The sequence below is a fragment of the Rousettus aegyptiacus genome, unplaced genomic scaffold (genome assembly GCF_014176215.1).
Source record: "Rousettus aegyptiacus isolate mRouAeg1 unplaced genomic scaffold, mRouAeg1.p scaffold_m13_p_12, whole genome shotgun sequence".
Taxonomy (NCBI): Eukaryota; Metazoa; Chordata; class Mammalia; order Chiroptera; family Pteropodidae; genus Rousettus; species Rousettus aegyptiacus.
In genome coordinates this window covers 3,414,685-3,555,183 of record NW_023416287.1, presented here as the reverse complement: position 1 = coordinate 3,555,183, position 140,499 = coordinate 3,414,685, and the positions used below count along the sequence as shown (strand labels likewise).

The following is a 140,499-nucleotide window of genomic DNA, read 5'->3' as shown; positions in this document are numbered from 1 at the left end:
TGTGGCACTGGGGGCTTCCGTCGGGGTTGCCTTTCACCTGGGTCTCGAGCTCACTCGAATAGGTGACTTGAATAAGGTAAGTCTTTTTCCTTCGCATTTAGAAGGCGTCTTGCAGAGAACAAGCCGGGACTGGCAAGCTGCACGCCGTCATGGGGGATCTAGGCTCCTTCCATGCGTTTGCTTCTCTTTCTTAGCGTGAGACTTCCAGCCTTAGGTCTCCTCATGGTCCCGGACGGCTGCCGGAGCTCCGGCCATCATAACATATTCTGAGCAGGAGAAAGGAGCAAAGGGGGTCGCACTGAGAAAAAGCACACACTCCTCAGCTGAGTCGGCCTGCCTTCGGGGAGCCAACCGAGCATCCCCGTGCGAAGACCTCCCCTGACATCTCACAGGCCGTTTCTACCTACGGGGAATCTGGGAATGGAGTTATTTATTACCACTCAGAACGAGGGCAGGTTCTCTTAGGAAGGAAGGAGAAAGGAGAGAGGAAGGGAGGGAAGGAAGGAAAAAAGGGAGAAAGGAGAGACGACGTTGGCGAGGCACTTAGCAGCCTTCGTCACACACGGTGCGGGTCACACATGGCAGCTACTTTGCCCCCAAAACGTCAGAGAGCAGATAAGGAACTCCAGTCTGCTCACACGCGGTCGAGGGCAGGGGTCTCAAACTCCAATGCCCCCAGAGTCCGGGCACAGCAATAGGGGGCAGAGGGGACTTTGGCAGACGGCGGATCCGTGGCTCCCCTCCAGGAGGCCCCTGTGGCCAGCCCCGGCTGGTTGTCAGAACCAGCCCCGTTGGTCCCAGTTTTGATTTGATTTTTTTTTTTTTTTAAAGAGCATAATGCAATCTAGAGTGTGCATGCCGATCTTTCAACTTCTAAGTGCCGAGTTTACAACTGTCGACAAAAATTTAAAGAACACGAGCGGCCAATACATTTGGGATGTTTTGACGTGTTTTCATCCTCTGATTATAGCAGGAAAATACAATACTTACATCCCGTGGAATTACCTAGTGAAAGCTGTATGTCACTCATTACGGGGAGGGAAGTCAGCTGAACGTAATCAACCCCGCCAAGCTCGGGAGATGTCGGTGACTTTGGGTGCTGGCGACGGCAGCGGGCGAGGGGCACGCTGTGAGAGGGACGATGTCCTGGCCCCGCATTCAGCCTCCTTGTGTGTCCAGCCGTCTCCTGGCCTCCCAGTGGCGCGGGGCCAGGCCGTGTGGAGAGGGGGCCAGGCGGCCGGTCCCCGTGCATCGTAGCGTGGGGTCCCAGGCGAAGCCCGACCGGCTCCGGGCCCGCTTGTCTGCAGCGGGGCCTTCCCCCAGATTCTGGGTGGATTCCCTTGGGCATGAGGCGGGTCTCCAACTCGGCGTCCGAGGTCTCGGGGTCCATGTTACACACAGAAGGCGAAGGTCCGCGGGGCCGATCTCGAAGAGAAATGACAGGGAAGGGGGTTCCAGGCCTCCGTCTGCTGCTCTGGCTGTTCCCAGCCGAGACCGAGGGGTCAGCCGCCGTGCAGATGCCCGGCTTGCCCTCTCGTCGCCAGCTAAATGGCAGTCACAAACGTAGCCGTTCCGTCGTGAGCCCGCGGCTTGGTCCCGGCTTCCGGCCAGCACGGAGGGCCGCTGGCCTCTGACGGCTGCGTTCCGGCGACCGCGTTCCAGCAGCCAACCTAACTTCCTAACTTGGCATTGGCCGAGCTCCCAAGAAGGAATTAAGGGCGACCAGCCGTCCTGGCTGGCCAGGGGCCGAAGCGGTCCCAGGACACAGGACTTTCTGCTTTAAACCGCGCTGCGTTGGTCACCCTCTCTCCGCCCTCACTGTCCACAGACAGCCTCGCGTCCCTTGCCAGAGACGGGGCGAGGGAACCTACGACTGGCAGCGAAGGGTTCTAGAACGTGTGGTTATCGTCCTGGATCGCTGAGTTCCCAGGAAGCTCTTAGAACCACCCCAAGCCGCAGAAAGCCACAAGCCGTGAGCCAACGGGCCGGAGCCTTGCTCCCAATGGAAAACAAACAATGTCAGTAACGTGCAGGGGGAAAAAGTTATCTCTGTTCATGACCCAGAGAGGTAAAACCCAGTCCCCACCACGATGAATTTTCCTCTCGTTCTCGGCACGAGGTGTAAGGTCGTGCATCGAGCATGGTCCCACGTTTGCTTCAAAGCATAACGAAGCTACAGAAGTGTGTCCGGGGTGGAGGGTTTGCGTGAGCGGAGAGGAGGTGTGGGGCCACACACACACACACACACACACACACACACACACACACACACAGCTAGCACAGGGGCCCGCAGGGCCGGGATCGGACCGGGCGGGACGCAAGCTGTTTCAGACTCTCCTTCCTGGGTTGCTTGAGTCTGTTCACCAGATTTCCAAGACCTGATACCTGCAGAGATTTAAAACAGAACCATCGTTTCTTGACACTTAAGACGCTTCGTACTGAACACTCGGTGGCGGTGGGCAGAGAGGACGCCGGATGGCCAGGGCACGTCCGTCCACGCAGACGGCAAGCCGCAGCGTAGACGGCCTAGCGTCGCCCGACGGAAATGGAGTTAGGAGCTGCAGGTGTCCCTTCAAGCGTCAGCGAAGTTCCGGGAGGGGTCACGCCGAGGTCGCAGCACGGTCTGTCCCCGGCAGAGGGGAGGTGCCGGTGCGCGCTGGGACTTCTAAATCCGCCCTCTGCCGTTTGGGCTTTCTTCCTCTAACGAGCATTACTTTTTTTTTTTTTCCTTGTTAAAAGACATATGTCGAATTTCCACCCACTAGAAAGTTCTCCTTTTAAGCGAAACCCCAGTGTTCACAGACCTATGAGGGTGACAGGGTCCCTTCCCGTAGGCCATCTTCCTGGTGCAAAATAGGACACATTTTACATAACTTTTCAAGAACAAATCTCTCGTGTAATTAATTAAGCCTATAATTGTAGGCCAATTTTTAAAAATGTAATTTGTAGCTTCCCGACAATACTCATCTCGAGCCTGACTTCTGATGTGGGCTAACTTATATTGGAACCAATTTTTACGACTTGGAGAGTGAGGATGACCCAGGCTCCATCTGTGAATGATTGAAACTCATTGTCATTTCTGTATTTATTTCTTCATAGCAACGGCTATTTATGGAACCATGTCTACATCTCCGGCCCTGCACACCGGGCTCTGGAGAGTTCGTTTTAGTCAAACCTCGAGGCCACTTTCGGGGGGTTGGGGAGCCGCGTCTACTCCATCGTGGCCGTCCGTTCCTCCTGAGTCATTGTCATTTTCCTCTGAGGGTCAACGGTTTTACAGAGCAGGTTTCGTTCTGCTTGTGGCATTAAAAAGAAACCTCTGGATCTGAGCCGCATCCCCTGCACGGTGGGACATTTTCGTGAGAGCGACGGCGTTTCCACCTGGGGACTGAGCGCCTTGCACGCGGCAGGTCCGCCGTCCACCCACCTGCGGCTTTGCTCTGCAGAAAAAGAGACGGCCAGGCCCGTCCTCTGCTCTCTGGGCGTTTCTGCAGTTTGCAAGTCTCTCCTGGCCGTTCGAAGCATGAAGGAGGTTCTGGGAAACACAAACCCTCTTTCAGGGTAAAAAGGGAGCTGCTTTTAGGGAGGAGGCAGGGGCCACAGGGCTCCCGTGAGCAGGGCCGTGAAGTCCCTCCCTGGCTTTGCCTCCTTCGCTGGGACAGACAGATGGAGTCTGAGCCGAGTTACTATTGACACAGGACCTCACGTGCAATGGGGAGGTGAGCCTCACTTCCCAGCCGCGAGGCGGGAATTGCCGCCCGTCAGAGCAAACGGCCACGGTCCCCAGGACGAGGGCGCGTCCTGTGAGCACCGCCGGCCCGTTGGGTACGACCAGCAGCAGGCAAGGTTCTGAGGCCTACCTGCCCCTTCCTCGCTCCAAGCGGCCCGCCTTTGGTTCTGAGTGAGGGTGTCGGGGGAGGGGGGCTTTCTTCACACCTGGGGAAGGAGTCCCAACCTGTCAGCAGCGTCCCAAAGAGCCACCTTCAAACCTGATGTTTCCTGATTTTGGGACTTTCACCCTGGAGACAGGGCTCTGATTCAAATGCGTGCTGACTCACTCCAACCCGCGGGGGGAGCCCTCCCCCCAACACCGTTTGAGTCATTTGGGGTTTCTATCGCCTTGAATACGCTTTGAATTATTCCTTTTGTCGAAAAGATTATTGTCAGGAAACACCTTCGCGAGCCGTCCGTACATGTCATCGCATTTCAGCGGGCGTTGGAGCCGTGTGCATTCGGAGGCTCGGGCAGGTTCAGGGGGAAGGCGGCACCCCAGCCTGCTCCCCGAAGACTTGCTGCAATGCAGGGCCCGGCCGGCTGGCACGCCTGACCACAACACCCCGGGGCGGGTCTGCTTAAGACGCAGGAAGTCAGAAAATCAAAAGCGAACTCTGCAGAGCCCCAGGACGGCGGCCCTGGGCCCAGGCGTGATGCAGAAGTCACCAGCCACCCCAGATGGACCATTCGGTTTGTGCCTTGCTGAAAACTGTCCTTCCCAAAGAAGGAGATGAAGACACTTGCCCCCGGCAGGAAAAACAACCGAAATACAAAAACTACCCACTCTCCGTAAAGACCGTGGGCCACCAGTTTTTGACGATAGCTTTATTTGATGGGTGTTCCCAACCCCTTAGAATTAGGATTAGGGGAGAAGGGTGGGAATGGTAAAAATTCTGATGCTTGGGACCCCTACCCTGACCAACGGGATCAGAATTTCCGGGCAGTTTGATTTTATTCTAGGTTCTACAGCGCTCCAGGTGAGTTAAACATGCAGCTGGGGCCGAGGACAACCGATTTCATCCAGGGGCCTTTAACTCGAGGAGAAAATTTAAAATTCAAGATGCAAAAAGGAAATAAAAAGCCTCCTTGCCAGGTAAGGTCCTCTGAATTCCGTCCCTCCCCGCTAATGGGGGCGGGGGGCGTTCTCAGGAAGCCGAGAGAGGGACCGGCCAGCTCCAAAGCCGCCTGGGACCCGGCCAACTGGATTCAGCGGTCACGTGACGCCCTCTGCTGGCCACGGAAACCGGCCGACTCTTCTGAAAGGGACGGTGACAAGGGGCCAGTCTGCTGGCCCCCTGGCGGGGCAAGGTCTTCTCTGGTGCTGCAGTCCACACAGTGGGGGAATGTGCAAGCAAACAGCAGAACGTTGGCGGGGAGCCACCGGGGTTTTCCCCCCTTTAATTCAGCCAGGGCCGCTGTTCCAGGAAAGAGAAGACATTTTCCCAGCAAAAACATAGCAATGCAGTTGCCGACCAGAAAGATTTAGTGTAGGAATAAACGTAGCTTTTAGAAAAGCCTTACTGCGTTTTCCTTTTATTTATTTTTTCTCGTTCGGCTTCTGGCCGGTGAGCTGTCCGCTGGCACCGGCTGCCATGAGACCTCGTAGTTGAGAAATTGATCTTTGGCGGCTGCTGCCATGCCGTCTTCAGGGCCATGTGTTTAACGCTCTGCTGTCGTCGGCGATGTGGGGCTTCTCGTCTCCCTCCCACTGTGGGATTACGGCGTGGAGCCTCAGACAGCCGCTCTCACGCGGCCCCGTGGCCCCCGGCACCCAGCGGGTGCCGGCGGATCACCTTGGAGGCTTTGTCACAGATCCAAGCTCTGTCTGTACGACACAAGGCCAGCAAAGAAATAAAAAAATGTGACCTTTTGTCTTCTGCCTTCGATGCCTAGAGAGAAGGAGGTTGGGCACGCATAGCCCGGTATTTGGGAAAAGAGCCCATCCCTGGACGAGGAAACTCAGATTCGGGTCGCTAATGGCAAATGCACCTGCAGGGTGACAGCCGCCCGGGGCTGCAGGCCCAGTCGGGAAAAACGTCTCGGCTGCCAGCAAACAGGCCAAAGCGGCATCGGCGTTTGTCAGGCCAGTCAGCCGTCTCTCTGTCCCCTGCCGTCTGGGGAGACTTGGCCTCTGTCAAACCCTTTGGGGTCTCAGGCCTCTCATCCCAGTGAGCGGGTGTGGAACCAGGGAGGGGTGTGGCCCTGAGGACAGAGCCTTGTCCTCAGACTGACCCCCGAGGTCTTTGGGCTGCACCGTAGCTCCTGTCTCGCAGAATGCTGCTTGGGGGCCGTGCTTCGTGACCGACCACAGGTGTTCGGGGATGTTCGTGTGCGTGTGAGTTACTGGTGTCGCCTTTTGCCCAGTTGGGGCCAGTAGTGTTTATTCACCATTTAGTTTTTTATTTGGAAACATTTACTTCTATGACGTCTCCATCCATCTCTCTGGTTTTAAAGGTTTTCTTAGAAACAGGAAGGGGTGTTGAATTTTATGAAATTCCTTTCTGACATCTGTCAAGATGATGATAGAGTTTTCTTCCTTCCCTGGCTAGTGTGAATTATGTCAACAAATTCTTTCCTAATAAAGCATTCTTGCAACTCTGGTCACCCTGCTGTCCCTTTGGCCTTCAAAGCTGTTTCTCCTTCTTCTTTAAATCCTTACTATTTCCATGAGTTTTACTAGCAGGGAAAAATCAATGTGAAAAATCTATCCTTATTCTTTATCTTCCATTAAATAACTTAAAAACATTTTAAAACAAAAAACAGGGCTGTGCCATGACATGGTTCTGCATTGTATTTTTTTTTTTTTTTTCCAGTTCAAAAGCCTCGTTCCTAGGCAGAAGAGAGTTCTGGAGCTCCTCCTGTTTCTCTGGTTGTTTTTTGGGGGGATCCCCTCTTTTCCCTGTGCTGCTTGCAGTGCAGATTCCCCCCCAGGATGTTGTACTCAGACCTCTCCTCTGGTTTTACCCAGCCCCCCGCGGCTTCCACTCGGAACAACCTGCTGACCCGGCCTCACCTCCTCCAGCCCCACTCACCTCCGGGAACTGAGGCCGCCTCCAGGGGAGCCGGCGGCCCCAGTCCAAGGCCGCAGACCAGGGCGAAGGGGCAGACGGTCTAGGCCAGGCTGGCGGGGGTGAGTGCACCCCCAAAGGTGATTCTCACGTGTTCCCTTGGAAGAGATGCAATCAGTTCGCAGAGGAAAACCACATTTTGTTTAGTCTTTTCCTGGCCCAGAATGCCTGGTATGTAATAAATCCTGGAGCCAGCCCCGAGGGGGACTGGCTTTTATGGGCCCCAGGCGGCCCTCTGTGCCCCCTCGCCCAGGCGGAGGGCTTGACCTGCTGGCTGCTGATTGGAAGATGGGGGGGGGGCTTTCTTCCCATCCCCACCTCCTGTGATGCTGACACCCTTTCCATCAGATGAAATGAAACTGGCCTCTGAGGTGTCTTGCTCCAGGCCCCCCACCCCCACCCCAATAACACCATGCAGCAGCGTCTCCAGTTTAAAGAACTAACCTGCTCCGGGGCCACCTCCAAAGGAACTCGGGGTGACTTTTGCCCTCCGGTTAGCCGATGTCGTGTTCAGCAGAGTGACGCTGGGGGTCTCGCCGCTGGTAACTGCTGCAGACTGGAGACGCGGCAAATCCTTGGGTCGTCAAGACGGACGGAGGCGAGGGGTTTTGGGGACCGGCCCTGGCACCCAGTCCCAGTGATCCCACCGAGACCTTGGTGGGATTCATTCATAGCCAAGACCGCCAGGCCCTGGGGTGAAGGATGGACCAGGCGCATGGAGCTTCCCCGCCAGCAGCTGACTCACCGGCGGAGGAATTTCAGGTGGCGGGGAGGAGGTTCGATGTGACCAGGGGCGCTGTGCCAAGTTCACTGCCAAATTTCAGGATCAGGCAGAGTCACCACGTGCTGATTCACCAGTCGCTGGCTGGGTCCGGGTTGCGTCATGGGGAGCAGATGTGCCCGGCCCCTCGTCGGCTCCGTGGACCCCTCCCGGACCCACCTCACTAATCAGCGGTGCGGAGGGCACGCCTTCCATCACTCCCCAGGGATTACAGCAGGAGCGGCCCGTCCAGACCCTGCTCCAGCTCCTCTGAGTTCCCATGATCCAGGCCCTAACCGCGAACCCGCAGAACGGATCGGAACGCCCATCCCATGCTGCAAGTCACGAGCTAAAAACCAGCCCGGGTGGTTAGCTTCTCTCATGCACAAGAGGCGGCGGGTCCCCTTGGTCTGTGGAAGGAGCGGCGGTCCCGGGGGCTGGCGTTAGGAAGGTCGTCTGCCCTGTGAGGTCCATGGGGTCAGCCGAGCATCCTGTCCATCTGTACTCACAGCCCCGCTCCACGGAACGTCACTATCAAATCCTGCTCCCACGGGGCTCGCCCTGGAGCTGGGGGAGACGGGAAACAAACAGATAGGACGTCCGTGCCTCCTACTAAGGGCTGCGAAGACGTCGCAGCAAGGGCGCGGGGGAAAGAGTGTCTGTGAGGAAGACGGCGTGGGTCGGGCGGTCAGGGAAGGCTCCCTGGAGGCAGCGATTTAGATCGCGAGATCTAAACGACAAGAAGGAGACAAGCGCGTGGCTCCCCTGGAGGAGAAGCAGAAGGGGCTGCAGGTGCGAAGGCTGTGTGATGGGAGGGAGCAGGTGAGCGGAGGCCTGGGTGGGTCTGTGTAGCTGGGGTCAGGGACCCCAGGGACCAGCAAGGGAGACCATGCTGGCGAGAGGCAGGGGCACAATGACACAGGGCGTGGAGGCCGGGGAGAGGGCTGGGGTTCCGTCCTAAGACAACGAGAAGCTATAGGAGGACTTTAAGCGTGGGGTGACAGAGCCTCCTCTGACCCCTGCGTGAAGACCGGATGGAGGGGCCAGAGAGGGTCCAGGGAGGCGGCCAGTGCAGCCATGCGGGGGATGGAGGCTGTGGTTCTGGCCATTCCCTTCCGTCCGGGATCTGGTCCAGGCCCAGATGACGCCTTTCGTTGTCACGGCTCTGCGGCCTTCTCTAATCTGACCGACTCTTCAGCCTCCTTTCGTCTTTGGTGAGGGGGCAGGCAGGGGACGCCGGGGCCGAGTAGCATCCGGCTCACGTGTGTCTCCTTCTGACCACATGTCACACCCTGTCAGGCAGCTCTGTCCCCACCTGTTTGCAGTAATTACAATTTTGCCCCTGCAGGGGGTTGAATGGTGGCCCCAAAAGATATGTCCACGCCGTAACCCCCGGAGCCTCTGAATGTGACCTCGTTGGGAAGAAGGTCTTTGCAGATGTAATTAAGTGAAGGATCCTGGAACGAGGTCATCCTGGATTACCCAGGCGGGCCCTGAATCCAACCTCAGGCGTCCTCAGGAGAGGCGGGCAGAGGGGGAGGAGGCCGCGTGAAGATGGAGGCGGAGCCTGGGGTGATGTGGCCACAGGCCCGGGAAGCCGGAACCACCGGAAACTAGAACAGGCTGAGGAATATTCCCACGCCGACCCTCGTGCGGGGTGTGGCCCTGCCAACGCCTCTGCTTTGGACTTCTGGCCCTGAGAGCCGTGCGAGAGGGTCCGTTTCCGTTGTGTTAAGCCAACCAGTTTGTGACAACTTGTCTGGCAGCCCCAGGAAACTAACACGACTCCCTTTTTCTGTCAAAAGATCGCTTTTATGGTCAGCCTCCCCATAATGCCTTGCCTTTCGCAGAGCCAATTAACTGTTTGTTGATGGACAGAAACACAGTCCACCTCCCGCCGGCTGAGGCTGGGGGTGGGCGGTCCTCCTTGGTCCAAGGAGTGGTGGGGGAGGGGGACCATGAGGTGGACCCGCCCCATTTGGGGGCTGCAGCCACAGCCCAGGGGCTGCGAAGACCTCTCAGGACATCCAAACATTTCTGGCATCAGCCAGGGGACAGGAGAGGCCACCAGTATTTGGGTGGCCGTTGGGTGGGGGGGGGGGCAACTCCCCTACCGCGGGGGACATGTGCTGGGCGTTAGCTGTATTGGGCCCTGCGGGGCTCAGATCTGGGGGGAGGACAAAGCCACCCCAACTTAGGCACATCCTGCCTGCCTGGGGGGCCATGCGGGGTCACCCTTGCCTGCTGGCAGTGATTAGGGACACTTCCTGGGGCCTCGTGACAGGCGCCTCCATCGCATCAGGAGGCAGCGGGTTGGGATGGGAGGTGGGGGGTTGCGTGCCCCCCCTTCCTTGTTTCCCAGAACTGGGGGATGCCATGCTCAGCCCTACAAAGCCTGGATTTGTTTCGGGCCCCACACTCGGATCCCCTTGAGGGGCCTCAGCTGCACGGGCTCAATCGTGTGGCTTCGGGGAGGGGCTCTTTCCTGTTTTCGGTCTTCTTGAACTTATTTTGTTTTTAATTTCAATTTAAAGAGGGATGTGAAAACTCTTAATGAACCGTGGGAAGAAGAGCTGGCAGAGGCTCCTCTGGGGTGGCCGGCGGGGTGGCCTCCACTTCAAGGAGGTGTCCTGGGCTTACCAACCGCAGCGCGTCAGCCAGGGCGCGACCCTTGCCCCAGGCCTGCCCAGCCCCCTGCCTCCTCTCCAGCCAGACGCCGAGAGTGGCCGAGAGTGGCCGAGAGTGGCCGAGAGTGGCCGTGGCCTCAGAGCCCCGCATGCCAGCGGGCCCCAGGTCGAGCCGAGCTGGTCTAGCTCAGGGACTTGCCGTTCACGGCTGTGGACACAAATCTATGGCTGTTTTTACTTATAGGCACTCGTGGAGATTTTCAAAACTTGCCTACACAGGATGAAAATTTTGGCATCAGAACATAATTTCCGGAAGGCATCTCGAGCTGTCTTGTCCTCACATGTGGTGGCCTTTGCACCAGCTGTCCCCTGCACCTCTCTGTGTGACTCTCCCTGTGCCTCTGTCTCTCTCTGCCTCTCCCTCTCTCTCTGTCTGTCTGTCTCTGTCTCTGTCTCTGTCTCTCTCTCTCTCTCTCTGCCTCTCTCTCTCTCTCTTTCCACAGCCCCTCCCCACCACCGCCGACCAACAGTCCCGCCTGGCAGGGCTTGAATGGGATGTCTCTTCCTCCAGGAAGGCCTTGCTCACCTCTCGGGCCTCGGGGCCCCTAGGGCCGCTCGTACTCACCGCCTGGTCACGTGCCGGCTGTGGCACCCCCGAGCGGGCAGCACCGCAGCCTGGCTCGCCGTGGCCAGGCCTTCGAACCCGCACGCGCGCACGCGAGGGTATCCTCGCGGGCCCCCAGCCACGTACCTGCCAGCCGGTGGTTTGAGAGAGGAGCCTGCCACACCTCGCCCTGTAATCAAAAACACACCTGCTCTGGAGTCGAGGCGCACACACGTCGGGTTCCAGAACCGGCTTTATAAGGCAAAAATTTGCCGGAATGAAACTTCCCGTGGGAAGCGATCCATATCCACACACGCCGGTACCTGAGGTTTAGTGCATGCTGGGCCGGCTCACGGGCTGCAGCTCATTTTCCTCTGGCATGAAACAGGTTGGTGTTTTTTTTCTGCTCAGCACCATATAAAATAAACCCAGTTAAGCCGGGAAAACTACGCGGGGGTGCAGGCAAAGAATAAACTTTGGGTAACTTATCAGTTAGCAGACTTTTAACTGCAAAGAAGCAAAGCGTTACGGTTTCAGGTCGCAAGTCCAGAGGAGGCGTGGCAATGCCAGACGACTCATAGGGAGCTTGTTAACATCACTGAAGACCCAGGATTCTTTCACCCTCCATCGGCTAGCATTGCCCCTAGGCTCATCTCCTCAAGGCACAAAGGGGCTGCTAAGGCTGCAGCCATCACCTCTTCATCGGCTGCATCCAAATGCAGAGAAGAAAAATTTCCATCTACTGTCTATTTTTAAGACTAAAGAAATCCATTCCCAGGATCCCTTCGGTGGACATCCGCTTGAGGCTTATAGGCCGAAGCCATAGCTCAAATCCCTTCCTAGCAATACCCGGCAAGGGGGGGCGGGCACTCTGATTGGCTAAAACGAAGGATCAGCAAACTGTAGCCTGGGAATGCCACCTGCTTCCGTAATTAGCCATTCCCACTCACTTCCACGTTGCCCACGGCCACTTTTAAGCTCCTGTGTCAGAGACCATATACCTAAAATATTTACTAGATGGTCTTTTACAGGAAAAGTTCCCGGTTTCGATGGACACAGATTGATTCTGGATGGAAGGGGCCGCCCCTGACCCCATGGCGTTGTCCAGCGAGAGAGGGGTGCAGAGGGGGCGGGTCCGTTTGTTCAGGGACCTAATGGTGTGTGATTCAGACCTCGCTCTGAGGCTCTGCGACACGGCGAAACCTTCTCCTGCTGCCACAGGGGTTAAGCGAGGTGACAGGCCAAAAGCACCTGGTACAAAGTAGGCCCCAGAGTGTAATGTTCCCTTCAAGAATTTTCTAATGAATTTCATGCCATCGGACTCACCCCAGAAGAGAGGCTGCCAAAGGAAGGGATTTGTGGTTTACTAATTAGAATCAAAACATCGCTCCCGTTCTCACAGAAGTCGAATGACCCAAACTAAAATTGGTTTCGGGAGCGTTCTCAAAATCAGAACGGGCTGGCCATAAAACTCCAGTGGCAGTTGTGCAACGTGGCCGAGGCGGGCGGCAGGAGCCGACCGGATGTGTTTTCTCGGGGCCTTCGGCATCCAGGGGTGCCTCGCTGTCTGGGCCGTTTGCTGCTGGCTGCGAGTCGAGGCAGGAGGCTGGGCGAGGTGGAAGGCCGGGGTAAGACGGCAGCAAGCATCGAAGGCTGGGGTCCCAACTCTGCACCCCTCGAACCTTCTTTAATAGCCCAGCCACCCCGTATTTTGAAAGGCAATAACTGCCAAACAAAACGCTTTGGTTAACTAATTTATTTCTCTTTATTTTGTTGAAAACCAATCGAGAACATATGTATTGGCCAATCTGGACTTCTGCTGGGACAAGAGGCCGGGGGGACGTAGAGCAAAAAGAACAGGCTGTGGGTTTAGACGGACCGGATTTGCTCCTGGTTCTCTGCCCGGGCTGTGTCCACCTGGGGAGGGGACCTCACATCTCCAACCCAGTGTCCTGATCTACACAGTGAGACCACAGCAGCGTCTCCTTCCTGAGGCTCTTGAGAAGATTCGATAAGATTGATTGAGATATAAGATGGTAATAAAGCGTCCAGTCCAAGGTCTGGTTCAAAGTATACACTCAACGAGTATTAGATATTACATTACCTAGGATATGTATAGAGAGACTGAGACTCACAGAGGTCAAGCAATTTGTCCGAGGACACACAACTAGGCGGTGGCAGGGCCAGGGTTGGTGCACAGGTCTGTGTGGCTCCAGAATGCGAGCGCGTGAATACCAGGCTGCGGGGCCCCTGGGGCTGTGACGAGAATCCCTGAGCACCCTGCCCGAAGCAAAGAGCTGCGGGCGGCTTACGTTATCGCCACCCCATCCTAGGAAATGCCGTTCTAGTCTCTCCAGCACTGGCAAGTAGCTTGTAGAGCACATGCCTGAGCCCGCCCTAAGGTGAGGACGCAGGAGAAGCCCCCCATGCAGACAGGAGAATGGGGGAGAGGCAGCCCCAAGCCGCCGCAGGGTGCCCGCCAGACCTCCCCATGGCCACCAGAGGGCAGCAAATGCATCCGTAAGGGAGGGCAGCCCAGGCCAGGGAGCCAGAGGCAGTCAGCACAGGAGCCCGCCCAGACCCTCAGGTGTCCCTGGTCTGTGTCAGAGATCCCGGATGTAGTGACCGCAGTGGGGACCCGCATGGCCTTGCCCGGGGGGCTGGAGCCCGGAGCTTTGCGCGATCACCGCCAGCACCCGCACCTCGAGAGCGGGCACCGTGAGGACTAAGGTCCTGCAGGAAGGCCACGCGCAGGCAGGTGGCGGGGTCCACACCCTCACCACCCCTGCCCTGGGCCCCTCACACTTGGCAAAGTCCTGAGGTCACTGATGGGGCAGGAGCACAGAGCCTCAAGAGGAGGGTCCCCCGAGGCGGCCGCAGCGCATTCTGGCGTGGGGGACGCAGGGGCTGAGGTTTGCAGAGGGAGAGTGATTTTCCCAGGTGGCGAGCAGAGTCCCGGCTCCCAGCGAGGTCCACGTCCTCACCCCTGGACCCTGCGAGCATGTCCCCTCACACCCACGTGATTACATTAAAGGTCCCGAGAAGGGAGATGAACCAGGGGGACCTGGGCGTGTGGCTCGCTCAGAGCCCGGGCCCAGCTCGGCTGCTCCTCGACCTCAGCGAGGCAAGGCAAGGATTGTGCTCACTGTCCCTCTCCTGTTGGTCAAAGCTCCGAACCCTTCCCTCGGCTCCTTCCGCGCCCCGCGCCTCCAGGAAGCCCCCGTTCGCTCACTCATGTATCCATTCCCTCAACCTACTTGCAGGCACGTGTTTACTAAGCACCTACTGTGCGCCAGGCAATACGACAGTAAAGGCAGGCTGGTGGGGGAGGCACGGATGTGCTGCGTGCTGGGATGTGCACAGGGTCAGGCAGGTCCGAGAGCCCCGGGGCAAGAAGGAGATCAGGGAGGGCTTCCTGGAGGCGGAGAAGGCTTAAGGCCTAAGAGCTGGGCAGCCATTCAAAAGCAAGATTTTATTCTCGTCCAGTTATTCAATAAGCACCTACTATGGTCTGGGCAGTGGGCTAGGAGCTGGAGACAAAGAGATGCCTTCAGATTCACTATCCAGCAGGGAGGCAGGCGGGTCATGAGATCTGCAGTGGGCTGTGGTCGGGGCTGTGGGACCCCAGGAAGTATGGGGTGGGGGCAGGAGGCTGACGGGGGTACCCACGGGCAGCATGGTGAGGGCATGGGCTGGCAGGTAATGTCCCGGGTGTAGCCCTCAGATCGGACCCTCACGAGCACAGCTGTGGGAAGCCAGCAACTGCCTGGAGTCTCGGTTTCCTCATCTGTAAGACGGGAGCGAGGCTCGTCATCTTGCAGTGTCATGGCACCGGACACACAGTAGGTGCGCAACGAACAGCTGCTGGGTGGGTGAGCGAGTCGTACGCAGGCTTGCTCAGGAAACAAGGCCAGGTTGTTGTCGGCTCATTACTGTTGTCTGCCTGCGGTAAGTCCCGGAATAAGTGTAAAATTAAACCATGGCTCGTGAAGACTGAGTATGGATCTTCTAGCAGGTCTCCTGTTACTGGTTGAGATGACTCTGCCCACCCACCAGGGCCCCCCCACCCTGCCCCGCCGCTGAGCTCACACATTCACACACGCTCACACACAGACACACTCACACGCATGCTCACAAAACGCTCTCACACACACTCACATGCACACTCACACATTCACACACAGATGTGCTTACACACCCATACACCCACACATTTGCTCACATGTGCTCACACAAACTCACAGACACACATGTTCTCAGCACACACTCATACATGTGCTCATACACGCACACACTTGCTCACACACACACATTCACATCCCCACCCACACATTCACACTTATACACGTGTTCTCACACACACGCTCACACACACACATCCCTTTCCACAGACCCGGCGTGTAGGGTTGGCCCAGCCCCGCCCAAGGCGGGCAGGTGTCCGCTGTCCTGGACAGCCCCGCCTGGGCTCTGCCACGGGCATCTGGCCCTGGCTTGACTGGTGACCACAGATCCTCGGACCGACCAGGAGTGCCTGGGAGGGTGGGCGTGAGGGCCGGGACCGGCCGAGTGGCGGTTGCTCATCTAATCCTCACGGCAACCCTGGGAGGTGGGACCGTTCTGGCCCCCCTTTCGGGAAAGGGAAACGGAGGCACAGAGAGGCTGCAGGACGCCCCCAGGCCAGCAGGCGGCGGGGCCGGGCCGCTCTGGCTCCGAGGCTGGTCCGTCGGTCCGCCCCGCGCCGTGCCCTTGGGCCCTTGGCTGGCAGCTGCGCCCCGCGTGGGGTGAGGCCTGCAGGGGCTCCTTCCTGCCGCCCCCGAAAATCCCCGCCAGCGTGGCGGCGGGCACTGGTTGTCTGGTGCCCGCCGCTGGGGCCCAGAAGCCCGGCCACGCTGCCACCCCGGTCTGCGCCCGGCGCCCCCCTCGCCCTGCTCGCCCCGTCTCTGTCCCGCCCCCCCCCCCCGCCCCCCCCCCCCCCCCCGCTCTCTCCCTCTCTCGGTTTCCCTCTGCGTCTCCGCCTCTCTGTCGTCCCGCGTGCACCTCTCCGTCCCCGCGTCCCTCGCTAGCCCTCCACGCATGTCGCCGCATCCCTCCGTCTGTCCGTGTCCGTGTGTCTTCCCGCTCGGGCTCCCCCGCTCTGCCCCCGCGCATGCTCGTTTCTGCGCGTCCCTCCAGCCAGGCCCGCCGGGCACCAGGCGGGGCGGGAGCCGGCGGGGCGGGCGGAGGCGTTTTGAAGCCTCTCATGGAAATTCAGTGTCCTGGGCTTCTCAGCTGACCCTTCGTTATGGACCGACTCCAAGGCCAGCGGTGGCCCCGAGGACACTGGCCAGAGTCACCTGAGTGCGACTCCGCTGGAAGGCTCAGCCCTGACCCCTGACATGACCCCCGTCCCGCCTCCCTGCCCCTCGCCGGTTCTCACCGGGCCATCCTCACTGCCGCCCCGCAACCCGCACCCTCTGTGGAAGCCCAGCCCTTCCCTTCCGATGGTTTGGAGTCGGGGGCAAAGGAAGGCCTGGAATCGAGGGATTGTAAAATCGTGCCCCGGAATTTGCTGGAAACAGAAAAACCCCCATAAAAGTCTCTCAATCCCTCATATTCGATTTCACGAGCCAGTCGTCCGGGTAATTGCCGAGAGCAGCCCGGCATCAAAGCCGCAGCCCCGGCCCCCCCAGCCCCGGCCCGGCGGGTGGTTAGGAGGGGGACCCCGGGCCTGGAGGGTGTGCTGCTTCTGCTCGTGGATGCCAGGCGCTAGGTGACAAAGTGCCATCTATGGTTACTGCCTGTGGGAGGGTGACCCTCCCTGCGCGGTCCTTACCAGTGATCCGGGAGCCAGGAATGCAGGGCCCCGTCTGGGCTGCACCTCTCGGTTCCCTGTACGAAAGTTTCTCCCACTCCAGGTCCCCTCACCAGAATAAAAGTCTCGATTGCTCAGATCGAGTGGCAGCTCCTGATAGGCGAGGGCAGGATGGGCCAGGCACGGGGCCCAGTGAGCAGGTGCCGGAGTCGGGCAGAACAGGCTGTGAATCTTGGCTGAGCAAATTCATTCTCCAAAGCGGTGTTTCTGGGGTCCTGTCTGGGAGTCGATGCATAAGCCTGGCTGGCGGCCTGGCTTCTCCGAGCCACGTTTCCTTCACCTGTACAGAGGGGAGAGTGCCTGCCTCGCGGAGCTGCCATTAGGATTAATTAATTGTTCGTGACAATCAAAATCAGCTCCCAGTCAGGCCTCAGTTCAAACCTCAGCCCCGCCTCTTACCAGACGCAGTTTGGTGTGTCAGCTTGGTGAGGCCCCAATCCCCGGCTATTCAATCGATCGCTCACCTGGATGCTTTGAGTGTGGAGGTGTCATGGAGATGTGATTCAAGTCCTAAATCAGTTGACCTTTAAGTAAGGAAGATTGTCCTAGATGACCTGGGTGGGCCTGGTCCAATCAGATGAGAGTCCCTAAGAGCAGGGCTGAAGCTTTCGTAAAGAAATCTGCCGTGGACGGCAGCCTCGGCCCCTGCCCGAGAACTCCAGCCCCTCCCGACGGCCTGCCTCGCGGACTCGGGGTCTTGCCCCCTGCCGCCTAGAGCCAGCTCCTTGCAGTAGATCCCACGTTACGTCTCTCGCCCAGTTCTGCTTGTCCGGTTGGATCCTGACTGACACAGGGGTTCTGGGCAAGTTATTCTAGCTGTTTCTTGTTGTAAGACAGGCGCGACGATCTGGCATAAGATCACAATAAAGATCGGAGCCGTAGAGAGGGAGAGACCAGACACTCTGGGGTCCGAGCTGCCCACAGCCTGCGGCACCCGCCTGCCCAGTCCTTTCCGTATGCAAGTCATGGGCGCACAGAGACCACGTATTATAAAGAACTCCTACAACTCGGTGATGCCAAGACTAATGACCCAACTTAAAAAAAATGAGCCAAGGGCTTGGCGTTTCCCCAGAGGACACGTGCGAAGGGCCCACGTGCAAGCGGGAAGACACTCAGCCTCACTAGCGAGCTGCCAATCAAAGCCAGAAAATCACCGCCGCTCACGGGGCTGTGATTCTTTAAAAGTGGAAACCAACAAGTGTTGGCGAGGACGCGGCGAGGTTGGACCCCTTGGGCGCTGGGGGGGGGGGCGGGAAATGGTGCAGCTGCTGTGAAACGCTGTCCGACAGCTTCTCAGAAGGTCACACGCGCAGAATGACCACACGCCCCAGCAGCTCCACCCCAGGCCGTCCGCCCCGAAGAACGGAAAACAGGCAGTGAAACAAATGCACGTTTGTGTCTTTACGGTCGCCAAAGGGTCGAAGCGGCCGAGTGCTCACCGGCTGGCGAATGGGGGCACCGAGCGTGGTCTGTCCGTAGACACGAAGGAATCGCTGGCTCGCGCTGCACACGGGCGAACCCCGAAAACCTCATGCTCACTGAAACAAGCCACGCGCAAAAGGCCACATATCGTAGGACCTCGTTTGTGTCAGGTGTCCCGGATAAGCGAGCCCGCAGAGACAGAGTGCAGATCGGGGGGGTCGCCGGGAGCTGGGGGGAGGGGCGAATGGGGGAGAGGCTCCTTCGTGGGGATGGGGTTCCCTTCTGGGGTGATGAAAATGCTTGGGAGCTAGACCGAAGTGTCCGCACAGGATCACGCGTACCCTACGCGCCACTGACGTGCTCGCTTTAACAGGGTTACTTTTCTGTTACGCGAATTTCAGCCAAGGGTGTCGCATCGGCAGGGACATCCCTGAGCTGCCGAACCAAGGGCGGCTGCCTCCCTCCAGCCTCTCTAAACTGGGGTTTCTGGGCTTCGGGACAGCGTGCTGGGCCCCCCGCCGTATCCCACGTCCCTCGGCAGTCCCGCAAACGCGGTGGCCAGTGTGTTGGTTGGGTTCCTTCTGATCGCAAGGGCTAGACACCCACCTTTAGCGAGGAAGGAGGCTGGCCGCGAGGAGGGACCCAGGAAGCAAACGCGACTTGAGTCCTGCCACGCAAGGAGATAGACTCCGCCACAACCGTATGCGCCCGGAGGAGCAGCGTGTCCTCCGGGGCAGAGCACGGGCCAGCTGACGCCTGCCATTCAGCCCGGTGGGACCCTGAGCGGGGAGCCCGGTCAGCTGTGCCCGGCCTCATGTCCTCCAGGAATGAGAGAGAGCAGGTACGTGCTGTATAGAGCCACCAGCTTGTTACGCGGTGCTGCAAACCCGTACAAAACGCGGAGGCTTTCGCACAGCCGTCGAGCCGGGAGGAAGCTCCCGGGAGGTCCAGCGCCCCCCACCGTCCCCTGTTCTCACAGAAACACCCCCTCCCAGCATATCCAGAGGTCTCTTCGCCCCCTACCCACCCTTCTCCCTGGCCGCTGCTCTAATTCTCCTATGACTCCCTTCGATACCTGCTCAGCCAATGTGCCCTGTGACAGACCTCTCCTCGCAAGGGGTGAGAGAAAAAAAAAAAAAAAAAAAAGGACGTGAGCTCTCGGGCGAAGCCTGGGGTCAGAGCTGGAAAGGCCGGCCGGGCTGGCACGGGGCTGCCCGCTCCCTGCCAGCACCGCTGAATGGGGGTTTTCAGTCCCGAACAAAGCTCTTCCGTGGAGGATCAGCTGCCAACAGGGAGCTCTTTGTTTGGAGCCACATTTAAGACGATCGCTGGGGCAGGGAGGGGAGGAAGGTGCCGCCGTCGAGACCGCGGCGTGTCAACCCCGATCGCACGCAGCGACACGATGTGTTCCACTCGTCGGCAGACGCGGACGCCCAGCCCGCCGACACCCCCGAGACGCCGGTGCGCGCTGTGGCCCCGCTCCGCCCCCGGCATCGCGTCCCGCGGCCGGTGGCCCCTTCGAGGACGGGCCGGAGCCCAGCCGTCCGCTCCGGACGTCGGTAGAGGAGGGCACGCCGGTCCTCGAGGCTCAGCCCTGCTGCTGCTTCCCACGGGAGGCCGCGAGCCTGTGGCCGACTCCAGATCGGGGCGAAGAGCTTCTGCTTAGAAACGAGGCCTGGCCGGGTGTTCAGGGCTGTTTACGAGGCGCCGCCCCAAGACTTCGTTCCCGGGAGGGAGCCTGCCTCCGCGCCCCCGCTCCCCAAGCCCCAGCCCCTCTCCCCACTGAACGCACTCCAACGTCCGGCTCCTGGGCCAGCGTCCTCGGCTCTGGCCCCCGCCCCGCCGGCCCTCGCTGGGCTGGGAACACGGCGGGTGGGCACGTCCTGACCCCAGGGCCTTTGCACATCCTCTCGCTCCACCCGCGGTTCTGCTTCCCCCGACACCCAGCTGCCTCGTCGTTTCTTCTTCCGGCTCGTCCTCAAGCCTGTCACCTCCTCAGAGAGGGTCCCCCGCTGCCCTCGTCTCCTCGCTGTTCACCGGCTTCCGTTCACAGGTTTCATTTTTAATTCTCTCTCTTCCCCCTCGGACGTGTGAGCTCCACACCTCGATTCCCACCCCGCTTGGCCCCCTCGGAGGGTTCGGGCCAGCAGAGGAACGATGACAGTGCAGGGAGGACCCAGCCACGGGCCCTGCCCTCCCGGGGCTCCTGCTCGGAGCACGTCCCGGACGCTGGGTTGCGAGAGGGGGTGCGAGGGTCAGCAGGCGAGGACGGGAGGCTGGCCCGCGTGCCCGTCTCCGGCCTGCGTTTGCCAAGAGGCCCAGGTCAGCCGCGGGCGCTGGCCAGCGGCCCCACGGCTGACCTCCTGCCCGTTAATGATTTTAGGGCCGCTCTACTTGGCAGCTCGGCGTGTCAAAGCTTGCAGGCGTGGGCTCGGAGCTGTGGTCACTCCTCAGCGAGCTCAACTCGGAGAAGGGAGTCGTGACACACATCGTCCAAAGCGGCCGAAAACCCCAGAGGAACTGCCGATGACAAGAGCCGGTGCGTGCGGCCGCGCTCGGTCCCCACGGCTGCGCTCGGTCCCCGCGGCCGCGCTCGGTCCCCAGGAGGTGCACTGGACACCTGCTTGCTCCTCTTTTCCAAACTCATTGTTCATTTTTATGAGTCCGTCTCTCATTGCAGGTGAAGCTCTTCTCTTAGACTTGCAAAATAAGCCCAACTACCATAGCAGGAAGAAAAGATGCTCAGTTTCTAAATGAAACTGAGCACCTTTTATTTACCGAGCTGGAATTTACATATCGTAACTATGGTTCTGTGAGTTTGGACGAACACCTACCGCCATGTAACTGCTCTCGCAATTAAGATGCAGGTTTCCACCCCGCCCCCCTAAAATCCTCTTGGTCACACATGGTCTTATTCAATTCTCACATCAACCCCGAGGGGTTGATGGCAAGTGGGGGTCCTGTTCTCTCGTGCACCCTGAGTTCCACGGCCCAGCACGGTACCTGGCGTACAATAGCTGTTCAACACACACGTCAGTCAAATGACTCAGCGACCGATGTTGGTATGAGAGTTGAGACCAGTTTACAAATGAGGAGAGGCACGTTCAGAGAGCCCGAGAGCCCCGACTAACCGGGGACAGGTCTGGGACGCAGAAGCTGGGAGACACCACGGTCGTCCTCACCGAGGAAGGCGGTTAAGGATTGCAGGCGCGCCCCCTGGCCGCTGTTGCGGATGACCGCAAACCCAGTGCTTTAGAAACAACACGAATCTGTGTTTCTGCAGTTCCGGAGACCAGAGTCCAAAATGGGTCTCCTCGGACTAAAATCACGGTGTCAGCAGCCTGAGTTTCTGGGGGCTCCGGGAAGGCGCCGCGTCCTTGCCTGCACCAGCCTCCAGGGGCCGCCTGCACTCCCTGGCTCAGGGTCCATCCTGAAAGCCCGCCAGGGAGCGTCCGTCCTGCCCCTGCCCCTGACCCTCTGCCCCTGACCCTCCTGCCTGCTTCCCATAAGGGCTCTTGGAGTCCCACGGAGTCCACCTGGATAGCCCAGAATAGTCTCACCTGCGAAGTTCCCTTTGCCGCGGAAGGGCGCCCATTCCCAGTCTCTGGGGATGCGGACGCAGAGACCGTGCAGGCCGTCGGCCCCCCTGCCACGGAAGCCATTCCACTCATTCCCTGCTACCTGTTCCTTTGTCCGGACCACACGAGGGATGATTCGCTTTGTGTTGCAGACTGGGATTGCAGTGGGTTGGAATTGTGTTGCAGACTGAGATTGCAGTGGGTTGGAACAAGGTGGACTCCCTACAAGCTCACACGCATGTGCACGCGCACAAACACACGTGCATGCATGTGAGCACATGTACACATGTGTGCGTGTACATGCATGCACACACACACACACAGTCTCTTCCTGGCCTTCTCTGGGTTGGCTACCATGTGTGGCCATACAGAAATTCACTCATTCATTCAGTGAACATTTATGACTTCTAGTAGGATGGTTTCCACGGATCAAGGCTGAGCTTGGACTTGTGTGTGTGGTCAGCCGCAGAGCCGGGGTGAAGGCTAACTAGTCTAAAACGACCCCGCACACATGGCTGGGTGAGGGGTGACTGAGCCCTGTGTCCCTAATTCTCCAGCCGACCGGCCCAGGCTTGTTTGCACAGCAGGGTGGGGGGGGGGCCAGGAGGTGGAGTGGAGGTGTGCGAGGCCTCGCATGGCCCAGGTAGGACCTGGGACGGCATCTCCTCTGCCACGTGCTATTGCCCAAAGCAAGTCGCAGGCCGGTCCGCGTTCCGGGGAGGCGGGGGTCAGGACAGACCCCAGCTGGTGCCGGGAGGCATGACGTAGTCTCAGCGCGAAGGGTGACGCTGGAGGGAGGGGCGGAGGACGCGGCCGTTTACGGAATCCAGCACGGAGAGGATGAACGCACAAGCCCCCAGGTCCTCCCGCTGCTCCCTGCACCCGGAGTCTGCAGGAAGTCCTCCGGCACCGCCCGGCCGAGGCCTGGCCACGCCGGGAGCTGTCCTCGCTCCTCACCTTCCCTCCCTCCAGCCCAGGTGGCCTTTGCTGCGCGAGCCTGGCCCCCCGCGCCCAGAGAAGGCCCGCTCGGCCCTGCCGGGCTCACGCATTGCCAGCCCTGGGGGTTCCAGCCGCTGGGGCCAGCACGCTGTCAGCTCACAGAAGAGAATTCCTCTGCTTGCCTCTTAAATTTCCACCCACCAAGTCATAAAAGCTTCTGTGGATACGGCCAGGAAAACCCCTGTAGGCCTTTCACAGAGCTGGGTTCTGGGCTGGCCTGGCCAGGGAGGATCTTGCTAGATGCGCAATAAAATCTGACCTTTGGTTCAACCCGGTTTAATGAGTGCGTGAGCTGACAGAGGCCCCGCGGCTCCGTCCCCAGAGCCGCTTCGGGGTGAGGCCTCCAGCCGCGGGGCCAGCCCTTTCCCGTGATCTCAGAGCTCCCTCCCAGTCCCCACAGAGCCGGCGGGGGCAGCTGTGGGGCGGCAGTTTGTGAAACAGACCGTGGCTCTGTCGGAGGCGGGAGCCGGGAGCAAAGCCCGCTGGGCCGGGACGTCCGCGCAGGGCTGGCGGACTTCGGGGCGGCCGTGGGGGCCGCTTAGATTGGTACAGGACCGTGTGGCTCTTCGTAGGTGGGCTCCAGCGTCAGGCGACCTGGGCTGACCACCTGCCTCTCCCCAGCTCTGTGGTTTGAGCACGTGGCTTAACCTTGCTGAATGCATCTAGGTCATCCGCGGGAAGGGAGTGAGACCGCCCCCTGCCCAGGTCCTGAAGGGAAGAGGGGATGTGCAGAGGGCTCGATAAACATCGGCCGTGACGGTCACTGCGGCTCGGGCACAGCTCACGACTTGGAAAGCGCAGAGCGGAGCCACGCCCGCCGGCAGGGAGGACGCTCGTGTCCCAGTTCTGGGGCCAGGGATGTGGGGACGCGCCTGGAAAAGGGAACTCATCTCCTCCGCCAGTGGGGAGGACGGGCCAAGAGAGGCCGCGGCCGTGCCCGAGGCCACCCGGCTCGAGGGCGGCGCTCCACTTGGCCACACGCACGGCACCCGCTGGCCGGGGCCCGGGCTGGGCGCCTCACCTGCAGCACCGCATGCTCCCCCTCTCACGGCGGAGGCGACGGGGCCCCCCGAAGCACGGCCGCCCGACCGGGGCTCCGCGGCTGTGATCGGGAGACCGGGCGCTGTGACTTGGACAAGGCGACCAGCAGGGAGCGGGCTTCGACAGCGGGGGCCCCTCCGCTCCTGCACGCGGTCCTTGCTCCCAGTCTAGAAAAAGGTCCTCAGAAAATGACAGCGCCCCCTGAGGGGGCCCAAGCAAGCAGGCCCCCGGAAAGAGCCGGCGGCTCCTGAAGACAGCCTCGGGCTGACGGTCCGGGCGTCCGCGGCTCGCAGCGGCCGGCGGCGCTAAGGCCCCCACGCGCCAGGCGCTAAGTGTCCTCGCCGTGCCAGCTCGCTGGCCCGCCCGCCGCCTCGGTGACCGTGACCCCGACGGACTGTCTTTACAGGAGAGAAAGCCGGAGCGCGGAGAGGCGCGGGCGCCGGCACCAGGCCCTCCAGCGAGGGGGCCGCAGGGCCGGACTCAGGCCCACGCGCCGCTGCCCGAGGCCCTCGCGCCGCCCAGCCCGCTGGCCGGGACTGTGCCCGGAGGCGCCCTCGGCAGGGTGGCGCAGCGGGCAGGAGCCCAGGTCTGGAGCTGGGAGCCGGGCTGCCTGGGGTCCCCTGGCCCCGCCGCTTAGGGGCCACGCGAATCCTCCGTTTCCTGTGATGCCTGAGGGAGAGGACAGAGTCGTCGCGAGGACTTAATGGGATCATAAACGGGCAGTGCTCAGAACTGTGCTCGGCACCTGGTACATACTCAACGAGCGATTGTTATCTGGTCTGGTCTGTGTCCCTCGCAGAGGGACAGCATGTGGGAAATCCTGGAGGCAAAACAGGACACGATGTCCTTCGGGGTGTGCAGGCAGCAGGGAGCAGGGGGAGGGGACCGGGGGAGAGGGGACCGGGGGGCAGGGCACGTGCTGGAGACCTGGAGGCAGGCAGGCCGGGCCTCCCGCGGCCTCTGCCAGCCAGTGGGCAGCGGGCATCACCTCAGGGGCAAAGATGAGCCCCTGGAGGGTTTGTGGGGGTGCCATGGGGGCACATGTGCATCTTAAAAAGCCCATCTGGCAAGGCTGGAGGCCCGGAGACCAGGAAGAGCCTGCCGGGGTCATCCAGGACGGGGGCGGGAGGCTGGAGCCAGGCTGACGCAGGGACTTGGAGATGGGCAGCCGGATCCAAGAGGTATGTCAGGCAGGGAGCCATAAGTCCAGCCACGGCCTCCCAGGGTGCCTCGTTCTGGCGAGGGCAGGGACCGCTGGTCAGCGGTCACTGCGGGAACTCCTGTCCCCCCTCCCCGGACGCCCGGCCGGAGTCTGCACTCCTGGAGACCCTCGCAGGCTGCAGTCTTGGCGGCGGGGGCATGCTGGGTTGCGGGTCAGGCCAGGAGCCGCGGAGACGGACGGCAGCCTGACTAACACCCTCGGTCACCCATATCACCCTTCGTCCTGCTCTCCCCAAGTCCACAGTGATCTCAGCGACTTGTGGGCGTCCGTTGCAGACACAGGGGGAAAATCCAGCTCTTCTCCCCACCTGGAAGCGGAGGGGACTCTTCAGGCAGAGACGGGCCCTCGGCTGACGTGCAGACAAGAGCCAGCCACTTCTCCTCGACTGCTCCGTGCAGGCCGGCCCGGGACTCGCCCAGGTGGGCCACCGCTCCAAGTTCCACCTGGAAAATGCAGCTCACGGGGCCTTTGCTCTCGGATCCCCACCTCGCCCCTCTCCAGGCCGCTGACTTTCTGTTTTTAAGGTGGGAACTTCCTTAGACCTTGTCCAGGAAGGAACCTGAAGCCCCTTTTTGGGGACTCCCCACTGTCCTGGCCTCTTGCTCCCCGTCCCCACCGTCCCGGCCCAAGGACTGTTCTCTCCTCTACACAGATTAGAGGCCACTGACTCAGTCACAGTGTGTCACTTATACCTTCACTTCTGTTGGGGTGAAAGTTTTAGAGAAGTTATGTTGCAGAGAATTTTTTGCAAATAATTTTACCTATTGCGCAAATTCTAGAAGGCCAAGAAGCCAAAGTGATGAACCCACAACCAGGGGAAAATGGAAAAGTCTGAAATGTCGCTTTGCACAAAGCAGCCCGATGCGTTGTGTTTCCCCAGAATGAAGTAAAAGGACTTTTAATTAGGCTGATGGAAGGTCAACACAGGTTTTGAATCTACACTTGAAAAACAAATCCAATGAGCTGCTCCTGGAAGGGCCGTGGCCAAGGTCTAGAACGCCGAGAAACGTCCACCTGGAAACGGCGGCATCTTGCCCGCTCGAAGCGGTGCCAGATGCACTCGGCATTCGGGGGACTTCGCTTCCGTTTTGCTGCGTTTGCTTGTTTGTTGGTTTTGGGCTCCACGGTGCTCTGCGGCTGAAGAGAGAGGAGAGAGATGTGGGCTGTGGCAGCTTCCCGGGCAGCGTCAGAGAGTGACCCGCGAGTCCATTACCGCAGGCGTGGGCAGGGGGCTCTCGAGGCCGGCACATCTGGCCTCCCATCCTGTCCCTCCAGGCACCGTGGGATCGGTGTGGGCAGCGGTACTTGGGTCAGTGCCTGACATATAGTATAGGCTCAATAAAGGAGAAGGATTTTTTTTTTAAAAAATCGTCATTGTTGTAAGAGCAAGATTTATTAACGTGGAAATATTATTTGGATTCCATAGTTTAAGAGTGAAGAGCCCGCCTCGTCCTGAACCAGAGGAAGTCTCACTGAGAAGCCGAGCTGTAAGCAGGAGGGCCTGACTCTCCAGGTCAAGCCACCTGAGGCCTTCTGCAGGCTGGTCTGGAGGCCAAGTTCGTCCGACCATTGGGAGGAGCACTCTGAAGATCCACCAGCAGGTGAGCCTGCTCTCTGAGAGAATTAGGTAGCTCACAAAAATCACAGTTTCATCAAATGTAAAAAAAAAAAGTGTTAAATTAGATGATGAGCTATAAAATCAAAACATTTTTCAGAATTTCCTGGCCTGGGGCATCCTCAGAATTGCCTGCCACAGAGATGCTTCTGTACCTGGACTCTCACTCGTCAATCAAAGTGAAATGTTGGGCCCCGAAGACCCACCCTCCAGAAAGGGCCCATCTCGGCCATTTCAGACATTGCCTTGCCGTCCTGGTCATCGTAAGCGAACAGAGCCAGACGCAATGGCCACATAGTGTGAGCTTCCATTTCTATGAAATGTTCGGTATAGGTAAATTCCTAGAGACGATAAGCGGGTTCGTGGTCGCCAGGGGCGGGGCATGGGGAAGGGGCTGCCCGAGGCCAGGCCGCAGCTAACCTGTGACCCCAAAGTCGTTTTTATTTCCTTCAGACACTCTTTTGCTCATCCCCCTAGAGCCACATGTATTCTGGGCCTGAAGATAAACTGTTAATTTTATGGGGTCAGTTTTACTCCCACCAGAAAATAAAACAAACGCACTGCATCGTGTTTGGGAAGTCTCCTCGGTTTCTCATGGACACACCTCCCTTCTGCCGGGAGACACAGCGGGTCTCCCGCCGCTCCCTCAGGAGCCTCCCCAGGGAGCAAAGGCGCCCTCTCCCCCTCGCCGTGGGGCTGCCTTGCTCTTAGGTGCCCGGCTTCTCTCCAGGTTCCGCTCATAAGAATCCGCACGGGCAGGGCAGGGGCCGGGGCGTTCACCGCACCCACAGGTGCGCAGAGAGCAGAGCACTGCCTTTTGAATAGACAAGGGGCTTTCGGAAATCTGCACGATGCGGCTCTCAAAACAAGCGTTTGCCGCACATGTCAGGGGCACACTCTGCAGCCATGGAAATGGCTGTGAAGAAAGGGTATTTGCTGACCTGGAAAAGTGTTTGTTTTATGTCCAAAGAGGTGGCGGAGGGTTAGGGAAGAAGCCTCTGGCCCGCGCTGCACGGCCTTCACGCTCCCTGCTCAGGTGATCCCGAGAGCGCCACGGCGGCACCTGCAAGCCCTCCTCACCTGTGCCAGGGGCCAGAGCCTCCTGAGAGCGGCCATCCGGCTGTAACTGAGGGCGCAGTGGGCAAGGAGGCCAGCTCCCTCACGGATAGCTCACTGTGTGTGACAGTGTCTCCCGAAGGCTCCCCTCCCAGTGGGACTGACCCCCAGCTGCCCACGCAGGGCATGTTCACATCTATCTTCCCAGAAAATCCATTCTGGGACCAACTCCCCACTCGAGAGCTTTCCAGGCAGGAAGTAGAGGAAGCAGGGTTTGCAGCTGCAAGCCGAGGGGTCCGCTGATCTGGGGACGGCGAGCACAGAGGGTCACCTGCGCGTCTGCTGCAAGGTGCATGTTGGAAGGCAGTGCCCTGTGCCCAGGAATCTGGATTTTAGATGTGCGCCCCTGCCCTAAGGGGTGTGAGGCTCAGTGGGGTGTGGGCCCCTGCCACCCCCACCTGCCAGAGTCTGCTGCAGAGTCTGGGGGGCGCGGTGAAGAGGCTGGCGTCTGGCCGGCCCCGAAGGCGGGCCCGGCAGGTGTGCGCAGGCCCCAGAGGAGCGCACTGCGCAGCTCCTCCAGCTGTTCCGAGTCAGGCGCCGGGGGCGCATCTCAGAGAGCGCTGGGCTGCAGAGCGGGCCGTGCCGCCCGACAGGGGCCACGCTCTAAAGGGAACCTGTGCTTGTGTCCTGCCCCGCAGTGGCCAAGTTCACACTTGCATTCTCCCCTTGACCACCAGGAACTGTGGCGGAACATCTTCCCCGCCCCACAGGCCGTGGGCTTGGCCATGGCAGCGTTAGCGGCTGTGGCGCAAGCGGCAGCCTTCAAGGCGCTTGTGTGCTCGGGCTCGGCTCTCGTGCCCCAGTAGCCCGCCGGGAGAAGGTGTGCCCAGCACCCACGGCAGCCCCTCCGGGCTGGGCCCGGAGCCGAGCGGGCCCGACCGCCTCCGGTGACCCAGCCCCGCGGATCCTCAGCCCGGCCGAGCGATTGCTCGCCTTAGCTCAGCAAGTATCCCCCAGGCCCTCTGGCCGCTCTGCCAGGTGTGGCGGAGGAACCCGCCTCCCTGGAGAGGCTTCACTCTCAAGACACCGAGGGCACAGGTGTGGCTGGTGTGACTGAGGACCAGGGCAGAGGGGACAGAGGCAGGCTCTGCGGACACATGGGGCGCCCGGGGCAGCCTGCACGTGTGCCCCTAAGCTACGTGGGCCCCTCAGCGACGCTCCAGGGAAAGGGTGAGCCGCACCCCTAAAAGAAGGCTTCTGCTCACTGGCACAGGGGACTGGAAGAGAAATGGACACAGTTAGAGCTACGGGCTTGCACAGCAGACGGAAGTTCACGCCCACAATAGACGGGGGTGGGGGGAGGGGTAAGGGGTGGGGGGCGGGGGGTAATTGGATCCCCGTAAGGTGGTCACTTTGCTCCAGTTTTGTGTGTCTCAGTTCCCACAAGGCTAATCCAGGGCTGGCAAACTCAGGCTGGGCTCCAAATCTGACCAACCACCTGTTTTATAAATAAAGTTTTATTGTACAAACCATGCTCTCTCTTTTTTTTTTTTTTTTTTTTTTTTTTAACGTATCATCCATGGCTACAGAGAGGCAGGACTGAGTAGGTGCCAGAGAGATGGTTTGGCCCACAAAGCTGTAAATACTTCTCTGTCCCTTTGCAGATGAAGCTTGTTGACTCCTGCAGCAAACCACCCCTGACTTTCTGCCTCCCCGCCTACCGGACTCTCTGCCATCGTAGGAACTTCGCAAGTGCTTGAGAACCATGCACATGCATTAACAGGAATAAAATTGGCTTTATAAAAGGAAACCAAACCCTTGAGTGGGCCAGGGAGCTATTTCCCACATCCCACAAAAATCCTTCAGACTTCCCCCTCCAATTAGCCGACGGGATGTGTCGGGGGCCCCCCAGGAGAGCGCAGGGTTCATACCCATTCCTGCCCGAGGAACATGACTTCCCTCTTCCTGCTCGCCCGGCCCCCACCCTCACCCCCTGCCCACCCCATCCACGCCTCACAATCCTCCCTCAGCTCGGCGTTTCACGGGAGAGGCCGAAATGAGAAGAAAAGTCTCAGGCTTCGAGTTCCACATAGCAATCTGCCCTGGCCGGACCCCACCCAGCGCGTGGACGCCAGCAGAAACCGCCGTTTGTCTGAATTAATCAGAGAAGAAATCTGCAACTTGAGCCCCATGCACCAGAAATGAATGGAAAAAGTGCAACCTGACCACAAAAGTATTATTTTATAAATAAAGCCCTTCAGTAGTGGTTAATTGGATACACATTTTGCAAGATTTGGGGAACATTAAAACTATCATACTCAAATTGACTGGCTGGCTTCGTATTACAGTGGTGGCCATTTTCTGTGCAATGTCAGGCCCCAGGTTGCAATTTCTAGTTCAGAGACTTTATTTTTCCCTTAAGGATGTCACTTCTCCACCCCTACCCTTAAAAAAAAAAAAAAAAAAGCAACGTTGATTTAGTGTATGTTTAACAGCTCCATAAATCACTCAACATACTCGAATCTCATCAAAATTCTGCCAGAAATGATTTCACTAAAGCAGATGGCCTGTTTGGGGAACTAATTTGGCACGCTTTTATTCCCACCAAATTTCGATGAGCTCCTACTGTGTGTCAGCCTACACCTAGCACTGGAAGGACGCAAGGGGGGGGGTGGCCAACGTGCATCTCCGCATCCCAGAGCAGACGAGATGGGAGATGTTCGAGAACACAAGAAATCAGCTGCGAGGGTCACGAGACTCAGGACGTGCTCCAATTGGTTCTGAGGCAGTGGAAGTTGACAAGTCCCTCACGGAGACAGGAGATCAGATTCAGCTCGAGCTTTGAGGGCTGTCTCCTGCGATGCTGGGGCTCCTCGGGGTGGTGTGGGGACAGCGAGAGGGCCAAGTCGCACCTAGAGAGGGAGGACCGGCCGGAAGGGTGGCAGGTCAGGAAGGCCGGATTATCTCATGGATTCTGCAAAACAAGCCCACAAGGCAGGTACAGTGCGTGCACCCAACTGACAGATGAGAAAACCAAGTCTCCACCTTCGCCATCAAAACGCTCCTGTTTGCAGAAGAAAAGGACCGAACAAGCGAGGGACTCGTAGGGGCTTCCAAAGCCATCGCCGCAGAAGCAGCGTTTCTTTGAAGTTCTAGTTTTTCACGTTGCTTCCTTTGTTACGCTCACTCTGTATCTGTTTGGTTTAATATAAAAGTGATGTTTTTAATTATCAGTGAAATTCCACAAACTATCCCCCCCCCAAAAAAAAACTTCTAATAAAATTAACGTCCCCGGGGGGTGCACCTTGCTTCTTCTGGGGCTTTCTCGACCCTTCTTCGCCTGCCGACTCGTCCCGGACGTGAGACACAAAGCTCAACCAGAAAGCAGGTGTCCTTGTACGCTGGTGGCCTTTTCGCCCTCAGTTTTCATTTGGCCCGTATGGTATTTTTAAGTTTTCACAGGAAAAAAAAAAAATCCACATATCCAGGTTTTCTCGAAAAGGGACCTAAAATAGCCACCGTGTGGTTCTGCGTGGTGGCGGCCCCTGCAGACGGGGCGCGGGTTCCACAGTCCCCACCACTCCCTAGCGTCTTGCACACGGACTAAGTCACTGCCTTATACACCCATCTGGGCCCTGGAAGCACTGAGTACGCGTTCTCGTCTTGGGACGATGGCTATTTGGGGTACGGAGTGCTGCAAGGCCTCGGGCTTCTCCCTGAGAAGACAGAGGGGTCCATGATAGAAAGAAACGAAACAGCCCACGAAAGCCACGGCGACGTGGAAGGAGGGGAGAAGCCCAAGGGATGCTCAGCGAAGCCTTTTTATTTTCCATGCCGCCTCTGATGCTGCTCGAAGCGATGGATTAGAGAGGTTCGTTTCCTCGGGTTGAAAGAAAACACACACACACACACACACACACACACACACACACACACACCCCCCAGAACGCAAAAGAAAAAGGCAGTGTTCAATAAAACGTGGAGGAATGACGCAATGGTGCCTGGAACCCTCCGCGTGGAGCTGTTAATTGCTTCCTTCCCCTGGTCGCTGGTTCGGCCCTCTTCCGTGGACTCGGATGTGTTTGTCACAGAAAGCATCGACACCCCCGCCTTCCTGCATCGGGTTCTAAACCGGCACAATACATCACTTGAAAGTAAGCTGGGATCAACACGTTGTTAACTGTTTGATCTCGCAAGTCAGAATTAATGATAGGTATTTTGCACAAAGAGAGAGAGAGAAAAAAAAAAAACGAATGCTAAAAGCCCATTTGTGTTAACCAAAGACATCCGTACAGCTCCGGGGTTGACTCGGGGGCGGTCTCCCGCGGCACAGCTGGTCCACGTTTGTTGGTCTGCGGGTGGGTGGCAGCGACTCGTAATCACAGCCAGACGCAGGGTGCGGGAGCCCAGGCGGTGGTGGGGGGCGGGGAGGGGGGCGGGGATCTGCAGATAGAACACCCCAGCGACCACATGGAAAAAGGGGATCCGTTTCCTCATCTGAAAGACGGACTTCACTGATGCATTTTGAAAACCCTTGGAGCCCGTGCTGGGCACGGGGGACCTGGCGGGGGACAGACCAGCTCTTACGTCCTGGACAAAAACACTTTAACCAATAAAGAAACAAATGAGTTAGCAAATAAGGAGGCTCCAGGTCATGACTACACTTTGAAGAATGCACAGGGTGGGTGTGTCCAGCAGGGACCGAGACTGGTGGTCGGGGCCTCTCTCGGGAGGTGACGCCGAAGCTGAGCCCTGAGCAAAGCACGCACTTTGGGGGGCAGAATGTTCCAGCAGGGGCCGAAGTCCGTGCGCAGGCTCTGAGGGTGTTCAAAGCCTCGGGGGCGTTCAGGCTATAGCAAGGACGCCCTGGGCTGGAACCAGGGGAGGGAACAGAGAGGCGGAAAAAGAGGCTCGAGGAGCAGGGACAGCAATGTGGAGATGCCGGAGGCCGGGAGCCCGCTCTCCCCAGCCCGCCCGCGGTTCGTGACTGGGCGCCCTCAGAGCCCTCTTCGCTGGGTCGTCGCTGGGCCGTGGGTAGCAGAATGCACCGAGCTCCTGCAGCACCTCCTACGACCCAAGAGGAGGCTGGACCTGAGTGTCCCTGGGGAGCTTTGAAGTTATTCAGATGCTCAGGCCACACCGCAGACCAGTCGATGAGCACCCTGAGATCTGGCCCTCGGCCCCATGGGGATTCAGACTTCCGGCCAGGTTGACAGCCCCGAGTCTGAGCAGCCAGGCCTGGGTGAGGATGTCTGAGGACCTCCACTCACCTGCCTCCCGTCAGCAAGGACTTGAGGGGCGCCTTCAGGGTCCCGGGGCGTGGGCTAGGCACCAGGGACGCAGCCAGAGACATGCGGCCGACACCGGGGAGGCGTCTACCCCGAGCTCCCCGCCCCACCTCAGCCCGAACTCCACGGAGAGAGTTGGGCCATGCGGGCCAGCTGTCGCCCCGAGCCAGTGAGCTGTGGCTGCCCCAAGGCCGCCCTCTTGGGTGGGACAGTTTTCTGAAAAGAGAGGTGTGGGCTGGGGAGGAGGCATGTACCCCAGACGTCTGTTTTCAGGGCATTGTCCCCACCTCAGGGGTGTTGGATGAGGATCTAGAAAAGGCTGGAGACGTTTAGAAAAAGGCCGGAGGTGGACGGGGATGTGCCATGGGCGGCGCTGCCCCCGGGAGCGGCCTCTCGGCGGCCAGCCCCTGTCTCCAGTGCTCCGGCCTCTCCTTGCCCCGCCAGACCTTCAATTTCTCGGATTTATCAAATCTGTTGCCCCAGCACACGAGAGGTTTTCTGGAGAGAATCGGGGACCGTCAGAGGAGGCTTCAAAGCCGGCTCAGCGCCCCTGTGTGGGGATGAGCCTCCGGGTGTTGAGCCTGGGGCAGGTCAGCACTGTCCCAGGCTGTAAGACAAGCCCTGTCACAACCCCAGGTCCTGGTGGCCGAAAACGGGGCGTGAGGAGGGCATGGCAAAGCAGGACAGGAAGCCAGCAGCCTCCTTGCCGGTGTTCCAAACCGAGTCTGTCCTCAAGTATTGGTTCGAATTCATCAGCCGTACCTTGCATTTATAATATGCATCTTTTTTATACTGCAAAGGATTCTCACCTGCATGAATTTATGTTGGTGTTTCACAAAGGCTGCTCTGAACACCCCCGGTGTCACGTGAGATGGTTTTAGGCAGGACACAGGCGACTTTTTTAATTTAAGTATTTACTTTTACTCGTATTAGAAAAAAAATGTAACAAGCCAATCAAACGTGTGACTTAGAAGTAATTGCCTAAGTTGAGGCATTTAAATGAGACTAGGGGGTGGAGTCGATGTATATGAAATGTTGGATAAGAGCACGGTTAATTTGTGGGTACAGGTAACAATCATGCAGGTGAAGTTTGGGCAACACTCGCTCAGCCGATGGCCACAAGTTCTGGAGAATTCGTTTGCTATGAATTTTTGTCTCCAGGTGACAAGCCACATTGGAGAACAGTAAGAAATATGCGTCTCGAGGCGCACACATGGCCACGAAGAGCCGGGGTCAAAACACCGCACTTTTAACTCTCGGTTCAAAAGTCTTGTCACCTCCACCAAGCTGAGACGTCGTCCGTCCCCCTAAAAAGTGATTTTTGCAAACTGACCCAATATAGTGTTTGTCAAGACACCTGTAGACGCAGAGAAAAGATGATAAAATGTGACAATGATTGCTTTGTTCTCATTTTCCTTTCTGTAGCGGTGGTGCTCAACCGGGGGATTTTTCGACAACGTCTGGAGACATTTTTGGTGGTGACGAGTGGGGGTGGGGACCGGGTGGACATGCAGTGGGTGGGCGGAGGCCAGGGGCGCTGCTAACGCCCCGCGATGCGCGGCCGCCCCCTCCCCACACGGCAGAGAAGGATTCGGCCCCACATGGCAAAGCGCCGAGGCTGAGACCCCCTGGTCTGCCATCGTCATGACCTACCTCACTTCATAAAGTCAGACCTCAGACCAAAGGACTAGAAATCTGTCTCCGTGGCCTTCCCGAAGTTCGCCCAGAAATTAACATTGCGTTGGCTAAACGTGAGGGAATGTTTTCTCACGAATGCCCATCAAGTAGCAACACCTTCCTTAAGAGCTGACATTTACAGATTCCTCATGTGGTGCCAGACCCGGGCCCACGGGCCTTGCATGTGGCCCATGTCATCGGGTTGGTACAGAAGAGGAAACTGAGGCAGGATTTGCCCCCAGGCAAACTGGTTCCCCAGCCCTGAGCTCTCGACTGCACTGTTATTCAAAGCAGCGTGGAGTCTAAGTTGTAAGGATGCATATTCTTCGTGGGACACACTCTAACGACTTGCATTATTACACGGGGCGGGAGGTGGGGCGGGTGCCCCATGTGAGACTTTGATTCTTCCTGAGCCGATCTTCACGAAGGAAGAGGACACATCACTGCTCCAGGTTATTCCCTGTTATGGCAGTTACTTCTCCTGCAATTTCCCTGTTTGGCCTTAATTTCCTTTTCGCCCTCGAGTGCCGTGTAAAGGAGACTCGGGGAGCTCAAGGAGGGGGCTCCCGTTCAGCTTCCCGGGCCCGGGACAGAGCGTCTGCTGGCCTGGGAGAGGTTTTCAGGTCAGCGGCGTGAGTGGAAGGGTCCACAGCTGTGCATCCTCATTCACCTCCGGGGGGTGGGGGAGGGTCACGGCCACTCGTCCTCTCCACACGCCGGGCTCTGCGCAAGCGCGTCACAGTGCGACTTCATCTCGGGCCCAGCTCGCTGGGGGTGGATGTTGTTTGCTTTTGTGTATTGTCGAGGTGGAAGTCATAGAGCAAAATTCAGCACTTTAACCATTTTAACATGTGCGATTCGGTGGCTTTTAACACATACACGGTTTTGTGCACTCATCACAGCTGTCTAATTCCAGAATACTTTTGTCCACGGCCACGCCACCCTGAACAAGCCCGGTCCCGTCTGATCTCGGAAGCTAAGCAGAATCAGGCCTGGTTAGTACCTGGATGGGAGACCACCTAGGAAGACCAAGTGCTGTATGCGTAAAAAATAAAAAATACGGGATTGCAAACTGACAAGGTCCTTGCAATCTGTGAGGCCAACCAAGGCTTGCCTCGCCTAAAAAAAATAAAAATAAATAATAATTCCAGAATATTTTCATCACTCCAAAAAAAAAAAAAAAAAAAACCTCGTACCCAGTAAGCAGTCATTCCTCACTTCCCCGCCCCCCGACCCCTGGTAACCACTGATCTACTTGGTATCTCTATGGATTTGCTGGTCTGGACATTTCCTATAAATGGAATCATACGATTTGTGGCCTTTGGTGTCTGGCCTATTTCACTTAGCATCACGTTTTCAAGATTCATCCATCCTACAGCAGGTATCGGTCAGAACTTGGCTCATTTCTCCTGGCTGAGTAATATTCCATTAAGTGCAGAGACCTCATTTTGTTTATCCATCTGTTGTCGGCCGTTTCTGCTGTTTTTGCCGTGTGGCTATTGTGACTGGAGCTGCTCTGAACGTCCACGTACAAGTTTTTATGGGAACACCTGCTCTCAGTTCTCTTGGGTAAATTACACAGGAGCGGATCGCCTGGGCCACCTGGGAACTCTTCGTCAGGTGGGGGTTCAAGCCCACCTCGCAGACGAGAGATCCACATCGCCGTGTGAGCCTCCTCAAGATCACGTGGCTCATATTTTCTTGGCCCAATGTTATTTCATTATAAAAGTCTGTGTGCTCATTGTTGCATGCCGAACGATTTTTTAAAGCGAGCATGTAAAGCCCCGTGGAATCGGCGGCTCACGTGCGTTAAGCAGCTCTTCCTTGCGAGGTCCTTTCCATCACCGGCACGTGCAGTGATGGCAAGACTCCCCGACAGGGTGACACCCAGCCTTGACCACCTCAACCGTGGGAAGGAGAGACCGACGCTCGCGGCCGAGGGCTACGCCGTTCCCACGAACGGGACTGCAAGGGCCGAGGCCGAGTTGTCCTGGGAGGGCTTTGTGCCCTCGGCAGGCGCTGTTGATGGCCTGGCCCACAGTGGTGGCGGCCCTGAGTCACGGCCAGGGCAGGGCGACACCTCCTGGCCTATGTCAGATTCTCGTGAAAACCGCTCTTTCCATCCCAATTTTTAGACAAGGAGACTGAGGCTCGGGTAGGCGAACCGACTCGCCGAATGGCAAGGAGGTGGCTGACGTGGGCCTCCACGCTGGCTCGCTCTGACCTCCAACCAGAACCGAAGACTCTCTGCCTTCATATCCATGGTCTCATTTGACTTAACGACGAACCTACAAGTAGGTAGCTTCATTATCCCCATTTTGTAGGTGGGGAAACTGAGGCTCAGAAACAAGGAATCGTTTCGCTGAGATCATACGGCTGAAGGCGGAGCCGGCCTTGAACTCAGACGCCGGATGCGAGGCTCCCTTTGTCGCGAGAAGCGTCCTCCGGCAATGTGGGGGTTTACGAAACGCGTCTCTCTCTAGTTCCCATCCCAGCGTTGCTGCTCCCAGGCTCCCGCCTGGGCTGCCCTCCTGGGCTTTGGTGTCCTACAGGCGGGCCTTGGTTTCCCGTCCCAGCTCTGGGCAGGTTGCTTAATGGAAAGTCGAACTAAACAAATTAAGGTGTAGCTATTCTGTGGAGAAATAATAAAGACATAACCAACTCGCCCGAGGAGCTCATTTTGTGGCAGAAACTGGGCAAACACTTCGTACGTGCTCACGAACGTAACGCTCACGGCGACCCTCTGATCTAGGTGTTACTTTTATTCCCATCTCATAGATGTGGAAACTTGAGGCACAGAGAGGTTAAGTGACTTGCCCGGGGTCACACAGCTTTCACTGCCAAGGCTGGGATTTGCCATCCAAGCAGCTGGCCCCAGGGCCTGTGTTCTCAGCCACCTCTGCTTAAAATCACGTTGTGGAACTATATCCCCAGGCATGGAAAACTTCGTGACCCAAAAAGTAGGTCACGTATCAGCCCGGAGGGCCCTGCCTGTTTTCAGTTTATGTGGAACACTGTGTTTTTCGAGTGCTGACTACGTGCCAAGCTTTCCTGAATGTCCCCAGGAGCTGCCTCCGAGCCCTGAATGCAGAGCCCCAAGCGGGAAGAAGGCTCTGGAAGATGTTGGGATCGCGAGCCATCAGAGGGAACGCGGAGGGGACAGGCTCAGATGCCCACCCCTCCATGTGCAGGCAGGTGCAGGACGGGAAGCAAGAACCTCATCCAAGCGGCGGGCGCCCCGGCCGGAGCAGGAGAGACCAAGGAAGCGCATGGCACAGACGGAGCCGCCGCTGTCCACAGGCAGAGCCCGGGCCAGAGCGCGGCCGGCGGTGACGGTGGCCCGAGCAGGCCCAGGTCCAAGATGGCTCTGAGGACTTGGCTTCCCTGCACCTTGGGGCGGAGGGCTTGGGCTCGTTGGCCAGCAGGCTAGGAGCACGGGCCCTGGACCTGGGGGGGGGCCTGGGTTCCAATCCTGCTCCGCCACCTGCATGCTGACACCTCGGACAAGAGATGCAGGGTCCCCGCGCCTCCGTTTCTCATCTGTAAAGTGCAGACAGCAACGGCAGCCACCCTGGAGGTCAGTTGTCAACTTGATCACGTTCTGTAGGTCGAGTGTCTAGCATAGACTCTGCACACAGTGACCGGGGACCGAACGTTGGCTATATCCATCCAGTCAGTCAGTTAGACGCGGGGCAGCGGCGGGACAGCTGTCCAGTCAGAGTCCCTTGCCCAGTTTGTGCTCTGCTGCTGCCGTCTTGAAATTCTTAATGATATTTGAACAAAAACCCCGCATTTCCATTGTGCGCGCCGTCGTGAGAACTGTGCAGTCACCTGGCGAGACCTGTCTGGGCTTCGGTTTTCTTGCCCGTGAGATGGGGTGACAACCCAGTGACATTGTCGCCTGGCCTGCAGCAGCGACGTGGCCAGCAGGGTGTGTGTCTGTCGAAGTGCTTCGCTTATAATAAGACAGGTGATTCGATTAAAACACCAGCAAGAGAGCAGACTAGATTTTTCTCTAAAAAAGATGTACGAACGGCCTCCGGGCACATGAAAAAAATGCTCAACACCCTCAGCCACCAGGAAAACGTGAACCCGCACCTCAGTAAGGTAGCACTTCATACCCATCACCCTGGCGGGAATAAAAAAGGCAGACTCCAACCAGCGCTGGCGAGGATGTGGAGACACTGGATCTCGTACGCTGCTGGCAGGACCGTAAAATGCCGCGGACGCCCTGGAAAAGTCCGGCAGACCCGCAAGAGTTAGAACACAGAGTTACTATCTGGCCCAGCAAACCTACTCGATATATACCCAAGAGAAATGGAAACACACGTCCACCCCAAACTCTCAGGCGAAGGTTTGTAGCAGCGTCACTCAAATGGCCCAGAGTGAAACAGCCCAAACGCCCAGCAGCGGACGAATGGATACGATGGAACGAACCCTGCTCAGCCAAACGAAGCAAGCGCCGACTCAAGCTCCGACCTGCGTGAACCCTGAAAACAGGGTGCTCGGGCACAGACCACATGCTGAACGATTCTGCTCACGCGAAAAGTCTGAAACAGGGAGCTCCGCGGACGTCGGCGGGCGGCTGCCAGAGGCTGGGGGGGGGGTGGCAATAACTGCCAACGAGCAGGAGGTGTCTTTTCGGGGCGAGGGACGTGCTCTAAGGGCGATTGCGGCGACGTCTGCACGGTGCTGCGAATCGTATGCTTCGAGTGGGCGACTTGTGGGGAAGCTATATTTTCGAAAAGGTACTTTGCACATTCCAGGGTGTTAGACAGTGGCTGTCGTGATGGTGATCACAGCACAGTCCCCCCGCGCTCACACTCAGACACACGCACACTCACACACACTCACATGCACACTCACGCACACGCCGCACACTCACACACCTGTGGTCCTGGCGGCCTCGAAGCCAGACTCGCATCGCTGCCCCACTGGATTCCCAGTGTTTACGCTTCATCTTTAGGAAGACGCATCTGCCGCCAAGCCTTCTGGGAAGCGGCCCTGAATAAACTCCCCAACCAGGGGGACCCCCTCCTTCCTGCCTCTTACCCCGTCCTGCCTTCCGGAACAGAAACTGGTCAGAAAGGGCCCCAGAGGGGTCTCCTCCTCCCCCCGTCCGTCTCGCTCCCTCCTTCCCTCCCTTCCCTTCCCTCTCCCCACCCCGGTGTCCGGGGTCCGAGAGCATCACCTCGAGTGAGAGGCGGGCGGAGACGCTGTCAGGAGACTGGTTGGACCCTGCCCTCTCCCAGGCCCTGCCGGGGGAGCCCTCGGTTGCTCCCCACCAGTCGTGGGGTGCAGAGGGGGCAGTGCTGGGGAAGCAGGATCCGGTTAAGTGGGTTCCGATGAATTGCGGTCTCACGTAGCTGGAGGTCGGCTAAAGGTCGGCCCTTTCCGGTGCCTTCCGACTCAGGAGGGAGCCACCTACGGCAGGTGCGGTAGGTTCCGCGGCAGAGTCAGGCGGGGTCCTGGAGAGACGGCGGAAGAAGCCTGATGAAGATAATTTCAGCGGTAATGACCCCCGTCACTGCACCCTCACTATGTCCCGTATCAGCAGAATGTGCTAAGCACATGATATTTATTTCTCTTTTTATTCTTCACAACAGCCCTGTGAAGGGCTGTAATTATAGCCATGTTGTTGATAAGGAAGCTGGGGCTCAGGGAGGCCAGATAACACAGCCGGCAACTGTAGGGGTGCCATCAGGTGACGCTCCAGGGGGGCCGCACGCTGGCCAGCCCTCCTCTGCTGCTGCCGCCCACCCGCCCCTAGCGACCGCCTTGCATGGGGCTTCCCTCCCCCTTTGTGTAAATTAATTTATTCTAACATGTGAGTGACTACTATGCTCAACATATTCTAAAAATATGCTAGTTCATCCAGAGGCATGCCCGATCAGTGGAATGCAAATAAATGTTCAGCCAATCAAGAGGTGCCTCCCGTGTGCCCCTTCCCGTGGGGAGGACCGTGGGGACCCCTTCTGTCTATAAACCCTATTGCAGCAGAGACGGTGAGAACCTCACCCGCGCCTTGCCCTTGGCTGTGAGAAGGTCCTTCCCGGCTCTTCCGTGGCAGCCGATGATCTCCAGGCCGGACGACCCGCCCGCCCCCTGCACTTCCAGGTCCTGTTTGGACTGGAACAATTTAAAACGCTTTCTTGTAATTACAGAGGTCGTGCAGGCGGGGGCCGCCGGGAGGCCGCTGGACTCGCTCGCTCGTCTCTGCCGCAGCCAGCAATTTCCATAATGATAGTCATGCGTGCCGTTTATCTTTGGGGTTTCCAGAAATACAGGGACTTTTCCAGACACTCGTGAGTGTCTGCGACAGGAGCGATTCAAGCTGCATCCTTTTCTGGGGCTGCTTGGGGGACTCTGAACTCAGATGGGTTCAGACAGTCAAGGGGGTGAAGGAGGCTCAGCAGTTACAGCTGGAGAAAGATAGTGTCCCCAGACTGAGGGATTTCCTGGGACACGGGACTTCCGGTTTTGAAACCGAGAAGGTCAATAGAGAAACCAGGACGAGTTGGTCGCCCAATTCCCTGTGAACTAAGGTGCTTTTTCTTTGCTCCATCCAGAGACGCTTCTAGAAAGGTAACGAATGAATTTTAAAATAAAGGTATAAACTAAATCCACTAACAGGAGTGGACGAGAGGACGACGGCAACACAGGGCGCCAGCGAGATGCTGGGAGGCGGGACTCGAGTGCGTGGGGACCGGCCGCCGAGCCCGGCGGGAACGCCGGCCTCCGAGAGGCTGGGCGGGCGCCAGCAGGGGGCCCAGGAAAACGGGCTCCCTGACTCTGCGCCGGCCCTGGCGGGAGACGGGGGCTCCGCCCGGCAGAGGACTAAACCCGTGACCCTCCAGAGCCAGGAATGCCCGCACAGGGAAGGACAGGGCGGCCCTGCCGTGGGCACGGGCCTCGCCCTCCCTCAGCACAGGGACGGCCCCCAGGTCCCGACCAGGACCCCAACACTCGGCAGAAAACCACAGAACGCAGAAAGAACGAAGACGATGCAGAGGGCAGAGACGCACTGGAGGAGAACACCACACGCGTGCGCACACGTGTGCACACGCAAACACAAACACACACAAACACACACATATACACATACACACATACACACACGTACGCAAACACACACATACACACATACACACAAATGCACTGAAGGAGAACACCACACGCGTGTGCACACACAAACACACACAAACACACGCAAACACATGCAAACACACATACACACAAACACACACATACACACACACACTGAAGGAGAACACCACATGCCCCGTGCACACACGTGTGCACACACAAACACACGCAAACACATGCAAACACACATACACACACATACACACACACTGGAGAACACCACACGCGTGCGCACACACATGCGCACGCACACACACATACACAAACACACACACATACACATACACACATACACACACGTACGCAAACACACATACACACACATACACGCAAACACACACACAAATACACACACATACACACATACACAAACACACATATACACATACACACATACACACACATACACACAAACACACACAAACACACACACATACACACATACACAAACACACATATACATACATGTACACACATACACACAAACACACACACATACACACATACACAAACACACACATACACATACACACATACACACACATACGCAAACACACACATACACACAAACACACACACACATACACAAACACACATACACACACATACACACATACACACAAACACACATACAGACACACACACACACATTAGTAGCCTCACAGAGATAGAAGAATAAACCCAAGAAACAAGAAGGAAATGCTTTTTTTTTTTTTCCCCAAGGAGAACCTTCAGAGAAACAAGAGTATATTCTTTTTAAACTGTAATGGGAGGGTCAATAGAATAATTGAGATAAAAGTGAAGAAATAGCCCCAATTTTTGGCATAAAAAATATGGAGATGGAAAACCAGAAGTAAGAGATAAGAAAACTGGAGGTCACAACTTTTAGAAAGAGGCACTCGAATGGAGGGAGAAATAAGTGTAACATTCGAAATTTTTCAGAAAACTGGAGGTAAAAAAAAGACACTCTAAGTATTTGAAGAGAAAGAACGGGAAAGATCAACGAACCGGAATCGGAATAGCCCCGAACTTCTTACGCAATCCTGGAAATGTTGCAGCCGCGCGGAGCATGGGGCCACGCCTTCTCAGCCTTCGAACGTCCCGAGGAAAATCATTCTCCAAGTAGGATTCTAGACTGGGCTACCCAATCGAAGTGCGAGCTAGAATAATGGTGTTTTCAGGTGTGAGACGTTTCCGGATTTGCCTCCCGCATGCCTCATCCCGGACGCCTCACACGACATGCGGACCGAGAAGGAGGAAGGCGCAGGGCCAGGCGCGGGAAGCGGGCGGGGTGTCGGGGAGCCACTGACCGGGAACCGGCGCGAGGAACTTAAACGCCGCCGGACAAACAAAACCCCCCGCTAGGCGGCCTGATGCGTTTATGCTGAGAAGAGTTTTAGGACCGTTTCCGAGAACCGGAGAAAGACGTCGTGATGAATACAGAGACAACGAAGCCGATTACTTTCCGAAGGCAGTTATAAACTCCAGACAAAACAAAGGTTTTACAGGGAAGGAAATGAGGCCATCGCGTATACCGACCGCGTGATGTAGAGACAGCCGACGTTTACGTGGCCGTCGCTACGCAAAGTTCACTAAACGTTAATTTCACGAAAACGGAGGATCAGGAGATCGGAGGATGCGGGGGAAGGTGGGATCTCCATGTGGAGGGGGCGTAAGTTTTTTAATTCTCATTTTCCATCTGAGAGGTCAAGGGGTAGTGTCCGAAATAGGGAATCAAGAAAGAACGGGACGAACATGTTTTTTAGAAACAGAAGTATCTGTGAAAAGGAAGAGCTAAAAAAGTTAAAAAAAAAACAAAAACAAAAAAGTAGTTCCTTCTAGAAGGGACCGGTGTCCAGATTCGGATCGCCCATCCAGTGTCTGGTGCAGAACGGCGGCCACCAGTCTGCACCCCGCTGGGCACAGGCGCCAGGGCTGGAGATTGGAGCAGAACGCAGCTGCCTCTTGTTATAAACCTTGCATTACGGTTCGACTTTTTATTTACCCCTGCACAAATAGAAATTAGATTGAAAAGGTAACAGAAAGACATTTTCTATGGGTTAAAACAACAAAAAAGGAAGTAGTAAGAGGAATTCACTGGTGTGCCCGCCTGCAGAGCCCCGGGGGGGCCTGCCGTGACGGACGACGGGATCCGGCAGCTCGAGTGATGTCACTCGAGGGTGCGCGAGGGTGGCCAACACGACCCACTTGGCCCGGGACTTCCTCGGCGTCGGCATGGGAATGGCTCCGCTCTGGGGGACCCGGTCAGGTCCCAGGCAAACCGGGACGGCTGGTCACCCTTAGCGAGGGGCCGGTTTGGCTGCCTCCCTGACCTGCCTTCCCCGGGGTCGGCGTCGAGCCCAGATCCCACGACGCGGCCCCTGTAACACCGTGCGGCTGCCCCACGCCCGGTGCCCAGGGCCATGAACTTCCCTGCTCCCTTTTGTCAGAAACTCTTACGCCGATTCTATTTTTAAACTTCCCGTTTTTCATGTGTTTACGTTTTTTGTAAAACCTGCCACAAAACCTTTTTTTGGGAAGCGGTTCATCTATAAATCCTAAATAAATAAACACGTCATTCTCTTTTCCACAGCTGCCCTGGCCCCCGACGAGCTGGGGGCCACGGAGCGAAGTGGACTCGTTAGCCCGAACGACCGGGTTCGCTCACCTGGGGTGGCCAGCGAGCTAAATCCTCAGTTTCGTTTTCATTCATTCACGTGCAGGTTCGGGCAAAAAGCCGTTTGCCAGGATCCCGGTTCCAGTGCCCCGGTGGTGGACGCCCACGTTCTGTTCCAAGCCGGGGACGGAGGCCCACAGGCACGAGGAACGACCATGGGTCTGAGGGAGCAGGGGCGTCTCGGCGTCCCCTAACTCGGGCAGGGGGAGCACCCCGATGGGCGGAATAGTGCTGGGCTAGGGGCCAGGTTGGGCGTGGAGCAAACCTGAGTTCAAGTCCCTGCTCTCGGCCGTGTGTGTGCCTGTGGCCAGGCTCTCTCTCTGGGCCAAGATCCTTTCCTCTGGGGCGTCTCTAAGCCTGCTCACGCCTCTGTGCGAGTCGGGAGGTGGCGGCCCTTCTGGGTAAATGTGGCCCTTGTCACAGCTCGGGTGCCAGTCACAGCCTCTCCTGTGGGAGGAGGACAATGGCCGCAGAGGCCCAGACCAGCGGGGGGCCCGCGGGGGGCCCCGGGGGCCTGCGGGGCCCACGGGGCCTGCGGCAGCAGCTGGTGGAGACACTCCCTCTGCTCCATCCGTGGTCCTGAGCTGGCCCCGAACGTCTTCCTGTGGTTGTAGATGCCTCGAAACAATGAACTTGAATTAGAAAATTCAGGCCTCGGTGGACTAACTCACCAGAACGTGCGAAAGGAGAGAGGCAGACGCCAGCGCGAGCCGGCGAGGCCGTCAAGCCGACGGGACGCTCGCGCGGCGCGGGCATCGTGTTCAGACCTCGGAAGGCCCTGTGGCAGAATCGACCCGACTGGACAACTGGCAAATCCGGGGACCGGGCCGCGTGACTCCGCTCCTAGGAATGACCGAGCAGAGGCACAGCCGCATGTTCACGAAAAGACACGCAAGGACGACCGCAGCAGCAGCGTTTCCTCGTTGGAAACTGGACGCCGCCAAACGTCCGTCCACAGAGGGTCGGCGCGCTCGGCGACGGTCGCACAGGGGACTATCACACGGCGACGGCAGTGAGCAGACGGCAGCTCAGCACAGCGGGCGGGGGTCTCACACCCGCGAGGAGACCACACACGTAGGGGCACGTAGCGCACTGTTGCGTGATCTTCTAAACACGGGCAAGACCCCGGTGCGGAGCGAGAACTCGGGGCGGCACTTAGGCCGGGGAGGGTGACGACTGCGGGGGGGGGGGGTGCTCAGGGGACTTCGCGGGTCGTGGTGCTGTTTCGCGATTCATGCCGGGTGCAGAGGCCACCGCTCTGTGTTCGCACAGCGACGCTCCGCTCTTAAAACGGTGTGTCCTTTCTGCGTGGGTATCACGACGCAACGGAAATCCGAAAATGAATGCGGCCACACCACCTCGATCGCGTTCCCCTTGTTCGAAGGGCTGTCGGGGACTGGGCGGATGGGGACCCCCCTCGTCATTGTGCCTCAGCGGCAACGTCCCCTTCTCGGAGGAGCCGTCCCCGGACACCCGTCCCGGAGCAGCCGTCGGAGCCGCCACACCCGCCGTCTGCCGCTTCTCCCGCGCCTTGCTTTCCCGCTCGGTGAGCTGTCACTCGCCCGCTGTGGCCCGCAGGTCCACTGTGTGTTCCCTGCCTCGCCTCCCGGTCTGCGAGCGCCGGATGTCGATGGGACTAGTCGGACGTCTGTCCACAGGACCAAGGGGTGGAAGTGGACGTGGTGTTTCACAGCCGGTGAGGGGAGAAGGTTGGATTTCTGGGCGACTTTTTACCTTTTCCGGGTGCCATTCTCGATTTCCAAATCTAGGATCAGGAGTGACGGATGCCAGACGGGGGGAGCATCCTCATCCAGAGCCATGGACAGCCAGACAAAGGCTTGAGTCACGGCACGGAAGGTGAGCACCCTGCAGACGAGGGCAGGGGTCAGAGGTCACGGCTGGGCCCAGGCTGGGAGGACACGTCAGGGTGAGTCCACCTGGCGCACACACGACTCTCAGCGGGTGTCAAGGACCAGGTGCGTCAGGCCCCGCCGCTGACATCACACCTGCATACTCAGGCTCTGAGCCCGCCGGACTATTTATACCCTTGGAATGTCACCAGCCTGGCTGGGAAGCAGAGACCCTTGTCATGCACCAAGCCCGCAGCCACCCCGTCTCACCCAGGGCTCCCGCGAGGACCCACTCGGCGTTATCAGACGTCCCGCCCCAAAGATAAGGAGCCTCAGCTTGGCCCCACTAATGGTATTATTTTAGGGACCACTCAGGACAGGATGGGATGGGGGCCCGGGCCATCTGTCAGCCTTTCCTTCATCAGTACGCTAAACGAGGGTCAAATAAAGGACCAGCACTTGACTAAAGGCTGGAAAACCACGCCCCCAAAGGCGCTGGGAAGGAATCTGCCCAGAGCGACTATTCCCTCCCCCTCACGGCCCCTCTGGGCGACCCGCCCACCCACGGGCGAGGTGCGGTGCCAGGTGGAGGGGCAAGAACGTTGCCGAGCTCGGTGGGGTGGGTAAGACGGCTTCTGGAAAACCTCCTCGTAGAGAGAGATCCGGTCGCGGGTCTGGTTAGGAATCCAGAGCTCAGATATGTCATTTCTCTGCTGACTCGAAATCGTTTTTATTCAGCATTTCTATAGCCTTATTAAGTCGGATGTGCACCAGCAAGGGTCTAATCCAAGGGTGCCGGCCTCAGGCGAGTGGCGGCCAGGGCCCCAGACCCCGCCCACCTCTCGGCACTGCCCCCCCCCCCGCCCCGACACACACACACACACACTTTTCTCAGGAATCGGTCCGCTCCTCGGAGCTTGCTGGTGGCATCGGATGACCATATGGGTTTGGGAGATGCGGTTTAAGGGCGGCTCACTTCCCTTTCTAGAGCAGGAAAAGCGAAGGAGACAAGCCACAGGGCTTGGGATGGAAGTCAAGGTCGGCTCACTGCCCAGTGGGAGCATGCTCCTGGGGCACCTGGGCAAACGTCTCGCTGGTGAACCCCAAATCTCCAAAGCACTGGCCAGGCGGAGCTGACCGAGAGCCTGGCTCTGCCCTCGATCCGAGACGGGGGGCCAAGGCCAGGGCCTTCTCCAAGGGCGCTCGACCCTAAGGGGCAGGGCCCGAATCCCTGGGTAACAGTCATGACACTTAGTCACCAGATTTACCAAGGAAGCTCTGCTGTGTGCCAAGCCCTGGGCCGGGCACAGGGTGCAGCCCAGTGACCTGAACAGACAAAAGCCCTCGCCCTCTGGAGCGTGAGACAGAAAACGGTCATGTGAGTAAGTCGAACATGCCGTGTTTGGGGTGGCAGTGGACGGAGAGGGCCCTGGTCGAGGTGGCTCGGGGAAGAGGCCTGCCGTCTCAGGGAATGGCCGGCGGCTGTCGGAGGGGCACCCCCGGCCCTGGGCAGAGCCAGCTGGCGCAGAGGCCCTGGGGCAGGAGGGCACCAGGCGCGGGGCGCAGCGGGGCAGGTGCTGTCCCCGAGCAGAGCGTGTGGGTGAGGGGGCGGGGCCATGGGAGGCTGATTGACGGCCCCTCGACGCTTGCAACCTGTGGACACGTGACCTCAGAAAAGGTGTCATTCTTCACCGACCATTGTCACCCACGGCGCTGCCGGCACCACAGGCACGGTCCTTGCTCCCGGCCCAACCCATCCGCCCCGTCTCCAGGCACCGGATGGGAGCGTGTTGGGGGAGGTGGGGTGCTCTACGCCCTACGGAGGCAGAGTCTCTAGGAGAAACCAGCCCCCCAGACTTTCCAGCCTCGAGCACTACAGCAGCTGTGTCCGCGCGGCCTCCCAGCACTGAGTCTGGCTCTTGGTTACCGTGGTCCGGGGCACGGGCAGGGGTGCAGGACCCGCGGGGCCCACAGTTCTTTGCTCTGACGGGTGAGCCGGGTCGGGGGCGGCGAGCAGAGGACTCTCGTTTGATAGGCTCACGCTGGCTGCTGCCGTGAGCCCGCCCGAGGTAAGTGCCCTGCTCGCCTCTTCTCGGTTCATGCCCCCGACGCCCTGGGGGGTCGTCATCTGTGCGCATGTCACAGAAGAGGAAACCGAGGCTTCGAGGGGTGCCGTGGTGGGCCCAAGGCCGCTCAGCTCACGAGGGGCTCCACATTCTTTCTTATTAGGGCCCGCAGGTCTCTTGTCTAGCGACCCTACTTGCTGTAGTTTTCCTTCAATTGTCCCCCAAGACAAAGGCCCGGCTCTCTGCCTTCCCCGTCCCTGTGAGAGCTGGCTCGTGATCGCCAGTCCCGCAGCCTGGACAGCACTGGGGGTCTCCAGGAGGCGGGATGGGGGCTCCGCCGCCCCCAACTCCTCATGAAAGTGAACCCCGCCCCTCCCGGCCCTTGCCTTGGCTCACAGGCTCCTGCCTTGCCGGCCGGAGTTCAGTCTCTCTAATTCGGTGGTTCTCAAGTGGGAGCGATTGTGCAGACCCCCACCCCACCCCCACGGGACACGTGGCCATGTCTGGGGACGTCGGCGGCTGTCGCAGCAGGAGGACTTTCCTGGCATCGAGTGCGAAGAGGCCAGGGAGGTGCTGACACCCCACCGCGCGCGGGCGGCCCTCATCCTCAACGACCAGCCATCTGGCCCCCGGGGTCCGCGTGCTGAGGCCGAGGACCCTCGACCTCGTCACCCTTTCCCCGTCGCAGGTCTCCTGCCGGCCTGGGTGCTCTCCCTGGGCGCCCGTCCTCAGTCCTGCGGCCTGGGTGTTACGCAGGGGGCTTCTGTACGCTCGGCCTCGTCCAATGGCCCGGATCGCGCGCCTTCCTGGGCCGGACGCCGAGCCCCTCCACAGGTCGACTGGTCCCGCCTCTGCCCCGACTGCCTGTGCATTCTCCTGGTCTCCCTGCGGCTGCATGAGCGTCGGGGGTGGGGGGGGGACCCCCACGTTGGCCACAGCGTGCCCTTCACCTTCAGGACGGTCTGCAGCGCGTCCATGTTCAGAATGCACGTGCGGAGCAGCGCAAGTCGCAGAGGCCGAACTGGGCGCCGGGCCTGACCCCGAAGTCCTCGTTCTGTTCCCCGGGCACAGGACTAGCGATGGGATCCAGGGGCCCGGAGCAAAGTGAAGCCGTGAGGCCTCGTTCAAAAGGCTGTCGGCGTCTCCGGACGCCCGCGGCGGCTCGCAGGCCGCCCAACTCGGGGCCGCTCCGAGCCCCGAGCCCTGTGCGACCGCCCAGGCCGCGCGCCCGTGAAGCTGGCCCTGGCCGGGGGGAGCCTTGTGGCCTCCGGAAGCACTAGTCGCCAGCGCTGAGGTGCGACTTGTGGCCACGCCGCGGCGCTCCTCAGAGCAGGGCCGGCGCCGGGGGCTGCATCGCTGGAGTGGGGGGCTCGAGACCGGCCCCCCTTGGCCCCCTCCTTTGCCTGCATGAGAGTGGGTCCGAGGTGGGGGGGGCGGGAAGGGGAGGCAGGACCGTGAGCCAGTGAAGGAAACGCTGTGCTCCCGGCCCAGGTGCACGTTGCCCCAGTCCAAACAGCTGTCGCGACTCCAAAGGCTTGGGAGAGGTCCGTGTTTTTCCTCTTCTATTTTTATTTCCTCAAATCTAAGACCAAGAGCGGCTAGTGCCAGAGTCCGGGAGGGGTGTGAGCCAGGAGGACTGATCCACAGGCGAGGGGAAGGATGTCTGCTGAAGGTCGCTGTGGGGATCCTTGGAAGGGATGGGTGGGCGACCTGGTGCGGGGCTGGGACCCGGGAGAGAGGGTCCCTCTCTCCATCAGACACCCCCCAGCCCCCCGACTTAGGGCAGGGGCAGGGCTGCCCCTGCATCGACCCACCCCCCCACCCCTGGAGGTGTGCAGTGCCCGGTCCACTAACATCCAGCAAACGCTCAATGATGCTGTTGCTACCTCCGGGCACCTTGTCTCATATGCAAAGGGCAGGTGGAGTATCGAGGCCTCGAGCCTGTCCCAAGGAGTCGGCGGGCTCCGGTGTCAAGCGCTGGCTGGGCCTTGGGCGACACCTGGCCCAGACAGAGCATGCACCATGTCTTGCAAAGATCCAGACAGGTCATTCCATCATCCTTCCCAGGCACATACGAGAACAGCTCGGTGACGAGGCCGTGAGCAGAGAACCAGCTTTGCTTTGCCTACACTTCTGACTCGGGGGGTTGTGAGATAATAAATGGGTGACGATTTAAGCCGCCGAGTTTGCAGTGACCGCTACGCATCAATGGAAAACTAATGCAGATAGCTGCCTGCTGACCTCTGGAATAAAACACCACCGTTCCCAGCCTCCGCTGCACCTGGGTGACTGCAGGTTTGCTAATGAGGGGTGAGTGGATGTTTTGTGCCGACGCTTTGGCTCGGCTGCTGCACGGGGGGACGCGGTATAGAACATGGGTGTGACGACTGGAGCTCCAGCAGCCGTCCGGGCCCCTGAGGTGCATTATGAGGATGGAAGCCACAGATTAAGGTGACAGAAGAGAGAAACGGGAAGGGACTCGGTGCCAAATGCACAGCGAGGCTGCCATGCCGACCATGGATGGCTGACCTTCAGACTGTTTTTAAATGGAAAATCAACTTTTAACTCGTTTAAGCCCAGGCTTTGGGTTCGAGTTTTAAATTCCAGGATACGGGAATTACTAGCCGGGGCATTGAGTGGAGTCCTTCAGCTCTGTGTTCTCTCAGCAAGGCCGGGGTGTCAGGCCAAGGGGCGGGAGCCACAGGACCTGACGCTGGGGCTCAGCGTGCAGGACGGGGGGACGGGGCTCTACGGTGGACATCGGCAAGAGAGGCGGAAGCCAGGAGCGGGGGACAGGGCAAGGCCAAGGGCACGGGCATCGGTGGTGCTACGGCCGCGGACACGCCGGCCTGGGGGGCCCAGGGGGCGCCCCGCGGGGAAAGCGAACCCGGGGTGAACGAGAGACGGACGTCCTGGCCCCTTCTCTCCGAAGCGTGCGGCTCTCTCAGCCTACCTGCTACTTCCCCGCTCTTATTAGGGACAAATAAAGCTATCGACAACCTTCAAAACAGCACCCGACACTCGCGCCTTGGCGAGGTGACGGGGAGCGGTGGGGACGGTGGGGGCGGCTGTTCTTCAGCTCCGGCCAGAGCGTCCACGTAGGGCCGGGGCCCAGCGTGGCCACAGCTGCCGATTTCTCAAGAGAAGCCAGAATCGGGGTTTTTTTTTTTTCCTTCTTCTTCTTCTTCTCACCCCGGTCTTCTGATTTTCAAAAACATGTTGGCAAGGAATTCACTTCAAAAAAAAAAAAAAATGTAAAAACCCCAGGCAGGGGGAGCACGACACGCCGGGAGGCCGCAGCTGGCCCTCTGGTTCCGGGCTCTGGTCTTTAGCCTGGAAACAGAACAAAAGCTAAATTGCACATTAGGACGATGACAGGAGGGTTTGGAAGTCACAGGGGCTGGAACTCGTTAGGAGCCGCTGCTCGTCAGAGGCGACGCGGGGAGAGGGAGCAGCCCCGCCGAGCAGCGGCCGGCCGGGACGCGGACGTCCAGCGGGTGACCTCGGCGCGCACTTCAAAGCGAGAGGAGCCCGGGACGCCGCGCCCCGCCGCACGGCTCTCCGCACGGCTCGGCAGCGGGCCGCCCGAGGCGCACCGTCCACGGCCGGGGCCTCGAGCCAACGGCAGCCTCCAAACCACCGGAACGATTTGCAGTGGACGGTGTCGGCTCTGGGGCCTGGGCCGCTTTAAAGGGTTCGGGTGCATGCTCCCCGCACCCCGTCCCCACCCACCTTTTTTTCTTTCTTGTGCCTCTGTTTTATTGGGATGACTCAACCTTTCAACTATGTTAGCAGTAAACACAGCTAGTTTACCCCCTGCCTCTTTGAAACAGCTGCTGACAGCTGTGCTGTAATTCGGCGAAGGATCTTTGTAGTCGAGCCTACCGCGTTCGCATTTGTTGTTTGCTTCCATCTCTCCTGCCCGGAGCCCCACACAGCTGCACCGAGTACTGAGGAGCACCCCTTCTCCCCAGGGCCCGGAGGATACGCAGCATGTCGGTGCTGCAGGCCCGGCCGGGTTTCTTCGCAGACCGAGAGCGCACCGGTGTCCGGAGCAGAGGGAAAAAAGCAACGCAGGCATCAACACACGGGCCCGAGGACCGGGACTGAACGTCTTCCTTTTATTGCAAAGTCAAACGCTTTTTATTTTGTCTCTTTACACAGAATTTTCGTTCAGGACTGCTCTACGCAATAGCCGGAGGCACGTCGGTCTGACCGTTAATAAATAGTCTTAAATAGGAACACGGGCAGCTCGGAGGGCAGCAAGAGCGTCACCCGAACGCGGGGCCGGAGGAGGGTCTGTAAAAGCGCTTCGGACGGACATAAATAGTTTCGGTTTTGTAACAACTATTTACACGTTTCAATGTACAAACGATGCCAACCAGAGGCTGCCGGGCACAAGCGGCGTGAGGATTTGCACCGCGAGGGAACCACGCAGAAACCCTCCGGATCTGCGCGCGGACAAGACAAAACGCAACGGAAACAGTGGCGACTCTGCTTTCCAGACAGAAAGAAAAAACAAAAAGAAGGAAAAACAAGAGGGAGTAAGAACGGGGCCTCGATGCTTCCAGGAGCCAGCTGTACCCCGACGGAGAGGCAGCTCGCACCGGAGCGAACTCCGGGGCCCCGGCCCCCCGGCTAGCCCTGCTCTCTGCTGCCGAGCGCCCCCTCCCCGAGGCCGGGCGCACACCACGTCGGGGACCCGCCGGCCGAGGCAAGGAAGGCGCTCGCCAAGGGCCACGTCAGAAACGGGACCTGGAAGTCAGGACACTCCATTAGGACATTGCTAACAACATGACCCCCAGGTCCTTCCATTGGAGACGTGCGTCCAGCCCACAGTCCACCGAGTGACCTGCCACCGTGCCGCAAAGCGCTGGTGGCTTTCAGAGGCCCCAAGATGGGTCTGTAGGTGACAGAGGCCCCGTGGGAGCCCAGAGTTCGGAGCGCCACCATCGGAAGCAAGGCACGAGACCGCCAGGGTGGTGGGTGGGGCCCTGCCCGCCCCCGCTGGAGCCGGGTTTCCTTGGTGCCTCTGTAAATCGAGCTGCACTGGCCAGAGTTCAGGGTCCAGTCGCAAGTTCTGGGCCGAACGCCGTCCTCCTCGACTCTGGCCTCGCGTCGCCGGCCCGGCGTGGGGCGGAGGAGAGCCGCGGAGGCCCCTGCCAGTGTGCGCGGGTCACTTCTGCCGTCGCTGCCCAGCTGGACAAGGGGACACGCTTCCCCTTCAAGCTCGGCACGCCCCTTCCTCCACGCGGCGGCGTGCGCGGCCCCCTCGGCTGCCAGGTCCTGGTCTCGGGCAGGTCTGCGTGAGCCCCCGGCCTCTGCAAGCCTCGGGACGAAGCCGGACGGAGCACGGAGCGGCCTCCGCCGGCCACGGCTTCTGTTTACGAAATCAGAGTAAGCCAAGAAATGGAAATAAATTGTTTAGGAGAATATATCTGTAACATCCTAACCATTTCATTCATTCGTTTTATTGTGACATTTATTACAGGAACTTCCGTGCCAGTTTTCCTCCAGCTCAGACACAAACGTGCCCGCCCCTCGCCACGCCCCCTTCCGCCCACTGCTGGGGGTGGCCTGGCCGCAGGGCACCCCGATTACCCCTGGGAACGAGTCAGTGCACGGCCGAGACTTCACAGCCAATGCTGGTGGCTGTGCAGTTTTTCTTTCTATATTTTTCTTCCTGTTAGGTTTTGCCTGCTGCAGCTTGTAGAATCTTGTCCGTGGGATGACAATAAAAACTGATCAAAAGCCGTTTGCCTCTCAAATTCCTTCACGTTCCTACACCGTCGAAGTTGGGGAGGGGATGGGAAGTTCTCGCCAGGGCGGCCGGGCTGCTGGCTCCTCGCCCGAGTGAGCAGTGGGAGCTGCCGGGTGCTGAGGGACGTGGGATCCAGAAAAACGTGGCCCCAAAGGGTCAGCCTGGCAGGAGGCGCTAGTGGCAGCCACAGGCCCGGACGACCATGTTCCTGTACTTCTTCAGGATGACGTTGGAGCTGTCGTCGAAGTAGAGCACGGAGATGGCGTTGAGCTGGGTCGGGGCGCAGCATGGCTTGGGCACCGTTTCTGGGTTGATGAAATGGACCTGGAACACACAGCGGACGTGGCCGTGGTGAGAAGCCGCGGGCCGCTCCTCTCCGGCCTCCTCGCGTCTGTAAGGGACACGGACCGCCTGGGCCAAACGGCCGTAGGCGACATGCACCGAGCACGCCCGCGTCTAAGCGGGAGGCGCACAGTGGACTCAGCTCTGCGATCACCCCCGTCTCACAGACGAGGGGCAGAGCGCCTGTCCAGCGGTGCGCGTAGCACGCAGCTGGGGGGCGCGTGGCCGATCGGACACGTGGGGCCGGGCCGCCCCCCGTCGCGGGCTGTCCCGTGCACTGAGGCCTGTTTCACAGCGCCCTTGGACTCTACCCACTAGAAACCAGAAGCACCTCCCCCCTTCCCCGAAACCAGAAGCACCCTGTCCAAGTCAGGACAGCCTAGATGTGTCTCTAGATGTGAAATGCTTGAAACCGCCCCAGGCTGAGGACGCCTGCGCTGGGCCAGGCCGGCCTGACGGCCAGCTCCGGCCGCACTGCCCGGCTCTGGGGTGAAGTGTGCCTGGCACCCAGCGCGCCCGCTCACTGCCTAGCCTCTCGGCTGCCGCCGCGCTCCGGGGCCAGGGCTGAGCAGTGCGACAGGGAGCCCGTGGCTCTCCAAGTCAGAAATATTTACTACCGGCCCTTTTCAGAAAGAGCTGCTGACCTCTGCGCTGGAGCTGTCCTGTCCAAGAACAACATAATGCAAGTCACGCGCGTAATTTTAAGAGTTCTCACAGCTACGTTTAAAAGGATGGGCAAGAAACAGGTGGAATTAATCTAAAAAATATATTTAATTTAACCTAGTATTTCAAAAATATTGTCATCTCAATATGTACTTAACATAAAATATCATTAATGAGATATTTCGCTTTTTCTGCTACTGATTCTTCAAAACCCAGTGTGCGTTTTATATTTCCACGAAAACACCTCGATTTAGGCTGGACACGTTTCGAGTGCTCGGCAGCCACATGTAACAGTGGCCGCCACACTGGACGGTGCAGGTCCAGACTGTACGAGGCTGTTTTGCCTCTTGAGCGATAAAAATAAAAGGAGACGAATGTGGGCAGACGCTCGCGTGGCCTTCGACAAGAGAGCAGGGCGTCCGGAGGGCGGAACGAAGAGAGAACCCGGCCGGAGGCTCGGGCTTCCTGCTCCTCCTCACTCGCGGGCTTCCGTGCACCTTGCAGAGGGCCAGGGCCAGGGGGCGAAAACTCCGAACGCCACGCGAGTGCCACCGACGAGCGAGCGAGGCCAGCAGTGAGACAGCAGGGAGGCGTGGGGCCTGCGGCAAACGCGAGGGAGGAGGCCGCGGACTGCCCGCCGCCAAGCGCAGCCGGTGCGGTCAGACGCGCCGAGCGCACGGGGTGCGCCGGCTCTGCTCTGCTTTCGGGTGAAATCTCCGCGTTCCCGCGCACCGCCGCGGCGACTCCGCCCGCCAGCCTCCCGTCTGTGGCCTCCGACACAGACCAGCGCGCTTCCTAAACTTTTTACTATGGGCAATTTCAAGCCTTAAAATCTAAACCTTCCCTTATTTCTCCTTCACCCTTGCATAATTTTAAAGAGAATCCCACATGTCGGCTCGTTTCCTCTGTATTTCACTAGGACTCTCTAGAAGGCAAGGCTTATGTCACCCCCTTTAAAACATGACCCTCATTTCAGAATAATCGGAGGATTCATGCTGCACCTAGAGGCAAATGTAGGTTGAGCGGGTGGCCACAGGGCCACGGAGGCTGGCTCAGAAGAGCCCCGAGGCCGGCCCCTGGCAGCCTGGCAGCCATTCCCGTCACCTCCCGAAACCCCGGCAGGGACGCTGGTGCTGGGGGACAGGTACGGGCCACGGACCGGGCTGGGGGACGGCTCATTTCCAGCCTGGAGTCTTTCGATCCCAAATAGGCCTTGCGTTTCCGGTCGGGGGACGGGGAGGGCCTTGGAAAAGCAATGGCAGAAAAGAGGACAGAGCCTGGGACAAGTGAGAGGAAGGGAGGGACTTCCCCCCCGCGGTGTGACACGTGGCAGGGACGAAGGACAGGGCGCAGACTACGAAACAGAAGCGGCATCCAAGCTCCGTGACAAACAGAACCGCGGGACGGAGGGGTGGCCCTGGGTGGTGAGCTGCCTGTCGACGGAAGCGTCGAGCCCGAGAGGATGACCGGCTTTCAGGAAAGGCCCGAATAACGGCCGGGCAGGGAGCTAGATCACCGAGGCCGTTGAGCCTCGATTCTGAGCTGAAGAACAACGTCCCTGGATCTTACCGCCATCGCTGACGCTGGCAGAGCAGGAAAAACAGCACCTATTGAGCGCCGCTGGGCACTGGCAGGAGCTTCGAGCCCATTGTCGCACCGAATCCTCCAATGGCCCCGCGGCCGCGCAACCTGGACCAGCCCCATGGCCGCCCAGCCAGCCCGTTTCCCTAGCGGCCTGTCCGCCTGTTACTTCCTCCCCCTCTCAAGCCGCCTCATTTGGTTCCTCGATTGTTTCCTCCCCTGGGCAATGGGCCCCTGTGCTGTGTCCTGAGGGGTCGCCAGCTCCCTGTGCTCGACAAACACGAAAAACACCCCGAGTGACTGATTTGCGAAGGTCAAGTCTCAGAGGCAGAGTGAGGAGCTCTGGGAGGGGACAAGCTCTCGAGTCCCCAACCCAGAGGAAGGCCAGGCACTGTGGGCGAGGCGCAGCCTGCAGACACGGGGCAGACATGCTGGCCGCCGAGGACAGGGGTCCCCAGACGGAGCGAGGGCCAGCGCCGCGTCTGTCAGGCAGAGTGACTGCTGCCCATGACACCCTCAGGGACCCGCGAAACCGTCATCATTTCTTTTAAAATTAGGAGAAATAAATAAACTTCAGGGTTGAAGATTATACATGTCTTTATGCCAATACAGTAGCAAAATATCATTTTTTAAGCCTTCTTTTAATAGAAAAAGAGGCCCTTGAAAGCACAAGTGCCCAGGGCCCACGAAGCTCACGATGTGGCCTCGGGCAGAGATCTGCTCTGGCCCCAGCTCGGGGGTCCGGGGGCCCCCCGCCGGCCACACTCACCAGCGTCTGCACGATGGCGTGGTTGGTGGCGTTCATGTAGGAGTTCAGGGGGAAGGCGCACTCCCCCTCACAGTAGTAGGCGGCGTAGCCCTCGGGGGCGATGATCCAGTCCTGTAGGGCGGGAGAGTGATGGGGTGAGGGCCGCGCCCCACCTTCTGGACCAAACCCTCCCGCAGTGGGCCAGACCCGGGGGCTCCCGGAGGTCAGACAGGGCCCACACCCTCCGGAGCGGGCCAGGGGTCCCGCCGAGGCAGGGGCAACAGGTGACGGCCTTTCCCGGTCCCAGCGGGATATAAAACGAGGGACGGGGCCACCGCAGGGCTGGACCGAGCCCAGGACGGACACGTGCGTGGCTTCATGGGACAGCGGCAAAGGGCGGGGTGGCCAGGGATGGCGCCAACCTTACCCCTACTAGGCGGCAGCACCTGGGCAGCCTGCAGAAACAGCACCCGCATGCCTCGGTTCACGCACCGGGGAGGGAGACCCGTAACATGTGACACTGGGAACTGAATGGTGCGGATGGCCCGGCGCCCGGCCCGAGTGTGCCGCTCGGAGCAGGACGCACGCCTGCCGGCTCCCACGCTTGCCGTGGGGTCGCCGTAGTGCAGAGCAGTTGTTCTAGCGATAAACACGCCCCTCACCGACTCGAGTCCGCGGACCCTTCCGGCGGGGAGCCCTGGCCTCTCGGCCCCGTCCCTGCTCTGGAACTCGAGCTCAGCGCGTGGGTGTTGGCCTAAGTGCGGGACAGAGTCGAGGGGCCCAAGGCGGCTGTGTGCAAAGTGCCCCGAGCGTGCGTCTGGGCACGATCCCCGGGGAAGAATCTGCACTCTCCCCCTCGGCCCGGTGATCTCAGGGCAATGCCTGTCCAGGGCTTTCGTGCGCCCTGAGGGCAGGCACGTTGTGGTGCTCACTGCTGCATCTCCAGCACCCAGAGAGGGCCCAGGGTGCTGAAGGGCTCATGACCCTCACTCACCCCTTTCCTAGGATTCATTCCCTGCCCTTTGCCCCACTCCATCCAAATGGTTCCAGAGGGGGTGGCCATGTTCCTGTAACATGATCCCACCCCTAAAGTAGCTGATTGGTCCAGGAACAAGCACCTGACCTGAGCTGGGCCAATCAGCCCCTTCCCTGGGAATCTGGATGATGGACGGGGGAGGAGGGACAGACAGGGCAGAGGTGGGAGCCAGCTCTCCAGGCTGCTGGATTCTAGCGCACAGGCTCGGCCACGTCTAAGACACAGCCAGCTGCAGGACAGACGTAGGCTTCCCGTGGAGAGTGAGGTTCAGAGCCAAAGTGTTTGGGTTTCTGGTTCTAGCTTGAGTCTTGACCACATTTCTGCTCTTTGGTTTCATGAGGAACCCTGTATCCCTAGCCTAAACCCTCCACCCCAGGCAGGGCACTGGCTACGGGAGCCTTAGCTGACGTAGCTGAGTCTTAGCACGACTCGCTGCACATACGGGACATGGCCCGTGGCCGTGAGGAGCACTGGGGGCCCACGCCAGGGGGCCGATCCAGCCACCCCCCTTACCTGCCAGCCCAGGTCCCGGAAGCTGACGTAGAGCTCATGCTTCTTGCAGGCCTGCCTCTGGTCCGTGCTGCTGTTTTCTGCATGGACGAGGAAGGGGAGGCGCGGCGTGGGGAGAGGAACGGGGAACACACACAGACCAAAGTCTCCTCAGTCTGCGGCAGGGCCGTGAGCACAATCGAGCTCAGACGGCGGCAGGGTGGCCGCTCTGACACGGCGCCATCGAGGACCCGTAGCCTTACGACGCATTTCCGCCCCCAGCGAAGGGTCATGCCAACATCCCGTCCCTCCCTCACACAGTGTTGGCTCACGGGACACGCTGGGTCCTTCTGTGGACACCAGTTTCTTTGATGTACATGTGTTGTTCAGATGCTGACATCTGCCCGGGTCCCGTAAGGGAATCAAAGCCCGTCCACGTCCCGTAAGGCCCACTGCAGGACGCTGCCCGGAGGGATCTGCTTCCAGCCAACCTCGCTGCGTGAGGCCAGCTCACCTCACAGTGCTCGCCCCTCCCAAGGGGCACGAAGGGGCACACACAAAGCCCCCCTGACCACCGCCACCAAGAGGAAACAAGAGGGCAGAAGTCAAAGCCCACTGACCTTCCAGAAAAACGCACTGCTGAAGTTGCTTTGAGGAGTGAGAATTATGCACTGGGGTTTTCCAGAAGCATGTACGTCTGTAGGCATTTGGGTTAGGGATTGAGCATCTGTAAGCATGTGGAAGTCTCCGCCTCTCTCTGATATACACTCGTGTACACGTGCCCATGTGCACACACACACGCGCGCGCACACACACGGCTGGCTGTCCACAACCAGCTCCGCGAGCTGCCTGCAGCCTTGGTCTGCTGGGCCCTGGGTTTCGACACCACGCCGCACGGCAGGCCCCGCTCTCGGGCAGGCCGGGGTCGTGGCGTTCAGGCCGCTGCCTGCCCGTGCTCCGCTCGTGGCAGACGCTGCTGACCCACGCGGTGTGTCCTCCCCCGAGCCTCCACACAGCTCTGGCTCTTTACTCAGGGCCCCAAGCAGTTGGCGATGTTGGTGCAGAAAGGGAAGAAAAGGGGTGCTCGAGCAGTAGGCCCCAGCCCCCCACACCTCTCCAGTCCTGCCCCGTCCGCCCCGACGGCGGGTGAGCAAGAGGCACGGCTGCCGCTTCGCCCAGCTGCACAGGCCCCGCCGACGAGTCGCGACAGGCGCCGGGGCCCGGCTCCCGCCCCTGCGGGTCGCCTGGCGAAGACGGCTAATTACCGGGGAGCTGGGTCCACACGTGGGAGGGGAGTGGGAGGTGGAAGGGAGGCAAGGAGCCCAGCCTCTCAAACCCAAACCGCGCATGCGAGGGGCAGCGGAAGGCTGGGGGGCGGGGGGGGGGCCGCCCCAAGCAGGCAGCATGCTGGAGCATGTGTCCTTCCAACGCTCCCAGGGCTGCCGCGGGCGACGGTTCAACTTGTGTGGCCCTATGACAGGCTCCCAGCCCATCATGGGAGGTACGGCACTGCAGATGGGCGGGCATGTGTGCTTTCTCTCTCTCACACACACACACACACACACACTCACACTCAGAGACTGGCTTACGAAGCCTGTGGCGGGGGGCCCTCGGCACTTTTTTCCCTTGTCAAACTTCCAGGTGGGGTTTAGATGAACTTTAAGCAGGGTCAGGAAGCAGAAATCCACAGGAGGGAGGCAGGTTCCAGGCCTGGAAGGACAGTGCGAGCCCCGTCCTGGGGGTTACGCGGACGGAGGCCGGACGGGGGTGGGTCGGGGTGCAGCGGGGGAAGTCGGGTGTGGGATTCTAAGACTGCGAGGTGCCCTGACAGGGCTCCGAGACACAGGGGTCTGTGCTGGGGCGGGTTTGCCGGGTCGACGTGGAAAGGCCTCGTTGAAGTCTCCCCGCCCTGAGCCTCCCGCCCTGCTCCCCACGGTTCTCGGAGCAGCCGGAGATCAGAACCACCTCCCCACCCCGCGCCACAGCCTGGAACTGCGTAAAGTCTTCCAAAGTTGCTTTGGAAGAGGTTCGCACCGAAGACGTGGCTCCCGAGAGGACACCTGGTGCTGCTCCCCTGGCCAGCCCCTCCCCCCTCGTCCTGGCCACGCTGCCCTCACAGGTGCCTCTCACCTCCAGTCTCTGCACCTGCGGGTCCCGCTGCCCTGAGCACTCGCGTCGAGCCCACCTGGCCTGGCCTGCTGGGCACCCGCCTGCCCAGGGCTCTCAGCCGAGGAGTCCTCTCGGAACGCCCAAAGGCGAGTCCCTAGTCACCATCCCGCAGCTCCCGGGCCTCATATCAGTGTGGCGGTGTGTGAGGACCGCCCTGCTCCTGGCTTCCACCCCGGAACCCCAGCCCCCAGGAGCCCAGCGTGGACGCGATTTCCAACACAGACACAGGGGTTTGTGTGGTCCGCGATCATAGACCCCTTCGAGAAAAGGATGGATGCACCTTCCAGAAAAAACATCCGCACAGGACCCCGCACACACGCTCCGGAGCCACCCACACCCACTGAGGTCCGCAGGCGGGGGGTGGGGAGGGTCAGGGTCAGGAGGCCCTGCTCCGAAAACCTTCAGCAACCCCAGCAGCCATCCTCCCCCTCTCCCTCGAGACGGAAAAGGTGCAGGAAGTGCGAGATCCGGCGAGGCGAGAGAAGCCGCCGGCAACGTGAGGTCGCTGGGGCCGCGGCCGCTCGGCCACTTCGCCGCCGACTTCTAGATGGGCCCCGTCCCCCGCCCCGGCTTCCTCGAACCAAGCCCGGGCCCAGCAGGGCCGACGAGCTCCCTCCCGCAGGGCGGGCGGGGCGGCTTCCGGCCTCTGACCGGTCCCTGCCTCCGGCCCGCCCACAGCCCTGGGAGAGGATGCTGGACAGCCAGAATCTGCATCTAACCAGCGTGAAAATTTGCCGCGAGTTCCCAATACCTTTCACTTTGAGAAGCTGCGGTTGAAGCTAGGGCAAAGTCCCCGTCGTCTCCCCCGCCCCACTCCCTAAGCAGCGGCGTCCCTGGGGAAGCCGGTGTGGAGTCTCCCCACGGGTGTTTTCAGAGTTTCCTTTGTTATTTGCAGCCACTGCTTCGTCTGTTTGGAAGCTGACGTGACTGGCATCTTGTCGTACTCATGCTTTGGGACCCGCAATCCTAAATGAGCTTATTATGACTTGCAAACAATCAGGAGGCTGAGCTCCGCGTAGGAAGGCATTCTGGGGGTCTGGCCTCTTGCTGCCTTGGTTCCAGACCCGTCTGGGGAGCACATGAGTGGGTTTCCAGGGGCCCCTGGCGGGGGCCCGGGGGGTCCCGGGGGCTGCGTGGTGACCTCCCCGCCCCCGCGTACCTGCCACGTTGGCCACCCGCAGGGCTTCCTGGGTCTTGGGCGTCTTGGAGCGGTTCTGGCTGCGCTGCTTGCTGCCCGTGGAGCGGGTGCTGCGGAGGTGGACCTCGGTGGCCTTGAAGAAGGCCACCATGAAGGGCTGCTTGTTCTGGGGCCCGTGCCGCCCGATCAGGCCCGCCAGCTTGGGGTTGACGCTCTGCCCTAGACCGGAAGCAGCCAAATGCACAGAAGGGTGGTCACGGGGGGCGGGCGGGGGGCCGTGCGGGGCGCTTTCATTCGTGCCTCGCAGCTCGTTCACGCATTCGCCGTCCGGCCGCCCGGCCTGCGCCCATCCGGCACTGACAATGCCCGGTCTGTCAGGAGCTCGGAACGCAGCGGGGAGTCTCGCGGAGCGCACCCCTGTGCACGCCGGTGGGGGCAGGCGGGCAGGAACACAGTGCAGGTGTCCCGCGGCGAAAACGCAAAGCGAGGGAGGGCAAGGAGCCGCGCGGAGCTCTGCCGAGGGCCTCGAGCCAGGGCGAGTTTCACTCCCAGCTCAGTGGGCAAAGCAGGACACATGACCCGCCCAGTTTCAAGAGGTGGACGCGACTCTGCCGGGCACCAGGGCGGGCTGCACGGAGGGGCCGCTGGAGCGGAGGGCGGGCGACGGTGAGGGCGGAGCCACGTGGACGTCTGGGCAGAGGGCGCTCCAGGCGGAGGGCGCTGCAAAGGCGCCGGCCGGGAGGCGGGAGCCCGGCGCGTGTGCCCGAGCCGCAGCGGGGACTGGGGTGAGGCGGGGGAGTCGAGGAGTCGGCGGCGGGGGATGGGAGGGCGCAAGTGGCACCAGGTCCTGTGGGCAGCAGCCAGCACTCTGCCTCGCCCTGGACCCACGTCCCCTAGAACCTCGGGGTGTGGCCCCATTTGGAAACGGCACCTTTGCAGATGTGACTAGTTAAGAGCTAAGATCGGGTCGTACCAGACGAGGGTGGGCCCTTCTCCAATGACTGCTGTCCTTAGAAGAAGGGGCCATGGGGTGACAGACAGACAGAGACACACACCCACACACACACGTGGCAGATGGCCACGGGAAGACGAAGACCAAGGAATACTGAAGAGCGCCAGGAGCCCGAGGAGGCAGGACTGTCCCCCGGGGCCCCCGGGGGGAGCCCCTGGGACACGCCGACTTTGGGCTCCTGGCCCCCAGACTGCGAGAGAATAAAGCTCTTGTTGTAAGACCCCCGGCTTGTGAGGCTTCGCTGCTGCAGCCCTGGGACACCCCGTCCGCAAGAAGGGGACGCGGCGGGCCGTTCCCACGGAGGGGCGGCTCGAGTCGTCTGCAAAGGCCACCTCAGGCGGCCGCTGGACCCTGGGCTGCAGGGCCAAGGAACGAAGCCAGAGACCGGGAGGAGGCGACTTGACCAGCCCAGGGAGGGATGGGGACTGTGCCCAGGCGGTGGGAGCAGAATTGGTCAGAAACGGTCGGATCCTGGATAGTCCATTTTTAAAATCCATCTTTAAAATTCATTTCATTTTTAACGTTTTGTTTAAAAATAACTAAATGCTCATAAGAAGCTGCGGGGGGCGGGGGGGGGAAGCACGCAGGGAGGCCCCACGTGCCCTCCATCCAGGCTCACCCCGTAGTCACGTAACTGGAGTATAACGTTCAGACCAGGAAAACGACCAACCCCGGGTCTATTTTGAGAGGAAAACGGATGCAGTTTGCTGAGGAACTGGACGCAAAAGGTGTGAGCATGTGAGGAGTCACACGTGACCCTCGCTCTGGGCCCGAGCACCTGGAGACGGGGCGGCCAGGGCGTGTGTGTGTGTGGGGGGGGGGGGGACCGTGAGCCGGGAGGAGAAGGGCCGTGTGGTTTAGCAGCTGCGCCTGAAACGCCCACCTGGCACTCGGGGACGCTGGCGGGCAGCAGCGGAATGTCCCAGCCTGGGCTTGACCTCTGATCCCCGAAGGAGACAGACTTGGAGCTGAGACGGTCTGAGCCTGGCCCGGCATTCCTGGGTTCAAGTCCTGCCTCTGCCACTCAACCTGCGGATGCTCCTCAGAGCGGAGCTTTGCACGCGGCAAGCGCCCCATGAACGCGGGGGCGGGCAGTGGCCGGGCCGGCGTGGAGACTGGACGAGCGAGGTGAGGGCGGAGCGCGGGCGCCTCTCCGCCACCGCGGGCGCGGGGGCAGGGGCAGAGGCCGCGCAGAAGCACCCGGAGAGGGAGCAACGGCAAGACTCTGCAAGCCGGACAGTCACCGAGGCCTGAGCTCTGCCCGGGGGTCCGGCGGGACGGGCGGAGGACGGGCTGTGGGCTCTGTCGGCAGTGCGGCCCTGGCCGGTGTGTATTTAACGTCATGTCCGGTGGTGACAAGCGTTCCAAAGATAAAAAGCAAGAGACAGGACGAGGAGAGCCCACGCGCGACGGGCCAGCTCGCGAGGGCTGACCACGCCGCTGGAGGACGCCCCGCCCGCAAGCGAGGGGACCCGGGCTGAACCCAGGTCGCGCCGTGGACCCGTGACAGACACGATGCCTCCGAGTCAGGTGACGGGGTCAGAGGCCAACCAAAGTGGTGCTCCTGGAGGCCCAGGGCCCATCCACATCTGGAATCAACTTCGCCTGGAGCCCCCCAGACGGCGGAGGTCAGGAGACCCGGCCCCCCGAGGCCCAGGCCAGCCCCGGGGGGCTCGCTTCGGCTTTTTAACAACGAGCATTTCAAAGCCCGAACTCCTCATCCGCTGTTGTTTTCCCTCAAATTAACCCCTCCAACGTCCGCGCTCCTGCATTCTTTAGCAGGGTTTCCCCGAGTTCACCCGTCTGTAATTGGAACGGTTCTATAAAAAGGAACCATTAAAACGGAGCCCCTAGGATTTGCGTTCCCCCCTGGAAGGCTTTTAGGGCGAAATAAAAATGCCTCGCCGGGAAGCACAACGCCGCTCCAGACACGGCGCTCCGACGCCGCACGCGGCCGCCGAGCCGCCTTTGTGGGTGGGGCCGGTGGCCTGATACTTGGCCACACTCGGTGACGGTGATCGGTTCAGGTACGGACCCGTGACCTAATTCAGCCAATGAACGAACGGAGGAGAGGTATCCTGGACGTTTCTGGGAAAGAAACTCCCCGCTCTGGCATCCAGAAGCAACCTTCTCTCTCCCCGAGCAGGGCTGATGGAGGAGGGACAGATGTAGCCCCAGAAACAGCCACCAGGCAGTGACAAGCGGGTCGTGCTTCCAAAGGGTGGCCCGGCGGGAGGCGGAGCAGAGACACTCGGGCCGTCTCTGCTGTCATCGCGGGGTCACACCGGCCCTGAGGCTGGGCAGGGCTCGGCAGTATGGGCGTGAGCAGGCCGCGGGGCCACTCGCGTCACTGGGGGGGGGACAGCTGGACTGCTTCCGGTCTGGCATCGTGACAACCATGGGACATGTCTGCAGGTTCTTGTGTGGACCCACGCTTCCATTTCTGTGGTTACGGCAGGAGTGAGGTCGGTCGTGTGGCCTCCTTCCCACTCTGGGCGCCATCTGCTCCCGAATCCCCACCAGACGCGTCCAGGGAGCTGTCGGAGCAGGCTCTGCCTTCACCCCAGAGCCGAGTGAAGGCCCAATCCCGGGAGCGCTCGGTGAGGCCGAGGGCGCTGGCCGCAGACCCCACCGCCATGCCCCCTTGTCCCTCGTCTCGTCCGCCCAAGGAGGCTGCCAATGAGACCCTTCCCGGCCTCGCCTGCGGCTGCTTCCAGGACGGCCACTGCGGCTTCCCGGAGACGTCTTCCTCCCTGCGCAGGCGGGGCCGGCAGAGGCAGCCTTCGCCCCGTCTGCCTGGCTCCTCCTCCGTGCTCGGGGACGTGGGGCAGCTGTGCCGTGCTGACCCCCAGGACACGGCACCGGCACACACAACGCGGTGGGGCCGGGGGGGAAGCCGTCTTGGCTGCAGCTGACCCTCCGACCAAGGGTCCGCCGCCCGCAGCCCGCCGTCTGTCCTCGCGGACGGTCGTGTCGGAACGCAGCGCGGGCTTTCACCCACACACGGTCGGTCTGCGCTCTCGTTGTCACGGAAGAGTTGAGGAGCTGACAGAGGACGTCCGACCCATGAAGCCCAAACCCGGTGCTCGACGGGAGGAGTGTGCTGACCTCCTCTCTCCCCAGCTCCGGCTCCCGCACTTCCAGCCTGGTAAAGGGACCCACCTGTGTCCCCGTGAGATAAGACGTCCTGTTATTCGCCAATGAAAGGATTCCCGAGATGGAGCTGGTGTTACTGGTTCTCGACAAAAATGAAACAGCCATTCCTGAGCGTTGGCTCTGAGCCTGAGGCCCGGCTGACGCGTTGCGGGCAGGGCTTTTGACCTTGCGCTTACAGGTGGGGAAGGTGAGGTCGCAGGCAGGAAGCCGTCCACTCAGGACCCACTGCCAGGGAGGGTGGGGATGGCGGCCACGCCCCGGACTGGCCGACAGAGCCTGCACACTTGACACCGACCCATCACCGAGCCCAGGGGGGCGTCAGGGAAAACGGGGCAGGGAGAGATCGTCCGGGTTTGGATGCGGGCACGGAGCAAGGCCTTCCGAGAGATGAGCCGGGAGGCTGGCGGTGGGAAGGGCGCGGGACTCTGAGTTGGGACAGGGGCCGCTGGCGTGAGCAGAATCAGCAGGCCCAGCTCCGAAGACACCCCAGGGGCAGGCGCGGAGCACAGATGGGGCCCCGGGACGGAGCGGGGAGGGGTTGGAACCCACCCGCACAGGGCCGCATCTTGGTTTTCTTGCGGTGTCTTTGTTTTCCAGGCCCAAGGCCACTGGCCGCCCCCAGGAGGCCCACAGCACGAGAATGTTCCTCGCTAATTGTGCAAAACACATTAATTCTAGCCACTTCTCTTGATGGAGCAAGGCCCAAGTGATGAGCGAGTGAGCGAGACCAGTTAACTCTCGTGACATCTGCCTGCCCCGCCCCCCCTTACCCGACCACGCCCGGCCATCGCTGTCCGCCCAGCCCTGGGAGGACCGATCCCAGCCTCCAGGTCGTCGGGGTGGAGGACCGATCCCAGCCTCTGGGGTCGTCGGGGCGGAGGACCGATCCCAGCCTCCGGGTCCTCGGGGCCTCTTCTCCTCCCTGTCGCTTGAGCTTCTGGACAACAGGATGTTCGGCACTCACGAGGCCCGGGGACCGCGGAGCCGGCTGCGCTGGGGGCGGGTGGCTCACCTGCCTCGGCTCATGGGCTTGGCCTCCACGGCCGCCCTGGGCGAACGGTTCGCCCCCAGCCCGGCCACGGCTGCTGCAGCAAGAGCATCACACTTGGACAGCGTACGCCCTCGACCCCTTAAGTGCCCTGCACTGCCATCGTCCCACCTGGAAGATCAAGAAAAGGAACACAGCTCCCGCCCTCGGGGAGAGGAGCCCGGGGCTCTCAGCACGTAGACACACAGAGCACAGGTGTGTCTGATTCAGGGGGTGGAAATGGGGTGGACTAGGGAGAACGGGCCCTCCTGGTCTGGGAGCTCAGGGGATGTCGGGCAGCAGCTGGAGGCCCACCAGGAGGCGGTGTGAGATGGAGAAATGAGGCCGGCAGGTCATCTTCTGGGATCGGAGCCTCCAGATTATTTCTTCTGTGGACCAGGGAGATGAGCAGGGCCCTGCAAACTAGGACAAGATGCTGGAGTCCTCATCCTGGGAGCAAAAGAACCAGGTGCTTTGACGTCTGCAAGGATGAAAGAGTCTCCAGCCCAGAGTGGTCTTCGGCTGCCCGTGGCCAGCCTGGCAGGAGGCCAGGGACGCCGAGCATGTTGATCCGGGGAGCTGCAGGAATTCCCCGAGCGGTCCTCGGACCTCAGCGCTCGTTCTCACGGCCTCACCCCTGACCCAGCACACTCTGCCTCCTCCTTCAGGAACGTGAGCGGCGTGATGGCCAAAGCCTCGTTCTGTTCCGGCCGTAGCCCCAGTGCCTACAAGAGTCTCCGGCACACCGTAGGTATACACAAATGTTTGTTGAGTGAATAAATGTCCTTCCAACAGGTGCAGAGGCTGTTGACTGTAGGAAGCTGGTCTTAGCAGCCAGGGGCTGAGACAAGGAGAATTCGGCATCACTCCCCAGTCTGGGATGCAGGGCTCAGGGCCGACCTGTCCGTCAAGCATGGTGCCCAGGCCCACGGTACTTTTAGGGGCCTATGAAAATGTTTTAATGTCTCAAAATCAAAAGACAAAAACATGAACTGTTTAGGGTCGGAGACAACGTTTCAGTGTTTAATTGAGCCAGGATTATATTCATCTTTGTACCAACGCTGGCATACATCGCAGATTTCATGTTTTTGTTGGAGGGAGGAGCCCATGTAAGCGAGGTGCAGCCCCCGTCGGTCAGAGCTGAGGGAAGCCCGCCGCCTCGCGCTCTTCCTCTCCAGGAAAGGGGGTGCGGCGAGAACGGCCCGGAAGGAGCCGGGATGCTGGCGGCTCCCGGGCCTCTGTCTGTCTGTCTGGCCTGGCCGTGTACCCAGCAGCGGCTTATTCATTACACACGGCCCCAGGGTCTGGTCCCCTGGCGACCGCATGCCTTAGAAGGCTTTCCGGCAAAGAGGGAGGGGCTGCGGTCAGAACCTGTGGGGACGTCCGGGGCTACCCTGCGCTGAGCGACTCCGGTCGAGTTACTTGGCCTCGGCGTCCTCATCGGTGAGACGCCGACGGTGACGACAGTGCTGCTGGGCGGGGCCCCCATGAGGCTGCGGCACGCGGCCAGGGAGCGGCATCCGACACACACGGGCACCGTCGGGGCCGGGCCCGGGCTCCGCACGATCCGCCCGCCTCTTGCTGCCCACCGCGATTAGACCCGTGGGGCCGAGGAAGGGACCGGGCACCTGGCGATCGCACCGCGCTGCCTCGGGCACCGAAGTCTGCGCGGGAGCCGCCAGCCTGTCCCCCCGCGGGTCCTGCGCAGGGGCCCGAGCCCGGGACTGCGGCGAGGGCTCAGCTGGCCCCAGCCCCGCCCGGGCAGCCCCCCGCCAGCTGCCCACTTCCGCGGGGCTGGAATGTGTCTTCCCTCTGCTCTCCCACCGGCCCGTGGGTGGGGTGGGGTGGGGTGCAGCCCGTGGGGCTTGGGAAGGGGAGGGGCTGCCCCTCCGCTCTTCCGTGCTCAGGGGAAGCCAGGGGAAGCCAGCAGACGCCGGCCCTCCTTCCCACGGCGCCCCGTCCTGGAGATGAGCTGGCGCTCCCCAGGTGGTCCCGGACGAGCCTCAGGTGCCCGGGGGGTTTATGGCCTTCTCCCCCGCACGGGCACCCCCCAAGCGGGGGCCCAGCTGTGCCGCTCTGAGGGGTGACTAACAGGAGGGCCGCGGCTACAGGAAGAAGAAACAGACGCGCGCTTCCTGGGTGGTCCTGGGCAGCATTTGGAGACCAGGTGAGCAGGGGCTCACCTCGTGCCAGACGTGGTTTCTGAAAGAAAGGTCTGTGATGTCTGCGCCTCCCTAGGACGGACGCAGGCTCGCCCGCCTCTCTATCACCAACGTGTCACTGCACAGGTGAGGAAACGGAGGCCCTGACAGGGGACAGGGCTCCGGGTTCCAGCAGCTGCCCAGTGGTGCAGGCGGCCGCCGAAGTCCGGACAAGGCCTGGACGCTCGCTGCACCCCGACCCAGTGCCCCATCTCCTCCTCTCCCAGGTGGGCACGGGTGCCGCCCCCCAGGGACTCGGCTCATGCAGGTGCTGTGTGAGGCCACGATGCTCACACTATGCTAGTGCTGGCGAGGGTCCTGGGGCAGGGACCAGGCGGTCACGCAGTACGTGCACACCAGGCTGCCCAGCAATGGTACCCTGGAGTCCACAGGCTCCCCGGCAGACCCTGCTGGTCTTTCACCAGTGTAGACATCTAACAGGAAAAGGTTTCGACCCAAACCTGAAGAGTGTCAGATAGCCCGGGGTCGTTTTATTAACTCGGGGCACAGCATGAGGCCAGACTGTTATCATGGGCCAGGCCCCAAGCTACCCAAGGAACTTGTGACATTAGACAGATTCCCGGGACCACCCTGGGACTCATCCATCCGTGGGTCTGGGGTACAGCCCAGGACAACACATGCTCACCGCGCCTCCCTGGGGATTCGATGGACGCCATGCTGAAGGACCACCATGGCAGGGAAAGAGAACTTCACGGCCAGGAGCCCGAGGTCTCAGAAACACTGGGCTTGCTCACTCCTTGCCTCATCCCCAAAAGGTCCAAAAAGTTGCATGCCTAATTGGCCAGCTGGTAAACTTCACCCCTTCCCTGACCCAGGCGACCACACCGGCAGGCATGCAGAGCACCTGCCCCGGCCGGGGGCCCAGCCCCCAGTGCCCACTGGGAGGGGAGGGGACGGGCCTCGAGTCGGGGGTACAGGGTCTAAGCCCTGTCCTGCCTCTAGGGAGCATCTCGCGAGCACTAGGCTACACTCCTCGCGATGGAGCGGGGTCCCCGGGCAGCTGCCCGGATGTGGAGCTGTCACCTCTCGGGGGCCTCAGTTTCCTCACCTGTACCATGGGATGGTAATGATAGCATCCAGCTCCCCGGGTAATGGCGAGGATTACAGGGGACAATGACATAAAGCACTTAATTTGTGCTGAGCAGAGGAGCTACCACATGTTGGGCAATTAAGCTCTTCACTTGCATGAGCTCATCTAATCCTCTGCAACCACCCTGGGAGGTGGAAACTATTATTAACCCCATTTTCCAGATGAGGGACATGACGTGACTCACCCTGGCTCACGCGGCTAGAAACGGCCGAGCTGGGATTTGAACCTGGGGAGTCCGACCGGCTCCTGAGCCCACGCTCTACCCATCAGGCTCTGCTGCTTCAGTAAGTGCTGAGCCGTATCCACAGCCTGGGGTGGGGGCAGAAGCCGGAGGCGAAGGGGCACAAAGACCCTGACTTTCGGGGAGAAAGATGATGGCAAACCTGACGCGAGGGGTAACTGAGTTGAGGGCCACCTGAGCCAGCGGGGCAGGCAGGCCACGGCAGCACAGGCTCCACTGGGGTCAAGTCCAAGGACGTGGTCACTCTAAGGAAAGGAGTTGAGTTTGCCTTAGCTTCAGTTCTGCCTCGCCCCCGGTAAGCTGCACAAGGGCTTTGAAGGAAGAAGAGGAGTCAAATGATTCCATTGCCAAGTAAGCCTGGCATTCCTCTGTGCTGTGTTCCCCAACAGATTCATGCTGGACATCAGCAAAATAAAAGCTCTGATAAGTTCTGCAAGGATCTCGGTTTGTTTATCCATCGGCGTTCTCAGTTACCGACTGTGATCTCTTCCTCTTTGCCCCGGGACGCCCACTGACACTTCGCAGAACACAGTTTGGGAAATGCTGGTATAGAGCAGGGTCGCAAACCCACTCTATAAATAATATTTTGAAAAATAATAAATATTTTCAGCTTTGTGGGCCCTAGAGTTTCTGTTAAAACTCCTTAACTTTGCTCTTATTCACGAAAACGGGCCCAGACATACATAAACCAATGAGTGTGGCTGTGAGCTAAGCCGCTGATATGGGAATTTCATGTAAGTTTATATGTCACAAAATAGTCTTCTTCTGATTTTTCTCAACGATTTCAAATGTGAAATTTAAAATGTGAAAACTATTCTTAGCTCACAGGCCACACTAAAAAAGTCTGCGTGCTGAATTCGGTCCACCGGGCATAGTTTGTCAGCCCAGTATAAAACGATGGAAAAATCCAGCACCTTCGAGGACCCTCTTTAAGTGTCAGGGGGCACAGGCAGGGAGGAAGGGGAGCAGGCAGGTTGGGGACCATCAGGAGAAAGAAGACTCGCCTGGAAACGAGACAAGTGTAGTCCTGAACTCTGTGGTCCCCTGGCACATGGCTCATGGCTCGGGCGACTAAGTTCTGACGTTTGGGGAGCAGGGGGACCTTCAGACCGAAGCAGTGGCCTCTGACAGGAAGGAAGGACGTAAAGCCCGGGAGCGATCCAGGAGAAGGTTGTCACGTTCAGCTGTGTTGTCTGAACCGACTCGGCAAAACCCAGCACCGACCATAGTAAGAACTAAAAGCCGGGAACTGGTCCGCAGCTCGAATCGCAAAGGGCCAAACGTCCCCAAAACGTAAAGAAAAATGTAAAGAGGAAAGAGAACAACACCGGATCGAACGACGGGCAGAGGGCACGAGGCGACGGAGCACAGGGAAGAAGAGCCAAGGGCCCAGCCTCGCCCGTGCCAGAGGAGGGCAGAGGGAAGTGACAAGATCCCGTGCACTTTGTCATCCGTCGATGGGGTTCGCAAAGAGTCTGAGAACCTGCGCTGACGAAGACGGGAGAGCAGGGGCCCCCGTGGGTCGCGGGCCGGGTGCGAACGGAACGGCCTCTAAGGAGGGCAAGTTAAGAATATCGGTCAAAAGCACAGATACACAGTGCCGCCAGCCGGCATCTCTCCTGGAGCTACAGGCGTGTGCAGTGAGGCTTTCCACGGTAGCCTTGTTTGTAAGAGCAGAAGACCGGGGAACGCCTAGCTGCCCATCCCAGGGGGACTGGGTCAGTCGCTCTCGGTGGCGATAATCACAACAATAGCAACAACGACGATAACAGCAGTTCTCATTTAGGACCTTGAACCAGGTCCTGTGCTCAGCCCTTGGGACTCAAAGCCTGGCCCAGGGACCAGCAGCCTCTGGCCGGCCTGGGGCTGCCTGGAAATGCAGATTCCGAGGCCGCGCCCCGGACCGGCTGAATCGGAATCCGCATTCTGACAAGACGGCAGGCGGGTTCCCACGTGGGTTAAGGCACCATTTGTAAACGGGTCCTGTATGAACGTCTTTAATCGCGACAACCCGATGGCCCAGGCCCTCATTACTGCGTGCTGGAGACAGGAACTGAGGCTCTCAAGGGCAGAGTCGCACGGTGAGCGAGGCTCGCTCGCCGCAGGTGCACGCGAACACGCGACGGCTTTGCATGGCAAACGGACCGACCGCCAAGACAAGGGGTCGGGTGGGGAAAAGCCAGGTGACGCTACGCTCCGCCACCAGTGGTGGGAGGAAAGCGGGATCTAGACGTCGCTGCTTAAACGCCCAGGGAGCGTCTCCGAGAAGCTGTCCAGTGGCAGGGAGACGGCAGCGGCCGCCGGGCGGCGGGGCTCGGCCGCCGGGGCAGGACGTCAGGGCCAGGAGCCCCGCCGCCCACGCCTGCCACGCGTGCGTTTTGAGCCCTGGGCGTGTGTTAGCTGTTTTAAAACAAGTGCTTTTGTTTTTTTCCTAAGACTGGTACGGGAAGAAGCTGCACACCCTAAAACCATCTCCATCCACTTAATAAGAAATACACTTTGGAGAAGGAGAAGCTGGCACGGCCAGGCTCACCCCAGTCTCCCCTCATCTTCTCGTCTGCCCTTCTCACGGGACCGAAGCCAACCAGGCCACCTGTGGGGGGGGGAGGGGGGAATGAAAGGTGCTGGGGGAGGGGCGGGCGGGCCGCGGACTCTCCAAGTACTTGGGACTCAGAACCGCACTCGGGGTTCCTTGGAAGGGGCTTAATGCCCTGCACCAGCGCAGTGGCCCTCGGCCAACGGGAACTACGACCCGCAGGGGACGTTTGGGCGCATCTGGAGACACGTGGGGGGCGTGACAACTAGGAGATGCTACTGGAATCCACTGGCATTTGGTGGGAAGCGGCCAGGGATGCGGTGGACACCCTACAATGCCCAGGACACCCCGGGATGGCATGTCCTGAGTGTCTAGTGGTGCCGGGTGTCTAGACACCACCTGGGGCTCCCCTTCAAGTGCAGGTTCTGATGCAGCAGCCGGGGCGGGCCAGAGATTCTGCATCCCTAACCCAGCTGGTGCGGGACCACGCGTCGAGCAGCGAGGCCTCACGCAGTCCAGCGGTGGCCTGCTGTGCGATCGCCTCCTGCACAAGGGCTAGGGGCTGCTTTGGGGGGTGGGATCAAAAGGCTGGACAGTGAGTCCCGGCTGCAGAGGGGCAGGGAAGCCTACTCTCGATGGGAACGAGCGCGTACGCCGCCGAGATCCCGCGCGAGTTCGGGAGCACGGGCTGCTTCAGAGCTCGCTGGGGAAGGGCTGACGCTTACCATCTAAGGTCTCCACGGACAGCTGCAGGCCCAGGTTGTGCCGCGGGTTGACCACCCAGTGGTTGCTGGTGGCCGTGATGTCGAACACCAGCCAGCCCTCCTCGGAGGCCCAGAGGGTACGGCTGTCCAGCAGGAACAGGTCTGACTCCCTGCAAGAGAGGAAGAGAGATGCAGGCTCGGGTCAGCAGGTCACGGCTCAGTCGCCCAGTCACCCGGCTAGCCGCTGCTGGAGATGAGGACAGTGGCGGGTGAGCGGGGAGGGGCGAGGTCCGGCAGTCCCCTAGAGGTGGGTGCGTCAGACCCGGAGCCAGGCACGGAGACCTCTTGGTAGCCGTGGTGGGGACAAAGGGTGCAGAAGAGATACAGACAGGGCACGAGGCGCGGCTACGAGGCACGGCCGCCCCTCAGATTTGCTGGGGGGCCGGGGGCCGGGGGCATGGCGTCCGGGACGGCGGGAGTCACGCCGCCTCCATGTCGCTGGCCATCCCAGGGAACAGAAGCTCACATCTGCTCGATTACTCACCGTTCTCCGGGCCCGGGCCCAAGCGTTCTACACACATTACCTCATTCGAGTCTCACAACCCTAGTCGCAAGGACATCGGCACCTCCCCTGAATACACGGAAAAAACACAGCTCGCCCCAGGTCATTTAGCCAGGAAGTTGCCAAGTCAGGGCCCGAGCCAGGCAACTGGGCTCTGGGGCAGAAACTCTTCATTCCCAGGCTACACGACTGCGTCGGGAGCCCGGCAGGGGTCAGGAGGTGGACTCCCGGCCCGACAGCGTCGACAGGTAGCCCTGAGCCGCGCTCTCCTCCCGAATGGCTGAAACCACCCTGACCTTGCAGTGGATGGAAGAGGGACGGACGGGGGATGGACGGATGGGGCGACGGGTGGGTAGGTGGATGGACTTTACCTGTCTAGGGAGCAGAATTCTAGTATATAAGGCATCATGATGTCTCTCACACTTTTAATGATAACGATTTGAAGTTTCCCTATCTTGAGTCCTTCAGTAGTCAACTTAAAATATTTGCGTCCGTACGTCATGCCAGGTCCTTGGGGTACAGTGGCGAACAGCACCCAACCAGCTCCTGCTCCTGGGTACTGACAATCTCTACCTTACCTGGGGCGATCTCATGTTTTGGGGGATGAAGGGGAATTTTCTCCACCAGACATAGCAAGTGTTTATCGCGCACTTCCCGCGAGCCAGGCCCTGGGTCGAAACGCCTGACCGGCACCATGCCGCCGAGTCCTTACGATAACTCCGCCAGGTGGACAGTATCACTCGTGCCGTTGCCATTGTGCAGATCTCAGAGCTGATGCTCAGAGAGGCAGAGCTGTTGCCAGGGTTACAGCGCTAAGACACAGCCGAGGCGGGACTGGAACCCAGCCAGGGTGCCTGCAAGCCCAAGCCTGCGACCACCCATGGAGACGGTTCTTCTGGACACCACCTTTGCGAGGCTGTCGCTGCCGCCACTTGGGAGCCTTTGGCAAACTAAACGCATTGGAACATGGCCCACTAAGCCATCGGCGGGCGCCGAGGAGCAAATGTCTGCAGATGAGGCGCACGTCTCCTACTGGCTCCGTCCCCAACTCTTCCTACTGAAACCGCTGCCAGTCATGCCCATTAATCTTTCCTGTGTGGCCTGCAGATCTCCAAGTTTGTAAGGTCGGCCAAATTGTAAGCGTTGCGTGCCACGACACAGTAGACATTTACCGGGCACATTAATATGTATAAGACACACGAGAAGGCATGCAGGAACTAAGTCGGTAGTTTTCGCCGGTGTCTCGAATTTACTTCAACTCAAAAGCCACTGACACTGTGTAGAGAGATTAACAAGTCAGCCAGAGAAGGCTATGCGGGGCTGGAGACCCAGGCTCAGGAACAGGCCGGAGCCACGGCCGGGGCGAGGGGGAAGGCTGGCTCACCGCCGTTGTCGAAGGAATGAACTTGAGCACATTCCCCTCTGCACCTCCATCCAAAAGCCTGGGGGCAGAGAATGTACCTGGCCTAGTCAGTGCGCGCCCAGCCCTTGGCCATGGGGGTCGGGGCACTCCGCGGTGGTGGACAGCATAAAGAAAACGGGTTATCTCCACCCCAGGTCCCCCAAAGCCCCGCCTCTTAAGTAACAGTCAACAACGGCCAGAACTGCATTCAGAAAATGCTTAATTATATTATTACACCACACCTATGAGTAGAGTATGACTTTTGATCTTATGACCAGTGAAACGTAGCCACAATGTAAGACAGTATGTTGTCCCCTAGCCAGGCAAACTGAAGTTCCTTATGATCTACAAGAAACTCGCCTCTCTAAGAAAGAGAGATTATAGAAGCTAAGGAGGCTTTTCAGAGCCACAAAGGGTTTTGAAGACCCTAAGTCTGACTCTCATCCAAATGGAATAAAAACCGGCCTTCCCTGACCTGCTCTCCTCTCCCTCCTCCCGGGGCCCTTCCAGAAGCAGTTTCAGAACCGGCGCGGGGGACGTCCTCACGGACTGCAAACTTGCAAACAGGAAGCTCCTGCCGCCTTCGTCTCCGGCTTGCCTCGACGGTTTTCCTGGCGCCGGAGAGCCACCGAGATGAACCCGCCAGCTGCGTCTGACAATTCGCTGAGAGAAGAAACACCACTCTGAACCAAAACAACTCCCTTACTGAGTCAGGCTCCCAGGGCCCCTGTCGGAACATCCACACCGCAGCACAGAAGTCACAAACCTGGGCGGTGACTTCGCTGGAAAATTGTAACTTGTTGGAAAATGTGACCAGAGATCTGGTTAGGCCTTTAGAACAATGAGTAGTGACTTGGGGAACAAAATTAGGCCTTTGATGAGCGAAGGCCTTGCCAAACGATACTAAGCGTTCCCTCATTACAGGCTGCGACACCGAGGGCCAGATGTGACAGGCCGGCGTTGACTCATCCACGAGTCGACGTGAACGCGCCAGCTCCCCTCCTCCAAGCCACAGTCTGCACTTCGCTCCCGGCACGTCTGGAAGAGCCGAACCTGCACTGGGAGGCTCCGGGACAGGGCGGCCTTGTCGGGGTGGGAAGCCGGGTGCTGACGCGGGCTCTGCCCTCGGACGAAGGCCCAGGCAGCCGCTTGGCCCGCGGGAACAGGGCAATGAGAAAGTGCTCAACGGCCAAGTCCCGGCTGACAGGTGGGTGGGCGGGTGGGAATTCCTACCTGCCACTTGGGGTATCTTATTCGAACACAATGGTTCCCAGAACCAGGAGGAACTGAACGAGCCCTTTGTGACACCTGTATTTACCTTGAACATACTGGCCTCCCTGACCCAGCCCAGGTGACGGCAGAGCTGGGAAAAACTCAGGGCGAAGGGCCCCTGGGAAACGCGGCTCATTCTTTCACCCTCCCCAGAGCTGAAAATCCAGGGGCTTTCCTTGCGCCAGCTCCCCGGATCTCCCCGACGGTGAGACTGTCGTTCCCGTTTTACAGAGGAGCGAAGGGACGTTCGGAGGTGACGTCGACTGTCCACACGGACAGCCCTTGTGAGTGACGGAACAGGACACGGCGTGGGGAGCCGGACCTGAGAACGCCCGCGCCCAAGCCCTGCGCCCTCCTTCCTCGCACCGAGGGACGGGACGCCGGGAGTCGCTGAGTCCCGCGCAGCGGATTTTATTGTCACGACACTGCGTGGGGCAGAGAAGATTCTAGAGGCGGGTGAGATCTAGGTGGTAGGGAATGCAGAAGGCGAGCAGGTCAAGACGGCTAACTCCTGAGCCTCCGTGAGGGGGGGTAATGCCACCTGCTCCAGGGACCGGGGACGACCGGGGGCACCTGGGGAAGGACGGCTGTTAGTGGGTGTGGGTTCCCTCTTTGGGTCATGAAAATATTGTACCGCTGAATAGTGGTACTTGTCACACAACTCTGAATACACTAAAAAAAAACCAAAAAAACAACTCCACTGAACTGTACACTTTACAAGGGTGAATTATATCATATGTTTACTACGTCTTAATAAATCTAGTTTTTAAATGGAAAAGGTCAACATGAGCCCCGGACACAGAGCAGGAATGATGTCATGACGCTAACGATGGTTTTACGGTTTACACACCTGTCTGTGAAAAGCCAGCACGCCCGCACTCCAGCGTGTCGGCCACGGTTCACTCCGAAGCACGCTGCCTCCCCCTCCCACACATCAACACTGTCCCGACTTAGAAGCACAGTTCCTACGAGAGGCGAGATCCATTTGGGGACAACATTATCTCCATGTCCTGCTGGGTCTGGGGGACCAACCTGGGCGAGGCGGGCGGCCCCTCCCGCCCTGTAGGGCGTGGACAGTTTAGCCCCCTCCTCCCGCCGTGGAGGCAGCGGACGTGGGGTACAAACTTGGCATTCCTGCCCCTTCTCATGCTGCTTTTGATGAACAAAACAGCGGTAAGACCCAGAAGGTCAATTTCTCCCCTCCCGAAACCCAGGTTCCCCCAAAGCCTTGCTCTCTGGGGCGTGAACCTCTGGCGACCCCAACTCCCAGGTGAGGAGGGGTGTTAATATTTAACCACTGGCCCCCGGTAGAGCGTCGCTGGGGCTTGCGGGCTTCTCCTCCCACGGACACCCACGAGGACCCGAGAAATCTAACCAGAGGAGCTGCACGCACCCCCAGAGCCGGTTTCCAGCCAGCGCCTCTCAGCCCACCTTCCCCTGGAAAGTTCTACCACGATGGAAAAGTGGGTATTTTAAATCCTCCGACGTGGGAAGATGGAAAGTCTTTCCTCTGCGCTCTGGCTCCTCGGAGACTATTTAGAGACCGTGATCTCATGGGCCTTCACCCACGACCCACTCCAGGGGCAGCAGGAACCCCATGTGGGATGTCAGGTGCCACCCCCTGACCGCGGCCTCAGAGAAATTTACACTCCGCAGGGACTCCGGCCCTGAAGCTGGCAAAACAGGGCCGAGAAGTGAAGTCTGGGGCTTTGTCCGGCCCTGGGCACCTCCGGCGGGAGCAGGAGCCACAGGAAACGCAGACTCGGACTGGGCCGCCCAGCGCCCTCTGCCTCAGCACCTGGGACAGTCCGTGCCCGGCCCCAGGCCACGGCGTCCCTCTTCTTTTCTCCTGCCCTGCAAGACTGTGGGGCGACGCCTCCTTCGCCCCGCCAGAGGGTCCCCGCAGCCCGGGTCTTAGCAGCCGGAGACGACCACGGGAATCTGCTCCAGGTGCTTTTCGGCCCGGGAGACCAGAGTTTCCGCCTCGTGCGCACGTGCTGGTGGCTGCACGAGAACGAGGACCCCGTCCGGGCCCCGGTCCGGGTGGGTGCGCTGCAAACACTCCTGTCGCCGCAGCCTCAGAGCCAGCCCACCGCCTTCAGGAGCGGACGTAGCTGGGGTGTGGAAGGGCCACAGTGAGAGCCGTCCGAGGTCACTCCAGGAGGCGTGACTGGTGCTGGGGCCTCAGCACCCAACACGGCGTCTCGGGCACCTGCCGTGCGCCAGCGTTTGAGCGACGTGTTCCCACCTAACCTTTCCTCTTCCAAGTCTACGGCCACGCCTCCCTGAACAAGCCTGATCCCGGCTGATCTTGGAAGCTAAGCAGGGTCGGGCCTGGTTAGTACTTGGATGGGAGCCCACCTAGGAAGACCAGGTGCTGTAGGCGTGAAAAATAAGGGATTGTAAGATGACAAGGTCCTTGCCATCTGTGAGGTCAACCAAGGGTTGCCTCACCTAAAAAAATAAATCAAATAAATAAAAAATAAATAAATAAAATATCCTTCCTCTTCCAACGAGGTGCATACACTCATGACCCCCACTTTAGAGACTAAACAACTGAGATGCGGAGGAGTTAAAGAAGCATCCTTAGCTAGTGGGTGGCAGGCCCCAGACGGGAGGTGACATGAGGCACACAGAGCTATCTGTCACCTCGGTGCCCCCAGCCAGAAATTGCTGCCTGGGGTTAGAGGAAGAGAAGAGAATCAAAGAGAGAATGTGTCTGGCCCGGCGCCGAGCGGCCTCCCCGTCAGAGAGGGACATGAACTTCATCGGGTTCTGTGGCCGGCGGAATAATACCCACCCAGGTGCCCCCGTCCTAATCCCCAGAACCTGTGAATTGGCTGCCTTCCAAGGCGAACGCACGCGGACTTGGCAGACGTGGTAGTTAGGGCTTCTGCCGTGGAAGATGACCCTGGATTAGCCAGGTGGGCCCGATGTGACCGCAAGGGCTGTGTGAGCGAGACGGGGAGACGGGAGTCAGGGAAGGGGACGTGGGGACGGACATGGAGTCAGTGACATGAGGGCCACGGGCCACGGAAGGCGGGCGCCTCCACGAGCTGGAGAGCCCAGGCAACAGCTTCTCCTCCGGAAACTCCAGAAGGAGCCGGCCCTGGGGACCCCCCGGGGTTTGTCTGGTAGGATCCATTTAGGACTTCTGACCTCCACGACCGGAAGACTGTCCGTTTGTGCTATCCCGCACACTAAGTGTGTGGTCATTTGCCACGGCGGTCCTAGGAACTGACTGTTCCACTCCTTGAAGGGCCCCTTGAATGCCCCCCGAGTCTCAGGTGCCCTGCCAGGAGCCGGACGTACAACGGCAGCCAGGAACGGAGCCCTGGCTCCGGAGGCTGTGGGCGCATCACACGGGAGGGTCGTTCGACCCTGACGGGGAGGCGGGAGGGAGAGGAAGGCGTCCTCTGGGCCGGCAGACGAAGGACTGGACTGGACTTGGGGGGTGAGGGTGCTCTGGGAGGTCGGTCGGTCGGTCGATCCTGGGGAAGCGCCTCCCGAGAGGTCCAGAGGGACGAGCAGGGCCGAGGCGGCCAGGAGGGCAGGAAGGGCATCCCGGCAGAGGGAACAGAGTCTGCAATGCGTGACGAGCGAGGCTGACAAGGACAGGGTTCAGGTACCCGCGAGTGTGGCTGGAGCCTGCGAGGCCTCTGGCCACCGGAAGGTCTGGTCCTCAGGGAACCGGGAAGAGGATTAAGCAGGGAGCAGGAATGCCGGGCTTAGTGGACGCCCTCCCTCACCCCGGCTGCCCCTCGGCTTCCCCTCGGCCTCACTCTGCGGCCCCTGGGAAAACGGCCGGCCGGACGCTGTAAAACCCTGCGTGCTGCGAACGGCCACTGGGCCTGGAGGACCGTCCTCAAAGACAGAGGGCCAGAGAGCCTGCGATGGAGATGCCAGAGCCTCCCCGGGCTGACGCGATGTCACGGAGAAGGGCTGCTGACCATGAGTCAGGCTGGGAGGCCGGCTCCCGCACCTGGAGTCAGACGGGCCAGCAAACAGGGGCCCTGCAGGGAGGCCGGGCAGGGGATCAAAGGAGACAGGGAGGAAGTCGGGTGTGGCGGCTGCGAGCGCCCCTCCCGAGCCCGGGGCTGGGGCGGGCCCGGCCCCGGCCCCAGCGCCCCACCTCGGGCTGCAGGGAATGCCCAGCAGTCCCAGGCGACCCGGGGCGGGAAGGTGAAGTCAGGGAGGTCCACGGCTTTTTTTAAACACACGTCAAGACGGTGCAGATCCAGGAAGACTAAATTAAGTCATCTGGGAGAAAGGTGGAAAAACACACAGAGGGCTTGGTCTCCTCCTCCCAGGGCCAGAGCAGGAGCCGCTGGCCCGCGGCCCGCGGCCTCCCCACCCCCAGGTTTCCCCACCCCAGGACCACGGCCGTCTGGCTCCCTCCGCCCTTCCCTCGCCCACCCCGGCAGGCATTCACGGGAGGGTCAAGGACACTCCTGTCCAGAGCCCGGGAGGCCTGTGTCAGGAAGCATGTCAGCAGCCATTAAGGTCTGGGCCTCGGTTTCCCCATCTGCAAGAAGAAGGGTTTGCAGTTTATCAAGGTCTTGAAAACTGCGTCTCATTAATAGGAATCCGAGAGAGGAAATTGAGAAGGTCAAAATCAAAAAGGCTCTGTATTTGAAGAAGGCTGGGAAGCCCCCCACGATCACTGCCCCTCGGAGATGTCATAAAGCACGTTAAAGGCTCTGACAAGTCCTGCTGCAAAGGAATGTCAGCTCCGGCAACGGCGTGTGACAGAAGCTGTCGCACTCGTGTGTACCCCGGGGTCGCCGGGGCGGGAGTGAAGGCAGAGCACGGCTAGAACCGGAAGTCCACCCCCCATCGGAGACGCATCTACCAGCGAGAGAAAACCGTGAGGAGGTCCGAGGGGCGCACAGGACCCTCCCCGTGCTGAGGGCCTCAGGGAGGCCTCGGGTGGCGCCTTGGGTGCTCAGGGCGTGAGCACTACAACACAAGGCTTTGCGTCCTCAGCAAGTCACGGCAAAATCCCCATGGGGTGACGGGGCAAGCCGACCTCCGTCCTTCAGGTCCTGTGGTTTGTCGAGTGGGGACAGGTCTGCTCTAAGGATGGATTAATAGATGCTTAGGTCAGGTGCCAGCAGAGCCAGGGGCTTGGGGGCTCTGGGTCTGAGAAGACCTCGGGGTCAAGGTGAACCACCCCGCTGGATTCAAGCAGCCCCAGCCCTAAGGCAAGGAGCTCAGCACCTTGTGGTTCTGACCCGCATTCAGGACACAACGCCTCAGCCCAGGCCGGGCTCCAGACACCGAGAGCGGGAGGAGACCGAGGCTCAGGGATACCTGCAAGTGTTCCCACCGGGGCGGGAGAGCTGCTCCCCCCCGCCCCCGGCCCTTTCTGCCCCACGCGCCGACCCCAGCAGCCGGCGTGGGCTCTGAGCACCTCCCGCCCCCCTCCGGCGCAACAGCCTCCTCTCGGGCTGTCATCCGTGGCAGACTCCAGCCTACCGCAGGCCTTTGCACGTGCCATTCCTGCCGCCTGGGACACTGTGCCTTGTCCTTGTACCCCCCCCCCACACCTGTTCCCCCTTCCGCTCCCCAGGGAAGCTTCTCCAATGTCCTCATCAGATGCCTGCGGAGCAGTCCTTTCCGGCACTCGGGGCTCGGGGCTCGGGCTGGTGTCCGGGTTTGTTTGCGCAGCTCTCGGGGTCTCCCTCCTCCCCGACCAGGCCGTCAGCTCCTCGTGGGCAGGAACCAGTCCCACTTGCTCGCTGCTGCTGGGCCCAGCACCGAGCGCACAGCACCGCCCCGTGGGCCTCGGGCACATGCTGCACGTGCTCGTATGTTGGGAACACCCGTACCAGCCACCGAGGCTGCCCGGGGCCACTTTCCGCAGTTCGTGTTTGTAAAAGAGGAAAAGGGAATGCTTTCTCACATTACTCGGGTGCCCCCAGAAAGGGCCCTGCCTCCAGCGCCGTGGGGCCTCGGCCCCCCACCCCACCCCTGCCCTCTGAGCAGCCCCAGGCAGCTCCACGCCCCACACCCGCAGGCCTGCCCGCACAATCGGGGGCCCCGGCGGAGGCCGGCGGCTGTCTGGAGCTCACCTAGGCCGTTTTTGTGCCGCGGCCTCATCAGGGCCAGCTCCTTCCTCGTACGTGTCAGGAGGAACCAGAGGACACGGACGGGCAGCGAGCCGCAGCTGGGAGGACAGCCAACCTCAGATCTGCTTTTGGCCCCGACTCTCGCTCCCCCTTGCTTGAGATTCCAGGGCTCGGGCCCCGGAATTTCCAGAACCCGGAGGCCCTGTCATTCCGTTCGACCTCCCGCGAAGGCATGCCAGTGACGGCAGTGCTCAGAGACGGACCTGCGGGGACACACGGCGACCTGCGGGCCCCCCCGAAAAGCCAGGCCTTGCGGGGAGCGCCGGGGAGCTTCCGGGACGGCTCTGGAAATCCCTCGCTGCCGGGCAGCTGCGTGTGGCTGGCACGGTGGCCGTGGGCGGGCGAGACGCCGTGGCCGGGAGACTCGCGGCCCGAGACTTTCCCCGGTCACCCCACTTCCTCCGGCCTCCAGCTCCAGACCAAAATAGACTGAGGTAAATTCAGCCTCTTCACGCACACTCGAGGGATAAACAAGCCAACGCAAGCACGGCTATCGTACCGGGTCACCTCTCCTACCTTATTTTTTTTTTTTTATTTTTTTTAAAGAACCGCAGGCTGTTTTAAGACTCCAAACCAGGGGCAGGAAAGCGACTGCAGCAGACAAGGGGGGAGGGAAACGAACTCGACGGTGGAGTCTGCAGACAGAGGCGCGCGTCGCGGGGACCAGCCTCGGGGCTTCCGAAGGCAAAGGCCGGATCCCGACGACCTGATGCATGCAGGAAGGGGGCGGGGGAGTGTCTAAAACGTCGTTCTGACTGTGGACCCTTAAACCGGGGTGGTGGCAAAGACCGGGGGGGGGGCTGCGGACACGGCCCCCTCCATGGCACACTGATCCCCGACGGTCCTGCCCCTACCCCCCCTTCCCCGCCCCCTGCCCGCCCGAAGCAGACTGGGAGGCAAGGACTTGACCGCCAGCGGTCTGTGTGAGAGGCGACCCCAGGAAGCCCCTGGAAGGAGGCAGGGCTGGGAACGAGCCAGAGCAGGATGCTGCGGGCATCTGGGCTCGCGCCCGCCGGTGCCCCTCAGGGCACGACCACGGCCGAGCCTGCCGCTTCCCAGGGTGTGAGGACGGGTCCTGGAGGAGCGATGGCTTCGTCCACACAGGGCAGTCACCCCACCCAGGACGGCCTGCGAGAGACGGCGATGAAGACGGACGAGCGGCAGCCCCAAGGGCTCGCCGCCCAGGAATCGCGGGCCTCGCGGACTTTTCCCCGGGGAGCGTAGGGGCTGTGCGCGTGGAGTGCCAGACGGTAGAAGGATGCGAGCTTTCCCAGGAGGACCTCCGGCTCCTTCCCTGTGACAACGGCTGGTGTCTCCAGGGGCTCCTCGGTCTGACTCAGTCCCGACTGCAAACGAGACCCATAAGCCACTCCCCACGCCCGGGGGCCCAACCCCAAAATGAAGGTCGAGCCCGGATCCTTAACCCACTTATCAAGGGGGAAAAGAAGCCTGCTTGCAGACCCAAGTGTCCCCTTTAAAGAGTCTCCAACTGGACCGCACACAAGAGCCAGAGTAAAGATCCTCTCCCGTAAAAGGCCCTCATCATCCGGTTTTACTGACGAAGCCCTACCTACTGTCAAGGACCCCGGGACCCCCAGAAGCCTGGGATGCTTTAGGGGATGGAGAGCGGTGAGCAGGGTGGACAGGAAGGCGGGGCGCAGACAAGACGGCACGGCTCCGGCGAGCGCCCCCTCTCAGGTGCCCGCACCCGCTTCACCTGGGAGCATCCGGGGCAGAAGTGCCCGCGGACCAACGCCCCGCCCTCCACTGCAGTGTTTCTAAACCCGGGGCGATTCTGCTCCCCAAGGGTCGTTTGACAATGTCTGGAGACGTTCTGGGCTGTCAACACTTGGCGGTATCATCTCATGAGTGCAGGCTCGGGCTGCCGTGAAACACCCTACATTCCCCAGATGGCCCCCCAACATAGAATGACCCGCCCTAAACGTCGGTAGCGCCTCGAGGCTGAGAACCCCTGCCTTAAACGCTGAAGGACGTGGAGCCATAAAACTTCAGCTCCTTGACCCTCGCCTGGGGCGAGAGGTGTGACTCTGTCTCCAAAAGCCCCTGCAGGAGGAAGGCGCCTAAGCCGCCCTCGGGGGACTCGGCGAGGCACAGCCCTTTGGTCTGGCTGCTGCCTTTCCAGACATACTTTCCCAAGCTCCTGCACTTTCTAGAAGCTTCTTCTGGGCATTCACTTTCACACACGACCCTCGTCTCAGGGTCGTCGTCAGGGAGGCAGGGGCGGAAAGCAGGGGCAGCAGGGTTCCCTTACCATCGGCTTTGCCCGGCGCGCAGGGGCCGCCTCTAAGGATTCAGGCCAAGCCCAGGCTTGGCAGGAGGGAGGACTGTTCGCTAGCGGTGCCCGGCTCGGGTCCCCAGTGCGGAGTGGCAGCACCCACGCTGGAATGCGGGCCAGGTGTCCGCTTTCCTCCCTCCATTCCTGGACAGGCAAAGTGGAAAGCTATGGGCATCGCGGAGAAAATAAAAGAAAATGGCTCTGACAGTAGGAAGACAGGGAGAACCAGCCTTTGGACCAGTTACTCAGGCGGCTACTTCCGCCACGAACTTGAAACAACCAAGGACTGCCCAAACCAAGGCAGACTCCTGACAAACATTATCTTCTGGGGAGCCTGCATTCCCCGTCCTCACTGAGCTCATATCTGAGCAGGCCCTTTTCTTCCCAGCTACAGATGACCGCTCATGACCAAACTGAAAAATATTAATTCTCTTTGTCTCCTGCCAAAAAGGCTAAAGCAATTACGGGCCCTGATATGAAACACAGATGTTAATACATTTGGAAAAATAGGTTCCTATAGGCGAGCACAGGTCCAAGTATGAAGTGCTTTTGGAATTAAAGCACCGGATCGAGTTATATAGCCAGCCCCCAACACTAACGCCCGTTCTCCCCAAATTCACCCCAGTGCAGGGCACCCGGGGCCACGGCACACACGTCTGCCCTACTTTCAGACGAGAACCAATCCACCCTTGGGTACCCGCTGACACATAAGCTCTAAATAATATAATTATAATCATCGCAGGAGAACTTCCCTAAGATCGAAAAGTATTATAATTACAGGCAATTTTCACTTTTTGGAAATTGGGCTCAGATGCTGGAGAAAGACTGAAAACAAGGTGTTCTCGGGTTTCAACTCTTCGGCGAGAACACGTGGGAAGGTCTGCTGGGGCGGACTGGCCCCAGTCTGGAGGCGCTGGGAGAGCGAGGGGCAGGGACCGGGGCTTCTCGGCCGCCACTCGCCGGGCCAGCAGGGACGTGCCGCACCCGTCCTCGGGCCAGGCGCCGCCGAGGGGCCGGAAACACCTCCAGAAAAGATGGCCCGTCAGCTGAGGAAGCCCACGCCCCAGAAGCCCAGATCCTCCTTCCATCCTTTCATGCACGTTTGCCCACTAAGTGCCCACTGTGTGCCAGTCTCCAACTAAGTGCCCACTGTGTGCCAGTCTCCAACTAAGTGCCCACTGTGTGCCGGCCTCCAGGGACTTGGTGTATGTCCGCAGTGTTGGCACGAGCTGGACAGGTCTTTTCTCTGCCTCAATTTCCTCGTGTGGAAAACATGCCCCCCCCCCCACCATTACCTGATTTCTAGGGTTGCCGAGAAGGGAAAGGAAGATGTGTGCCCGCCAGCCAAGGACGACGGGCAGAGGGGTCTGGGGAGAGATGGATGCCAGCTCCCTTTCTTCAACCCCTGGTGTGGCACTGCGCCTCCGTTTCCTCGTCTGTGAAACGGGCCGGGTGACGGAGCCTCCCTCGGGGCTTGTGGAGGGAGGCCTCAGGCTCGTCCGTTGCATCGTGAGTGCTGATACGATCGATCCCCTTATCATCGCCTCCCTTGGCGAAGGCGCCCTCTCCTCTCTCGGTTCAGAACGGAGGGGGTGACGCGCACACAGCGGATTTCGGAGGCTACAGCCAGGTCAGTCGAGGTGCAAACGGAGCGGCCCTTTCCCACAGGCGGGGCCGCGGGGGGACCGCCTCCCGGGGCCTGTGCTCACCTGGACCCTCGCGGTCAAGCGTTACGTCCACGCGGGGCGACGGGGACCAAACGGACGCACCGGAAGTACCTCGTAGATGCTCCTCGGTGCCGCCACTTGTACCCCCTCTCCCAGGAAGCCCCCCAGACGCCCATCCGCTCGCCTTGGGGATCCCTAGGTGCCACGCTCCAGCAGTGTCGGTGGGAGGCGGGACGGGCGTCTTCATCCCCATTAAATGGGTGACGCGACTCGGCCCAGGTCCCTCGGATCCTCAAAGGCACAGGCCGGAGCAGGGAGCAAGTCACCTCTGGGGACCTTTGAAAATTCTCCGTGCCAAGGTGAAACTGGGACCATTGCATCAGAATCCTGAGGGTGGCGGGGCGACGAGCACCCAAAATTTTACTTATTACCTGGTTTCGAATTCCACCTCTAGTACGTGCTCCATCCACAAAGAGGGAGAACACAGCCTTCCGAGGTCAGTACGAGGAATAAGAGGGCGCGCATGGACTTGGTGAGCACCGGCCTGAGCCCTCGCGGGCACTCGGCAAATGGGAGCTGTCCCCCGGACCCGATCCCCCCGCCATCGCCCGGATTCCCCCTCGAAGCCGGGCTTGGGACGGATTACGGAAGGAAATAAAAGGCACGAAGATCAAAAAACCCCCGAGGCCCAGCAGGTGGCCTCAGCCCACAGCGCGGGAAGCCAAGGGGCCCCTCGGCTCCGGGACGCTGAGCAGGGCAGGCCGACCGCGCTGCGACCGGCACTAGCCGGACCGAACACGGCGCTTCCCGTCGCTGCCCAGAGAGGACGGTGTCGTTGGGTGCAGGCTCAGGCTCTCCCAGCGTGATCTCCTCCAGGACCCCAAGGGGAAGCATGAGATGTCGATGGCCCCTGGCTCCTGCTCGAGCGGCTCCGAGCTGGGGTCTGGAGTGGGGTCTGGAGAAAGGCGGCGGGAGAAGTGCGGGGCGTCCTCGGCCAGGCTGCTCTCGGCGTGGCCTCCTCCGACCTCCCGGGGCCCGCCCGCCGAGCCCTGGCACCAGCTGCTCCCTCCTTGCCCCAGAAAAGGCTACGGGGGAGCCGAACCGGAAACTCCTGAGCTCACACCCTGGGCTGAGGTGTAGTGGTGACAGACGGAAGCCAGGACACATGGAGCCAGGCACGTAGGCCTTCGGGAGCAGCAAGAAGACCCTGGAAGCTTCCAGAAGACGCCAGAGCCAGGGCCCACAGGGATCTGCACCCTCGGCCAGCCACTTCCTGTGCCACTGGGACCGCGGCGAAAGCCCCAGCGGGCCTCGCGCACGGCCCAGGCTGCGGACCGCGGCCAGGGACGCACGGTCGCCCTGTCTGAGCCCCGGGGGAGGAGCGCCGTGGCGCGGTCACGGCCGAGATGTGACTCAGTTCGAGTGCCCGCCCCGCCACTTCCACGACCTCGGGCAGGTCACTTCCCCTCCCTGAGACGTCTCTGCACCTGGGAATGGGGAGACAAGTCTTCGCAGGGTAACGTCCCAGGTGCACCAGACGGCGCCAGGCGGGGCACGTGCTCTGGAGGGTGACCGGGTCCCTTTGCCCAGACGCGCTCACGGTGACTGAGGTCAGAAAAGGCCACGGTCTTGCGATCGAGTCTTTTGTCTTAGCACGATGACAGGAAAGGTCTGACGACCCATCGTCTGGGGCCCCTCGGGGCGTGAGACGGTGAAGCTCTCCCACCGAGGAGCCCTCTGCGCACAGCACCCAAGCACCTTCCCGCAGTGTCTGTAGACCCCATCCCTGGGGTGGGTCAGAGACGCCAAAGCTCAGGCGCCACCCAGCCAGCCGACTCTGGACTGCATTTCACATGACCCCAGGAGGGGCTGAGGACTCCGCTGGGCGGGTCGGGCAGCGCTGACAGAAGCATCCTTCTCGGAGGAAAAGGGTCGGCCTGCGGCAGGTGTGTGTGCTCCTGGATGGCTGGGGAGACCAGCGATGCTCCCCCTGCAGGGAGCTGGGAACCTGGAGAGACCTGGGGAGACCTGGGGAGACCTGGGGAGACCTGGGGAGGGCCGCGAGGAGGCTGTGGGTGACAGAGCCCCGACCGGGTGCGCGGGCGCACGAGGCCTGCCTCCTCCCTCCTCGTCGCCTGCAGGCTGCCTTGGGCTGAAGGGGGCTGAAAAGCTGTCCCCCTTGGCCCATCGCAGGGACAGTTCTCTCTTCGTCAGAGTGACTCAGACTGCAGCGGATCCAGTCTTGACCCAGGAGACCACTCTGAGGTCACCTCCCGGCAGCCAAGGTCTCTGAGATGGACCAAGGGACAATTTCCCTCCAGCTGCCAACACCATCTAGACCCGGGTGATGACTGATGCCCTTCGAGCAGGTTCCCCCCAAGGGGTATCTCACAGAGCACCCGCATGTCCTATAGATAGGGCAGCACTGCAGGGAACAAGCTTGGGACCCGCGTGGGGAGGAGGACGGGGAGGCTGGGAAATGCCCAGTCTAGTTCCCACGAATAAAACCAGCTAACTGGAGCGACCTCCAGCCCCAAACGCCCTCACCTGCAGCTGGAACCGGCGTTGGAACCAATGGGCACAGAAGTGAGTCCAGCTCTGGGAAGCCGGGCCTCAGCTGGTTGGGCCCTGGGCTTGGGGTCCGGAAAAGGAGGGTGAGACTCCGATCCCTTAGCCCATCACCCTACCCCCGCCCAGCAAGGCCACTGGAGCCAAGGCCACCGACCCCAGACCCGGGTCGCAGCCCCACCCGCCCAGGGTGGCTCCAGCACGCCCCTCCAGCTGTCTGAGGCCCCACTGCGAGCAGGGCCCGAGGGCCAGGGAGGGCGCCCAGGTCGGCTCATTATTGGAATCTAATCTGGATTCCCAGAGATCAAGAGGACTCATGGAAAGGGGCTGTCACAAGGGGAGAGATGCTGAGGGAGCAGGCTCGTCCCCGGCACCCCGGGGCTTTTCTGCAGCTCAAGGCGAAGCTCACCAGAGAGCCAGGCAGCTGGGCGGCTGGCAGCCACGAGGCCCCAGCTCCCTTAGAGGGGGCAGGCCGGCCACGCGGCAGGGCAGCGGGGCAGGATGTGGGCGCCTCCGCGGGAACCAGACCAGCCCCACAGGCCTCGGCTTAAAACGAAATGCACGGCCCCAGGCTGAGGAGAAGCAAACAGGGCCTCCACCTCTGTTCACGCTCAGGCCCTCGTCCCCACCGAAGAGCAGCTGCGAGATGTAGCAGGGAGGGGGGCCCTGCGTTTCCCTGAGATCGCCACATTCCCCATGATGACGGTGATGGTGACGGTGACAGTGATGGTGACAGTGACGGTGACAGTGATGGTGATGGTGATGATGGTGATGATGGTGATGATGGTGATGATGGTGATGATGATGATGGTGATCGTGACAGTGATGGTGATGGTGACGGTGACGGTGATAACGGCGATGCTAACATAAGTAAAACTTTACCGAGCACTTAACTATGTTCGAAGTACGCTGACCTCTTTTACCCTCGCCAGAACCCTGGGAGGCAGACGCAACCATGCGCAGTGGAGGAAACCGAGGCTCCAAGGCATTACTAGTTCCCAAGGCCACACTGGTACACGGCGTTGGGATCCAAACCCACACCCTTATTAGCTGGGGAATTACTTAAAATGATTGTCTTGCTTCTGGATTAAAAACCACCCAGAAAAAAAACCCCAGGAGTTTAAACAATGCCTTTAACCTTTCAACTTCTGGAGAATGAGGGACTTGCTTCCTCCTGCAGGTGCAGAAAGGCGACTTCGAGGTCTACAGAGAAGAGCGGCTTCCCCCGCCCCACGGGGTCTCATTCGAGCTCCTGCCCCACTTTACACGTGGCACCTACTGGCACCTCCTCCGAACGCAAACTTGGGTCTGGTTACGACTACCCCTGCATGGACCGTGACGGGCGCTCAGACATCTGCTGATGAGGGACTTGGCCTCCCAGCAAGACAAAAGACCCCGGAGGCAGGAACCCAAAGCTAGGCCAGGCAACTCCAGAGATCACCTGTGGCCAAGCTGCTCATCGGGGTCAACCTGTCATGCCCGCCCTGGCCACCGGCCAGCGAGCCGTAGACAGCTGTCCTGCCCATCCCTCTTCCAACCACAGTGACTCAGGCCCGCTCCTCTCCCCTGGGGCCTCCGGGTCCACCCTAAGGATCTAAGACGGGGCAGAGGAGGCGGCCACCTCGAGCCGGGACGGGCCCACGGCGTCAGCAGGCTGACACAGGCGGGAAGGCGAGCAGCGGCTGGCAGCCTGGCGGGGCAGCCGGAGGCCCCCGGCTCATCCGAGCGAAGGCCAGGTGGCTCCTCCCGCACCGCCAGCCTCCCTGCCCCTGCCCCACCTGCGGGCTTGCGGTCCTCCCTGCCTTGGGCCTGACTTCTCCTCCTGAGACGCCCTCTGCCCCCCGCCGCCGAAATGTCCCCACTCAACCAGGCCATCCGCGACCACGCGGGGGCCTCTCCAGGCCTGACGGTCTACTTGCTGTTTATCGCCTGTCTTCCTGGCCCCCCGGCACAGGTTGAAGATACGCGCAAGTCCTACCCTTGGAACCTCACTCGGAAATAGGGTCTTTGCAGATGCAATTCAGTCAGATGAGGTCACCCTGGAGGAGGGTGGGCCCCTAATCCAAGATGGCTGGTTTCCTCAGAAGAAAAGGAGAGAGACGTGCGGAGGGAAGGCAGGTTTCAGGGGCCGGCCCCGCCAATAACGCTGATGTCAGACTTCCGGCCTCCAGGGCTGTGAGAGAATGCATTCCTGTTGTTTTAAGCACCCCCAGTTCGTGGCACCTCGTTAGGGCTGCCCCTGGGAACCAGTGCACCCTGCAAGCAGCGTTTTGGACAAGGTTCCTGCCCTCTGCACCCGAGCTGGCCGGCTCCTGCAGGCCAGTCCAGAGGCCAGCGCCTGGCACGGAGTAGAATAAACGAAGCGCCTGTGTCTCCAAATGCGGTGGCCTCTGACCCCGATAAGGGGGCACCGTGCCTGTCACAGGGTCTCCAGTGCCCTTCCCAGTGCATGGAGCGGAGCGGGTGTGCACAGGGGGTGTGGGACCAGTGGGCCGGGGCGCCCCTCACATCGGGAGCGGCACCCGAGGACGCGGGCAGTCCTGAAGCAAATGCCCACTCACGGGATGAGGGCCCGGCCGGTGGCATCGCAGCCGGGCCCCGAGACCACCCGCCGGCAAGGGGGACATGCTCCTGCACGGGGAACTTGTAGGAAGAGTCGCACAGCTGACGCCGGCCAGCCCCCCAGTTGTGTCCGGCCGGACCCGCTCGGGGCAGCTTCTGGGGTTAAACCTCCCGGGGAGATTCCTGCGGCAGGTGTGGGGAGCCTGCCAGGAGGCGCGGGCGTGAGCGGGGATCGGGGCTTACACAAGTGGGCGATTGACGAATAGCCTCTGGGTACCTGCCTCACCCCCGATTAATCTGCCTCCATGAGGAAAGTCAAACATATGTTCTTGTTCGAGAGTCCCGAGGCATTTGTCAGAGGACAAAGCAAGTATTTGTCACCCCCTAAGAAGAAACACGATGCTTCTTGCAATTGGGCCTGGGGCCAGGGCATACACAGCCCTGGGTAACTGGGGCACCTGAGTACCTTCGGTAACATCTGGGGGTGACTGCCAAGGCTGTCTGCCGCCTGCCCCACCCCACACCCACTTTCCAGTATCACAGGCAGTGCACTCATGGGGGTGGGGGGCTCCAAAATGCAAATCTAACCCGCACTGAGGTAACATTTGTCACCCACCAGACGTACAAAGACCAGAACAGTCTGAGGAGAGGCCATGCTGGCGAGCGCGGGGAAACAGGCCTTCTCTTAGGAGTATAAACCGACGCGGCCTCCGCGGAGAGCAGTTCAGCCACCGAAGTGTGCGCCCTCTGACCCCACAGTTCTATTTCTCTAACTGTATCTGACTGATGGACATGCACGAGTGTGAAATAACATGTTGACAAAGTTATCCCTCCCGCAGCCCACCCCCCGGCCCCGGCCCCCGCGCCGGCCGCCGTGCGGAGAAACGGATAGAGCCTGCCGTGCGCCGCAGAAGACCGGGTAAACGCGCTGCGGCACGGCACCCCGGACGGAAGGCGTGTGGCCGTCAGCAGAGCAAGGACACCCCGTGGGGCCTGGCGGGGTTCGCCGTCCCGTGACGAAGGCACGGGGCAGGAGCGAGCACGTGGCGAGGATAAACGCACGCACGCGCCCGCCGATCGAGGAGCCTCGGGGAACGGCGGCAGAGGCCGCCTGAGGGCGGGGCGCCGGGGCCCGGAGGTAGAGGAAGCCTACTGTTCACTGTGGTTGCGTCGCTCTGATTCATGCGTTACACTATGAATGGGTCTTACTATTCAAAAACAAATCATTAAGAGAAATGTTTTTAGGGTGCCTGGGCTCAAGTTCCACTGTGTCCATTTTCCCGTGAGATCGGGGGTCCCCGACCCCGGGGGGCTGCAGACCGGGCCGCACAGCAGGAGGTGAGCAGCTGCATCTGCAGCCGCTCCGGGGTGCGAGGGTCACCGCCTCGGCTCCGCCTCAGAGCGTGAGGCATTAGATTCTCATAGGAGCCTTGGTGGGAGCCGCTGCTCTGGACAGTCTCAGGTGAGACCTGTCATTCTAGTCATTCTCCCCATTTCGCAGACGGGTCGCCACCTGGGTAGCTACTGTGAACGCACACTGACGGCTGTGACATGTCAGAGACACTGGAGAGAAGTCTGGTTTCCTCGGTATTTAGGAGGACCCCCAAAACGGCGGTGCTTTGCGAATGAGGCGGCGATGGCTCCTGTGTCCCCAATGAGGCAAAAGCTCAGGACGACCCGTGAGAAGGGGGAGCCCACCCACCTTTCTTCCACTAATCACCGAGGAACGGTATGGGGGGGGCGGCAGCGATGAACGTCGTCTGGACACCTGAGACGTCCGGAACCCCAGCCGCTGGGCAGCACGACCTGGGCCATGTCCACCTCGGGGCTGTACCGTGGTCCAGCCCAGTTGCTCAGACTTCTCAGAAGACCTTGGAACTAAGGGGTCTCAAGAAATTAAAAGTCTTTCAACACGAGCTTTTGGTTCCCGATTCCTGACCGGACTTTTGGGAGGCCGGGAGTTCTCCGCCTGCTTACTTTTGGTTTGGGGTCACGAATGGCCACTTCGGCGGGCCGCCTGCCGGCACGGGGTGCCGCGTGATGAGCGGGGGAGGGGCAGGCCTTCCACCTGCTTCTTCCCCTTCCCCGTGCCCCGCCTTCCACGCCCCCGGACATTGGCCGTGACTGCCCCGCCCCAGCCCAGCCCCGCCCTCAGGCCGTCGCCCCTCCTTCCCGTCCCTGGAGGGAACCCGGCGCCCCCGCCAGGCGCCAGTGCGGCACCCACCTGCCCAGGTGCTCCTGCAGCACCTGGTACACGCTGATGCGGAACGTCTCGTTGTCGGAGCGCTCCCGGACGTAGTCCTTGTAGATCCGGAATTCGGCCGCGGTCACCGCTTCCCCTTCGGGGATCTTGGAAAGGTCGAAGCGGAACTCCCGATGGTGGTAGCGTGGGTGGAAAAACTCTTTGTCGTGTTCCACTGGAGAGGGAAAAACACACACAGGCCCCCGAAGCTCATTAGTGACTGGGTCTCACTCTCCCGGCTCCGAGTTCAAGCATCCGGTCTAAGCTAGACGGAGACAGGCCCCCTCCCCTGCCCGGCGACCCCTGGTGATGACTGCCCTTTATGGGCTGACCCACTGCAGACCAGAGCGTCACAGGCTTAGAGCCGTGACTCTGCAGTCGGCCTGCTGGGAAGAGCTGGGCACTGACCACGGCCATCCCAGAGGCCCTGGACAGACTCAGGTTCCAAGAGCCCTGGCCTGGGTTCGAATCCCGCTAGCTGTGTAGCCTGGACGAGGTACCAAGTATGCTATCTGGACCCCAATTTCCCCATCGGAAAGTGGGAATGATAATCCTCCTTCATTTGTCGTTGTCAGAGTTAAGTGATCTAATTCGAGTAAGAAGCTTAACCCCTGGCAGGGTTAGGTAACCGTGAGCCATGGTTAGCAAGCGGCCACCTTCCTCGGTCTCCCGGGTATCCTCGGGCCCTGTGCTCAGCCCTGGCAGCATGTGAAAATCACCAGGGGAGCTCTGAAAAAATGCTGGTCCCCCGGCCCAGCGGCGGGCTGGCGCGCATTGACTAGCGGGCTCTCGGGGGCCTGTCTGTAGTGTCTGCCAGTTTCTGTCTTGGCAGATCGCAGCTTCTCAAAGGGAAGTCACTGAAGAAGGAGGCGGGGAGCTCGTCGCTTGGGGGGCTCTAGCACCCTGCTGGCCTCACCCCACTCCGAACCAAGTCATCAGTGTCTTTGGGGGGGAGGGGGTTCCGAAGCCTGTACTTTTGAGAACACCGTAGATGTTTCTAACAGCCTCCAGGGTTTACACCCAGAGCCTCAGACTAAAAGCAGAAAAAGAGATGAATGTGGGGGCCTTTGGAAAATGACTTCAGGACAAAACAAGGCCAAGGTCCCCAGCACATCTCTGATGCTAGCCGTGAGGCCTGACTAAGACACCAGCCCGTTTCATAGGTGATCAATGCCAAGGCGGGTGCAAGCCCAAGCACAGTGCGTCCAGGGATGGACCTCTGGACCGGAACACAGCAGGGGTGAAGCTGCGAGTCCTCAGATGCTGGAAGGATGCAGTCCCTGCAGACACCTTTCGTCTCCCGGGAGACACGGCCCCGTCTGTACTTCCTGCCGGGGGGTGGGGAACCAGCGTGGCCAGAAGAGGGGAGAAACGTGACCAGCGAGCGTCAGCCCCGAAGCTCTCAGGCTGGGTCAGGGCTGCGACTCCGAGTAGGGTGGGAATGCCTTCAGGAAGGCAGCTCGCAGCGCCGGCGGCCTAAAGGCCCTTCCCACAGGTCTCCATTCTGAAAGAGAAATCCCCTTTGAACCTTAGTAGTAGTTCTAAAAGGCACTGGTGTGAAGGCGGGGGGCATCGAGGGATTATCCGCCCATCAGGCTGCTCCCTACTGGAGACCGGAGGACCCTGGCTGGGCACAGGGGTGGCCCTGCCTCTGGTCCACAGCCACAGGAGTCCTGGGCTACCTGTGGAAAGCTGGCCCGACGAAGGACTCTCTGGACACCATCCCGCAGCCCCCCAGGATTGCGGCCGCCCTCACACGCTCCCCCCTGTAGACCCGCGAGGACTAGCCTCCTGACGCAATCTGAGGAAAAGGAAAGCCTCGACGGGGTGGCGAAGCGTGGTGATGGGGACGCCAGCGCCCCACCTGATTTATGGGGGGGGGGTCTCTGTGGCAGCTTCTAGGACGCGCGGACGCCTGGGGGTCAGGTGAGCCTGAGGCGGGGACCCCAGCGTGAGGGGCCTGTTAGATGCCCTGGGCCAGGCCTCTGTCGCCCTCCCGGCCAGGGCGAGGAAGGGTTGGAAGATGGGCAGAAACCAAGTTAAATGCCCAGCAGCGCCTTCCAAAACTTGACGGTTTTCAGGAAAAGCCTGCTTGACCTTCTGGACCACGTGGTCCTCTGACTGCCCCCCGCAGATGCAGCTAAGCTGCGAGACGGGACCGAGGACTGCGTGAGCGAAGCCGCACTCCCCAGGCGAGACCTGCGAGTCCAGCGTGACGGCTCTGCCCCGCGCTGGGGTCCGGCCTCCGTGACTCAGGCTGGTGCTCTGAGCCCCGTTAACAAGAACGACACCCTGAGAACAGGTAGAACCGAGCGAGGTCCACAGGATAGCCAGAATCTCGGAGTGAGTTTCCAAGGGCCCCCGACTGCTGAGGATCCCCCACCCCCATTAACCCAGGAACTTCAGGCCCGGACTCCTTCCTTTCCTGCAAGAACACCAGTCATCCAAAGGGGGCCAGGGGGCGGATGCAGCCGAGGCTGCCCTCGGTGGGCGATTTACGGCCCCGCAGCTTTGGATGGGAAATGTGATGACGGCTCTTCACTCCTTCCAAGACCTACATGGCAAGATTAAGGAGGCTGAAAAGCCGCCGGAGGCGAGCCGTAAGCCGGGACGTCTGGAAAACGGAGCAGATGCACCCCACAGCCGGGACAGGGAAATGGCAGGCACACTGGCACACTGGGCCCGGCTCCCACGGGAGCGGGGGGGGGGGGGGGGGCGGTCCCCAACCAGAGGGGAGGAGCATCGCGTCCAAGCGTAAAGCGACGGAGGCTGCGACAGAGGCTGCCGAGACACCTGGGCGTCCCCTCGCGCCCTCTGCACCTGTCCTGTTGGCGAGGCGTCCTGACCGCCCTGCTGCAGGTGTGTGAGCGCCCTCGGCTGCCCCGCTGCAGGAGAGAAGCAGGTAAAAAAGGTCCAGTGAGGTCGCAAGTCTGTCACCCACCTAACCCCGAAGCTCGGTAGCAGCCACCATTTAAAATGTTTTATTTTTAATTGTGGTAAAATACAAAATTAACCGTCTTGGTCATCCTTAAGCATGCAGTTCGGCAGTGTGAAGTACATGCTCAACCCATGACCAGGATTCTCTTGGTTTTGCAAAACCGAAAGTCTGTGCTCCTTAAGCAGCTCCCCAGCCCCCGGCCGCCCCCGCCCCTGGCAGCCATCATTCCACCTTCCGCCCCTGTACAGCTGGCCGCTCTAGGGACCTCCGTAAGTGGAGTCACATATGATTCGCTCACTTAGCATAGTGTCTTCAAGGTTCATCTACATTGTAGCATGTGCCAGACTTCTTTCCAAGGCTGAATGGCATTCCACTGGCTCCTGTGAATAATGCTGCTACGAACATGGGTGCGCAAATCTCTCTGTGAAACCCTGCTTTCAATCCTTTGGGGTCTACACCCGGGAGTGGAATTGCTGGATCCTACGGCAATTCTATTTTTAATTTTCTGAGGACCTATCATACTGTTTTCCATAGACACTGCTCCATTTTATGGTCCCATCGACAGCACACAAGGGTCAGAGTCTTTCCACATCCTGTCCGACACCTGTGCTTTCCTGACATTTGTTTTGTTTTGCTCGTGGCCGTCCTAACGAGTGGCAGGTGGATGGTCACCACTACAAAAGGTCCACTGGCCCGGACTCCCCATCCCCTGTGTCCCACGCGTCATCCTTATAAAACCCCTGCTCAGAGGTGGCACACACACCACGTCTGTCTCACAGATGAGGCCACCGAGGCCCAGAGAGGTGAAGTTACGTGCCCACGGCCACACAGCGGGTCCGAATGCCCAGTGGCCTTCAGCGCTTGGCCACGTTCTTGCCCTCACACGAGGAACCAACTCCGTCCAACCATGTAGCTGTGAAGACGATTACACAGGACAGCTCCGAACTGCACCAAGGTCCTGCCACACACCACGTGGTCACATTAATCTCAACGACTGAGCTCAGAGCGAAGGCCCTGCGTCCCACACGGGCCCCTCCCTGGTTTGTAAGTTTCGTTCTGGCCCAAGGCCAGAGTCGCCCTGGAGCGAGGCGGACGGCTTGAAGATTCTGCAGCATTAACCCGTCTCCCCGTCAACCAAGTCGGGGGGCAGGGCCCTGCCTGGCAGACGGCACACAGGAGGCATTGTCTCCCCCGCCCCCGAACTGCCGCTTCAACTCTCGAACTTTCCACCCAGCGCTTGGGCCCGCGAGACCACCTGGAGTCCCAGCACCGGGCGCTCCGAGAGGCTCTTCGGGGACACTGGCTCCTTGTCCGAGGCGGGGGCTGCGGCCCGGGACGCGGGGTGCGCGGGCGAGGCCGCCCGGCTCTCTGTCATCAGCGGGGCCGGCCGCACAGATGCGGGGGTGGGGGAGGGGCCGGAGGATCCTGCGCCGCGAGATTAAACACTTCAGCGTCAACATGTGTGCAGCGCGGCTCGAACAATGTTATCATTGTGAACCGAATGGACCGGAGGGTTTCGGGGCTGGGGTGGGGAGAGGGAGGAAAGATGGGTTTAATTATCTCCAGGGCCGAAGCCAGTTGTTTGCCTAAAAAGCCCCAGACGCTGGTGGAGCTGAAAAGAAAAACGGGCTGTGAGCCCGCGTCAATCCTTCCGACATAAACCGAGGCAGCCGACCTTCACCCGTGGGCGCCCCATCTCCTCAGAGGGAGGACCCCAGCTCCCCAGGATCTCTGGGTCCCAGTCCCACTCTCGACTAATTGAAAATGAGGGGAAAGAATGAAAACTAGTTACTATTTTCAGCTAAATTAGCAATGTTCAACGAGGGGCAATTCTGTCCCCCACCAAGGGACATTGGGCAATGCCCGGATTCATTTTGTGTGTGCTGCTGGCGTCTGGTGGGCGGAGGCCAGGGTCATTGCTAAACATCCTGCCATGCACAGGACAGCCCCACGCCAGGGAATGGCCCCGCCCCACTGTCAATCATGCCGCGTGGAGAATCCCTGAGCCAGCAGACAAACCTCAAGAGAGTCACCAGACCTGGGTTTAGCCCCATCCGGGTGCTCGGCTAGCTGCGCGGGACCCACGCTCACTGGGCCTCGGTTCTTCCCTTGGCAACAAAGAAATGGGTTTACCAGTCTGAACTCCCCCTTCTCTGCTGATAGGCTCACCACAGAAAGCTGCCGACGTTCTCCCGAACTGGCCTGCAGACGGTCTACACCGAACCCCTACACCCGTGCTGCCCACCGCGGCAGCCACGAGCCACACGTGTCTACGGAGTGCTTGAAACGCGGCCGGCGTGCCCGGGAGCTCCGCGGTCACGCTTATTTCAGTGTCATTAATTTAAATCTAAACGGCCGCACGTGGCCCCCGGCGCCCGCATTGGGCAGCGGACACAGGGCACGTCTGCGGGCACGGGAGGCCCCGCCTGACAGCGCCACTCGGCGGGGCCGGCGCGCCGGCTTCTCACACCAACGCGACGGTGTCAAAGGCTGACTGTGAACAGGTGTCCCAACGTACGCTCCCGGAGACAGGTAGGACGGTTCTCCCTCGAGAAGCGAAATCGCACGCCAATGGGGACAACTCGGTCCCGGGCTGTGGGAGCGGCCTGGGACGGACGCGGGCGGCTCTCCGTCCTGTCTGGAAAGCAGGCGCGAGAGCCCCTGCTCGGTCACAGGGCCACTTGGGAGCTTGTCACTGAGTGGGGGACGCCACGCCGGATGACCGCCAGACTCCCGAGCTCAGGAGCGCAGGGCTGGGGCTTTGCTCGGGGACCCCGGCCCTGCGGCCCCCTCCCCGGGGCTGAGCCGGGCCAGCTCGGTGGTCACAGTCCACGGCCCTTTCGTTCTCTTCCTGGAACGTAGCTGCTCTCGTCATTTTATTGACTGGCCCGTTGACCTGCCTGTTAACTGTCTCGTAGGTTTTAACTCCAAGAGAGTGAGACCTGAGCGAGGACCCCAACACAGGTGTCCGCCAGGCCAGGCTGGGCGCGGGTCCCGGCTCTACTGCCCCCCGGGCGCTTAGTGAGTCACTGCTCACCCAATGGGGGACGCGAACCGTGACACGAGTTCGGTGGGTCATCTACCTGCGTTTTAACCCAGGAGGTCTGGGGCGGGACCCAAGAACTTGCACTTCTAACACAGTCTCCGGAGACGCTGACGCTGCCGGTCCAGGGACCCTACTGCCAGAACAGAGCCTGTGGCGTGCGGGCGCAGGGCGGCCCCGGCGACGCTCACTCGCACCGAGCCGTCGCCGCGCACCGCGTCATCCGCCACGCTCGTCTGTCACTTGGCGGATCTCAAGTGTCTGTGAAGAGACTCTGGGAACTTTCCCCACGAGCCCCCCTGGGGGGACAAAACTCTCCTCCTGGCCTCACTCAGCCCCGGAAGCAGCGGAGAACCAGGGCAGAGGTGGGCCATGGGGACCTATGGCCTGGGTTAGAATGCAGGCTCTGCCTGTTGCCACCAGTGACTCGGGAAAAGCTGACCCACCTCCGGGAGACTCGGCTTCCCCCTCCATAAAATGGGGACATTGAGAGAACCCGGTCACGGAGCCACCGTGAGAATTCAAGGAGACAGGAGGCAACCGTGGAACAGGGTGGGGACATGTGCCTGACCAGAGCAGGCCCTGGGAACCGCGGGGTGGGGAGGAGATGCTGTGGCCGCCCCCCCCCCCCGCCTCTCCCACCCAGGGCAGGAGGGCGCCTGCCCAGGCCTTCCCCCCAAAGCAGCTAGAGACTCCTGGGTCAGCTGGGCAGGCGCAGCTGGTTTAAGGTATTTTAGAAGCAAATCAAATCAAATGAGAATTTATAATCCTTCCTGAGGTCTGGGTTCCATCAACCTAAACTCATTAGGTCTCAGCAGTGCAGGTGCAGCTAAGGAAGAGATTGTTCTGCGTTTCCTTCTTGCCGGGCTCCCATCTCCCTTTCAAAATAAGAGCTTCAAGCGCCTCATTCATTTCATGTTCACATTTTAACAACCTGCACTTGAATTCCCAAGCCAAACTGTGAAGACATCCTTAAAATTGCATTGTTTTCCTTTGAACCTATTCCTGGTAAAGGAAGGAGAATCTGACATCAAACCAACGAATGGTTGTGAAAGTACATTTTGGGTCCCTCTGCCAAATGCCACTAGCAGAGTTGCAAACAGACTTCCAAAGTGAGTCTCTGGTTAACATGAAACAATTCTAAATGGGGACATCTTCCCAAATCATTCAAAGACATTAGTGGCGATTTAGAGAATTCTTGTACAATTAAACTTACATAAAGTTTTAAAACGAGTGAGGCTACTCTGTGCCATTAGAAGCCAGGACAGGGGTCACCCTTGGGCGATGGTATGAGGGGGTTCTGGGGTCTGGTCAGGTTCTGTTTCTAGATCTGGGCCCTGGTTACCCAGAAGTGTTCGCTTTATGAAAATTCCTAACTATTCTTGACTTGGGACACTGTTCTGTATGCATATTACACTTCGATAAACAGTTTTATTAATAATAAATGTTGGCTGGCTGTATCCATCTCCAGTCCTACTGAAGAAGAAGTATTTGTCACCATAGTTCCTCTACTGTAAGAGGTGCAATCAATTTAATGACAGCCCTTTGGGGAAAAGATGTGAACACCTTTCTCAATGTTGAGACATCTTGGTTTCAGAAACACCGATAATCAAAGAAATCGCATATTACGCCTAAAGCACACGCGTGACTTCCCACTGCCCTCCCGTTAGCAAGGCTGGTCACAAACCTGCTCCCAAGCCATTCTTTGAGTCTCGGGAACAGTTCAGGGTGAAGTCTAAGAGGAAGGGATGGGGAGCTAAACCTCCAAATTCAAATACACTCGCTGGTGATTTTAGGTCAGATACTCACTTCTCTATGCTCAGTTTTCTGGTTTATAAAATAGGGAGCTAGTAATGGCACCCACCGGAATGGTACTCATGAAAATTATTATTGTTGTTGTTGTTATTTTTATAATGGTTAACGTGGCTATCATTGGATAGTAGGCAAGTCCCCAACCCCACAGCCCAGACACAAGGAGCCAGGGGCTGACTCCCACCGAACCTGTCCATGCAGCATGATCCATCTTCTAGACCCACCTGACTCATGAGCGAACACGTGATTCAAGCTGCCTCAGAGTCTCTCCCTGGAAATTTTAGCCGAGAACTCAAGTTTATTCTGCCTATTTGCTCTGCCATTGTCTGCACATTGACGTTTAACCCTTAGGCTTGTCGCCTCATGGTCACAAAATGCCTGCCACGGCTCCAAGCATCACAGAACCAACCGCATTCAAGGCAGGAAAGGGAGGGGGGGACAGGATAGAGTTCTGTTCGCTCAGCTGTCACTCGTCAGGAAACAAAATATTTTTCAGAACCACCTCTCACCCCATTCTACCCCCAGCAGACTTCCTCTCGGGTCTCACTGGTTAGAGCAGCGTCCGTGGCCATTCCAACCTGCTCGGGACGCTGGGGAAGCAAGTACGTGGCCGTCAGATAGTTGTAGCTACAAGTGGGTGTGGACGGCCATCTTCCTCCCCACAGGCAGGGCAGCGGGAGCATCGGCGAGGAGAGAGGGAAGCCGCTCCAGGATGGGATGTGGATGCGCCGATTCCCCTTTTCTCCCTAAACTACTATGAACAGATTTCTTTTGTCCACAACCAAGAGTTCCGCTACATATACTTTGGTTCACACCAAACAGACACTGCCCAGAAACAACCCCGAGAACAGCTTCTACCTTCCTTCCCCCGGAACGTCTCTTCCACCCAGGGGGCCTAAGGACACATTAGTCCCTCTTGGAGACGAGCAGACGCGACCCAGGTGCCCAAACCACTTACTGGAAAAGGTTCTTAGAGGCTGTGAGTGCAGCTACCAGGCTCCACCAGGCGGGCAGGGCTCTCCTCCAAGCAGCTCTCCACCCCTGGTTAGCAAACAATGACACAGATTCTCAACATGCCTTGAGTATCTTGATCTGTTCATCCTCTACCCAACGGGAAACAGGAGCCACCTGTCCCACAAGCAGAACTCGGGCCCCGCCCAGGCCTCTGCTTCCTCCCAGCGGATAATGATTCCTGACCTGCTGGGGTCACTTCCAAGAACTTCTGCCCCTTATCTAAGGAGATCAGGAGGGTTCCGCAGATAAAGTTAAGTTTGTTTTCAGCAAACAATTGGCTGTTGGCTGGAGTCCCGCACACTCTCCAAAGTTCAGGTTAAAGCTGAGCCTACTCACGGGTTCGTGGGGAGAGGCCCGGCTGCGTGAATGTCAACACGCAGCCGACCTCTGCGTGTTCTCAGTGGCGCTGTTACTTGGAGACTTAGGAAACTAGCACAGGGCCTCTATTTATCTGCACATATAGTTGAGCCAAACCGCATGTGTAAATAACGTATAAATCCAACTACAGACCACACAGAGGACAACAACAAAGGAAGAGAGAGAAACAGTATATGTCACTTGAATGTGGCTACCTAGCAACCACTTCCAACACAATTTCCCCCACCCACCTCCCACTGCGGTGGCCAGAGGCCGGTCTCCTACCTTCCAGTCCTCCCTTGCAACAAGACCTGGCCTTATGGACTGGTTCGGCCTATGGGGCTTAAGATGTCTTCTGAGGACTTCTAGGAATCCACGAGATAGGCAAGCAAGGAGAGCTCTTTGGACGCTTCCCCCTTCTCCTTCCTTGAATGTGAGGTTGTACGAGGATGTGATGTCTGGGGCTGTGGCAGCCATGTTGCAACCATGAGGTAATACGCATGAGGAATTTCAGGGTGAAGGAGGGAAGGTGGAAAGATCATGGACACCTGGATATCACTGGGCTGCTATCCGAACTTGGAATCAACTCACTGAAGACTTACTGTCATGGAGATAATGACACAATCTTAATGCTGGAGCCGCTGTTAGGTAGGCATGCTGTGACTTAGAGCAAGTCCTAAATGAGAGACATCATTCCTCCCCACGGAAGCAGGGAGCAAGTTTTGGGAGGTAGGTATATATCTCACAGTATCTCCTGTCCCTGAGGGTGCTGATAGTGTAAAGATAAGTCTTTTGGTACAAATCATGGGCCCTAATGGTGAGCTGATTATTTCGTTTCTGCCCGAAGGAAAACCTGTAACAGGGATTTGGTGAGAAACGGAGTGTGTCTCTATCCAACGCGGCAGCTTCCTGAGGGATTGCAGAATTGCAACGGTCGTTTTCACTGCGCTCGTTTTTTGTCCTACCCGCCGCCTTCGGCCTAGCTAGCCCCTGTGGGAAGGACACCTGCACCTCACGCTTCTTTTTTTCCAAGTCCCCAGGCCTCCTGTCAAAATCTATAACGGAATGGGAGTTGCGTAAATAACACGAATGTAATTTTTTAATGGGAAGCCACTCAGGAAGTGCCTAGTCTTGGACATGGCCTTGGAGAGGAGCTTACAGGTGTTCCCAGACTCGCTACTGGTGGACTAACCAGGACACCAGGCCACAGTCCATCACCATGTTCACGGGAGAGGCTAGGAGGGACTGCAGCCAGACGGGGACCCAAAGGCAGGCCCAGAAGCCGCCTGCATTTACGGGAGCTCCCTGCCACTCTCTCATTTAATCCCAGCTGCTCTGAGCCACCCCACATTAGAAGGGAACTGCTATGGACTAACTCGTGGACCCCAAATTCATGTGTTGAAACCCCAGCCCCCAATCTGGTGGAATTTGGATTAGGGGCATTTGGGAGATGTTGGGCTTCGATGTGGTCACTGAGCCCAACTCCCCGTGATGGGACTGGTACCCTCAGAGAAGAGGAAGAGACCTGAGCCCTCTCTTTCCTCCACGTGAGGACACAGTGAGGAGGCGCTTGCAAGCCACGGGGGAAAACGGAACTGGCCAGGCCGACACCCAGATCTTGGGCTTCCGCCTCTAGAACAGTGAGGAACGTCTGCCATTTAACCCGCCTGGCCAAGGTATTCGTTACAGCAGCCCGAGCTGACCCAGACGGAGGCCCAGAGCGCTTCGGTACCTCCGATGACCGGCCCAAGGTCACACATCAGTGACCTTGGGACTCAATGCCAGACAGACCTGCTGTCCCCAAAGCTGGGCGAGTGACTCATCATCCCAGAGCCTCAGTTTCCTCACACGTAAAAACAAATGTGGGAATCATGCTACTTGATAAATGACTGGTGTGGGTGGGTCCTCGCCGAAGAGGAAGAAATGTCAGTCAATCGTCCATATCAAAATACGGGGGACGCAGGAAATGCCACCCTCCTAAGTCTGACAAATGGAGCCCAGAAAAGAGGGAGAATGCACGATTTTACTGTGAAATTTCTGTTTGTTTTTTACGAGTGGGCCAGGCCACAGTCAAGGGTTCAAATCCGAGGGGCCGTTTGTGCCCTAAGCTGGCGGACACAGGTCCTGACGGTTCGGCGAGTCCCTAAAAGTCTGCATCGGTAAACGCATGAGGGAACCTTCCGGAACAGCGGGACCGTAATAAGAAGACCAGCTTCCTGGTTTGCCGCGTGCCTGATCGATGCGGCCGGGCTGCCCGCCTCAGCTGGGCACCGCCCTCCGCCCGGGACGCCGCGCTGGGGACGGGCGCGGGCTCCAGAGCAGCCCGGGTTTGGGCCTGGCAGGCGGCAGTGCCTCTGCCAGCGGCCAACACGCCTCCTGCCTCTGCGCGGGGCGTCCTCCCAGCAGCCCGGGGGGCAGGCGCCCACGTGCACCCGGACGAGGACATGGGGACCCGGAGTTCAAGAAGCCGGGGAGTCTTCAGGGGAGAAATCTGTTTAAAGCAGTTTCCTCGAACTAGAGGGAGCCCCTCTGCATGCCCCGAAGGAGAGAGCGTGTCTGCGTGCAGCTGGACATCTTCGGAGGGACAAAAGAGGCAGAAAAACTCTCGCCTTTCTATGTTTAACCCTGTCCCAGGCAGAGGGCACGGGCCGTCTAAAGCGGGGGCCAGCACACTTCCATGATGGGCCGAAGGCTAAGTACTCTAGCCTTCGGGGACTGCGGTGACTCACCTCTGTCCCGGCAGTGTGACATCGCCCAGACAGCACACACGATCACACGACGAGCGGGTCCCAGGGAAGCTTCACAGACACTGGCATTTGAATGTCACCTAATTTTCACATGTCGTGAAACATGCTTCTCCTTTTGATTACATGTCGCCCTTTAAACATGTAAAAAGCATTCTCGCGCACAGGCTGTACGAAAACAACCACAGGCTGGATTCGGCCCCGAGTCCCCAGGCTTCAAGCAGCTTTTGAGCTACACTGAGACGTGGAAAAATGCAGCCTCTCTGCATCCCACCTTCACCCCACTACGCTACCTGCCCAGAGAGGGGAATAGTTAAGAGACAGGTTTTTGCCCTATTTTCTACCCAGGAGAGTTGAAAGAGAAGAGGGACCAGCTCTAAGGCGGTGTTTAATAACCTTTTAGTGCCGTTGGGCAAGAAGAGGTGTGAACATTCTGGTTCCCGGGAGAGGGTGCCCACTCTTCAGGGATCCGGCCTCCATTTTCGTCCCCGGGGTGTTTCAGGCGAAGCTGCGTTCCCAGGAGAGGGCTCACATTTTGATTGCCATCTGGGTTCCTTTCAACCAGAAAATAAGCGTCGCTCTAGAAATGCTGCTTCTCCCCACCCCTTGCTGCCACGGCCGACGGCTCTGAAGCAAAGGCTCCCACGCCGACGTCCATGTTTGAGGAAAGTTACCCTAAACCAGTGGCTTTGCCCCCCAGGGGACCCTCGGCAACGTCAGGAACAGCTCTGGCCGCCACGGCTTTGCAGAGGGGTGCCCCTGGCACCGGGCGGGCAGAGGCCGGGGTGCCGCTCATCATCCTGCGATGCCCGCGACGGCCCCGCAGCAGAGAACGGCCGGCCCGGAAACGTCGGCGGTGCCGAGGCAGAAGAAGCCTGCCCTCCGCCGACCTACAGGGGCACTTGCGGCCTCCCGGGCTGTGTGAGCCACGAGGCCCCCACAGACCTCTGGGTCCCCTTCCCCGCCCCCCGCCCCTGCCGCTGCATCAAGACGATGAGGAGCGCAGGGTCTGGGAAGGTGTGAGGCCAGCAGCGTCCTTTACTGTTTCCTCCTAAAGGAAACGACCAACCGGTGCCTCCACCTTATAAACCGTTTACTAGCCCTGGAAGGTTCTGAGGCCCTGCTGCCATTTTTAAGGGCTTCTCGCTCAACAAATGTGAGGTCAGGTCGGTCAGAAAATGGAACCTGAGAAGGGGGGAGATGGTGGGGGGCATTTTACAAAGTTCAGGACCAAGAGGAAAACTGAAAGGCCTAAAACGACCCCCACCCCCACCCCCTCTTCCTTGCTCATAAACAAACGGCTGCTCTATACGGGGCTTCTCACAAACAGGCGGAAAGGTTTAAAGGGCCCTGCGCACTGCCGAGCAGGGCCGGCTGGCTGAGGCCCCATCGTGCAGGTGGCTCTGTGCGCTGACACCTCGGCCTTTGGGGGGTGGTGCCCTGAACACACCCGAAGACTGGCCCTCTGGGGCCCAAGCTTTCGAAACAGCGACTCGGCCAACAGCCACCTCTCCTGGTCCCCAGAAGGAGATCGTTCAGTTTCACTGGGACTTGGAAAAGTGTAACCACAGAGAATGCAGATAAAGACGTAACAAATATCCGGGGGCCCACAACTAAATGAACAGGAATTAAGATAGTGGTTGGTTTTCTTTTTCCCTAAATAAAACTTTTATTTTAGGATGACTTGAGATGTACAGAAAAGCTACAAAGACAGAAGAGTTCCCCTGCACCCCCGCCCAGCTTCCCCCAAGGTGACGTGTTCCGTAACCACGGGGCGCTTGTCAAAGCTACGAACTTAACATCAGTGTGCTGCTATTACCCAAACTGCAGACTTTTTTCGGATAGCCCCAATGTTTCCGCTGATAGCCTTGCTCTGTTCCAGGATCCGAGCCAGGATCCCACCCCGCACTTCCTAATGGTTTCTTACTGTTAAAGGAGAGAAAACGACAGGAACGACTGGAGTTTATTTAAGATTTCTCCCACTCCCACCCCCCGCCTGCCCCCCCAGAGGCAGCCGGCGTGAGTCCCGCCGCCACGCCTCCGCGCTGCCGCTACATGCGTGTGAAGCCACAGGCCACATGCGGTGTTATCTGGTGTCCTTGTGCATGTGTTTTCAATGACAAATGGGCACCCCCTAGGTACCCTTCTGCAACTTGCCTTCTCCCTCTGGACATTCTGTTTTGAGTCTATGATGCTCCATACAGAAGTCACCCTTGCCTTCCCTTCCAGTTTATTACGAATGTATAAAAAACTTATTACCGAGTTATTTCTCTAATCCCCTGCTCCTGGACATTCAGACTGCTGGTGGGTTTACGCTATCACAAACAATATGCAACATTTACTTTGGCACACGTGGTAAACACCACCCCATGGCCTTCGCTATACAGTGTCTTAAGCAGGATGGATAATGAAAAGGAAAGGTGTAAGCTGCTTAACTTTATCTCACTCTTCGGAGCACCTAACCGCGAAGTCAAGATCAAGGGCTCGGCACCACTGCTTCGGTGACCTCAGCAACACGCCCCCACTCCATCCACGTACCCTCGCCGGGCCAGCAGGAAGGAGTGGACGGCTCTGCGTTCGCCAAGAGCTGGACTCAAACGCCAACCCCACCGCTTCCCAGCTCTGCGGGTTTGGCATCACCCGCCCTACAGCATGCGGAGAGAACCGAATGAGGAAACCGATAAAGAAAGCTGTTAGGAACCCATCGGGGCAGTGGAAGGGTCACCACACAACCCTCCCACGTCATCACCGCTGTCTACTTCAAAGGGGTCTCTGAATTCAGTGTCTAGATTCAGCCGCGCAGGGTCCTGCCCAGACTCGGAAGGCCTCTGAGGCCCAGGAAGAAAGAGCCGCTCTCACGGCCAGGGCAAGACTTCGTGACCAGGCAATGACCTGCACAGCCCAGAGACATGCCAGCCAGGCCGAGCGCCTCCTGAGCTGGGACCAGTCAGGCTCCTTAATTCTCTGGGCAGTGAACCGGACTAAAGCTAAAGCTTGCTTTTGCTGAAAGACAAGTCCTAAAGAGGCGAGTCATTTTACAAGTGGGAATGGAGAGAAGTGGTTATTCTTGTTGAACCACGTGAATACCTCGGTGATACGGAAGCATCTAGAAACACTGGTCTCTCAAATGGGGTGCAAGCATTTGGGGGAGGCAAGAGGGATCCATCGGGATATGGGGGGGGGGGAATATTACAAATACGAATAAGTGAATTTCCAGAACTGACGGACATGGGGGGAGACAGAAATTTACTAGCCAAGCCCCGACGACGATCTCTGCGTAACTGCACGATGAGACTAAAAAATACAGATCCTGTTACAGTGACGCAGCCAACGATTCACTTGTTCCGTTTCTATCACATTATCTTGTGAGACAGACTTCGCCTCCGATAGCGTGGTAGTCACTGGTGCCATTTCCCAGATTCTTTCTGGTGCTCCCCTTCCTGAGCGGGAGAACTGTAATCTCCTAACCACCTAGGGTCAGCTGTGAGCATGTGACTAGCGCTGACCAATGAAATCTGAGCAGAAGTGCCAGGTCACTTCCAGGTAGAAATTTTAAAAGTCCATGAGTCATTCACACTGTCTTTCTCCTCTGGAGCAGTAATTGGTGACATTCCACGGGTGACAGCTCCATGAGTCTGGGGATCTGAGCACCCTCTCACCCGGCCAGTGTGCGGAGCCTCCTACCAACTTATGATGGAGCCATAACTTAATCTAAGAGAACGACAAATGCACTGAATTTTGACCAACTGAGATCACGGGGTTCTCTATACCACATGATAACTCCATTAATGCAGACTACACAGATGAATGCTCAAAATAATCAAAATTCAGGACCAGATTTTTAGCTCACTGAATCCAAACTGCTGAATCATGATTTTGAAAGATCAGATTCTACCACGCTGAAAATTTTAGTGACAGCCAAATTAGTTTAAATTGTCTCATTAATTAAAATTAAAATCTTTTTATTAATAATGATACATCAGATACAATGTGTATTAGCTAACATTAGAATTCTGTCTTGTTTTTATCTTAGTGCCTCCTACTTAATTTTCTGTTTTAGTCTTCTGTTTTACAAAGCACGAACTATCCTACAACAGTCATAGTTACACAATTCACCTCTCTTTAGGGTGTGTACTCAAAAATTTATTGTGGGGTTGCGAGACTCAAAAACATTTAGAAGACACGGCTTAGAACATTCTCCACCTCATCCATGCACGCAGACGGCCAAACTCTGAGCGCCGTCTATGCCGCGAGAATTCTGCAGGGCTACGAGCAGGGCTAACAATGCCTGAGACAACGGGCAAGAAAGAAAGACCTCTATCGTGGACCGAAACACGAGCCGTGCAAACCACAGGGTGCCTCGCCCGCCTTCGTGTGTGCTGTTAAACTGCTGGGCAGATCAGTACTGGGGACATTACAGGACCATCGGAGGCCAACTGTCATGCTAAGTGCTCGGGAGTTGTTGTTTTGTTTTTGTTTTTTTCCCCTCAAACTACATGAAAGCAAGAGACAGAGAGACGGGCATTACAAGACAGCACAGGCCCAACTCCAATGGTTAAACAACATGCAAGTCCTCAATTCTGGAAACAGTGCAAGTTTTTATTCACAGCCAAATTTAATTAAGCCAGACAACAAAAGATGGAAACTTGAAAGCTACTCTGGGGAGATAAAGATGTGAAAGAATAACACGTGACCTCAAAGATGCAGGGAAACTTAATACTCGCTAAGTCAGATTTTTCAAACAGTACAGAGAGAGCTGGAGGGAATTTATGGGAAGCCTCGAGTGAGAAAGCCCACCCCTTGTCTCAGGCCCGGGGACGTCCTCCGTCCTCCAAGTCCCCTGGTCTCCAAAGGCTTCTAAGGGCACTGAATCCCCACGGGGCTTTGTTGCAGCCCAACTGCAGCTGGAGTTGGAGGGGGGGGGGGCAGTCTTGCACCTGCTCCAATAAAAAGTGGGGAAGTTGTGCTGGTCTGTTAATGAATGCTTTGGGCTCGTCACTCCCTTGAAGAGAAAGACAATTTGTACTTTGACCATCTTCCAGAAAGGGGTGGGAAGAAATACTTCAGTAATGCGATTTTTTAAAATTAAAACTTTTTTTTATTTTGGAATAATCTTTGATTTAGAGAAAAGTTGCAAGAGGAGTACAGGGAGTTCCTGTATAGCCCTCGCTCAAGTTTCAGTTCCCCGAGCGAGCAGTAAGCATTTTAAATAACCATAGATGCTAAAAGCGAGACAAAGAGTTAGCATTACACTCTCCTCGTCCTCCAGTAAGTGCGGCGTGCTCATTCAAACTTCGTTGATCTCTGAAAGAGGAGGGGGATGCACGCGCACACGAGCACACAAACCTGGGGACGTTTTCTGGACATCTTTAAAATAACACAGGTGGCTCATCTCAGCATGCTAAGATTCAGAACTGAAAAACTGAAGTTTGGACTAATATACCAAAGTGGACAGTGACCTGGACATCACAATAAAAACAAGAACTACCAATTATTGCACACCTACTGTGTGCGAGACTCCGCACGTCCGTGACAGGATTTTGTCTTCGTGAGGATCTGTGGAGGAGGGGATTATTATTCAGCTTTTCGAAATGAGGAAACAAACCCAGAGATGTTGAGTAACTTGCTCAAGGTCACGCAGCTAATATGCAACCCCAGTGGAAACAGACACATGGGTTTAAGCTGTGTCTAAAGAGCATCACTGTGGAGGCCGTGCCATTCTCCCCTGCCAAGTCACACCCTCCGCTGTCACCGAGGACTTCCGTTACACGGCAGTAAAGCCCTCAACCCCCCACTCCATATATCATCCAGAATTAGCTGCAAAGTGTCAGGAAACTTGGCCGGGCAGCCCCAAGCCTCGGCGAGGGCTGGAAGCCTTCACTGTGAAGCCCTTTATAGAAAGCCGCGGTTGGCAGCCCCGCTCCTGCATGGGAACAAATTAACATTGGCATTCCAAACGCAGGAAAGGAAGGAAATTGGAAACACAGTTTATACTTGGCCAGCCCTTTGAAATACTGTACCATGCTACCGACATCAATTAATGAAAAGCAGGGTTGTGCTGAGAGGCTCTGGTTTGGAAATGCATTAACACACGTTAAACATGTTTGTACAGGAACTGGATTATAAGCACCCTGGCTCCAAAACAATAAAGCAATTACCCTGAAACTGGGGCTCTCTGAGTTGTCATTAATTCAAGCCACTCCACGCGGATCAGCAAAGGCTTTGCACGGCTCCCAACAATGCCTTCCGACACAAACGTTGAAAGGACAGCATCGCACATGCTACTCGGAGTTTCACATAAGTAAGTGTCAAACTTCAGGCGCTCCTAATGTCCCCCCGAATCATAAACACTCCGCGGCGGGGAGGGGAGACTGCGCAGCGGCGGCCCTGGCATTCATCGGCACTGCCATTTCACACGGGGTTCGTGCAATTTTTCGCCGGGGGAGGTTAACTATGAGATATCTGTTCCGTATTAAGAAATACCAAGTCGCATTTTTGTCAACTATCGTTTGTCAAACGCCGTTTTCTGTGAAACCCAGAATTCATTTGCAGCTGGACACACGGCGCGCCCTGGACGGTTGGCATGACAGCCAGGACCGCGCAGCGAGAAGCCTTCCCGCCAACTGCAAACAAAAACAAACAACAGCGGCCGGGCCGAGGCTCCGGAGCGGAGACAGCCCGGGCCCCGAGCTGCCTGCGCCCGGGACCCGGCCCGCTGGGAGCCCGGACTCCGCACCGCCGGCCGGGCGGGCGCCCGCGTCGCGATTCCACGAGGACGCGTGAGAGAAGCCGCGGGGGCCGCGAGGGGAGCTCCGCGTGTCTGGCTGGTTAGCTTCCCGAAAGCCTGGCATCCCCGGGCGCGTCACCCACACGCACGCCCCCCCCTGCGTCTGACGCCCGCCGTCCCGGCGACCAACGTCGCCCACGCCGCCGCCCCGCCCCCTCGCCCTGGTGACGTCACCCTGCAACTCCGAGTCGATCTGGGACCCGTCACGTCGGAGCAATGTGGGTGTGTAGAGCTAAATGTGTTATCATTTTCACCACAAATTAACAGTTTCTAGGTAAATATTGGTATTTCCTCACCCCATGAAGGCGAGAGGAGGCGCATGGCACCGGCGCATTTGATTTAAACTAATTAAAAGCAGAGGGTCATGCAATTCAATATATTGATTTTACCAGTGGGACTTAAATCTTTTATAATAAGTGTACACAGCTGCGGTGCTGCGCCACCACCTCGCTCTCAAGGCTAATCCTCACATTCCTTCCGACGATAACGTGACAGGTCCCACACATCCCTGCCTGTGCCCTAACCCCCGGGGACGCTGCCAGAGCGCATTAAGGCGAAGCATTGCAGCAACCTGCCAAAAAAAGCCCCCGTGTGCCGACGGCCCCCAGCCAGGCCTGAAGAGCGACTGCAAGAAACGTCAGCGTGGCCAGGCGTTCGGTGCAGAAGACTCTCCGTGCAGAATGCTCAGCGGGTTAAACGGATGGGCAGGCTGGGGAAGGGTGGGGACTGGGGCAGTATTAGGACACTCTGATTCCTGCGACGGGCCAAATATGACCTTACCCAGTGACGGGGCGGGGGGCGGGGGGGGGGGAGGTATTAAAGCGATAGGGGTGATCAATCAACTTCGAAGGGACTCTCCCTGGAATGAAGTCATCACTTGTCTCTGAGTCCAGCGGACATGTGACATGCGCTCACGTCGCAGGCATGCCGGTGGTCAGAGCGCGCACACCAGCTGTGTTTACTTCGGCAGAGGCTTCGGAGCCCGCTCCCCTAGGTAAGGCCCCGCGAACCGCAGCTCTCGAGAGCTGCACCCCAGAAGCGGTTTCTGCTCCACGCGTTCAGAGAACCGTTCCTTTCCCGCCCTGAAATCAATGTCGACCTGGGCCACTTCCCTTACCCCTTTGATGGGCCGCTCCCCAACTGAATGACAAGCCTGGAATAAAAAACAAAAAAACAAAAAACAAAAAACAAAAATAGCCACCCGAGCTGGCATCCAGGGCTTGGCCCTAACCTCCTTCGGTTCCAGAAGAGAAATACAAAGATCACAAAAGTTCAACCCTGGGTCACATACGTCCTTGGGAGAAGGGGGGGTGCGGTGGGGGAGAAGAGCTTTGATTTATAGAAGCAGGAAAATGAGGTTTAAAAGAAGTGATTCTGAAAGGGTTACGAAAAACACAGCTGTCGGTGCGCTCCCATAGCGAAGGCGCCCTGCAGAAGGAGAGAGGGAAGGGGGAAAGCCTGTGTGACATCTATATTAACCTCTGGCTGCTCACCAGTGAGCGCGGCGCTCCGAGTGCTGGAATGTGGAACAGCCCCTTCCAGAGCTTAACACAAGCCAGGTTACAGCTGCGAATGCCTGCAGCCCATGCTCCCTGCGCCCAGCTCTCCCTGAAGGAAATTTTTAAACTGTAACAGAATCTTTTTCTAATGCTCTACAGTGGTAGGGCCTGTTCTGGAGGGGCAAAAGGAGAGATCTTAATGCCAAACACTTGTCAGCAAAAAGGACAGCCAGATGGTAAAGGAAAAGGCACACGGCGAGGCCCCTCGCCGCCTCCTCAGCTGCGTTCACAAAAGCCACTCGTATACACAGAGTCCCATAATGACAGGTTTCCAACTTTCTCTTTTTTTAATTCGGCTTTGAAGATTAAACAAATTTGGTCCCTTCATAGCCCGGACCAGAGATAAACATGCACCGCACGCCCCCGATGCCAGCCGGCTTCTTTAGAAGATTCCACAAGAAACTGCTGAATTTCCCCGAAGAAAGAACTGTGGGGAGCTCTGCCTGGGTCCCGGTCCGTAGGAGTCACGGTGCCTGGGAGCTATTTAAGAGAGGATGGCCTGCTTTGAATTCTAAAAATTAAGTCTATCCAGCAGAGTCCAGGGCTTGTTAATCCAAACCAGTTTACAAATCTCGCCATTGAACTGCAGGGGCCCAGGCTGGGAAGGAGTGAGTCCCAGTCTGGCAGTGCAGGCAGTGGCTCACCGGGCTTCACTGTGAGGCCGGCCTTCGTCACAGGCTGCGGTCTGAGGCCCTCGTCGTCAGCACCTGGTTTTGTCATAAATTCCCCTCTAGTTCTCTCTCTAGTTTAGCTCCCGCTCAGCCTGGCAAAAAGCTTGACTTCTGCAGACAGAGGGAAGAATAACGTACCAGGTCTGCAAAAGCCTTCAGAATTCAGACAGAGGTCGGTCTCCCAAGCACTGCAGGACGGTGGCGGTCTGCAGCGGAGGGATGAGGGGCCAGCGGACGAAGTTGGCCTCCCCTCGAGATCTCCATCACAGGCCCTCCAGCGTCCCCCCAGGTCCCCTGCACGCTAACGAGTAATGGTTTGATATGGGCGAGTGACATTTTCCTTCTCTTAAAGTGTCAGAATAACACCTTTAGAAAACTTAGTATATCACAGATCAATATGATCTGTAACCCGAGGAAAAATCATGCGCCTTATCAGCAAATGCGCTTCCAGGCAAGTCTCCTACACGCCCCCCTCCAATCTCACTGCCACCCTCGGGCCCCTCCTGGGGAAAAACTCCGTGACCATGACAGAACAGAAGGCACAGGTGGTTTAGAAATAGGTCAACCTTAGAAGCTTCTAGAGAAGAGTGTTGCCAAACTGCAGTCCGGGTCTTCACCCAACTAATTACCTTGAGTTTTAGGGCCAGAAAGAGAAAGAAAACAAGGTCGGTGCACTCTGTTAAAAGCCGCTCTGCCATCTAATTTGGAGCGATGTTCCAGAAAGCAAGACCTGAGGAAGTCAGGACGGTCCCACAAAGCCCAAAGCCAGCCCTGATTAAGAGGCTCAGACAAGCCGGTCTTTGTCCTTTCGAGATGAAAGAAATGGGACTAACGGGGTTGAAAGGTGTGTGTGCAGCCAGAGGAGGAAAACCACCCAGCTGTGGCCTTCCCAGACAAGTCCCAGCTTGCTCCCAGAACCAAGGGGGAGCAAACAGCCCTGCCCCGAGATTCCCAGGGGCACCAGGCTGGCAACTCAGCCCTTCTCCAGTGCAGGGAGCCCTGCGTCTGGCCCTGCCATTGATCCATGAACAGCAGGGTGCTTTCTGGACGGGATTTGCAGAGCCTTCCACAGAAGCCGGGGCTTACAAATACCTTTTTAATGACCTCGGCCAAGCTCTGAAGGCGGCCACTGGGACGGGCTGCACTCACAGGGAGTCACGGGTACCCAACGGGGCAGGGTGCCATAAATTCTGGCCAGAGAAAAGCCCTGGTTAACGCCAGCTTCAGGACAGCTATAGAGCTCTGCTTTAATTTACTTATTTATATGTACGGATTTGGAATTTTTCTTTAGTTTCTGGTATAGGTCATAAATACACATTGTAAAAAAAAATCACACACAAGTGCAGGCAGTGAAAGATCAGTCCCCACTCCCTCAGCTCCGGCCCTGGCCCGGCCCTGGCCCCAGCCCCGCCCCCCAGTTAAAACCCACGGTCGGTTCCAGTCTTCTTCCAGTGGGGAAGGGATGACGTCGGAGCCCATGTGGAACCTCGCTGATCTGCACCTTGCTCTTTCCCCCCTCAGACACCTTGGGGATTGCTCTAAATCAGGACGAATGGAGCTGCCTCGTCCTAACAGGCTGCTTAGTAGAATTCGAACTTCCTTGAAGTTGTTTTGGCATCTGCACCTCCCGCCTCTTGCTCGCTGAAACTCGTTTCGCTCTTTGATTTTGGCTATTATTAAGGACGGACAATGGCCTCCCCGGAACTCCGGGGACCTTATCTGGAGCGGGAGGCATTACGGTTGATCCTGGCTCCCCCCGAGCCCTGCATCCACGCCTCCCGTGCTCCTCGGGGGCTTGAGTATCATTATTTCCATGTTGACACTGCGCCCATGGGCGTGAGTTTGCTGTCTTGGATCTGTTCGGATTTTCGCAGCAAGTTACACATGTAGAATGAAAGCGGCTCAGGAAACAGCGCTATCGGGGCGTGTTATCTCGGAAACCAAATATTTGATCATCAGCCCTACAGCGCGCTGCCGGGGGTTAGTTTGAGCAAGTCTGGTGACTGTGCGTGCACGGATGGAAGGGGGGCCGCCGCGCCCCCGCCGCAGCCCCCGCCTCCCGTCCCCCGGGCCGCTGCGGCTCCAGTCCGGAGCTAGGTCCCCCAGCCGCCCCCGGCGGCGTCTGCTCGGAGATCCCGCGCCGCCCAATCGCCAAAAGCCGTGGTTTGCGCGCCACATGTGATAAACGCTGAAAATGGATTCTGCCCGCCCGGGACCTATCATTAAATATTTAAAATAGAAAGCTCGCAATGGCAACGTTTCTTCCCCGGTTCCAGCCAGGAAAGCCGAGGGCGAGGGGGGTGCCCAGCGGCCAGGAGAGGGGCCCCGAGGCGCTCCGGGCGCGCAGCAGGCTGGGGCGGGCGCACCGCGAGCGGACAGGTAGGGCTCGCCAAGGCCGGGAAGGGGCCGCGCAGCCCGCGATGCCAGAGCCAGGCCGGGCTGCGAGGGGCCCAGAAAGGGCGGGAAGGCAGCTCTGCCGAGCAGGGCCCTTTAAATCCAGGTAGCGCGGGTCGCGCCGGCCCAGCACAGCTCACATGACCGAGCCCCGCGCTTTGAACTGAGCCGCGGCCGCCCCGAGCCTGCGGCCCCAGAGGTGCGGCCGGCAGCTTAACACAGAGGGGCCCGCCTTCCCCAAAACTCTAACAGGCCAAATTAGCCTTGTTTGCCCTACCTGGGGCGCGCACAGCTTGGGGTCCACTGGGGCCGGGGGTAGGAGACCCATGGCCCAGCACTACGGTTTTGCAAACGGCCGAAGTAGAAAGATGGGCGGGCTGGATGTAAGAAGCGGTCCCCTCCTCCCTGTTCCAAAGTGCCTCCTGGCCGAGACGGTCACCCCCTTCCTCCTGCCCTCACTCACCAAGGTTGACGAAGCTCATGACCATGTCGGCGTCGGTGAGGAAGTGGCTATCTTGCAGGCTGGCCAGAGGGGGGCCCTGGGTGCTGAAGACCGCCTTGTAGGGGTAGGAGAAGCCCTGGCCGTCGGGCCCGCTGCCCTCCTCCACCGCCATGGCATTGTACAAGTCCAGCATGAACATGGGCGCCGAGTTGTGCTTGCCCTGGAGGTGGGGGCGCGGGCGATGGGGCAAGCCCAAGATGGAGAGGATCTCGCGCTGCATCTCCCGCCTCTCCTGGCTGCGGAGGCGCCGGTGGATGAAGCTCGAGTGCACCTCGTTGTCCAGGCTGAAGTCGGCCAGAGCGGAGCGCAGCAGGAACAGGGGCGCCCAGAGCGCCACGAAGCTGTGGGGCGCCGCGGCGCGCAGCGAGCGCACGTGCATCGCGCCGGCTCTACGCGCCACCCGGACTCCGGGCACCCGGCGCCGGGGCCCGCGCCGCCCCAGGTGGCGTAGGGGGGCAGGCGGCCGTCCACGCCGCTCGGTCACTTACTGCAGACGGGCCCCGCGGCGCCCGCGCCGGACATGACCCCGCCTCGGCCGGCTGCTCTCTGCCTGGACCCCCGCCCCCGGCTCCGCGTCGGCCCCGGAGCCCCTCGCCCGCACTCGCCCCGGAGCACCGCCGGGCTTGGGAACCGGCTCGAGCGAGCGAGCGAGCGAGCGAGGAGGCGGGCGCGGGTGGGAGGAGCAGCCAGCAAACCTAGGAGCCGGGAGAGCGAGCGCCGGGGAGGCGGCGGGGCGGCGGGCGGGCGAGCGCTCCTTCCTCCTGCTCCTCTGGCGCTCTGGCCCCCGGGCGGCGGCGACCCAGCCTCTTCGGAACTGCGGCGCCGAGAGCAGGGGCCCCGGGTCGCGCTCCAGGCCCTGCGCGCCCTTGATCTTACGAGAGGCCGCCTCGGGAGCCCCAGAGTGGTACGCGCTGGGGCCTGGGAGGAGGAGGACGAGGAGGAGGACGGGCTTCCAGGGGCCCCTCCCGCGCCCGCGGCCTCCCACCTGCCCTCGGCCCCGCCCTCCCCCCAGCTGCGCCCAATGGGTTCATTCATTCCTTCTAGTGCGATCTACAAATATTTACCGAGTGCCCACAGGGTGCCCACCGCCGAACTGTGCGCCGGGGGCGGAAGGGGGGGATGCGGTGGGAGGAATCCGAGCCGGCCCCACCCTCCCGGGACGCCCAGTCCGGACGGGAGAGGAGGCCTGAGCCGGACTCGGGGGATTTGGCCGCGGAGGAGGAAGCTGGGCGAGTTCGAAGGGTGCGCGGAGATCCGAGGAGGCTTCCCGAAGAGGCGACCCCCGGCCCCTCTGGTCGCTCCGCCCCTCCCTTTTACTCCAGCCACTGCGACCCCTCCGTGCCTCTGCAGCTTGTCGCCAGCTTGTCTTCGCACTTGCCCTTCCCTCTACCCAGAGCTCTCTCCCCTCGCTTAATCCCACCCCCCACCTTCCCCCGCCCTAGGCTGGCCAGCCCTCCATCTGGGGTGCCCTCAGCTGTCGCCTCCTCCCAGAGACCTTCCCAGACCAGCACAGCTCAGGTCACTTCCCTGCCTCAGCCCCGCATGCACGTTTAACTTTCCGTAACTCCTCTCGCCATCTGGAGTTACTGGGTGCATTCTTAGGGTTCTTTATTGTCTTGTCTCCCCCACTAGACACGCGAAATGCCCTGGGGGCGCAGGCTGGTGCCCTCTCGGCCGCCCTGTGCCAGTACCTTGAACCCAGGGCCCGGAAGCCGCTGTGGCCGAACAGTCATTGGTGAATGGATAAGTGAAATTGAGTGAGCTGGGGGACTCCTCCCGCGTCCCCCCTTCTGGACTCCTGTCTCTTTCCCGCCCCACTGCAGCCCTACCCCTGTCTGACCTTTCCCGCCAGCCCCGGCTGGGCATCCAGTTTACATCCAATTCGCCTCGGAGGGTCTGTGCCTGGGACCTCACTGGACAGACAGTGGCTCCTGGCCTCCTGTCCTTCCTCCCCTCATTTGTTCATCCCACAAGCAATAGTGACCACACAGGGCATGGACACGGGGTCCCCGACAGCTTGGAACCTGCTGTGGGACCTTAAGTGAAGTATTGCTCTTCTGAGCCTTGGTTTCTTCATCTGTAAATATGGGATCAGAATGACACTTTGCCCAGAGTGACAGTAAGGACTGCGGGGTAAAGAGTTCAGCCACGCCTCCTTCCCTTCATGGGGCTGCCCGCACGGAGGCAAACCCACAAGCCAGTGGTTCACAAGAGGGGGGCCAGACCGAGTGTCGGCACAGGGCATCGGGCCCGAAACGCGAGGGCTGAATTTGGGGATGGAGTTTCCTCTGGGAAGGGTTCCGGCGAGGCCTCGCCTGGGGGCTGGAGAAGGCTCCCGGAGCTGGGACGGAGGGACCTGGTCTTCGAGCACTTCTGGAGCACGGGCGGTTCTGCCAGGAGGACCTGTGGGGGCTTGGGACAAGATGGCAGCCTGAGGGGCCACGCGGGTGGAGACAGGGAAGGCCAGGGGCCAGGCGAGGAGGAGGACATGCAAGGCTGCAGGTGCCAGCCACTCGCATCGCAGAGGGAGGCCCTGTTGCATCGGGCCTAGGCTGCGAGACGGTGCCCGGGGCCGGGCCTCTGCCCGCCTGTCAGTCCAGGCTCTCTGAACGCCTCCTATACCTGCCCTTTACCCATTAGCTCCTTCCTTCCACAAAGGTTGGTCAGACAGGGTGGGCTTCATGGGCGTGCGATCCTTACAGGCACCTAGGCCCCATACTCAAAAGGGCCCCACACTTGGCTTAATGCTCTACCGTCACTATATTACAATTCTCAATCATCTATGGGCGAAGGGCCCCCGCTTTCATTTTGTACTGGACCCTGAAAGTTACGTGCCGGGCTGGAGGGTGCAGCAGTGAGTTAAGCCCACGCAATGGCCTCCGTCGTGAAGCTGGCTTTCGGGCCAGGGGAGACAAAGCAAGAACCTGAAACACCGTTTGGGGGCGGGAGGGGAGGCGTGCTTGTCCATCGAGTCTCTCGGGGAAGCAGGGGCTCGGCTGATGGACGCAGAGAGGGTCAAGGAGGAAAGACGGGGGACAGGCATCGCGGATGGCGGGAAACCGCCTCGAGGACTTCCCGAGGCGGGCAGGGAAGTGCCGGCCGGCGCCCAGGGTCCGCTGGAGAGTGTGCGCCCCAGATCGTCCGGGGCTGGGACGTGGCGGGAGGCTGGGCGAGGCCCCCCCCACCGAGGAGACGCCATTGACCTGAGCACCGGGGGGCTGAGGAAGAGAAGGCTTGTCCCCCGGAAGGCACCCCAGGCCCCCCGGCCAGTGCACAGGCCCCGCAGAGGGAGGGGCTGGGCCCAGCTGCCCAGAGCTGCCCCGGCCTCCTGGGCCTGGCCTTCCAGAAGCAAAGCTGCCCTGCCGCCTCCGACACCAGCTGAGACGAAGGCAGTCACTCCTTCCAAAGTCTAAATGCTCTTCCTCCGTGGCGGCCTCCTCTGCTGCCTAATCCACTCTCGGGTCTGGGGAGACTTTAACCAGCAAGGGAGGCCGCAGTGGGGGCAGCAGGTATTGATGCTAACAATCTACACGGGAAAACAACTGCTGGTCAGCGTCTGCCCTGACCCCCTCGGCCATGGGAAGGCCTGAAGAAGGACTACGGTCTACCTTTCCGTGAATCTCACCTGAGCCCACCTGAGCCTGGCGCACAGCAGGTGCTCAGTAAGTGCCCCCTGAATGAATGATAATAAGCACAGCCGGTACCTAAGAGCATGGTGGACCGAGTGCTGACCGTGCAGGTGCCAGGCTGAGCATCTCCCAGACACCTCGCCCCATCACCCTTCCTCTGGGACGCCGTCTTTTCTCATGCAAGATGAAGAGACAACATGCCATCAATATCCAAGATCACGGCCCCCAATCTGGCCATCTCTTTCCCATGATCCATGCTGGGGGAAGGGTGGGCTCTTTATTTTTCCTGCTTCTTCCCCAAAGAAGTACCCCAAGAGGGTACCGGGCCCTCAGAGAATGCTTGCTTGCTAAATAAAGGAATGAACGCACGTGTGTCTGCCCGGGATTACATCGGACGCAGCTCTGAGGGCTGAGACCACCAGCGAAGGCTTCACGATCGTCTGGAAGAAGTCTTGGGTGAGAGGCAACAGCCCACCTGCCTGGTTTCACACCCTGGCCCTGCCACTTCCGGTCGTATACCAAGCATTTAACATCTCTGTGCCTCAGTTCCCCTATCTGTGCGATGGGGCGGGGGTGGGGGGACTAAGAGCGCCTGTCTCCCAGGGTTGCTGGGAGGATTCGGACTTGACTGAATCCACGTCCAGGACTTTGCAAGGTGCCTGGGGCACAGAGAAAGCACTTGACGAGCGTTAGCTACCATCTGGACGAAGAGGAAAATATGCTCACGGGAAAGCCGCCCATGTTTAAAAATAACAACGCAACGTTTCACGATGGTCCGCTCTTTCGCCAAGCAGAGGAAAAAGCAGATTTATCCTGACTCTGAGAGGCTCCGCGCAGGAGCGAGCGAGCGAGAGCGCAGAGCCGACGAGTGGGCTTGGAGGCGAAAGGAAAGTCCTTGCATTCTGTCCCGGCGCCCCCGCCGCTACCCCCCCCCCCCCCCCCCCCCCGTGCCGTCCAGAGCTCGGGAACTCCCCTGGGCCGATCCCGTTTCACCCAGCAGCCAGCCTCCCACCCATCCGCCCCCAGTTGTGGTTCCCTAAGCCCAGGCACCCAGCGCCGGGCTCCCAGGCCGTAACCGGATCCGCCCCAGTCTGCTCCACACCTGGGGCCAGCTCGCCTGGATGAAAGATGGTCTGGAAATGTGAGGGGTGTTATTGTGTCTGGCCCGCCCCGGCACTGTCCGCGCCCCTCGCTCGCTGGCCTCCCAGCGCTGGGCAAGTAGTTTTCATTTCATACATCATCAGTCACATCTTGCCGAAACGATTTTGACCAAGTCAGCATGTGTCTCAAAGGCAATAAAAAGAAGAAAAGAATTCTGCTGACACGCATGTTCAGGGGGAGGCAGGGACCTCATCTTCCTCCGCAGAACTCTCATACCATCTGCCTGGGAGGACGCTCAGCCAGCGTGGGGGCTCCCCGGGGGCACCCCGCACAGCTGAGGGAGCCTGGAGGCGGCTCCCTCCATCCACCCACCCGGCCAGGCCTCATGACCTGGGCCTCAGACCCTGGGGAACCAGAGGCCAAGAGCCCCTCGTGCACAGGCTGGAAAGCCCTTGCGTGCAAAGCGAGCTGCCCTGGAGAGGAAATCGTTTTAGCACACCTGTGATGAAATGCTGCTTTCCAGGCAAATCTTTCACTGCGCTGGAGACAGAGCCTCGCTGTCTGCTCACTCTGGGGCTTCGACATCTTTTAAAACACAGCAGTAAGATACTACACAGCTTCTATCAGTCTTCAGTACACGTGGCAGCAGCCACAGCTCCGAATAGAAAACACAGACAGACAGACGGACGGACACGCACACCCACACTGCAGAGGAGGCCGATGCCCCGGGCGGGATTCCCGGGGTCTCCCGCACGGCTGGCGGGAAGCCGTGGTTTTGTTTACTACTAGCGTGGCTATTTCTTCCTTGATCGGAGGAAACCTGGTTGATTTTGCACATTCACTACTCTTGGCTCTTTGGAGGGAGCCCTCCCCTCCTTCCCGGACATGAGAATAGCTGACCAGTCCAAAGCACTGGCCTTCCACCAGGCACCTGCTCGGCCCTGCACTGCCTTAGCCCACGCCACCCTCTGACGTGGAGGGGCCTGTTCTGCTCCTCAGACCACAGAGAAGGAGACTAAGGCACTGAGGGTGACTTGCTCAAAGCCACACAGCTCATCTGCGACGGAACCGTCATCCACGCCCACACCTGCGCCACAGCCCAGGCCCTAAACCACCTGTGGTGTGGCGATCTGGGTACAGGCCGTTCCCCTCTGCTTGATGCCAAGGCAACACTTCGTCCGGACTGTGCGCACGAACCCCCGCGAAGCTGGCAAAACACTGCTTCCGGTGCAGCCGGCCAAGCGGGGCGCCGATCTGCAGGTCTCCCCGGGGCCCCCGGGGGGCGGGCACTGCTGGTCCGGAGAGCGAGGCGCTCCGTTCCTGATGCCGCAGCTCGCTCACATTGTTTGAGGTGCCCGATCAAATGTAAAATTGCCAGAAACCACTCCAAGCGACTTTTTTTTTAGCACGTTACTCCTTCCGACCACCCTTTAAGATATTCATTTTATTGCCCCATTTTACGGATGAGGAAATTGAGGCTCACGTACTTGAGGGAACCTGCTCCCAGCCACGCTGCCGGTGAGTGAGTGGAAAGGTCGGAATTCTAGCACAGGTGGCCTCAGGCCCTGCGGCTTGTCGAAGAGAGGGTTTGTCTTGGTCCTGTCTGTGTCCCCCAGGGAGGCCAGGCACACAGTGGACACCCATCAGCATGGATGAGCGCACGGAGCACCTCTGAGCTCCCCCTCCACGCACTCACGTGTCTGCAGGCATCAGCCAGGTCACATAAACAGCGATGCACAGCCATCACGGGAGGCCAAGGAATGTTTACCTTCCCCTAATCCCACTAAAGGGATCCATGAGTAGTGGGCCAGGGACACGGGGCCCAGATACGACAGGGAGAGGAAAGGACCAGGGTCCCTAGAAACCGCCTTCCCAGGGGTGACGTCCTCCAGGAAATTGATTCCAATGTTACCAGACAGTTCTAATTTTCAAGAGGAGCTAGAAATCTAGGTTTGTATGGGACAGCTCTCACTGTATATTTGTTGGCAAATAATTCAATTCGTTTTTTAACCATTAGACCAAAGAAAACCCATCGACCAGACAGATTCCGTGAAACCAGTTGGCCCCTGGCCTTATAAAGAGCCCTGTTGGGTTTGGAGGATGTACCCGACCTCCCCTGACCCAAACCAAAGGTGCATTTCAAGAATTTCCACTTGATTCACTATTCAAGGAACACTGGGTGAAAGGTTGGAAAGACTGAACCTGTCCACCCTCCCGGCCAAAATCGAACCCTGACTCTTCACTTGCTTCCCTCACTGTGTTAACGCCCATTGAAAAAAACTTTTTTCTGTATTGCCTCCCCCTTGGGAAACACTCACTCTAAATAGGTTCGTCCTGACTCATGTAAAAAAAAAAAAAAAAAACAATAATTTATTTTTAAGGTTAACAGATTTGAGCTCATCTTACGTCTGATGCAAAGACTTTGTCAGGGTTGATGACACAGTCGTCTGATGCGGAGCACACCGCAGATCACCTCGCGTCTTCTCGCAGCCCTGAAGTTAGCTGCTCGGTCTCCCATTTCGCAGATGAAGGTTCGGAGGCACAGAGGTCGAAGGGCTCGGCCAGGACGACAGAGCCAAGGAAGGGAACTGCTGGCATTCAGACCCGGGCGACCTGATTCTGACGCCCTTATTTCTTCCAGCCACACCTCTCCATAAAGCCAGACCACAACTTTTAGTTCCATAGCTCATACGATGACTGACCACTGAGTAAGGTTGCCAGATTTAGCAAATAAAACTATAATACACCCAGTTAAATTTGAATTTCAGATAAACCATGACTAATTTTTAAATATATGTCTCAAATTGTTCGGGACATACTTATACTAAAAATTAGTCATGGTTCATCTGAAATTCAAGTTTGACTGGGCACCCTCTACTTCCTATCTGGATAGTGAGGGGCTTTTCTGAGTAAAGCAAGAAGCATCGGCTCTGTCCTAGGTCCTGCCTCATAGTGAAATGCCCGCCTCGGGGCCTTTGCACCTGCTGTCCTAGCTGCCCGGAAGGTTCGTCTGCCAAAATCCGCATGGCTCCCGCCTTCACCTCCTTTGAGTCTCTGCTCCAATGTCATTTCACCACTGACGCCTTCTCTGACCACCTTACCAAAATTCACGACGTCTCCCCACCCTGCCTTCCCTATCCTTCTCGCCATGGTCCTTTTCTCTGTAACACTTACCGCCACCTCAAGTTTCACGTAGCTTCACGTCTGTTGGTTTATCGTCTCTCTCCCCAACTGCAATGTGGGCGTGGATTTTGGCCTGATTTGTTCATTACCATAGAACCCAGGATAGCATTTAGTATATAGTAGATACCCTAGATACTCAACAAATATTTGCTGAGTGAGCTTCCTGACAGCGCGTTTTGGTTTCTGTCTGGAATACCACTTGACTCAGAATCAGGATCTTGGATTGTCACTGGCACCTTGTCACCGAGGCGCTGAGTGATGGCGGCCATACCCCTGGGGAGCTCATCACACAGCCCAGCCTCACTAGGTAGATCAGTTGGCAAAATGGCCTTGACTTGGATACAGAGTAGAATGGCCGCACGTCCCTCGAGGGCTCATGCCCCCAGACAATGAGTCCCAGGGACACAAACCCTGAAGTCCAACTTTCCCCATTTTCACCTAGCGCTCAGAGTGCATGCAGGCCATGTCCCCACCGCACCTGCATCGCTCAGGCAGCCATGTAAAGCACCTCTGTGTCAGACGGAAGGAAAACGCATTTCCAGACAGCATGATCGACATGGCTAATAGCCTGGGTCTCCAGGCACGTTGTCTGCATGACCCCATTTAATCCTCGGAACATTGTTATTTTTAGGCCCATTTTTCAGATGAGGAAACTGGGGTTCAGAGACAGTAAGCAGTTTTCCCAGGACTATACTCCAGAATACAATGGAGCCTGCCATCGGCCTCTGAACCCATTTCCGCACCTGCGAAGCAGGTGTCACGGCAGCGCTGCCTTGCTGGGATGCTGTGTGAAGTACCGGCGTGGGCCTGGGCAGGGCAGGTGACAAAGAGAGGTACCCTCCTGGGACAGAGATGATTAAGCTAGAGGAGGTCGCCCAAGGGCCACCATTCCAAGCCGGCCAGAGCGACCAATGCTATGGCTAAGACGACTAGCCGGACTTGTCATGATCTCTCTCTTGGGCATCTGCACTCGAAAATTCTGAAAAAGTGAGGCACATCATTTGCGAATGGGAAGAAGGCCGGGGCAAGAGGCGTAGAGGGAAGGCGGTACGGCCACCGCAGATCACGAGGAAGCTGGCCCGGCGAAGAGCTCGGGGCCGCCGTGTGCAGGCCGTGCGACACACACCGCCGGTCACCATCCCCGTCCTGGCCCCCGAGAGCGGCGGTCTGCAGAGCCGTGCGGCACACACCCCGGGCGCCTGTGGCCGGCAGCCCCGGGATTCCGCGCGCTCACTGATGCGTTGGCTCCTATCTGCTCGGTTTCCACCATGTCGCGACGCGTCGGGCTCTGAGGTGGCAGCAGTGGAGAGACCTTCGAACTCCCGTCTGTTCCCGTTGGTCCTGTCTGCATCCCCCAGCGGACAGAGGAGAAACAAGAGTGAGGACCAAGCGCCCCAGAAGGAAAGGAGGCCCAGAGCGCCCGCGAGCAGCAGGCGGGCGCGGCGTCTCCGATGCGGCGTCGGAGGACGAGCCGGGCACGCGACACGGAGAAGCGTGTTCCTGGGGGGGGCGTCGTCGAGTGCACAGGCTCCGAGCTGACCCCCCAACCCCCACGGGGTCGGGGCTCTCTGACCCGGAAATACCTTTTAATTCCAGCGTTTCCCAGAGCCTGGTGGTTCCCGGTGCCCAGATCCCCAGACGCGGCGTCTTTGTGATGCCACTGCATTTCTCGGGGTGGCTCGAGCGAGTGCCTGCTCCTTACGGCCGAACGTGGGTGCTGCCGGGTGCCGGTCCACTGCCCCTGGTCCTCATCGGCCACGCCCATCCCCAGCCACGTCTGCAGGGTGTGCCCCCAGTACGTTGTCCGCAGCTGCAAAACCAGGAAGCAAGATGTCCCCAGACGGCAGGGCGGCTGCGAGGCCCGCAGTCACCGCGGACCCACGCTTCCTCCTGCGCCGGCGTTGAGATAACAGGTCTGAGGCTTCTTCCTGACGGCTCCAGTGAAGGACAGAAGCCACCAACGCCTGAAGCCACCCTTGCCCCCTGCCCCCCACGGTCCCCCACGGTCCCTTCATGTCTCTGGCACGCGCTGGCCCTGCTTTTGTTTCTGGGGTATTACCCTTTGATTCCCAAATGTCTTGTGGGAATGCGCTGGGGGTGGGAGGCGGGGCCCAGAAAAACAAAAGGATGCTTTACAGAGGTTCAAAGGCTTCTTTAGAACCCGAAAACTTAATTTACAGACATTTGGTTCTTTCATTTCCACTTTTGAGGGAGAAAAAATGAAATCCACTGAGTGTGGCCACATCGAGTCGTTCCTGCTTGGAGGTTAGTTCAAGGCATCTGGGACTTTCAAAAGCCTTCTTGGCATTAAGCAGTAAACAGGCTGAGCAGATAAAACCACCCTGTGTCGAAAAAGCAGGTCTGTCTCCGAGGTAGAGTTTTTACAGATAAAACAATGGCACGTGACTCAGAGAAGTCATTTGTGAAAATGACCCCATGTGGACACAGGTCTCCAGCAGGAGCTGAGCCCTCTGACAGACGGGAAGGTTTGGGGGTCTAGATGATTCTCTAGGTCGGGCTTCAAGTAGCCTCCTCGAAGCCCCATTTTCCAGATGAGTTTGATGTTGCGAACATCACTCCCACGCCTCCGCTGCTCCGTCACCTGGCACACCTGTCTCTTTCTCTCGGGGCGTCGAATGTTCACGTGGACCAGGACTTGCTGGGCGAGCAGGGTTAAGCAGCAGTGAGCTCTAGAAAGGTGACAGGCTTCTTCGCCACGGCACTTCTCAGTCTTCGGTTGGAGTGCAGTGTCCCCGAGCTCACGCTAAGTCAGGAGTCTAACCCAGTGACACAAGCCCACGGCAACGTGGTACCTCGGAGAAAGGGCCGTGCTGGCCCAGGGGCTCCAAGGCGACGTCCTCTCCATGGCTCTCTGTTGCTCTCTGTCTCTCTAGCTCCATCTCTCAGTTTGGCACCTGTCTGAGTGTTGGCTTCACCATTTCCTGCCACAGAAAGGCTTCCTCTGCAGGGCTCGGGGACTCGGCGACTGCTGGCTCCAGACGGACAGGGTCAGGGGGTGCCCTGGGGGAGATGGTGAGCTTCTTGCTCGCGCCCAGAAGAGGACATCCAGGTCTTGGCTCACTTCTCGGACCACAGGATGAAGCACCTGGATTTCCTGGCCTAGGTCATCTGTCCACCCCGGAGCCAGAGTTGGGGTCAGGCACTGAGAGAGCCCCACTTGAGACTCATGCCACGGGGCAGGCGCAGTTCCTCCAAAGCCAGAGGGTGCTGTCACCAGAAAGGGGACAGGGTACCAGTGGGCAAATTGGCAGATGACATCACCAGGTCTGATCGAAGAAGCCCCTTTGCGGCCAGCATCGAGCTGAGCTGGGTTTTGCAGACAGGTGCCCCGGGGAACCAGTACTGGTCACTGCCAAGTGGCCGCTCTGCCCTCAAAGTTCTGCCCGTGCTTGGCTGGCGGCAGCCCGCTAATGCCAGATGCCACGTGCTCGTTGGCTTGTGAGGTCCCAGAGGGCTCGCTCCATGCTGCTGTCTTGCAGTTTCTGTCCGGACTCTGCACACGGTCAGTGCTGGGTAAAAGGTGGAGCACCGGGGGCCCTGCGCGCTCTCTCGCACCACCCGACTCCTCTCGCCTCACCGCAGGTCCTGACGTCCTCCCCACTCGCCTCGCTGGGGGCCGCCCGCCTGCGACAGGCAGAGACGCACCTGCCTCGTTCACCCACGGCAGTGCCTGCCTGGCCCGCAGGAGCTGCTGAACCCGGGAGTGGATGTCGTCTGACAGAGGTTTGGCGTGCGTCTTGGTTTGCTTGCCCCTGTCTTTGTTCATACCTTTAAACTCATTTCTTCCTCTTCGTCGTCCTGCTCGGGGTTCGTCCTGTCTTCACACGGAATATATTTCTGAGCATCGCTATGTGCCAGGTGCGCTTCTGAGAGCGGTGAGGACAGGTGTGGACAACATGGACAAAACAAAACCCCCGACTTGCGGAGCTCCGATCCTAATGGGGGCTGTCGGGCAGGGGCCCCAGAGAGGCAGAGCAGGCGTTCGGAGGACAAGGGCGCTGCTTTAGCCGCTGCGGTCGGGTAACGCCTCTCAGAGGAGACTTGTCTGAGCAGAGCGCGCTGGAGGCGGTGGGGAGCGAGCTGCTCCCATCGCTGGGGGAAAGCACAGGCCCCGAGGCCGGACGCCTCGTACGGTAAAGGAGCAGGCAGCCGTCCGTCCTCGTGGTTGGAGCAGCAGGGAACAAGGTCGAAGAGTTAGGGGCTCAGCCCAGAGATCCGCCAGCAGCCACATCATGGTGGGCCTCGAAGGCCGTTAGATCATGGCTCAGCGAACTACGGCCCGCAGGCTACATTCAGGTGCCTGTTTCAGTAAAGTCTTCCTGGATCACAGCGACGGCCACTTCTTTCCACCTCACCTGTGGCCGCCTTCGTGCCACAATGGCAGAGGCGGACGGCGACGACAGAGACCATACGGCGCGCAGAGTCGAAAACACGTACAATCCAGCTCTTTCTAAAACGCTTACTGATTCCTGCATCGAATCCTGGCCATTCGACGTGTGATGGGTGGGCCCGCAGCGGCGCCGGGAACAGAATCGCAGGCCTGCTGATCGGAACCCGCCCCTGACTCCGTGAGCCCGCCCGACGGCCCGAACCTCCCCGAGTCTTCACTTCTCACCTACCGAAGGGCCAGGATTATTTCTCTAACTCCTCTCCCTCACATTGCCGGGAAGAATCGAAGGGACGACCTTCGGAAAGTACCCGACTACGGCAATTTCTTGAGAAATGGCGACTTATCTCTTGTGTCGGACTCCATGTCAACCTCACAATCCATACTGTCCCGGGAGGGCACTTCGGGGGACAAAGGAGGACAAGCTCCTGCACCCTCCTGGGTGCTGGGCACCGGGAGAGAAGCACTGGTCACACCGATCTGGTTGAATTCCCTTTGGGGCTTTAATTCAACGAGACCCAGAAACACTTTACCTGACTGTTCCCCTGTAGAGCTCGGGCGACCCTCGGGTGTTTGCGTGTGAGGGGGCCCCTCAGGCCTTAGCAGGCACGTTTTCCCCCCGAGCTGAGTCCACGACAGTGAGACGTGCACCTCTGACCGCTTCGGTCAGATCTACTCATGAGCCTGAATTAAATGGTTCTGAGCTGCGCTGGGCCCTCACGGCCAGAACAGCCCACAGCTCACGGGCGACTTTCTGGAAATCTGGGTGAGGAATCCCGAGGTTCCACAAGATGAGCTTTGAATCTAGTCATCTTAGAAATGTCATCTTTGCCAGTACAGGAAAATAAAATTAAATTAAAAACTAAAACACACACAAACCTAAAACTAATTTCTTTTAGGTGGTCCATTCCAAAGAACAGGTGGCGATGAGCTCCTCTGATGTCCCAGAAAGCTGGCCACAAAAGTCCCACCCTCCATGACACACAAACAGCTCCACTTTGAGGCCATTCTCTCTGTTTCCGGAAGGTTCTGGAGGTTTACCACAAATGCCCCTGCCTGTTTGGAGCTTCTCAGCAGCAGAAAATCGCTAACCACAAAGCCTCCGGGGCAGGCACTGAAAACCAACCCGAAGGCGCTGCCCTCTCACACGCTTCTGCCCCCGGGTGCTTCCTCAGGGTCCAGGGCCACTCTGCGCTTACAGACAGGGAGCTCCTTTAAGGGGCTCTCTGTGCATAAACGTGGCCACCTTGGGCCTGTGCAGGGAGACGGGCGCTCTGCTTACTGGGGCTTCCGAAGGCTTTTAACAGGGAACGTTTGTGCCAAATAAAAAGGCCCCTCCTTGTGTTTCGCTTTAGCTGTAAACGATCTGCTCCAAGGATCCATCCAGGAGTCTCGCGGCCTGGCTGGACCCAGGTCTGTCGCTGGTGCAGATAGATTTTCAGCTGCTGCATCCAAACAGCAACCAGGGGACAATAAGAACAGAACTCCTTTTGTTCTGATTAAACTGTTTTTAATGGTCCCTTCCAGGCCAGGCCTTAGTGGAAGTCTCAACAAGGCCACTCATTGAGACGCCCTTGAAAGAGCCAAGTGGAGCAGAGCACAAGGGACCCCCGGGAGGGGCTGGCGGCCCTTTGCTCAGCCCTGGTGGTCCTGCCGCGGAGGGGAACTGAGCTATTTTATTTGTTGTCTGAGATAGAAAAGGGGAGGAGGTCGGGGAGAGGACTGTCTCACGAATTTCCATAATTAGTGCCTGCAAAGTGTTAGGGACTCACGCGCACACAGTGACATCAAACGTCAGGCTGAAGGGACAGGGGACCCTAACAGCCGAGAACCCTGGCGCTGGTACAGCAAATCCCCGAGGCGGCGCAGCCCGGGGCCCCTGCCCCGAGGACTCGGACCGCGCTCGGGGAGCCTCGCTTCCGACCACTTCGTTCTTCACCTGGAGGACTCAGGAGGCCCTGCGGTTCGTGCGGAATCGGACACAGAAGGAAGAAAAAGACGGAAATGTACCAGCCGCTCACGGGGCGCAACATGCCGCCTGCTCAACAACCCCCGTTAGAACCCGAGGTCCACGGTGCCCGTCGTCTGAGGGTCACCTAGGTGGCACCTGAAGGATATTGTCTACGTAACAACAGGGACCAAAAAGACAAGCAAACAAAAGCTATGCTTTATCCCTTGGAGAAAGTTCCTCCACTTTTAACTGTATACGTACAAGTGAGGTTTTAAATGTGCTAATTTGTTCTTTTCTGAAGAATACACTTTGGTTCCCCCATACAAGTGACCATATTTGGTGACTGTTATCTGTAATAGCTAAAGTGAAGTCTAGATCAGTGGCTCTCAGCCAGGAGTGATTTTGCCACCCAGGGGACACATGTCAATGTCTGGAGACATTTTTAGTTGTCACGATTGGCGGGGAGGGTGGCTATTAGCGTCAGGTGGGCAGAGGCCAAGGATGCTGACCACCGCCCCATAACACGGACGCCTCCACAGCAGAGAAGGTCCCGACCCAATGCCCACGGCGCCGACGCGGAGAAACCGGGGGCTGGCAGTGAGCCCCCGCCCCGTCGCCAAGGTGGGGAGCCACCAGGTCCTCCCCCTGCTGAAGGCGGGAAAGACCGAGTTGCTCGTTCCTCCCGTCCTGATGCTTCAGAACAGGGGGACGGAGGCCCTTTGAAGTGAGGGCTTTGGGGTTAGTCTTTATTTGGCACTAAATCATCTTAAATTGCATGGGGAAACGGAATACAATTCAAGTTATATTACTAATCAATCTTTCAGTGGAATAAATCATGTGGAATGATATTCTATTAAATCTGCAAGTAATTAAAGGTCATGCGGACTTCGCGGGGAAAATTCCGGACTTTCATCACGTTTCCCCCGTGCTCACCTCCTCCTCGGAGCACACACCTGCCTCTCTCACGGGACCGTCTGGACGCAGAGCACGCTTGTTGTTCGACATATTGATTTATTAGTCATGTCTCTTCTCCTCCAGGAGGTAATGAGAAGGGGCCGCGACGGGAGAGCTTTGAACGGAGAAGAGGGTGAAACCAGGAATCCAAGTGCCGGGCTTTGCGTCTTGGCTCTGCCAGCTGTGCGACCTTGGGGAAGCTGGCTCCCCTCTCTGAACCTCGGGTTGTCATAACAACCGTTCCTTCCTCCCGGGGCTCTTCCCAAGACTGGAATGCGATCATGGAGGTGAACTGCTCGGCTCGCTCCCCGGCCCCGGGGGGCAGTCAGGAGATGCTGCCTATCTCCTCGGCCCAGCTTTGTCCCTCTGCGGGTTCTGGGGAGCCTTGAATAATGAAGTCCCCCTTCTATGTGTTTCTGGAGCACCCCAATTCTCTGCACCCACATCTTACGACATTTCTGATTGGAGTGTGTCTCCCCCCAGAGAGCGTAAACTCCGTTGAGTGCAGAGCAGATCTGTCTCGGCGCCGAGCGCAGGCACACAGTTAGCACTCAATAAATGCTTATGAAAGGAATAAGTGGCAAGGAGCATTTGACCAATGTTAACGTCCTGGACGTCTAGACCTTTCTCTGCAGCTTAACTAGCCATGGACTGGGAGTAACGAAGCCAAGAGCCTCCTCATTCTCTTTTGCATATCTAATATATCAGCAGGTCCTTCCTCCTCTACCTCCGAGGCAGAGTCAGACGCTACTCGGTTCTCACACTTGCCCCTGGATCCAGGCCACCATCACCTCTGGCTGGATGGTGGCCGTGGCCTCCTCCCGGGCCTCTCCCAGAAGCACAACCGCCCCACCTCTGGCTGCCTCTGCTCCATTCCAGACGTTCCAGCCACCCTGGGCTCTTCCCCAAACATCACCACCCGGCCCACCTATCGAAACAGCCTCCTCTACTCTGTCACATTACAAATTAAGGCTATTGCCCCTAAATTAGTCATTCTCAAAATCTCTTTTCGTAAAGGTTCTTCAGGAAGCTGATGATACCACTCAACAAAACGCGATCGCTCCTTCACACCGTGCCCCCCGGTTTCAAGAGTTCCTTGGCTTCGCCCTCCCCTCGTCTGGACTAGCTGCTTGGTGATCGGAGGTCTCAGAGGTACTCTCTGTTGCTCCTCCATTATTATGCCCTTTACGGGCGGCTTCGAGGCTAGTGGCTAAACGCAGACTGAAATCTGAGGTTTCTAGCATCAAGGTCCAACCTACCACACTCTTTTAACTTCACTTTAGCCATTACAGAGAGCAACGACCGAATATTATGCTTTTTTTTTTTTCTCATTAGTTTGCAATACCTTACGCATCCAGCAAGCCGGCTCCCCCGGAGCTGGATCCGACCCTGCGTTCCGTTGGTAACTTTGACCTTTTAGCTGATTGCAGCACAGTTGCTGCTCCATGCCATGGGTGACTATGCGGCCACCCAGGGATCAAAAGTCTCCCATGTCATGCCCTTCCAACCTCTCTCTTCTCAAACCACGTTTCTATGAGCCAGGGCTGTGCTAACAAATCCCACTTCTGACACCAACTGTGATCTGTTTCTACTCCAAATGTGTGTGGGTTTTTTCTTATGTCAATCAATTCTCCAACGCTTTGGACACCAATTCGGTGTCCTACAATTCAATTCAATTTAATTCTGATACTAACTACCTGGAGTTAGCAGAGATCCTACCGTTGAAGAGCTCCATCCCCAAAGACTGCTCCCACATCAGATGCCAATCACAAGTGCTGAGCCTCTAATACTTCACACTGACCAGTTATAAATTTAGGGTGCCCATACGCCTCTCCTCAGGTTCGGTAATTTGCTGTAACGGCTCATAGAGCACAGGGAAACACTACTTACACTCACTGGTTTGTCATAAAGGATATCATAAAAAATACGAATGAACAGCCCAGATGAAGAGGTGCATGGGAGGAGGTCCAGAAGGGTCCCGACACGAGACGCTTGTTTCTGTGGAGTTGGGGTGCATCACCCTCAGGGCACGTGGATGTATTCACCAACCTAGAAGCTCCCTGAACTTCATAATTTAGAGATTTTTAATGGAGGTTTCACTACACAGATATGATCAATTATTAACTCAACCTCCAGCCCTTCTCTCTTCTCCTGAGATTGTAGGATGGGGATGGAAGTTCCAATTTTCTGCTCTTTCCTGTGACCGGCCCTCAACATGAAGAAGCTATTTCGGGATCCGCCAAGAATCGCCTCATTAGAAGAAAAGACATTCCTATCACTCACAAAATTCCAAAGGATTTAGGAGCTCTGTGTCAGGAACCAGAGGCGATGACCAAATATTATAACAAAAGATGCTCCTATCACCCCTGTTACTCGGAAAATTCCAAAGGTTTCAGGAGCTCCATGCCGGGAGCTGGCAATGAAGACAAAGTGCACGTGTCCCCCTACGCCGCGGCCTCCGCGCACCCCTGGGGCCCCTTCCTCTCACTGCCGCCGTCCGTGATGCTGTTACTCATCTGCTGCGAGTCGTGTTTCTCTTTCCGTGGGAGCAGAGATTTTATCTTCCTCATCACTATATTCCTGACGCTTCGAACAGTGCCTGGCCCATTTAAAACGAAACTCAACAAATATCTCTTGAATGAATGAATGGATACAAACAATTGAATAATTAACAGTGAAAAGTCTGAGTTCTGACACTGGACTGCCCGGGTCAGATCTAGGCTGCTGCACATTCTAGTCAAATGTCCTAGGGCAGGGGTCTCCAACCCCCCGGGCCACAGACCGGTACCAGTCTGTGGCCTGTTAGGAACCAGGCCGCACAGCAGGAGGTGAGCGGCGAGCAAGCGAAGCTTCGTCTGTATCTGCAGCCGCTCCCCAGCACTAGCATCACCGCCTCAGCTCCGCCTCGAGTCATCAGGCATTTGATTCCCATAGGAGCACCGGTCCCTGGTGCCACAAAGGTTGGGGACCGCTGTCCCAGAGTATGTAATTTCGGCTTTATGAGCCTGTTTCCTCACCCACAAAATGAGGAAAGTTGTGCCCATCCTTGGCATCGCTGCAAGGATTAAGCAGTATCTACGGTACACGCCAGCTTAGTCCAGAACCAGCATCTCGGAGACACCGGCAACTTCCCGCGGAATGAGTGAACGCCCTCTCTGGGTACGGCACTCGTTTTCGGGACACTCCCGCGCTCTCCCCTTTTAACTGATTCAGGTAGAACCGTGTGGAATTACTGATCCTTGAGCATTTTTGACCGACAAAGATGGCAGTTTCCCAGGGTTCAGTCTAGATAGGTGGGCAGGACAGGTATGTGACTGAGCCTGTTCCGCATGTAAGTAAAATCATGGTCAAGCGAAATTCAGGGGCCCTTCTCCAGGCCACGCGACTGGGAAACGCTGGAACTAGTCTTGAATCCAGAACTTCCGCTGGGTGTTCTAACTGGGACACTCTGAGCCTTGAGAGAAGTTGGCATGTGATGCCAAGAGAACTTCAGAATCCCTTTGGTCTCCCCTGGGTGCAGGAAGGAGGCGTCTATCAACCCAGAAGTGCCAGCAAAGGGGTGGGGGCAGCGAGGGGGGCTGATGGCAGAGACCACCTTCCAGCTGAGCAGGAAATGAACTCGTCCGTCCCGTGATAAGAAGATGTGCCCCGCCCTGGCCCCCAGGAGGGTCCCGTCCGCGAAGCACACCCGCATTGCCCTGTCTTCCCTCCCCCTCCCTCCCTCCCTCCTCCCCTTCCCCTCTTCCTTCCCTCCTTTCCTTCCTTTCTTCTTTCTTTTCTTCATTTTTTAATTAAACAACGGCGGGATTCCTTTCTAGCAGTTTCACAAGGGGTGAAATCACTTAGCAACCTTAATTATTTTCAACTTAATAACTTCCTGGGGTCAGGGCGGAGAGGCGAAGCCCCCAGTGGGTGAAGTGCCTTGCTGATTAAGCTGCTCAGAGGCAGGCTCGGGAGCACAGGAGGCGTTTGACCGAATACTTCTCATATCTTCCCTCTCCCTGGTAAGCGCCTTTGTTAGGAGGGAGCTTTTTCCCTCCCCCTGATAAACATGAGTGACTAGAGTCGATTGCGATTTTCTCAGCTGGCTGCAGCTTCAAAGGTTTGCGGGTTTTGAATTCCAGGCTTTGAAATTACTTTTTTTTTTAAAAAAAATGTTTGCTCTCAGACACACCTAGAGTAGATAGTAGAAATATGAATTTCATCTTCAAATAAAAGGGAACCGGGGAGGTGTGTTGTGAGGAGCAGTGATCAGTGGGCCCCACTGGCACGGACAGTTCCCTGCAGATGACCGCAACGCACCGAGCAGGGACAGAGGAGCCGTGTCGCCAGAGTCCGGCCCAACGACCACAGGAAACGAGGACCAAGCCCCGGCCACGTGCCCCTCACGGAGATATAAAGTCAGGATCCTCAAACCACCCCGGGGGGTGGGTGTCAGGATCACTGAGGGAGAGGTTAAGTGACTTTTCTCAGGTCGCACAGCTCGGCAGCGAAGCTGAACCCAGGTGCTGTTTGCCTCCAAAGCCTGCCCGCCTCCCCAGAGTCACTCCTAGTACTGGCGGACAAGCACTCTGTGAGCAAGCAGCTATAAATCAAGACCAATAAAACCTACTTTGAAGTGCTACAGTGATTCACTGAGATAAAGGGCATGAGAGTCTAGTGTTTCCTTAAGAAACATTGGCCCATTTCCTGCCTCTCCCAGCTGGCAAGACACATTTGTAAATACCAAAGACAAAAAAAGATTCAGACAGATAAGGGTTCAGATTGGGCGCTCATCTTGCTTACTGGTCACGTGATTGTAGGTAAGTCATTTAACTATGAGCCTCGATGTTCCTCATCTGGAAAATGGAGCCAATGGCAGTGCATACCACGGGGCTACGGTGAGAATTAAGGGGGAAACTCGAGGGAGCGCTAGATAGATGTCGTCTATGTTTTCATAAAAAAACAGTAACGAGCCGGAGGACCCGCAGGGGCCTGCCGATGCTGGGCAGCACTGGCGAGGCGGCGTCTTGGCGGGAGCAGGGACTTCGCGACACAGACGAAGGTGGCCCCGGAGGGCCTCTGCTCGGCCTCTGCTTCGTGCCAGGCAGAAGGCTCAGCTCTCCCCATGCAATCACATGAGAACTTTGCCGGGATTCTCCCATTTAACCTTCCCGACAGCCCCAGGTACTAGGCCCCAGGTGTAAGCTCTGCTTTACGGACAAGGAAATTGAGGCTTGGAGAGAAGTATCATTTATTTTGGGCCACACAGCAAAGGAGTGGCAGAGGAAGAACTTAAATCCGGGCCAGTGCAAGGGACCTGTCCCCACCTCCCAACCCAGGCTCTCCGTCACTCGGGCATAGTCACTTCCTGCCACGAGTCTGTTCGCTATGGTTTCGTGCCCACTCTTCTGTGTCGGCTGCTGAGCAACTAACTCCATCCTCAGTCGGCACAAAGCTGACACCCTTACCTGACCCCATCGCTGCTTAGAAATGCTTTAACAAGGAGAGGACTTCGAGGAACCCTCTGAAATTCTCCCACAGCTACCGCCTTCACGATACAGCATGCGGCGTTGCTGTCAGAGATGCCCAGGGGTCGGGGGTCTTCGAAAAGACCAAATCCCACAAAACAGCCTGGCTGCAGCCTGTGCAGACATGCCCCGCCCCCCCCCCCCAAAGCAGAGTAGAAGCAAACCCCGGAATTCCCGCAGCCCCCTGAGAGCGCTGGTCTGTGGGGCTAGTCCCGCCTCAGTGTGTCGGGACACCCAGGAGGTTCTCTGTCACGTTAATGACTCATTTTAACAGAGGGTTTTAACAGAAACATTCATCACCTTTTGTGCAACCAGGCTTTTCTTTTTTTTTTTTCTTTCTTTCTTTCTTTCTTTCTTTTTTTTTTTTTTTGAATTAAATGGTAAGTAGGTAATAAACACCTATCAGCTCCACCACTGCAAGCCGGTGTCCCTCCGAACCAAATCGTAAATCATCCTGGAGACTATTGCTGTCCTGATGGATTAGCATGGAGGAAGCTGGTGAGCCAGGGTTTGAGGCTGCCCGTCCCACAGGAGCGGGGAGCAACAGCTGGTTTTCCGCGGACCGGTACGGGGCCCACCGCTGGGTCCCTGCTCCCCGCCCACCGTGGCTGCAGTTCCGCCCCAGGGATGGGCACGGCCCTCTCCCTGCAGAACCCTGCCTTCTCTGTCGGTCACAACAGGCCCTCCAGCATGCCAGGCACTCTGCTAGGCCCAGGAACGGACGCCACGCCCGCGCCCGCAGAGCGAGCGGGTCCCTGGGGGAGCCGAGGAAGGGTGCCCCGTGACCCGGCACCCCGCGACTGCGCCGTGGGCGGCACCCGGAAGGAGCTGCACAGGGCCTGGCTCGGGACCCTCCCTGAGGAGGGGATGTTCATCGAGGTGGCTGGGTGGTCCTGCGTTCCGACGCGGCCAGGCCAGGCCGCGTTTCCCAGAAGCCCCATCTCTGCGGGTGTCTGGTAGGGTGGCATGCACGTCCTAGGGCTGCCGTGACAGAACCTGAAACT

The 140,499-nt window shown here is 58.9% G+C and overlaps 1 protein-coding gene, 1 long non-coding RNA gene and 2 pseudogenes across 4 annotated transcripts; 2 read left to right on the top strand and 2 right to left on the bottom strand.

Annotated features, from left to right (window-relative positions):
- Window positions 1-1,682: 1,682 nt before the first annotated feature.
- On the bottom strand, window positions 1,683-8,199 carry LOC107500098. 2 transcript variants are annotated; one of them, XR_004953531.1, is made up of 3 exons: window positions 7,588-8,199; window positions 6,807-7,416; window positions 1,683-6,450 (listed from the first exon to the last, which is right to left on the bottom strand). It is a non-coding gene; the product is annotated as an uncharacterized LOC107500098 (long non-coding RNA). The 2 variants fall into 2 exon arrangements; XR_001594428.2 differs by having other exon boundaries at window positions 1,683-6,940; window positions 7,287-7,416.
- Window positions 8,200-35,507: 27,308 nt separating this feature from the next.
- LOC118610591 lies at window positions 35,508-35,626 on the top strand (annotated as a pseudogene).
- A 16,775-nt stretch (window positions 35,627-52,401) lies between these two features.
- Window positions 52,402-119,657, bottom strand: BMP7 (bone morphogenetic protein 7). Of its 2 annotated transcripts, XM_016124936.2 has the most exons (7): window positions 118,721-119,657; window positions 94,921-95,113; window positions 74,258-74,406; window positions 62,270-62,467; window positions 58,966-59,042; window positions 57,438-57,548; window positions 52,402-54,406 (listed from the first exon to the last, which is right to left on the bottom strand). In XM_016124936.2, exons 1-7 carry the CDS (start codon window positions 119,136-119,138, stop codon window positions 54,257-54,259), a joined length of 1,296 nt encoding a protein of 431 aa, XP_015980422.1. In that variant the 5' UTR covers window positions 119,139-119,657; the 3' UTR covers window positions 52,402-54,256. The 2 variants fall into 2 exon arrangements, with proteins under 2 accessions (XP_015980422.1, XP_036085134.1); XM_036229241.1 differs by lacking the exon at window positions 62,270-62,467 and having other exon boundaries at window positions 118,721-119,153.
- Window positions 79,740-79,858, top strand: LOC118610227 (annotated as a pseudogene).
- Window positions 119,658-140,499: the final 20,842 nt, after the last annotated feature.

Bases quoted from the DNA above. Each gene is read 5' to 3' on its own strand.
- BMP7 (XM_016124936.2), bottom strand. From the start codon at position 119,138: ATGCACGTGCGCTCGCTGCGCGCCGCGGCGCCCCACAGCTTCGTGGCG. The intron at 95,114-118,720 runs GTGAGTGAGGGC...TTCCCTCTCCAG, and splicing joins CATGAGCTTCGTCAACCTTG to TGGAACACGACAAAGAGTTT. The intron at 57,549-58,965 runs GTAAGGGGGGTG...CCCGCCCTACAG, and splicing joins TCCGGGACCTGGGCTGGCAG to GACTGGATCATCGCCCCCGA.